At 38.2% G+C, this 144,179-nt stretch overlaps 1 protein-coding gene across 3 annotated transcripts; it reads right to left on the reverse strand.

The window, feature by feature from the left end:
• Positions 1-14,665: 14,665 nt before the first annotated feature.
• On the reverse strand, positions 14,666-121,524 carry KCNK2 (potassium two pore domain channel subfamily K member 2). Of its 3 annotated transcripts, none has more exons than XM_032989539.2 (8): positions 121,448-121,524; positions 120,572-120,753; positions 91,322-91,632; positions 77,900-78,017; positions 44,474-44,634; positions 41,026-41,212; positions 31,947-32,086; positions 14,666-16,833 (listed from the first exon to the last, which is right to left on the reverse strand). In XM_032989539.2, exons 2-8 carry the CDS (start codon positions 120,603-120,605, stop codon positions 16,516-16,518), a joined length of 1,269 nt encoding a protein of 422 aa, XP_032845430.1. In that variant the 5' UTR covers positions 120,606-120,753; positions 121,448-121,524; the 3' UTR covers positions 14,666-16,515. The 3 variants fall into 3 exon arrangements, with proteins under 3 accessions (XP_032845430.1, XP_042645788.1, XP_042645789.1); XM_042789854.1 differs by lacking the exons at positions 120,572-120,753; positions 121,448-121,524 and adding exons at positions 93,492-93,549; positions 94,165-94,333; XM_042789855.1 differs by lacking the exons at positions 120,572-120,753; positions 121,448-121,524 and adding exons at positions 93,492-93,549; positions 93,645-93,957.
• Positions 121,525-144,179: the final 22,655 nt, after the last annotated feature.

A 144,179-nucleotide genomic window follows, 5' to 3' on the forward strand; every position in this document is an offset into this window, starting at 1 on the left:
CCAGGTGCTGTCCCACAACTCACGGCTACCTCAGCTCATGACAGGAACACTTATGTTTTGCCAATTGACGGGGTTAACAGAGAGGACACAGACACCAAGCTAAAGAAACAGGCTTATTTTACTTTAGTTTAAAGCAGCAGAAAGAATAAGCAAGGTAATGCACCTAGTCATTACTATATAAAGCTGGCTATAGTGATTAAGATACATCACCAATTGCCCTCATACTTTACCATCACCCTGACCCGTGCATCAGCTGGGGAGCCCCGTCACAGCGAAGGGTCGGAGAGCCTTTCCCGGCAGCTGGGAAGTCCCAGTGCGTCCACTCGTAGGTGAGGTCTCCGTCCTTGCTGTGAGAGGGCCCAGCTTTTATACAGTTTAACAAACAAGTCTATACAAAATGCACAGGAGATATCTGGTAGATTGATATGCCTCACTCAGGCATGTCCGGATCTGGCCAGGGTCCCAGCATGTGTGAGGAGTTTCTGTTTTTCTTTACATTCGGGATTTATAGTTACTTCCTATTGTTTACTTATAGTTCCCAGGGATTGCTCCCAGGGCTGCATTTTCATGCTGATAAGATGCTGGTTGCTTCAGTCTGCTGATAAGATGCTGATTGCTGGTCGGGGAATTCACTCAGAAGTCAACTTTGGTTTGAGGCCTATTGTTCGGGCCTTTTCTGTTTCAACTTAGGAATCTGTATGACCAAGCAGACTACCTTGCACAGAGTAAGGCTCTTGTGGAGAGATCTGCCTTGGGCTAGAGAGAGGCATTTGCAGCTCCCAAAGCAAGAACTACTGTGTAGTCAGTACAAAGAGAGCACCGGCGTGGAAGCAGGCTGAGGCAGGCTACAATAAAGAGAGGAAGGAGCGTCTATTCCTCTTGAACACAAAAAAAGGGAAAATATTATAATCAAGCACACAAGCACCTGGCAGACACAAACCATAAGCTAGCAATGCTTGTGTTTTAGTCCATTTCTCTGCAAGAAGAGTAAATAAAACATTTCTAACTCTATTTTCCCCACAGTACCTCATCTGAGTTCTCTGAGTGACTATCCAAAAGCCCTCGATTCCAGACACTGGTCTCCTGCACATGACTTTCTGTGGCTTATTACCATAGCTCGCTGCCATCGTCATTATGCAGTCCGTTCAAAGCCAGGAAAAGAGCCTTCATGCAAACACGAATGCTGAATGCCTGAATGCCCAGGGTGAGAAAAGGAGAGAGAACAGCCTCTCCCAAAGGGACATGAGACCAAACCAAGTGACTAAGCCAACACAGAAGAACAAAGTGATAAACAACAGTTGTTTGAGGGGAGGTTTTAAGCAGTAAACCTACACATTTTTTAATTAGGACTGAAAAGGAATGCTTGCAATTTGGTGGGTTTTTTTAAGAACTAGAGTCACAAAGCTACTTAATTTTTTGGTTGGTTGGGGTGATCTTTCCTGCACTGTTTCAGTATTGTTCCTATATACCCAAACCTAGTGCCACTTTTTTCAAAACCATATTTAGTAGTTCCCAATTAGACAAATTCACCTGACAGCCCTAAGTTTTGCTTTATTTAAAAAACAACCAACCAAACACAAAACCCAAAATAAAACAAATAAAAACCCCCACAAAACACATAAACAGAAACAAAAGACAGACTGGGAATAATGATGCATTTTTAGGTATCATTCTTCATGCTGCATCAGTACAGATGAATTTGGATCAAAGACAAAAGAGAATAGAAAACTAAGGGCCAAAAAAAGGAACTTAAAGAAAAGCTAAGTTACATGCAACTTTTATTCCTTCTATACTAAAATGTGGACTTGCTTGACTTGTAGCCAGTTGCCAGTTGCACACACTGATAATTGCTTTGTCTGGCAAAATCCCGCACTCATTAAGTAACCTTCAGCAATAAACTTGACAAAACATTTTTTCATTGAACTATCAACATAAAAAGCATGAATCAGTGTAACAGGCAACTCATCTGATCCTGCACAACACATTTTATTTCCTCCTATGCATTTGATTAATCTGCTGCTGATGATTGATTTCTCTCTCTGCAGCATGTTTGCTGCTAGCTTTCTTATCATCCTGCTTACTAAACACTGGGACATTTCCTACAATTCTCCAGGAATGACACAACTTTAGGATGAACATTAACTAGTCATCACCAATCATAATATTTTCTTCAGCAGGCATCAGTATCTTGGCTCAAATACAAGATAACCTCAGACCTAACAAAATCCTCACTTCTAGGTTGAAAGAAAAGAAGCAACATGGTGTAATAAAATATACTAGGCTTTTTAACTGAGAACAGTATAAACTCCACCTTGATTTTCCCATCTGGACTGAGTCCACCTCTGGACAAGTGTCCCCCCACCTTGGCAGCCACATGCACAATCCCTCCAGCCCCAGAGAGTCTTGGTGGGAAGAAGAACAGCAGCAAAACCCTTACCCATCATTTTTAAAGAAAAAAAAATAAATAAAAGAAAGAGGGGGCAGGCAGGGAATCAGAGTAAAACACCAATAATCAAGACAACCCTTCAACTCCCTTTTCCAACATGGTCTGAACATAACGCCACTCTCAAAGTGGGGACATGTAACCACACTACCCTCCTCCCTTGTTTTAAACCACTCACCAGGCTTTGCGTGGATGCACCAGTCTCTCTCCAAGGGAGTCACAAGTCTTCAACCCACCACCAAATCTCACTACCTTACACAGACCCTCCACACAGCCTATTGATCCAAAAGGCCTTACTACAACAGTCATCCCCACCACCTGATATCATCTCCACCACCACAGCTGCCAGAGGCAGAGGCTGATGAGGCCTCAGCCACACCCTGCTGCAGGTCACAAAACCACTGTGTTTTACCAGAAGACTTGGATCAATCCTTTCAGTCCCAGAGCACTGGGTTTTTTGAATTAGGCTATTTTTCAGAAGCAGCCTTACTCCTTGGGCTAGTAACCAGGGTCCTGTTCCCAGACTGGAGATTCTGGCTGCCAATCTCTTCCCCTAGAGTTGGTGTTACCTCTCCATCACCTTGCTTTACGTGGGCAGTAAGTCAGCAATAGGCCTCAGCTGTGTAGGACTAGCTGGCTTGCACCTGAGCTGAAGGGATTTCGTCTCCTCAGCTCTATAATTTGCCACCCATCAGTTCAGTTTCAAGCAGGAGAAGTAAAAGTTCTACCTTGATAGCCTGACCTGTTGTCTCACACTTCAGTTGCTCTTCAGGGATGCAAGAACTCATCCTCTCCAGCTAAGGAAATTCGATCTCCCAGAGAACTGCTGGGTAAGAGCTATTCAGTGAAAAGAGGCAGTAGCAAAACCCACTTCTGACTGCACATTAAAGGTCCTGCTAAGTGATTTGGAAGGAAAAAAACCTTAGTAACATATTAGATCAAGGACTGGGAAAAAGCATGTCTCAGTATCCTCAGATACATCTTGAACATAGCATTTGCCTCTGTTTTCAGCATTTCCATTTTTTAAACTGGATCTAGACACGAAGATTCAATAAGGACCTGAAGGAAACTTCAAATTATGTGTTAGCTTTCTATTGGAAAGATAGGAAGACAGAAGAGAGCTCAGTTGCTCCTCAGTCCTCCTGTCACATCCTCTGCGTCATTAGCAGTCACATCCAGCCTAGCTAATTGTGGGCAGGTTGAGGGAACTAACCTTAGACCCTCTCTGATGATCTGAGAAATTTCCTTTGCTGCTTTGTTTCTCTAGTGACTCAATAATATGCACAGGGCTCTGTATTCCTATCTGTGGACCACATGCTGGAAAATTAGGTTCAATTTTTAGGTACATAAATTCTTTATTGGACCTAAATCTCAGACCTATACTGAATGAAGGCATCAATTATTAAGTATCACCTCAGTAATCAGTCTTTCATGTTAGCCGAAAAGCTCAGCATTCCCTCATTTGATCAAATGTCTCTGTCTCTTCTCATTTTCTGTCATTTCAGATATGCTTATGTTAAGCCTGATCTTTTAAACTTGAGGGCTTGTGAATTGTTATAAAATCATCATAGAATCGTTTGGATCGGAAAGGACCTTATAGACCATCTAGTTCCAACCCCCCTGCCATGGGCAGGGACACCTTCCACTAGACCAGGTTGCTTAAAGCCCAACTTGGCCTTCCAGGGAGGGGGCAGCCACAGCTTCTCTGGGCAACCTGGGCCAGTGTCTCACCACCCTCACAGTGAAGAATTTCTTCCTTATATCTAATCTAAATCTACCCTCTTTCTGTTTAAAACCATTACCCCTCATCCTATCACTATACCTCCTGATAGAGAGTCCCTCCCCAGCTTCCCTGTACCCCCTTTAAGCACTGGGAGGCTGCTATAAGGTCTCCCGGAGCCTTCTCTTCTCCAGGCTGAACAACCCCAACTCTCTCAGCCTGTCCTCACAAGGGAGGTGCTCCAGCCCCCTGGTCATCTTTGTGGACTCCTCTGGACCCACTTGAGCAGGTCCATGTACTTCTGACGTTGCAGGCCCCAGAGCTGGACACAGAACTATAGGTGGGGTGTCACCAGAGCAGAGTAGAGGGGCAGAATCCCCTCCCTTGACCTGCTGGCCATGCTTCTCTTGATGCAGCCCAGGACAAGGTTGGCTCTCTGGGCTGTGAGCGCACATTGCTGGCTCATACTCAGTTTTTCATCCACATTAGAAGGAAAATGTTCTGTAATATAAAAAAAGTGTGGGCTAGAAGCTATTCTAATGCATCTTAATTAACTCTGTATTTTATTCTAAAAAAAAAAAAAAAAAAAAAAAAAATCAAAACAAACAAAAACACAAAATCAGCAGTTGATAGGCACTTTTACACATAGTAAGAATTCAGCTGCATGGAGGTCACTCAAAAATGGGGCAAGACTAAATAGATCAATCCCACCACCACATGGTAGTCCAGCCTCATCTCTTGTGATTATGTCACCTCCACATGATTTGCAAAGTATAATTTAAGCATATTGTGCCCTTTCCTTTACAGATCTTTGATACATAAATATTGCCTTAGAAAGTGTTCTTTCAGTATGGCTCATGTTCTTTTAATTTTCAGACAAGCGATACCATGACCTTTGTTTTCCTCTAGTGGCTTGAAGGCTGTGACAAGGTCTTTAGACAACCTGAATAGTGACATTGCAAAAGAATGAAGATGAAGCCGAGTTCTTCTTCTTCATCCACTTTTTTTTCCTAGCTTGATTTATTGAAAAAAAAGCAACAGCAAAAAAATCCAGTTGTAACCTCATCTGCCAGCCTATCTGTCCTCCTACATATGGAATAAACCAAAAGTGATAAAGATGGGACAGGCACTCACTTGGGTGCAAAAAGCATCTTCAGAAGGTTGGGCTACTCTGCAGAATGGTCAACATCAAATGGACTGTTGAGGTAGCTCTTCCCTTACCTCCATGCAGCTCAGCACAGACGCTGCCAAGCACGCACACTAGCACTTCTTCAGAAAGCAAAATTGCTGAGCTGGCAAGTTACTGAACTCCAAGAAAATCTCCTACAAGCTTGGGTGACTTAAAGTGCCATAGTTATATGACTGTTCTGCTTCCAGCTTGAGTCCATGTTTGTCACTCCAATACCTAGGACGCATCTTTCCAGTGAAGGGTCAGCAGAAGAGGTCTGAAGGGAACACGGGTTGCACAAATTAGGACAGTGGTAAGCAGCTCTACTTCAGGGCACCTCTTCACCCTGGGATCAGCTGGAAGATGCCCACAGCACCTTCTTCCCCTTCTGCCACTCAATTACACTGAGAATGAGTTGAGGTGGCTGCAGACCCTAACAGACCCGAAAGTTACTTGATTTTGTAGCTTCAAGTGCTAAGAGGAGCATTCAGGCGTATTAGCAACATCATTACAGTTAATTGCACTTGTATTAAGCTCCCACTCACTGCCTAAATTGTGCTTTTGCAAATGCTAAGACTTCCGGTTGATTTAAAGCAAACCCTTTCCTGCTGTGTCCTTACTCTCCCAATTTTTTCTAAAAACAATGTTACCCTGTGGGTTATTGGAGCAGAAGCAGTTGTGATATTTATGTGAGAGGTTCAACTGCACAAGCACATGAGAAGAAACTGGAAGAAAAGACACTTTTTTGTTGTTGCCCCTATTTACAAACAAGACAAAAGCATAATTTCAAGAACATGGTAAAAAAAAAATTGTTGGAAGGGCATTTTAACAACACACTTTGTCCAAGCTTTAGAACCCTAGAGGCACACAGCATTGAAATTATCTCCACAAATGTATTCTTGTTTTCTTGTCCAACTCTTCAGTTCATTTGGGTAGAAATGATTCTCTTTTACCCTCCTTCAGAAGGAGACTGAGGGACAGAGTTAGTCAAAGAGATACAGAGATGAGTCTGTGGCCTGATAATCTGCCCAGATGGAAAGACATCCCTCTAATAGGCTTCTTATAGAAAGCAGAGTTATTTATGTTTCCTTTAGCAACAGTTTATTTGACATAAAAAACAGGACTCTGCCTCTCGAGGTTTTGATTTTTGGTAGCAGTACTCAAAGCAAAGCTTTCCTTTTATATTTTCTCTAGTATATTTTTCATTTCATGTACCTGCCAATGGACTTGGATTTTTAATGAGTAGCACCTCTGAAGTACTTCAGCAATTTGGCTACCTCATTTATCAAAGCAGGTTCACATCTAGTGTTTTACTGTAATTTGGCAGCATAGCTTTTAGTAAATTAATAATTGCTGTCATCACCCATGAAAGAGAATATGTAGGTAACCATTATCCCAGCTTAAAGTGTATGTCCAAAGTCTATTCCCCTTCATAGACTTTCCAAGAGTCTGCACTCTATGAGCTGCCTATTTTTTTTAGAAGAACTGGGTCATGTAATGAGTACTGCTTTCCACCCTAACACTATGAAGTTTCAGTAAGCCAGCAGTTGTGTTACTGTGGAGAAGGCCAGACTCCAAGTGCTGGCTTTGATTTTACATGCCTGTCATTACAGTGACCTGACAGATGCTTAGAGTCCTCTCAAATAAACATGACAAACGAAATTAACATATTATCTGTGGTTCCTATACTTTCCACTACAGTGATCCTATTCATTTATTACATAGCCACAAAGCATTCACAGTAAACTGCATTAGTTAAGAATTAAAGTATCATCCTAATTCCACAAACATACAGTAATTTTTTTACCATCCTAATTCAAAAAGATTTCTTCTGTGCACATTTTTTCCTTTCTTCAGAATCACCCTGAATTTCACTAGATATCCAAGGTGATAAACGAACTGTTAGTGGCCAAGATAATGACGGAGTGCAAGAAGTTCCTGGTAGTCTACAGGATTGGGGTATTCAAGACAACTCATTTTGCTTGCCACAAGAAAGAAATTAGGCATTCTGGTATCCAACCTGGTGAAAAGATGCAACTGTTTGATCACACTGAATCTGCATTATTAAAATACCAACAAGCCATGAACAGAGAACCTTACTGTATATAGCTGATTGTACAGCAGAGTGCAAATAGATGGTCCTTGTCTCCAAAGGTTACAATCCCAGGACAAGAGAAGGTACAAGAATACAAGACAGACATGGGGGAATTCATCAAAATGGAAACAAAATGAGTGACCACAACAAATTTACTCTGAGCACGACAGTAGCCAAATAGTACTCTGCCTTTTTATTGCAGCAGAAGATAATTTCTTAGAGTGATTAAAGAAAATTAGATAAAATAGTTGTAGAGAGATTATCTCAAGCATGAAGGGAAGTATGTGCTGGCACTAACCTGCAGCAGTAAGAAGAACGCAAAATGCAATTCCAGAATGCTTTCTGTTAGGTGTTTAATTTTTTTTTTCTTTTTACAGAGACATCCTAAATGCAGTTGTTACCTAAAGAGGTTCTAGTTGCTGCTTTCTGAATCAGCCACAAACTGGAATAAAGTACATAAAACTAACTGTCAAGGTCTTCTCTAAATGGTGTACAACACAACAAATGTAAAATTAAAAAAAAAAAAAAAATCAAAAATGGCAACATCATGCTGGTGGGATGTTGCTGGAGAAGAATTGAGGAAAGAAGGAATTCTGCTGAATCATAGAATGGTTTGGGTTGGAAGGGACCATAGAGATCATCTAGTTCCAGCCCCCTTGCCATGAGCAGGGACACCCTCCACTAGAGCAGGCTGCCCTGTCCAGCCTGGCCTTGAACCCTTCCAGGGAGTGTTGGAACTGCTGGACTGATTTTGTTTGTAATGATTTTTCAGGCTAATGATTTTTAGTTATGGCTTGGGTCATCCTCTGTAGGATGTTGGAGGAATACAAAGTCAGGTATAAAGGACCTGACTTCAGGGTACCCTGATTTGTAATGCTGTGGACTTGCATTAAGGGTCATTTGCTTCAGATATAGCTCAAAGACAGACTGATCATCGAAAGATGCTGAGGTAATTACTGTCCCAAGAATTTCCATTGCTTCTTTTAATTCATTTTTAGTTTGTGTAATTCAGGATAAGATTTAGTGGAGGCTCACAGGCAGTTTCAAACCCAATCTGTATATCTGCAGTGATGAGATAGCACTTCAATTGTCAAGCTACATCCCTCACAGAGCTCCCAAATAGCACAGGTGGAGAAAAACACACTCAAGAACTTGATGTAATCTCCACAGCTGCCCCCAGATCCTTTCAGGTCAGTACCCCCTGTCTTTCTATTCTTCTAACTGGCTTCAAAGAGCTTTTTGCTGCAAAATTACCAAACTGACAGGCAGGCAAGCTGGAAGAGATAAGAAAAGAGTTTTATTTTGGTTGCATGCAATTCCAACAGCTATCTTTGGCACCGCAGGAAATGGCAACCCATGGAGGTCTGCACATGATCATGTTGTCCTCCTCATATATCATGTCATCACAATCTCCACAGCAACATATAGTGTTTTCCCAATTAATATGCCATAAATTCTGAAAACAATTCAGCTGCTTAGTCCATCTTTGCAGTTTCTCATGTATGTTTTTTCATAAATAACTGTTTACACATGCACTGGAGATTGTTTTATTAATTTCTAATAGGACCAGAAATGTGCACATCAGGGGTATACAGTACAAATTTGCTTCAGTGAGTTACATTTGTTATGCAAAATGCCACAAAAAAAAAAAAAACAAACACATTAAAATGTATAAAGTCATTTAACTATAGCCTACAGACATAAACAGAAACAAACAAAAAGAATGAAAGGAAGATATCCTGACCTATCTTTTTAGCTAGATATGCATTTCTGCATTCTGCTTTTCTGTACTGAGTAACTGGCTCAGGATTTGTAATGAAAAGGAGGAAAGGTGTATGGTATGCTCTGTAGTTAAGGGCTCTAGATATTCTCCGTTGTAATCCTTTACTTTTAGAGCAGTAGGATCTGTTAAAGGACAATAAGTATGGAGCAACTCGACTGGGGTTAAACTAATGTGTAAATGCAATCTTCCTGTACTGACAATAAAAATCAGTTTCAGTTCCAAACCTGATTTCTGTGATCACCAACCAGCAGCAAGAATTCAGAGGAATTTTCTCTTTACTAATTTTTAAGGAACTGTTTTCTTATATTTTCAGTCTACACGAGTAGAAACCACTTCTAGTGCTAATTTTATACTAAAGTCTTGCTCATTAAAAGACGGGCTGAGGTCAAAATCAGCAAGCAACTGCAGTGATAAAACAAAACCACAGCCTCTGCTCTGACCATAAAAGAGCAAATAAGAATTTTTTTTTTTTTTTTCAAAATACTTTCTCTACATAAAGCAATGTTTTAAGGGCTTCATACTGAAAAAAAAATAATTTCATCTAGCATTCAGCTGTGGAGTGCCTGTTCCCAAAGACTCCTCCTGTCCTACAAAGGCCAAACCCATCCCTTCTTACTCCACCTGTGCAGTACAAGCAAGAGAAAGTTTCATCCCTTTTAAGCTATCTCTTCATCGTTAATCAACCAGCACCCAGAAAAGTATAATACATTGATAGCTGGGGCACACTCAGAGCTTGCAGAAGCATTGCAAAAGAGTAAGAGTACACTGATATAATGCAGGCTACACTGACTCTCTTCTGACAGTCTCTAAGGACACTGAGAAATGAAAAGGTCTTTGTACCCGTACCACCTCCACTTTACAAAGCGCACAATAGTACATGACATGCTACTCCCACTTTCACTTTTCACAGTGGAGCATAATTTTTTATCCTCCTTTTTGCTACAAACCACCAAGGTATTCTCTATTAAAAAAGCATTCAGACTTAGTGACTTTTCACTCTGTAGTTCAGAAGGGCCTAGACTGCAAGTCTTGGGCTATTATTCTGTCCAAACGTGCAATACAGTGCCTTTAAACCTTCAGAATTCTCTCTCTTCTGCTACAGAACAAGCAAGGGTGACAAATTATTCTAAATGCTCTATACAGAGAAGGTAGGCTAAGTATGGCTGTACTAGTTAAAACAGAACCTTTCTTTATCGTGTTTACCACCAGACCCAGTGGACTTGGATCTGGGATTGTCTGCTGCAGGGATGCACTCTACCCCTTGCATGGGCACATCCTGTATTTGCCCCTCTTCAGACAACTAACTTCAGTATTCATATAGCCCTGTTGGGTTTGCCACTCAACTGTCAGGAAGTTTGTGCATGGTAGAAAATATAGGGAAACTTTGGACAAAACCATGATCTTGGAAAAAAGCTGCAGGAACGGCTTTCTGCCACTCTACTTTAGCAGGTTTGAGTGCATGAATACCGAATACTATAATCTTTGGAGAAAATGCAAAATCCACAAAAAACAGGAACAGATTTATTACCGGCATAAAAGTCAGACTAACAGTATAGCAATGTATTCTCTCATGCTCCTATGAGGGACTTCAACAAATAGATTCATATTTCTAGTCATCCAGCAAAGATAGTCTCTGTTTCCCCTGAGCCAAACAAGACTAAAATACACTTACTATGAAAGATGTATCTCTTCAGCAAAACTTCTCAGACTTCCCTGTTTAATTTGAAGGATTAAATTAATAGTGCAAGGAAAAAAAGAAAGGAGCTATCACTAAACTACTATTTAAGAAGTCATTTCAAGCTGTTTTTCATCTTCTGGAGAATAGTGATATTTATTACTAATGACAAATAATACATTTCAATCAGAATCTCTATTTTATGCATATTATATACCTTTCTCTGGAAGACAAAGATCTGGCTGCATATAATTAGTCTTGAGAATTAGCTAGAATTAACAACTGAGTTAATAAAGTAAATTCTAATAAAGGAGTTTCTCACTGGGACATTCATTTGCCACAGTCAGACTAAAGATGTCTATTTAAACACTCTTGTGACATTCTCCAAAAAAAAAAAAAAAAAAAAAAAGTGCACCCAGAGCATTTAATGAATACTACAAATAATAAAAATTAGTAACAATGGAGACAGAACACAATGTGTTATCCCTATTTTTGTCACAAAGGATTCTAATACGAGTAGCCTGGTCACAGTGTATTAACTACAAACAATAGAGAGATCAGTTGCTTTCTCTGTAATTATCTGTCTACAGCAATTAGACTAGAAAAACAGCTAAACATTCATAAATAACTAAAACAGGCAGTAAATAATATATTATTTATTACATCACCAGTGTAGATAGACTGCTATAATTCATAAAAAGTTGTGAAGTCCATTGGTTTTCTAAGATACTGATTATAAATGGAGTTATATTTTCAAATCACTAAGTTTACATGAAAAAACAGTCAAAGTGGGGGTTTTAAGTCAATTTAAGATGATACAACAATGTCAATACATATTGACGACACAAATATATCTAGGTGCAGAATAAAAAGCTGTATAAGCTACAGTATCAGCTGTTACATACAAAGGGTAAAATGATGTTCTGCAGTAAGTAATGTACCTGTTCATAAATTTATTCAACATATTCCTCTGAAAGCTTGTGAAAGCATGCTAAGCAATGGCCTGCAATTGAAATGTTCAAGTTTTGTAAGTTTAATAAACCTATTCCAATTGATTCTAACACAGGGTTTACAACTGTAACAATAATTTAGCAAAGCAGAGAATGCTTGCTCAGATGAAAGAGCCAGCATTTTTAATATCTGTTTAGCTCAACAGCTTTTTATTTCTAATAACAGTCAATCACCATCTTCTCTATTTTTCCCAAATGGAACACTATTTGCAATAAGCTTACATTGCTCATTTAAATCTACAAACAAAAAAATCTTATTCATGTTCTATGACAAAATAATTACTTTAACTGACAAATTAATGTAAAATGTATATTTCTCTTAATATATAAAATCCTTTCCTTTCAAACAGTACTGCAAAGTAGGAAAGAAAAGGTAATCATCACATAACTGTACGACAGCAATTTATTAGAAATATTACTGCTGTATTTCAATACTATATCTAGTTTCCCTGACAGGAAAATTTCCTTCCCAGGAAATAGAGATATACAGATAGACTTGTGGTGTGCGTGCAGGGTTGATTAAGAGCATCCTTCCCTTTCTTCTTTCACAGGGCCTGTTGTATTCCTGTTTAGAGATTGAGATTGTTGGTGTAGAAGTAATGCTGGAGGAGCAAGAACTCCAAACATACAGACCAGATTTTACTCCCATCTGCCATCCTGGTCTTACGGTTTGCTTATTGACCTAAGAAAGGTGAATTCCAGTTCAAGGGTGATCCCTGCTGTGGGTTTCTATGTTACCCTCCAGCTTTCCTCCTGTTTCTTCAAAAAGTTTCAGGAAGAGGTGAAGAGAGGAAGGCACAGCTAGGATGTTCATGAGATTCAGCAGGTTTCCAGGTTTGACCTTTCCAGGATGTTTGCAGCTCAGACAGTAGCACTTCAAGGCTGCCTAAATACTGGAAAAAGAAGGACATGCAGCCTGGAGCTACAAAATATGGAGGGGATGCCAAAGCAAGCTCTTTCCCTGGTAGTGAAGGAAGAACGGGGCAGAGGAACAAATTCTCTGCAACTCGTTCTCCCTGCCTCTCATGCAAGGTTATCTAAAACTTGAGACTTTGACCAACACAGATGCTTTAACAGATGTAGTACACCAGAGAATGCAAAAAAGGCAAGATTATCATAGGCAACAATAAAAAATACAGATTACCTCTAGCTACCTCTCTAACAGATTTTTGGATCACCGTTATTAATGTAATGTTTCCTCTAATACTGAGAAATAAATTGTTAGGTGGTCCATGTGCCTTTACAGATTCTTATGTGCTACAACTTGTGTCTCATCCAAAATGTTTTGTCAATGTCTCTTTTTTTTAAATGGTATTTGATTGACAGTACAAAAGACAACTGTCTACCAAACTGAAATACCATTTTCACAAACTTGCTGAAGTAGAAAGTATCCTAATGGTCTGGAAATGTCCCCACATATGTGTAAGAGAAAGGAGGTTACAAATGGATTTTCATTAAGTCCTAACTCATGCTTCTGTAGCTCTGTATTTGGAAGTGAGCTATGCAAAATTTCCAGAGGCAAGGAAGAGAGGTTTTTAATACAAAAGTCTGCTCTTATAGGAATGAAAAGGATAACTTTTATAAAGTTCATCAAGTTTGATAAGTTCACTTAGCCATCCTCAGCATCTGTGATCTATCACTTTATGTGGAGAGGGAGAAAAAGATTTTCCAATAACATTAATAGTACTAGACACGTTTGGATCATGGTAACTCTACCTACTTATACCATCTGGACTGTTGCATCTTTTCTTCTTCAGTTATTAAACTTACAAATAAAGGATTTTATTTGTTAATGCTGTGTTCCAAACAGGCAAATCAAGTTTGATAAGGTAGGATAATTTAGCTCTGTTACGAAAGTGAAAAAAAGAAACAATATCTTTTATATAAAAGTTAACAGGGGTTCTTTTTCCAGAAATCATATACAAAGTCAAGGTAAGCAAATGCTAAATGGATTTAACAAATATCCATACTAATATCTCAAACACTGTCACAGGATCTCAAAAATATACTCTTTTCAGCAGGTCCTGAGATGCCCAAAAGTGTCTTTAAAATGAAAGAAACCACACAGACAACTCAGTTCTGTAGGTTGGCAAATGGAAAGAAACTGATTAGTATGATCCAAGGGTTTAACCTAAGACACCACATCTCTGAGTGTCAAAGCCAAGCATTAAACATTACCAGTCCCTTTCTGAAAATCAGATCCAAAAGGCACTGAGATACATCCCATGCAAATCAGATTGGAGCGATGTAAGAAAACAGTCCACTTACCACCACACCGTTGCAGGCTATCTTTCCCTTGGCCAAGACCTAATTAAAGAGACCATTGTAAAATATTCACTGCAGAAATGACTGCTCTGGCGTGAAAGGCTACTACCCTTAGAGCAGCCTGTTCACGGACTTCTGCAGAAGGTTACCAGCAACCACAGGAGAACTGGCAGGACAGCAGGTCAGAGCCCCACGCACCTCCCTCGGTGCAAAGACGGAGCAGCTGCCATCAGCTCTGTACCACACAACAGGAAGAACTGCAGCCTGCCAAGCGTTTGAAACAAAAGAGCAAGAAACACAACTTAAAGTACAGCAACCAAAGAGTATTATTTTTAATATCAATAAATAAGTTTCTGTGCTGAGCAAGCCAAGCCTTTACTGCTAAACCAGCTTAAATTAAAGCAGGTGGCAAACTGGTATACTCTGTAACCAATGAAAGCACAAAAATCAGCTTCACAAATTATTTCTTAGCATTCCAGTTGTAGCAAGCAGGAGATTCAGAAAAGTTATTTTAATTAAAAACTTTATTTTTCATTACAATTCACAGTTTATACATGGCAAGATGAACCCTTGCCATGTGGACATTCAGAACACTGTGCTGGGGAGACAAGGGTCTTTGTTATAAGAGCATTGCTCAGTGGTGCTGTGTCATGGAACTTCCTTAGTTTTAAAAGCATACTTTCTGTAAATGTTAATTGACTGATATTTACACTGAATCAGTTGAATTTACATATTAACTTATATTTATTAGAAAACAAGCGAAGCATCCAAAAAACATTAACATTCATGTCTTGCATGTTATCTAATGGTCAGAGATGCTGTAAGATTTGCCACTTGAATCATGCCCAATCAGCAAAGTCCCATTCTTTAATTTACACGGAGCCTAAATGATTCTTTAAGGCCTGTTCTATTCATTTTATGTACAGCCAGGTTACAATAGACTAACATAAGAAAAAAATGCAAAATTATCCATTCCATCCTGCATTTCTTCTGAATCTCATGTACAACTATAAGCAAAACAGAAAATACAAAATCGAAGTTAATGTGTTTTCTTAAAACCAATAAAGAAAACCCATAGTCTGGTTTAGAACTGCTGCTCTTCAGCCTATCCTGTCTGAACAATCATCGGTATTCAGATTGTGCTATTTATCAGCTCTTCTTCATGCCTGCACTTATATTCCGAGCCATCTCTATTTGAAATGTAGAAAGTCACAGTGATACCAGTTTCAATTGCATTCCCACGTTAGTCACATCTCAGGCACAGGCAGCCACGGTACAGTGTGACATTCAGGAAAGCACTCCAGCAGGATTCCTGGGTGAAATATCATATGGCGTCTGGTGTGACTTAAAGAGGAAGTCAAGAATCCTTTCCATAGAGCAAATATCTGGCAGGAGGTTTACGCTTACTTTAAAAAATCGCTGTATTTTTCTGCATTGTTTTCTGGATGTGGTTATCAGAATACAGTAATTAAAAACCTCTCCTGCCTCTCCTCAAAAATAGTAATTTTTATTTGCTCTTGTCATCTACCAAATAACTTAGTGATAGATAAGCTGTAGATTTTTTTGGTACATCTGACGCAGAGAAAAACAACTGCTGAACACTGCTTGAAAAAATAAAGCCCAAAGTGGGTCTGCAAATTCTACAAGTCAGTGTGAACAAGTATCAGCTGGACCTGAGTAAAACAAAATGCTTCTGGGGGACATGTTTGCAACTTCTGAAACTGCAGTGCCTTTAAATTTAGAGCTAAGAACATCATTGGATGACTGTTGAGTTTTGGCATTAATTCATGCTGGTTGGTATCTTCACGACAGACACCTTTAAAACACCATCAAATGAAATACACTTCTCATGCAAAACAACAAACAAACAAAAACCGTACAGGAACTGTAGAGGTTCTGGTTTTTCAAAAGATAAGGCACTGACAAAAATTTCTTAGGTAAAAGGCTGCATAAGAATTTCTTGCCATTTACAAGTGTGTTGTAGTCCAGAAATGGTCCATTCCTAGGCTCAGTAAGATAGACCCTGAAATTTTAAGGACTGATCCCTCAAAGCTACATTGTTACCATAAACAAGTGTGATTCATTCTTGAGGCCATATGGCACATTAGGAGATGTGAAAAACAGTCTGGGCAGATAAAGGCAGAAGACGTTGCTTGTTCCAGCATCTTTCGATAACAGAAGTGCCACTCATCTTTGTGTCTTAAGAGATGCGATGCTAACTCTGGACTGTAGTTTCTGTGGAACTCATGCACACATATAAAATGCTATTAGCATTGATCATTGACAGGGTGGAGAAAAAAGGTGTGTGGCTAGTCTAAGCCTAGAGCTTCTCAAGGACTAGGATCCAAAGTCATGGCTACTTAATGTTTTCAATAACAGCTATCTCTTCTGCTGCACAGTGTGGTGTCAAACCATTCATGTAAATGCTGTCTGTCTTTGTTAGAGCTGGCAAGATGTCCTTCTCACTGGTGAGATGGTTGACTGACAAGGTTCTCTTGCAGGGAGTCAGGTCTTGATTGTGGTTGACGGCGAGTTCTGCAGAGAGCTTTCTTTTGATAGACGTAGCCCGCTGGAACTTGTCATAGATCTCCACACTCAGGCGTCTTCGAGTTTCTTTGAACTCTGCGGTGACATTGGCTGTCCACTCTGCAGCATGGGCTCTAAATTCCCCTACCTGTGGCAAAAAAAAAAAAAAAAAAAAAAAAAGAGAGAAACACATAAGGAAGAATTACAGGGCTGAGGACCTTAGACCTTAGACATGGTTTAGGCTCAAGAGCCCAGTGACAGAGTAATGTGGCTTTGGGCTGGCAAAGAGCTGCTGCTGCCGTCAGCTTTCTCATGCCACAGACTCACCCTTTTATTGATAGCAACTAAACGAGAAGTGTCACCCTAGTAAGATTTAACAACAATTCCAAAAACACAATAAAAATATTTTCTGCTAAAAGTTTCTTCTTTAATTATAGGCAGTCAGCAGTAGAGGGAAGCTGCAGAGCCCTGACAGCTGAACAGTACCCAGCTGGTCAGGGGGATGCTGAAATCCCAGCAATCCAGGCTGTGTTATGTATTGTTACTAGGGTGCAGGGTTATTTATGAGCACTTTTATTGTCTCTGGAAAGATCCCTGGGAGACTTGGCAAAGAATTTTCTAAATTTAGACAGAAAAGCTTTTTAAAAGGAAAACGTCAGCTGCTCGTGTTCCCTCTTTTCTGTACTTGCTCAAACGTGGCACCAATACAGCAACAGTTTCAGTCATGTCAGCAACACGTCCGCTTCCCACCTGGACTCTGTGGAAGTGCCATACTGCCGAGCAGCATGAAGACAATCGTGGAGTGGGACTGCAGGAGCGGTTACCGATCCCACTCGAGGGCAGTGCAGCCTGCCAGCCGCCACACACAGCTGCCGCGCAATGACCGTACCGCTGGAGGCGGGTGTTTCCCTGCTATGCACAGCTCTCCAGGCAGATTGGCTGCAAGGCGCTAGTTGGTACCATCGCTACCATTTCATGGATGTCTGTAGATCCCTGCTGCCCACTCAGTTCCTGTGCTCTAACTCATATATCCTTATATATTGACAGACTTTTGGGCAAAGGCTGATCCACTTTCACTAGGCGCCAGCATCATTTTTACTCCTTAAGATTTCTTTCCACCATTCCAGTGTTTCAGTAACAGGAAAGCTGGAGCATCCCATGAGCCCCATAGAGATGAGGAGGGGGAAGAAGGCAGCTGCTGGCACAGAATCCCAAATTATTTTTATTCTTCCTCACATATGGCACGAAGTAGACTGAGCCAGTCTAGGTAATCTAGCCACCCAGATAATAGTCTGAGGTTAACTATGGCCTTGTAATTTATAAGGTATTCTTATTTTTGCTCTTGTATTTCAATCAAACGACTGTTATAATATTAAATAAGTTATATAGGTAATTAAAGGAGGCACCTTTTGAGGAGATTATCTCATTATAACTGCAAATAAAATGGATTGTTTCTCTTTAAATCTCTGCTTTGTAGGCAGTTTAATAGTTGGAAGGTACAGCACAGGGAAGACAGACTGCTGATAAATATAACACCAAAGCATTTCAGAAGAATTAACCCACTTAAATAAATTAGTCTAATTGGTACTGTTCAGTCCAGAATTTCAATCATTGGCAAGCAAGCTCAGACTTGGTGAGCACAGAAATAAATTAAAAAAAAAAAAAAAAAAATTAACACAGAGAAATACAGGGGGTAAGCCATCAGAGGAAAGTGGCCACAGGCTTAGTCATGCTTTGCAGTACGGTGGAAAACAGGAATATAATGAAAGTAAAAAATAATCAGCTCACCCAGGAGTGACAGGGTTTCAGGAAAACTTTCCCCCTCCAGAAACAAAACAAAAAGATCTCTTTACCCAGGGGTCGTTTTATTACATTTGTCTCGGCTTCAGTGAATTACACAGATGACTAATGTAGACCCATTATGTATATTTTCTAAAACAAGGATTATTATCTGTAATACACAGAGGACTCACCCAGCTGAATGATTATTAGTATTTAAATTGTGCAATTAGGATCAGACACAGTGCACTTCAGATCTGAAAATAATGAAATCTGTAATGCTGAAACATTTCAGCTGCTACAATATTTTTATTTGTAGCAAACAAGTAATAAAAATATGATAAGCAATATCAGTGCACACCCCAGGGCATCTTTGTCCTTCTCTGAAGCTTTACTAAAGGCAGGCTGCTCAGGTTCTGGAGCACACTTTCTGTCCCGAGGAGCAAAGAGCAAGTATACAGGTTCCTATTTTACCCTCCACATTTGTACCCCTCACCAGCTTCACAAGCATTTTCCAGACGAGTTATCTTGCTGGTCTTGATAACATCAAGGGATGTTATCAGACTGGTAGCTTTAAAATTGTGTCTTGGTAACCTAATGGAATTTACAAGCATCTTGAACTGTCTCCCCATATGCTTTTTAACCTTCCTTTTACTAGTAGGTTCAGTTCCCAGTTCTCTCATGTTTTCCCATGAAAAAACAGCTGGCCATGCCTCTGATGAAGGCAAGTCTATGTAACCCCTAGGACAAACTCAGAATTCCCTTGCCAGCTCAACTCACCACATGCGGGTGATGGACCCGTCTTGCACAGGGCAAGCTGCTACATTTAAACTCTTGTGCGTGTAAGTTATTCAGAATTTTAAAACTGTAGTAGTTAGGATATCTGACGACTAAATTCTAATTAGATTTCTTTTGGAATGCAAGTGTATGCAGCCTTCTGAAGAACATCATTGAATATGCCTTTGGACATGGGCTCATGTTCCAGTTTAGGTAATGTGGAACACAGAACTGAGTCCACCATGTTCATGTGCCCATAGATCAGAGCTGTGATGCTGCTTGGCACAATTTCAGTTTTACTTTAAAATCACAAAAATAAAAAAAATGAAAAATGCCGTGCTATTTCTAAGCAGATTTGAAATGCATTAGTAGTAAAACAGAGGTAATTGGCACAGCATGAGAAACCAGAAGTTCAGTGATGTGTGAACTATGCATGCCACAAATTACTGCTTTCAGCCCCTAGCTTTTGTGTGAACTGAAATGCACTCCAAAAAAATGTTATCTCTTCAGAATAAAACCCTTAATTCCATAACAGTTATGGACTCAAGCACAAAAGGTTATAGAAAAACAAATGTGCAGGTTTTAACTACCAGTGTACATAAGCAACTTGCTCTTATAATTTGATTCCTCCTTTATCCATAGGGACATTTCTGTATATGTTCAGGTTCTTTCGGTCCTTAGGGTATGACATTTTATCATACTTTGTAACAGCTCCTCCTCATCAGGGGGCTGACAGCCACAAAACGTCTTATGCAAAGTGATTGAAATGCCAGTTGCCTATGCTGCTCAAAAAACCCAATCTTAACATACCTACCTACTGTAACAATTGTTTACATTTCTCCAATTCTCTTGCCTCATTACAGCACACAGCTCTGTAGACTCTGCAGCTGTCATAGTTGGGGGCAATGTGACACAAGGACGAGGCCTCTTAGTCACAGAAATTATTGACAACTAAGTACTTTACATAAGGCTGAATGACACAAAATATTTCAAAAGTAATAGGAAAAACATGTCACAGTGATAACACCTGACTCAGCCATACAATAAGCATTGCTAATCTGGTGATGCTGCTCACTCCTAACCTTCTGGGAATAGAAATGCCACTAGTAATGAGGATACAGTCCCTAGCCCAGCTCCAGGATTGACTTCTTCCACATCAAAATCCAAATTAGACTGCAAGGTGTTAGTCATATTTCACAAGGAATATGAACTCTAACTTACCAACATTGTACTTTGAACATCAACAGCTAGTCAGTTCATTAGGTATTTATGAAGCAGTACCCTATTGCCTTACAAGTCCAGGGAAGACAGGTCTCAATGACAAATTCTCAAGAAATATGGTAATGGTAACACAACTAAATATTCCACACAGTACACTTCACCACAAAAAAAATAGATACTCTTCTACCAGCACAGGCTACCTGGCCTCCAGCAACTGCTGCAGGTGGGCCTGGATATCCCATACATTCTGCATCATACCTGACAGCCCCATGGGGATATCAAATACCATGGGTCATATCTAGTAGCATCCCTAAATATCTACGTCAAGGTGTCTCTGTCTACCCGTGGTGGAAATGTCACATTTTCTCTATTAGAATATAGTGAGGAATAGCCTCTGAACAGTTTTGAAGTGTGTCTACTCATTCCTATTAAAGCCACTTTTGATTTTTGGGTGGTTTGTCTGTTTGTAACTATACACCAAAAAAAAAAAAAAAACAACAAAAAACCTGAATGAACTTCTGAATAACAAAACTGTTCAAGCTGTGCACATACGTTATCACCAATATCACTTAGTGACAGACATACTGAATTTAACAGAACTGGAAAAAAAAACATGGATATTAAGCAACCATTCCTTCACCTACTCCTGACAAAACCCAAAACCCCAAACTCATCTAAATTAATAATGATCTAAAACTGGCTCTCAACCAATATCACTGGTGAGACCAAAATTCTCTATTCATTTTCATCGCCACCACGTTTTAACTTTCTCACTATCTAGCTGAGCTCTGTGCTTGGATAGAGGCCAATAGCACAACCCAGAATGGAAGTATGTCCAAGGGGATGCTACTGTTAAAAGAAAACAAAACAAAACAAAACAAACCCCAAAACAGCATTTGGAGATACTTAAGCATCTGCTTCACTCTTCAGTACATTTACTCTAATTCCTTATACTTGTCAGGTGTTTGGGGATCTTTCTGGACACTCTGCTCACAACAGATAGCCAAATAATTATATAAACAAAACTGCCCACCGTGCAGGAAGACCACTCATCCTATTAAGTGTGGTCTGGACAGCACAAGCCACGTAGCCTTAACCTTTGTGTGAGTAATCTGTACTTTGAGTTAAGCCACATCTGTGGTCTAACAGAAAAAAGCCACAAGCCTAATTAAGGATGTCCTTAAATAGACCAAAATGACTACACACTTGTTTAACTTAACTTTGCCTTAGTTTTGCTCATCTCAGGGAGATTCTTGAAAATCCCCAAGATTAAAATATAAACGGTTAATCTACTTCCACTTACAAAGTGAGAAGAAAGATATCCTGCTTGGATAGAACTCAGATATATGACATGAAAGTTATGATATACTTGGGAGGAGCTAAACTATTAAGTACCGAATAAGAAAAAAATTAGCATCATATATGCTATACAAGAAAATGGAAATATATATTTCTAAATAACGTGTGTAGCTTTTACTTTCATAGCTGTACTTTATGTTGTTTCCCTTTGATATACAGGGCTCGTATGTTTTATGATGGCTATGTTACTGCAAGCCAAAAAAGTGAATTAAAGAGTAAGCAGATAAGTTGCAGATACACATCTGACTGCATTTTTGGAAAAAAAAAAAAGTGTTTTTCCTTATAGATATTCTTAACACTCTCTATGCTCCTCAGTATATAATTTCTAACATTTATCTCTAATGCATTCTCCAAAGTTTTGCAGCTTCATTTTTCCGCTCCGATGTACTTTTTCCGTTACTTAAAACTAACACATCTAATTAACCTCTCCATGATATACTACTCGGAGACAAAACTAGAAAGAGCATGTACATGTCACATTATCCAGACAGCAGAGTAAAGTACAAAACATTTTGTCTTAGCTTTCAAGAATCTCACCCAGCATTCGCAAGAATTACTCTAAATCCCACTTCAAAATCAAAATTGAAAAAAAATGTAGGTACATAGAAGCTTGATGGGTTTAACAATGCAGCTGCTGGGTGGGTTGATTCCCTGCGTGGGTAGGAGAGTTTGTCTCTCTGCCATCTCACTTTCCTGCAGTTCTAGGCAACCACAAACTGCCTCTTCCCACCTCAGCTACTGCTGGCCACAAATTTATGTTAAACTACATAATTTTCTATAGGCTAGAGAAGACTGGAGTGCATAAGAGAAAAAGACAAGTTTCACAGACGTTTTAATTGAAGCCTGTACATTTCCTGTACATTAAGGGAATTTCATTTATAGTCCAACTAAATAAATTCCCATCCCAATTATCTGGCTTTCAGTATTTCTGTAGTTATAGCATTATTAGTAAGTACCCAAACCCCACTGTGCTGTAATCTGTGGGCAGGCATTTACAAGAAGACTGTGCTCTACTTGTCTTCAAAAGTAACAGAAAACAGTAGCAATATGCAACACAGGAATACCACAGGCACCAGTGAGATACCTATGCTGAGCTTTCCCAGGTGGTTAACCATCTTAATTTTAATCTTTTATTCCTTCGTTCTGTCAGGACCTCAGATCTGTAGCTGAGAACTCTTCTACACCAGGTGTTTAAGCTTCCAGTCTTTATTTTCAAAGTGAATGGCACAAATGAAGCAGTAAGTGATCTCTTCTTTGGTTCCCCTGACTGGTATACATGACCCTCTGCTTCAGGCAAATATTAGAGGGAAAAAGATTCTATTTTGTGAAATTGCCATCTTCTGGAGTAACATTTAAATTACAGACCGTTATGTTTTTGTAACCATGGTGGTCAGAAATGTTTTGGGAACAATGCTCTCCCACTGGAAATTGGATTATTCAGTCCTGTAGGAAGTAATGTTTGTGAGTTCATTCTGGTGAGCAATGATTGTTTGGTTTCACCCACATAACTTCCATGAGCACATCTGATGCCTTGGATGAAATAAACCACATTCTCCAATGAGAATGCAGAGAGCCCATGAATTTTGATTATTTTTTTGTTGAAGAACACCTACGGTGGCAGCTGTGGGAATATGTTTTGTGGAAATGTGACAGATGGCAGATGCAAAAATGGCCCTTTTGCTCTATCGTGGTCTGATTCAACAAAATAAAAACAGGTAGCCTATAAAAAATGTCTACAAAACCAGAACCAGATATACTAAGTCACCATACTTACTGTTTTATCTCTTTTTTTCCAGAAATATGAACACTCCTATGGTAGGTACCTCACCAGAATTATTATTGAATATTGCCCATCAGACACTTCTTTGCATAGAGCTGAATGTGTGTGTATCTCAATACTGTACACAAGTTATTGGCCTGATTATCTCAGTCCCTAATGTTCTGCTTTATTAACAACTTCCAAAGATAAAAACCAATGCTGACATTTTCCTGTCAAAATCAGCTGTTCTATTTAGTTGTTTCATCTCCCTCAGAGAGCCATCCAACCCCTCTTTCAACCTGATGGGAATGAACGACATCTACCTGAATTAACCTCAAGAAACTATTTAGGTTTCCATAAAGTTCTAGCAGCTGAGCCTAAGGTGATTGAGGAGAACAGCATGTATTATGTCTGCACTATACAGCCAGTGACTTTGTTGCAGCCAGAAATAGCAACATTTTAAGAATTATACTAGAAGGATAATGAAACCCAAGCTACAGGCAGTTGAAAGACTGTCTCAGCTTTCTCCCACAGGAAAGAGAATGACTTTCAAACTCACAGGACTTTAGCTTAAAAAGGTATGCTAAAGAAAACAAAAAAAGGACTTTTAATTTTGTCTCGGTACTCAGTAAGGAATGGCTATTGTATCTACATGGTCAAGTCCCAGTAAAAACTGTTTATTTCTTAACTTTCTAATGTCAATATCTGCAGTGATATTTGTGACATAATAAAGCTCCACTTTGGTTGTTCAACACTAGTATTACAACGGACTCATCCCTTGTAAAAGAAAGTATTCTATGGTGTCTTCAGTCCATTTTATCCATGACTGCAACGCAGTTTCCTCGCTGTCAACATAGCTTGAAAATGCAAGGATATCCTGCTGAACTGGCTTTGTCTGAGAACTCATCCACAAGACAGCTATCAAATACCTACACAGTATTACCAATATGTTTTGGCCTCTTTTCCTAACAACATCCAAGCACTGAGATTAGCTTAAAGTTTTCAGGAATGTTAATCATGAAGATGTGGGCTGAGCAGATTCCAGGTTAAATATCACTCTGAATAGAGTTAAACCACAGATATATTTGTCACAGTAACCTAAAGGATTAACTACATCTTGTCTCCAAAAGATCAAGACTTCCTAATGTAAACCGTGATAATGTACATTCAGGGAATCTTCATGGGCAATTAACTCCAAGAAATGCCACCACTATAACTGGGCGCTCTAGTCAATTTCTGTTATTAGGCAGCATAAGTCACTTGCTCCCCTTTTATATTTGCAAATTTAATAGCTCTTGCCCTCACTGCCTGGTGGCACACAGCTGGCACTGGAGGCATTTCCACCTCCTGCGAGCCATGCAGCCGGCGTGGAGAGGCGAGGGGGAGCACGGTGGGAGGGCAGGGCCAGGCGCCGGCAGTGCCCCCCTGCCCTCAGCCCGCACAGCCTGCCGTGCTGCTCAGGGAAGTGTATTTTGGCAGCGTGTCTCTTGTAATCAGCAACACACCAGCATCACTTTGGGACCTGGCACCTAGTGTGTAACAACAAAACAGCTGTCTCTAAAAGGCTTTAATACACCCAGCTAAAAGGCATGATACTATAACCGATATAAACGGCACCAAAATGATAACAGTGTGAACGTTACCTGTGTGTGTGTGTGTTTTGAATCTGAAGTTAAGCAGACATCAGATGTCCAAAGTACACAAAGCTATGAGGAAAGACATCTCAAAAAAAAGTGTCAAACTATCAGCAGATTAGTTTTCCTGGGACTCTCAGAACAACATGTTCTTTCATATTCATTATTGCACATAGTACTACTGTGTACTTGTAAAAGAATGATCGATACAGAAACTCAGTATTACAGACTGTTGCTAGGGTAGGACCAAGAACACCACTGGGATGACTTATAATCTCTCGAGAAGGGAAGAAATCAAATTGCATTCAAAACCAGGTCAGCCATTTCTATCTTCTCACACCAATATCACTACATATATCAGACTCAGAAGTTATGGAGGGACTGTGCTCCCATCTTTTTTGGGTTGTGTTTGTTTTTTTGGTTTTGTTTTTTTTTTTTTGTCCTGTTGATAGTCAAATTTGACCAGAGACTCATGGCTATATTTACTGTAGAAAGATTTTATATTTTTCCCTATCTCAGAAGTTATTAGAAAAAATCACCTTTTGGAATGTGGATATTGTTTCTTAAATACACTTTTCTGTACATCTTGGATGGACTGGAAAAAAGTTTTAATGCTAGGCAAACTTCTCTTCAGACCACTCTTCTGCCATTTCAGTAGCTCTCTGCATTCTTTCTGAAGTTTAGAACACAGATCTAGATGCTGTTTTACAGTAATATAATTTCTAATAACATCTGCAGCAGTATCACCAACTACCTACAGAAATTCAATGATTCGCTGCTTGCGCATCCTAAAATTGTGTCACCTCTGTTAATCATTGTCTTGCGAAAGGGCTTCACATGCAGTTGCTTTCACACCATGACTGTCTCACAAATATTTCTGATTCAGTGCTTTCTAGGAACAGAATTCCATCAAGTGAGTCTGTCTTACCCTGAACTTGTGGATATACAGTTCTTAAAACTACTGTAATTGTTATATTTTTTGTAAGAAAATGAAAACCCCGGTCACTTGTTTTCTTCAACAAGAGCCAATCCATCTCACTTAAAACAATGCACAATGGATCGGCAATTGGCTCACACCTTGTAAAAAGCCTCTGATCACCAGGTTGAAGAATTATTCTTAAGTGAACAGATTTTGGTTTTGAAAACAGCAAGAGCCAAGTTAAGAGCTCACTGCCACTGAAAGAACTTCTCCTTCCTCCTCCTTGGCCACACACCCTCACTGAACAGCCTCTGAGTCCTGTCTGACTAGTATGCCTGTTCAACTCATGAAAACTTGCAAGACTTTCTCAAATGAGTCCAGTCTTTTTTTCATCTTTTCATACATAAAGCCTACATTTAGGTTCCCTCCTTGGGGGAGAAGAGAGATGCGATGAAGTTCTCTCTAGGCTGGGACCCTTATACTGGGTAAGCACCTTTAGCCTGTAGCTAATAAAATGAAGACAATAAATATTGTAATGAGTACAATAATTTCCATGGCATCATAATGAAAAGCCTAATTCTGTTGACAGACACAAGTGACAGCTTGTTTCCAGCAAAAATGTATACCCAACCAAGTCATTTGGGCTATAAATTTTAAAGTCCTGTTTTTAAATTTAAGTGCTTATGTCCCTTGGCCTCACGATATTTTCTTCAAGCTCTAGTCCAGATTCCATTCAGGTCAATGAAGATGGGATTCATCTCTAGTGTAGACATCAATATCTGGCCTAGCACCACCTATCATCACTGGTGCCACAAAGATTAAACTGAATGTTGATTCAGATGAGTCAAATTTGTTTAATTTGTTTACAAATATTAACTTTGTAAATAAAGTTTTATTTTATTTTTATTTACTTTTTTAAATTTGTTTATAAGATATCAACTGCCTTTTAAATTTCCACAAGTAGTAAATGTGCTATTTCTCTTGAAATTTTAGGCTTGGTCTTTAAAGCTGGATCCATATTGTTCAATTCAAAGACAGTCAGCAGGGAAAATCACTTGTTCAAACTGAGCCAGTGCCTGACATGAGTCAGTCACCTGCAATCTTGATACACAGTGAAAAGAATGGGCTCTTCCAGGGTGAAATTCATCTCGTGGTAGATACCTTAAACAGCTCAAATGAACCATGCTAGAAACACTCATTTCCTTCCACTGACTATAAAGGGAACGTAGATGACTAGGTCAGATATTGATGTCTACACTGAAGATGAATCCCATCTTCATTGACTTGAATGGAATCTGGACTAGAGCTTAAAGAAAATATCATGAGGCCAAGGGACATAAGCACTTAATTTTAAAAACAAGAATTTGAAATTTATAGCCCAAATGACTAAAATTCTTGGTCGGGTATACATTTTTGCTGGAAACACTGAAATTCAGAAGCTGCTGCATACTGAAGAAAAACATGACAAGGAAAACCTGCTGAAATTTTACCTTTCAAAGAGAATAAAATCAGAAGTCTATAAAAGTGCTCTGAGTAATCAGAGTATAGAGAATAATGAAGAGGAGGGAGTTTAAGGCAAGCTAGTACAGCTGAAGCTGAACTTCAGAGACAGATCGCCTACTTAAGATTACAGCACACAGCATGTTCCAGTGACTTTGTGACACTTCATCTCTCTTACTGTATGAACTGCCTCTAGCAGCAGATCTATCCTTCTAAAACTCCCACTTCTGTCGCTACTTGTCTTTCACTTCCCTCCCCGTTTGATGCATTCAAAACTCTCAAGAGTATTTCAGGAGACAAAAGCTACCTGAGCAACTGCCAGACATTCTGGTTATCTGGATTTTAATATCAAAATAGGGCATTATTGCAGATCAGCACATATCTGACCAGATTATTTGGTCTCAGTCCCATCTGCACATGGCAAGTTTTCCCAGTAGTATCCTGAAAATATTAGATGTTTTATTTTGTTGAAACAGTGAAATGCATTACCACCAAAGTCTTATGTAAACTACTTTTAAGAACAATGCAGCTGCATTAAGAGAAATGTGTACAGGACTGTAGATAATAGGTGATATTCATTATTAGCATGCCCACCTTTTAGCATATGAGGGTTTCCTTTCACAATATACACCCTAAATATGCTATGAGAAACTAATTTTACTTTAAAGTACAGGAAAAGGCAAGAATATCATTGTGGCTGCCTAACAAGAGATATCAAATACCTCAGCTGATACTGATACATAGTTTTGATTTTTGAGGGGAAGTAGAAAGAGGGGTTTTTCAACACTTGCAACCCCTCTGTCTTCATCCTGGATTCTGGTACAGTTCACTAGACTTGGCTACTATCAGCCTTCAGTCTCAAACTGCTAAAACCAGAGCAACCGACCACTACTGAATGATCTGCTCCCTCCTGTATCTAAAACTTGGTAGGCTACTTATATTTTCCTCACAAAAGATATGATACAAATCATCCACTAATCTTGTTTACTTGTAGGTATTGATACCCATAGTGGGTAAGTGCCATGAAGGAAGATTATCAGTGTCTTATATTTCCTAGGAAATATATTAAACTGTTTCAGTTTTCAGAGTGCATTAACTGTGGTCCTATAGATTTTATCACAGCCTCTGCCCCTCAGCAGATTTCTGTTTATAACATCGTTTCTAATTTCAGAGGCTACCTTTAGGTATAATGAGGTATTTCCCCAAGGACTGATAGAATGTTTCCTTAATAGATGGTTAAAAAACATACTTAGTACTTGGATTTTCCATTGCACTCATTTCTACCATTTGAATTCCAGATAGGTTCCTCTGCTATAATCTCTATCTGTAGAAGCTGGAGCAGACCACTGTAAGTTTACATTTAACTGAAAAAACAGACAACACAAGAAATTCAAAGTCTCCTCTGGCTTCTACTGGCATAGAAGAGACTCGATGACTACATTTCCACTGAACTCCCTCAGCTTCTTCACTCAAATTTTCCTGGGCAAATAGTAAGTATAAGCTAAGAGTGGCAGTTTTTATCATAAAATGCTACCTGTAAAATGAATATTTGTACAACACATCTGTTCAAACACAGCCAATCCTATAACAAAACATTTATTATTTATTATGGCAATACATTTATATAACTTTCTTCCTACAAAGTATCATTACAATAGAATACAGAAATAACTTTTCATATTTTCTAACTAGCACATAACTTGCGTTATGTCATAATTCGTTTTTCAAACTGGTCTCTGTCAATTTTAAAACTGTAGCATTTTTAAATGACTAAAACATTTTCTTTCTGTTATGAATTCAGACACGCCTGACCAGTGGGTTAAGAAATGTGTGTGGGGGAGATTTCTGAATATCAGCGATGTGATTAATTGAAGAAACGGTATTAATTATGTTATGTCTGTCTTTAATCTAACCTAACACACACGAGAGACCTGTATACAGCAAAATCCTGAATACCTGCATTAGCCAAAAGAATTTGGCTATATCTGAAGAATGAGGTTTTCCTTTCTGTAGACAAAATGAATATGCTTGTTTAGGCTACAAAAGTCAGAAAGAATGGAAAGATGAAATAGAGCATACATTCCTGGTGCCTGAGAAAAGAGTTTGGCATAGCACTGTGGTTCATAGCCTGGCAAATAGTGTTCTACTGGATAAAAATAAGAATGTATTTAATGTGTAAGAGGAATCCATGAATTTGTTCAATTCATGTTTCTTTAAATCTTCTCCAAAGTGAGTCTGTATTTAAATAGCTTCAATATAAATCAAAACCAAGATATTATATTAACTCAAAGATTCTTAATATACTATCATCATTATAATAATATGGATTGAGACACACTAAAACAGATTAGACCCTCAGTGTGCTATGTAGTCAAGATAGCATCTTTTCCAAAGACATCACTGCCTGGATAAGAGAGAAGAGTATGAGAAAAGTGAGATTAAAGACCAGATTAATTCTAGATAGTGCAAAGAACTAAACTGTGTCATCAGTGTATGAGGCAATGCAGCAAAATCAAGCCTGAAGAAGGTATTTTTGCATAGTCCCAAGTCATTGTGCCTCAGTCATATCCTTTTTTTCAAGAATCCAGAAAGAAGTAACCCAGGGAAACTAAATGCATCTTATGAAATGCTCAAAGTTGAGAGCAGTTAGACACTAGGAGAGCGCAGAGGGAAACCACCACATGTACTTGCCCAGCTCTTTACTTCTTCCTAGTGCAGAGTGGAAAATGGGCTAGGCTGACCTAATTCTGAAGTTCAGAATAATGAAGAAAAACCATGCAGGTAAATGGCATTTGAAGTGATCTATTGGTTTCCCTGCAGCCAGTGTAAATCATGCAAGTTAGGTGTTAAAGATGTCCTCAATGCTTTTCCAGAAAACAAAACGGTGATCCTGCAAACTGTTAAACTTGCAAATGGGAATACTTGTGTGATACCTGCTGCTCTGTATCTGTGAAGGACACTAGCAAAGCTCGCTGTGTAAGGGAAGTTATAAATATCCTTTCAGATTTACAGCACAGGGGCAAAAGATACTCTTTAAATGAAACTGGACAAATAAATATTGTCCTCCACTTCAGACCTAAGTGTTTATGAAATGCCTGGTGGAAGTACACTTACAACAGACCTGTCACAATGCTGTCTCTAACTACATAGAGCTATAAGGATAGCAAGGGCAATGAAAAGAAGCTGTCCACCCCACCTGCCTCACACAGTGAGCTTCACCCTGCTCAAGCACCCAGCTCATCCTCCTGCCCACTGCCACCATCACTGCTGCCCTCTGGTCAGAAAGCCTCAGGGGCCCTGAGGGTCTGTCATGAGTGAAGGCATATAGGGGTAAGCTACCCTTCCCAGCAAGGTCTTTGGGAACTCAAGGATTGCCAGGATTACATCCAGGCACCGATGCCATGCCCTACAGCTAGGAAAACAATTTAAAACGATCTAAGTAGTAGGTCACTGCACAGTAACCAACATATTAATTCCACCAGAAAGAAATTAGAGTTTTTTATATTTGAGTAACGCAAATTAACTGATGTGTGCAGAGGAACTGAAGTTAAATTGGAGGGAAATAATATGTTGTTTAAAACAAAATTATTTTCCCAAACTTCTAGTAAAACCTGAACTGTGCTAGCTGCAATCAAAGGAAATTTTATTCATCCTCTAACATTTTCAAAACCAGGATACTTTCTTAAATGACAAAGTTTAACGTAAAACATTGTAGCATCATTGGAATAATAAATACACATTTACAAGTAAAATTATATTTGAACTGAAGGCAATGCACCTGACTACAAGTAACTAGGCATGCCACTGAAGATATTATGATAAAATACATCCATGCATATTTAAATAAGTCATTCCAATACCTTACATGATATGAAACATTTATTCTCTTACCACTATAAAATGATCAAAGATATCTTGAATATAACTATTTAGTGATTTAGTATTTTTCTTTGCATATCTGCATCTCATATAGAAACAAAGCAGAATGTCTTTTTCCTCAAAAATTAATGACTATATTCCTAGTCTAGAATAATCCTTTTAGAGAATTTTTTCCTCTGTCAGGTGCAGTTGTGCATATACACTTAATTTAATAGTACATTTAATCTAATTTTGTATGCAGCCATGTAAAAAAAAAAAATCACTGTGTTTGACTACACTGCTACAAAACTTGCTGCAGTTTGAGCTGCAGCATATACTTCACAGATAAACAGCTTTGACCTATGCCCCAAGAGCAAAAGCAGCTATAAACTCACCTGACTTCTAATCAAGATTTTTAAAAAGTAGTATTTCTTCTCCTTTAAAAATGTTCTTACCTCTTCCTTTGTCTTTTTTGATATGACTCTTAGCCAGTCTCCAATCATGCTGAGTACAGCTGCGAAATAAGCAAGCCCAACAAGGATCCAGAACCACACCACTGGCTTATAAAAATCTAGGTACTCAATATCTGATCCCCCTGAAAAACAATACAGTTAAAATTAAAGCAGACTGAATAGTTATACGTGCAAAACTGTTTTAAAATTAATTCTTTTCATGAAAAAAAACAAACAAACAAAAAAACCCCAAAACAGTTATCTTTCCTACAACTTCTTCTATATTCTTACCCATGTAAAAACCCATAGCAAAACATTTTGTTGAATTTGAACAGTGATCTAAATTCATCCACTCTTGAAAACAAGTTTGGAGTATGCAAGTTTTAGACAATGATTGCTAATCATTCATAATAATTAAAAAATGAACACAAACTGGTTCAACTTCTAATACATCATTATTTAAGGTAGAGTTCATTGAGGACAGCTTGAATAAAAGGACTTCCCATCTGCGCCAAATAACAATGCTGTACCAAATTTTAAGTATTGCTCTGGAATACATAACGTGTTCGCATCCTGAGAAATATGATTTTGCAGACTGAAACACATCTCAATACTTAAGTGAATCCTTTAGCCCTAGAGTAAAGAAGAATAGCACCTGCATTAAAAAGTGTCCCTGTTGGGTAGGCAAAATCTAAATTCATCCACTCTTGAAAACAAGTTTGGAGTATGCAAGTTTTAGACAATGATTGCTAATCATTCATAATAATTAAAAAATGAACACAAACTGGTTCAACTTCTAATACATCATTATTTAAGGTAGAGTTCATTGAGGACAGCTTGAATAAAAGGACTTCCCATCTGCGCCAAATAACAATGCTGTACCAAATTTTAAGTATTGCTCTGGAATACATAACGTGTTCGCATCCTGAGAAATATGATTTTGCAGACTGAAACACATCTCAATACTTAAGTGAATCCTTTAGCCCTAGAGTAAAGAAGAATAGCACCTGCATTAAAAAGTGTCCCTGTTGGGTAGGCAAACATTGTCTCCATTTTTCAGAGGAGGAAACCAGGGTGCAGGGACTTGATCTGAACTGATCATACTCAAAACAGGTGGATAAAACAGATGTCAGCTGAGGGCAGCTTTTTTAAATCCCATTGCTTTAAGCACCAGTCGCTTCCTTCCATCCAGTGCTAAAGTAAAAAAGGATAAATTTCAGAGATGTCTCTAATGGAGCTTTCAGGTAAAATACAGCTATAGAGAACAGATGCCTTATTTCCACATGTGAAAAAAAAAAAAAAAAAAGTTATGTTCATCCAGAGCTCCTGACAACACAAAATAACTCACATTTCACATCTTGCAGTACAATGAAACAGAAGTCTTAAATTTCCAATTCAGCTGTGTTACAACAACAACAAAAATATCAGGCTCCTACTTTGGGTTGCTGCAAGTAGAAGCTTGATGTGTGTATCTGCCCACAACTGAAGACACTCTACAGTAAAACCTTTTCAGGCACATTAGAGTAGTCTGTACGGGTACATAATGTGTTGCTTTAACAGCCAAAGGCAAATTGGACCCAAAATATCAAGCACCTGTTACAGTAACAAGATTAACTCATGAAGAGTAATGTTTTTTCCTAACTGTTATTATCTAATCATCACAGAGATTACATCCAAACAACAATGAAGTTTACTGATGACTATCTTTGTATGGAAGCCCTTATAGACAGAAATTGTGGTATTCTCATATTGATAAGACTTTTCATCAGTAGAATTTCCTTGAGCTGTAGTGGTTTACTCAACTATACAAGAGATGAATTCACATTGCAAAAATGGCCATACTTTGACACCTGCGCAGTCACAAGGAAGGCAGAAGACAGGGCTCTGTCTACAACAGAAGACAACCACCAAAGGGTTGAGTTTGTCACAGCCAAAGACAAACAAAGTATCAGAAATGAAGCAATTTGTTAGCATCATCCAGCTCAGTAAAACAGGATTTTAGTGACGACTCACCCAAAATTTGTTGTCATTCAAAAAAATGGTATCACCATGCCTTTTCTTTATCAGGAGCTTGTTCACCTCCTTCTCCAGCTATTCATTCAATGCACAAGTATCATGTAAAGCATCTACTCAGCTGGTTTCTAATTTTTGGTGTGTTAAGTTTATAAACAGAACCCAAAATTTAACTCTGCCAGTCTGCAGGGAGCATCGCCTTCACAGTTTATAACTAATTTGTTTACAGCAATGTTAATTACTGGGACAGCAGTTACTACACATTCATCGTCAATCAAGAGTTCTCTTTACTGTCTGACCAGGAGATGGCTCCATCTAGCCATGCCCAAAGGAGTTCGGCTTTCCTAAAGTTAGAAAGGGACAGTCAACAACCCTCTAGGAAAAGGCTTAACAGCTAAAGTCTTTATTAGTGGTTGAATTACTGAATTTGAAGGATTCACCAGGTGAGGTCTCATTTTAATGGAATACCAGAGAGAGACAGACATACCTAAAGACATTAGTCCCAAAATAACTGCTGTCTCCTGTGATGCTTAAACAGAGTACTATAATGCAGTTACTTGGGAGTGTCATTAAACAGGATTGCACTGGTAGGAAAGCATGATCAAGTCAACTGTACTGAATTGTAATGAAATTAATTAATTAATGATTTACAAGTCACATAAATGGCTATGAAAGTATTTGGGCATGAGTATGCATAGGTACATGTATTTATACTGAAGTATGGGATAATTAATCTAATGATTTTACTGGTAACATTGTTAAAAGCATATAAACATGATACATTTGCATGGATTTTTCATAGCATAATTTTTACTTAATAATGCTATCATGTTTACTTAGCAAAGCAGATTTTACATAGCCTTTTAGGAAGCAAAATGCTGATAAGGCAGAAGCTGAATTTTGTTGTTTGTTTGGTAAAAAATATTGTGGGCCAAGGGTCAAAATTTTTTCCAACCTTGTTTGGCCTCTACCTGAAATAGGTTACAACTACAATAAAGAATAAATATATCTCTCAACTGGAGTGTGCTTATTCTCTAACTAGAAGTCTCACTGCCATAATCTTTTACCAAGAACAGCCACAGTTTATTGCAGAGATGTTTTGTGGCAAATATTTGATCCAAAGTCCCTTGAAATCTGAGAAATCAAAGAGTTTTTTCCTTCATCTTCACAGGCTATTGTATTGCTACTTCCACCATCCTTACATCTGCCAAAGAAATTTTAAATTCTTTGGGATTTTCAACCCTTTGGAAGGAATAGGTTGTTTTATGGACCAAACATATATTCCTTACTGAGGTGACAAGCTCTGTATTTTAGTAAAGGGTGACACTGGAGAAGATTTCAGGGGTGCATTAGGACAGATTCTGGTTCTCAGGCAAGTGATCAGGCATTCAAATATATGTATTTTTTTATTTATATAAAACAAGTGCATTTTAAGTAAATAATTTCCTTCATTGTTGCCACTCTTTTCCCCATTCTTTATACTGCTAACTGACTTAAAATAGAAACATGCAATTATTTCTGTAGCACTGTCTTATTTTTGTTTGCATTTTTTGCTTCAAAAGTAGAAGCAGAGAATATAATGTGCTATTGGCTTTGAGTATCTTAATTCCATATCAGTACAAATTTCTGGGTTATTCAAAAGCTGGCCCTTCAAACCCAGAAGTGTCTATTATTTTTCATCAGCAGTACAAATTATTCTGCGTATAGAAATGTGATTAAATCCAAACACAGTCTTAACTGCAGAATAACCAGTAGCTGCCCATCATTTGTCGTGACTGGTACTTAATCTAGAAATGTCATTTGTCCCACTCCAAAGACATACAAAGGTTCAGCTCTGCACTTAGAAATGAATTACCTCTGAGAACTGCAAAATGGGACAGAGAAATGCTAGCTCATGCAGAGACATGGAAAAGCAGCTTGCTTGGGACATAACGTTGCACAGTCTGAGGGAGAGAACGTAAGTAAGCCATATGAGTTAGTTGATGCCATTCGGTTGAAAATGGAGAGCTACTTGAGAATACAAAGCACAGCTATAAAACACTCCTTACATGTCACCCTATATAGAAATTGAGCAGGACACAGCTCACTGACTTAAGCTTAAGTGGGCTGCATGGTTCACACCAGACAGCCCCTATTATGGATCTGAAGTCCTGAGGTGGCAAAGAGCACTTCCAAATGCTGAAAAAACACAAAGCCTCCAGGAGTGCACACCGCTCTCTTACGGGATGCTCAAAACATGCCTCTTGCTCAGCATAACAGCAGTTTCTTTTTGCCGGGTAAGTAATATCACATAGTGAGAGCAATTCAACTAGGCTGCTGTGACCACCAGGTGAAGCATCCCTGTTCAGTGACATTAAATGAGACTAAAATATCACAGTAATCTATAAACTGGGTCTCAGGCCAAGCAATACAGAGCACAGCCAGATATCTGGATTAGAGGCAATACACCAAATTTAATTAGACCAAAACAGTAAAGAAGTAATAAGCTAAAAATCAGAGCTCAAACAAGAGGGGGGGGGGGGGGGGGGAGAATGGGAGACACACAACAGAACAAACAAACAAAACCACAGAAGAGTTAACACACATTTTTAAAGTGACACTTGCAAAATTCTGTGATCTGTTGAATTGGATGGATTGCAGCATAACCTTATATCATCATCGTGTCCCGCTGTGAAACAGACTACTGATGTGCTATTTGTATTTCTGACTTCTACTTAATTCAGTTGAGTTTTGGACATCTCATCTACTTTAGATTTGAAACCTGTTAGATTAACTCCCTTAGAAATATTTGATTATACCTTCCAACCTGCATTGCTGTTAAAGGATTTATCTGCACAGATGAACAATATGTCATTTTATACATATATACACACACATACATCAGTGCTAACTTTAGTACCCAATAATATCTTTCATTACACTAAGAAAATGATTCATTTGACATGAAAGAGATCTTTTTCTCTTTCACATAATATTCATAATATTGGCTAGATTTTCTTCTGTCGTATTAAAGTCAATAGTTTCTCTTGAAAACAAGAAAAGGGGTGCTTGACTATGTCCTGATTTTCATAAGACCGTGCAGGCTGTAGTACAGTTTCTTCCTTCCCTTTTTTTTTTTTTTTTTTTTTGTGAAAAGGTACAACGCTAAGCTTCCTTTAAATACAAAAAAAAAAAACATTTATTTCCCTACAAAAATTTTTAAAAAATTCAACTCCTCCAAAAATTAGGCAAAAAAAAAAAAAAAAAAAAAAAATCAAACCATTTCCTAACATAGAGAAATGTTAAGTTTGCTTTTTTGGAATACTGTTCATAATCTTTCTTGAATATGCACTACAAGGGCTCTTCATCATTTCCCTCCTCACATGCACCTTGAGTGAGCAGATTTTGTTTGCCTTAAGGTTTCTCTTGATGGTAGAAACTGCAGCTGAAATTTCCATAGGGTCTAAATAGGAACCTAGATTCTGAGTACAAAAGGAAATGTTCTGGCATTCTAGTTTCTGGGAACAGAGTACTGTCTCCAGTACAAATGAGAAGAAACTTGTAGAAAAAAAATCTGGAGAACTCTACAAGAATTTCTAATATGACAACCTGCACTACAGCCTTAAACACCATTACATTCCTGAATCCCAAGTTCTTCTGTTGGCTCCCTTTTGGTACAGCTATTCAGAAACACTCCTTTATCTCCTAACAATTCTTTAGGGCTTTTCTTCAGCTCTTAGCTGCAGTGGTACCAGAAAGCAGCAAGTTCTATGTTGGTGAAAAATGACAGATATTTTAAGAAATGGTTTTTTTTAACCCCAATACACATTATCACAATCATGACATTTGTATGTAGGGCTTGCAAACTTATATTTTTCCCTCTGTGATGACAGTTCCCAGAAAAAAATTACCAGAATATTTGGAAGTCTTCAAATATTTAGGAATTTGGGATTTTTGAAGCAACTTCATGAGCCAAAGCTGACACAATCATGAAATATCCCATGGACTTCCAATATGCTACAGAATTTCCAATTTTATTTTTATTGCTAAATGAGTTCACTCCACTATAATTGCAAATTGGAGTGCTACTGCCCACCATGCTGCTTTAGATTTGTCTATAATCCTGAGTGGAAGAAGGTAATTTTCACTCCAAGTATTAAGAAACATGCCTTTCTGGACAGGAACAATCAGAAAAAAAAAAAAAATATAATGCCAGTGTGAATTTGTTTTCCAAGCGCATTGCCATCTAGGCACTAAATGGACTGAAACATCATTCTGCCTGCTGCATGCATCACCATGACAAACCAGAACCAAGAACACCATGCTCTAGAGCCACAATTTCAGATGCAATATCCATATTCTATCATGACAATGTCCCCTAGAGTCTTATACAGCATTACATGCTTTTATTATACATGCCTGTTTTGTCTCTGTTTATGGCACTCAGCTTTCCTAAACTTTAAGGAGAGCATTCTCGTTGAAGCCTACCACAAAAATGTCAACGGCCCTTAGTGTCTGCATAGTAGTTATGGCTTACCTAAAAGAAAAATAAGCAAACCAAAAAAAATCAAAGACAACTTACTAATTTGTTAGTGTGCAAAATATTCTGCATACTTCATCAAAATTTGTAAGGAAACCTAGACCTTAAAACAAATTTTGTCAGCTCTACTGAGAAGATGTAATGTCACCTTTCTTCAAATAGCTTAGTATCTATGCACACCGATGACCGTAAGCTTCTGCAATACAAAGCATAGCTGATGAATATCTTACCTGTTTTTCAGAATTTTTATTTAACTAGACAATTATGTACTGGAGTGATAAGAAAACAAATGGACCTTTTTGAAAAACGCTTCAAGTCATCTGCCATAAACTAAGTATGTTAGTCCACACAAAGATGACAATATTGTCAACTTAATCTCTGACAAAATACAGTCCAGTGGCAATGTTAACCTTCCAGTTATGAGAGAGTCATCTAACCCTGTTTCTCTTGAGCATCATCTCTGCAAGTATAAATCCAGTTCCCACATGCTGAAACTTTAAGTCAATAACATATTATAGTACATATACAAGTCTTGTGCATGTTACTCTAAAGGAAAATTCAACACTCATGACATTTTGGCATCATGCATTTACAGTGGACCTTTAAAATATATATATACACATACACATTTATATACATGAAGCAAACCATAAAAGGCCATAAGCTATGGAACAATGTAATTTAAAGACATTCTGTAGAAAGAGAAAGTGTTTTCTGGTAAAATTAAAAAACAGACATGATGTAGGAACAAATTATGATATCAAGTGGTCTACAAATAGGAAAATCCGTGGAAATTTGTAATGAGAGTAATGATGAATGCACTCAGTGTTCTAGTTAGAGCCAAGTGGGCCATTTCAGATAATGCTTTACAGCAAATATAACCGGGCCTTTATACACTACTATTTTTATTCCCTGACATAAACGTACCCCTCGGGAACTCAAAGTCTAAAACACCCAGACTCTTGGCTTGGCAACAGCATAAATTTTTTTATTTGGTGCTAGTTAGAATCTGACCAGAATCACAAATTCCTGAAGACAAAAAATGGAAATAAGAAAAACAGTATGAGAAAGATAAAAGGAAAGGAATAAATCAGTGAGATACATCCAAAAGAAATATGGAAACATCTCAAAAACCAGAGTAAGCATCCAAATAAATTTAATTTTCCATTTTACAGCCCACTTCTACAAATGATAAGAAACTTTGGCAACATCTTACATGGTCTTTGTTGTTTTTAAACAGCTTGCATAACTTAGTATCTTCAACAGTAGTTGAATTTCCCCCATTTTACAAAATTCATTTATGAATATGCCAAACAGTTCAGACACTTCAGAGGTCTCTGGGGCTTCACCAACCTGAAAAACTTTTGCAAGTGACAAGACTAATCACATTCCCACCACTGACGCAAACTTCAGGCAGACCTGCAAGTCACCTGGAGGAACTACCCAGCCTGAGACCCTCCCCTTGGTGCACTTGGACCCATACAAGAGCCATGGCTACAGATTGGACATGGAAAGAGCCCACACCACATGGATGTGTACTAGAAACACTTGCCTCCAGCAGAGTAGCTCACCGACAGCAGCCCAGCACTGCTGTCCTCCTCAGCTACCACCTCTGCCTCGCACTGATTTCATAGGTGAGACAGAAGCATCTCATGAAAGAGATGCTGGTGCATCATCAGGAGAAGCATGAGATCAGGCAGAAGAAAGCAAGTCAGACTCAGAGCACAAAGCTCTCAATTTCTAATCCTCACCTCAACACATCACTGACTTGGATCAACACACTTTCTCAGCACAGGCAACATATAACAACTGAGAAGAGGTCTAACATCTCTTAACATCTTTTCAGGAAAAAAAGTTGATGCAGAGAACTGGACCAAGGTTTTTTTAGCTCAGTTTGACAAAGTTACTTGCAACCATTCCAATCTGGGTTAATAGAGGCATAAAAATTGGACACATTATCTATGTGTTGTGCTAAACCTTCTCCTTAGATCACAAAACATGGATGGATAAATGCATACATAACAAAAGAAAGCAAGCACAGAAACAGGATCCAACAGCAAGAGAAACAGTCCGATGGCAGAAATAGAGCTCTGGGACAATATTTTGAAAGTAAGAAATGCACATAAAAATTATGTCATATAACTTCACAGGATGATACACTTTAAGCAACTCCAGCTGAAAATAAAATACATTCAGCAGACTAAAGTACTGTATTAATTATTGCACTTCACTCAATCTGTAAGAACAAAAAAAAAAAAATCTACCTAAAAATTAAGCAAATCATCTTTTAGCAGTACAGAAAAACAAGAAATGGAATATGCAGAGACAGGTACCATGCATTTCACTGTCCCACCTCCTATTGCTAGCCTGCCACATCATCCAAGATGAGGGTAGGCCCTCTCACACGCACTGACACAAGAATGATAAAAGGTAAAATTGGGAGAAGGGCACCACAACAGAGATGTGCCTGTCCCAAAATAATACAAAAAAAGCAGAACCTATATCACTGTGCAAAATATTATCAGATAAAGAGTTATGAGAAAATCTTACCTGCAACATAGTCACCAAATCCAATCGTAGTTAAAGTGATAACCACAAAGTAAATTGCATCTAGTGTGCTCCAGCCTTCTATGTGCTTGAATATAACTGCAGGAAGAGCAACAAACAGCACGCAGCCAAACAGTATGAATATTATTGTTGAAATTATGCGAATCTTTGTCTGACTCACATTCCATTTCTGGAAAGGGAAGGGGAAAGAGAGGAAACCCATCGTTAATAAAACTGCACCACTGTACAGTATGCACTACATTGCTCAAGAGGACAAGTGTATTATAATTCTCAAACAGGAAAGTCCAAGCAGGGATTTAGGCTTTAAAAAAAAAAAATCCTTTCAGAATACATAACTATCCTAGGAAACATTTCTCAGCAAGAGATGCAGAGCAGGGCTGGACTCTTCATTGTGGCCATGTTTGTGGTATGAGTGAGTGGCATGTGTTGTATTCATTAATATTAACAGCTGATTATGCTAAAGTTTTGAGTGTGGGCTAGATATTTGAGTGAGCTTCAAGTAGTTCTTGCACCTAAGATGTCTCTACTGTGCATCCACAAATAACGGAATAAAAAAGGTGAATTTTAACCATACAGTTCTCTCTAATCAAGTAACTGGCTATACACAACCCCAGAAAATGCAGCTGGAAGGCATGTGAGGAGATCACCTTTTCCAAACCTGCCCCAAGACAAAAGAAACCCCACCTAAGCCACTGCAGACACATTACTGGCCAGGCAACATGTGATCATGCTTAACTACTCTTGTCACCAGAAAGTTTTCCTAATGCTTAACCTGCATCTCCTTCAGTTTAAATCCACTATTTATGGTCTTATCCAAGACAAACAAAGAAATTTCCATTTTGCTCTTTCCAGCAAACTTTTACAGGTGTTTTCTTTCAGTTATATGTTCTTTAGAGCAAACAAATGCATTTCTTTCAGTCTTTCTTCACCCGTCTATTCTTGTTGCTATCGCTTGGTTCCAGAAAACTAATCCATGTTAAGTTTTGTACTCAAAAGTAGATATAAAAACCCCCACAAAACAGAATGGAAGGAACCTTTCTTATACTTTGCCTGTATTTATTTACACTTCTATTATGTATACTTTTTCACAGCAGTGTGACATTAACTCATGCTGGCACATGAGCCCCTAGAGTCCTCAGAACATTTCTTCAAAATCGCACCTAGACAGCTGTTCCTTGACATGTAATTGCATATTTTTGTATTCCTTTATATAGTACTTTTAATTTGTCCTCCTTGAATTATATATTCAGACTGCTTTTCAAAATTTTCCAAGATCATTTTGAATTCTAATTCTGTCCTCCAACTTTTAGTTCTCTCCCCATCTTGAGATAATCTGTAGATTTAATGAACCAAGTCCTTTATCTGTTGTGGAAGATACTAATGATTTTGGTTTTAACCTGTACCAAAGATAGAACAGACCACTGCAAAGTCCCATTTGACATGCCCTGCCAATTTTACATTTTTCCAGAGTTTCCCATCCATCCAAAGCACATTGGTTCAACTTAAAAGAAGCAAGGGAATGCACAAAACTGGAAACCCTGACAAGAGAAGACCAGAAATTAAATCAGAGTGTTCACAATGTTTTCTTGTATTTAAGTTTAGTGCCAATGGAAACTATGTTTTAGAGTCAACATGACCAAGGTCCAGCTTTTTTAACCCAAATCACAGTAGTAGTTTGGGTTATGGCAACGTGAAATTCTCTGCTGTGACTCATTAGCATCTCCCAGTTCTTTTGTAGAACTAGTAAACAGAACAAGGGAGTGATCCAGACAGCAAGATATAGACCAATGTTTTCATTCAGCTATTGCCAAAAGGGGGCAAGATACTGCTTTTTGTCAGGGCATTCCTGTTGTAGGGATGAATCCATTACAAAAAAAAAGGAAAACCATTATCCCTATGAGCAATGGGCTAGAAGACATGCAAATTGTTCTCAATTACTTTTTTTTTTTTTTACTTTTAAGCAAAAAATAAAATTCAGTTATAAAAAACCACAAAGGATAAAATAATGTTCTTATTGAATGTTCTTGTCTTTTTTAGACACTTCTCAAATGGAAATGAATGTTATTTACCAGTACCTTGTCTGGACATGAACTGATGTTCTAAAGTCAAAAATACCTGCCTTTTCTTAAAAAGCTTTCAATCTTCACTTTAGCTGTTGCATACGACTACTCAGCACAGCCCCAGCTTGCTTTGCTTCAGAAATAAAGCCATGGCAGACACTTTCTATGCGCAAAAGGTGTCCTGCATGCAAGATTAGGGCTTGTTGTAGAAAAATAATCCTTCTAACATTTGCAGTGCTGATGCGAACAGCTACAAAGTCAGGCTGCTTAATAAGTATTCACTAGGTATGACATGTTCTACATATCAAAAAGTGAATAGTATTTAATGTGTTTTGAACATTAGGTAATACTTCAACCTATAACACCTTATTAAAGGTTAGTAAAACATCTAAATAATTAATCTTATTAAGTTTCATTATGCCATTTATTCTATGCATCAAAAATATCAGTAAATACATTTTTAATAACTGCATTAGTAAAATACAAGCTTAATGAACTTTTCTCTGTGTGAAACATACTAATTAAGTTCCTCTGCTAAAATTCAAGGCACTTGGTTGTTAAGGACTGGCTATGGCTGAACTTCATCAACATCTGCACAAGCTTCTAGTCTGTTTCACAGGTCTCTTCCCCTACTGAAGCTGTGTCACTTTGCATGAATAATTAAAAATCAGTAGCCAAAGAAAATGAAGAGCATGAACATCTAGGCTGTGCTAAGCAGTATAGCAGAAGAGGCTGAAAATACCTTAAACTGTAGAACATCCTATAGTCTATTGAGGAGACCAAATGTCAGGGAAACACCAACAGACTCTGTACCATTTAGGCTGTCCTGTTTCTATGAATGCCCAAAGCTTTAGTCACCTACAGACCTGTAAATCTGGAAATGTAGGTGCCTACAGACTATAAGCATTTCATCAGGCATGATGGCATCTGAGTAGATATTTTAAGAATTATGATTTTAGACTCAGACACCAAACATCATCTGTGAATCAAAGTAGCAGCAGTAATTTCCACATTACCGCTACAACTCCCCTCTTCCATCTCTGACTCACTAATTTCCTATCACAATCTACATGGAAACCTTTAAAGCTAAGCATCACAGCAAGCTCAGGAGTATAACGGCAGAGGAAAAAAAAAAAAAAAAAAAATTTCAGATACCGTTGTTCTTCCCAACCATAATTATGGTAGATGTTGGGCTTCGTCCAATTCTCAGAAGTATTCAATAACATGTTGAGACTTCAAAGTTCTTCCTACCTTTTGCTATACACCTAGCTACAATGATGAGCTATACCTTGTTTTTCAGACTTTCCATTTCATTTGTTAACTTCAGAACAATGAGCAATATGAACAAATGAGGCAGTCAGCATACTCACAACAAAGGTATCTTCTACTTTGGCAATTCCTTTTCCAAAGATTGTCCCTAGTTGATCTCCAACACCAGCCAACAGAAAACCAAACAGAGGAATTCCCAATAAGGCATAGATGATACAGAATATCTTTCCACCTTGTGTGCGTGGGGAGATGTTTCCAAAGCCTAAATCACAAACAACTTGAGATGTTTAAGAAGTTACATATATTACATTACACATTTTAAAAGAACAGCAGGAACAGAATGGTTAAAACCAAGTTAACCATATGACACAGCAAACATTGTGAAAAATCAAATGAATGTGTAGGTCATACAATCCTCTCTGAGCTAAAATTAAATTGCTATACAATTCACCAACTTATTTTATATTATAAGCATACTGTGGAAAAGAAAAACACTTAGAGAAATACTTTTTTTATTTTAAATAAATGGCAGCTTTTCTTATCTACTACATGCAGTTAGTACCAACTGGTTAAGCTATGCCTTATCCTCTGCTACCCGAAAAAGTCTATTACTGGACATGTAATTGGCAGGCTGCAGTACTTGTTTAGAAGATACAATTTTCCTTCAGATATGATGTGTTTCAAAGTGAAACAGCCTGAAAAAAACTCACTTGGATGAGTAAAACAGGGATTACTAGCATTAATGGGACAGCTTAGAGTCTTCATTATTGAAGGATTTGGTTCTTTCAGTGTTGCAAACAAAGCTTGGAGAAACAGTTTACAGTTCACGGCTCTGTCCATTTGAAAGTGGAAATCATTTTGTCTTCACTGGCTCGTGTAAAAGCGCACTGTCATATGCCTGTGATACCTTGGTTGCTGATGGTCCACTTCGAACGGAGAAACTGAAATATAAAGAGCATGGGCCCCAGCCACCTGTGAAACACCCTCAATTGCATCTCCAAGGGTTGGCTTTTTCATGATTTGGCCAAGGTTGCACAGGCAGAACCCTACAGGCAGGTTTCATGAGCGGCAGTCCTCAGTTTTAGTTCAAAAGTTTTTCTCCTCTAAAGGATCACTCATGTTATGGGGGAGCAGCAGTAGTAACACTCTAGCATTTTTGACATTGTTTCAGTTTTCAGCACACCAATGCACACTTCAAAGGAGGCCAGAGGGAGAACTTGTCAGAAAATGGGTTATTTTCCGTGGAGAAATTAAACAAAACCATCTTTAAAAAACAAACCACTTTTTTTAGTAGAAAAAATAACTTATAAATAAAAAGCAAAATATTTCAGCATATAATTGAGAAATTTGTTTCCTAATGTCTTAAGTTTTGCATGAGATGCTTTCATATACACAAAAATCATTCAATGAAAGTCCAACTTTACCGTGAAAAAGCTGATAAAATTTGTATCAACTCTACTGAGAATTTGCAATGTATTCTTATTTTAAAATAGCTTGGTATTTTGGCACAATGTGACTGTAAACTTCTACAATATAAAGCACATTTAATTATTATCTTGCTCTTTATCAGAATTTGTATTTAACTATTTTGAGCATGCTAAAGCAACACAGAGATTTTCTTTATGAAACCTGTTACCTTAATTTTTGGTTCTGCTCTCATGTAGGTAAGCTACATCAAAGCTGTTGTCAAAACTACTTTTTCCTTTCAGTACACAGGAGACAAAGCTGCACCTCACTCAACTTCATTAAAATAAAAATAAAATCACACTTGGAATATATTTTACTCCTAAATATTTTGCCCCAATGCCAGTTTCCAGATAGTAATTGTGTAAACAATAAATGCAAGGTTGATAGAGTTCAGTTAGATTTAAAAAATAAAAAAGTTGGTATTAAAATTTTCCCCAAATCATGACTAATAAACCCTGTCAAGCTAAACAAAAAGGACAATATTACAGGAAATATCCTCAGTTACAGGTTGTGGAGTCCTCCAACTTTGTAAATTTTCCCTGCACTAATATAATGGAAACAAAAGTCTGTCTCAGGCAAGTGGAAAAAAGTCACAGTGCCTTTAGACCAACCTAGTATCCTTCCCTAACCCAGAGCCAAGGCTAAAATTACTGATTATTTTAATTCAGGAAATTTCAGCTCCACTGAGTTCAATCTGTCCCTTCATGCACCAAGCAGAAAAGACCCTTGAGTTCTAAAATAAAATTAGCTCATCACCAACCATAAAGGGACAAACAGATCCAAGCTACTCTGTTTCCATAACCATGCCTGTTTATGCATCAACAGGAGCTTGAATATTTGCCAGGGTGCAATTCCTGAGGGGTCTTAATGCAATTCAGATTCAGGGGTCTGGATATACTAGATTTGTAGAATTTGTACTAGGTACTAAGGGATTTGGAAATCACTCTTTTTTTGTTGTTGTTCAAGAACTGTATTCATTTGCTCTACAAAAGTGGCATCTCATAATGGTGACAAAATATCAGCTCAGTGATGAACATGCCAAGCAGGTAGTTTTGCTCAGTTAGCTTCATAAAGCAAACTGGCACTCTCTGTGCACCCCAGAGCTATTACAGAGACAATTCCTGCTGTAGCATACTTCTCATCTGCTGCTAATTGGTATGAGGACACAAGGTTCATGTTCAGCTCTATGTATTTTCATCCCTAAATCACAGTCATGTCTTGCTCAAGAAAAGGATGGTACCTCATTTCTACACTCAAATTCTTGCTTTCCATCCTGAAAAATGACAAATGCTTTTCTTCCATAAACAAAGAAAATCTTGTATTACTAATTATACTTAAAAAAAAAAATCTCTCACATTACTGGATAAAATATTCCAACAGGTAGTAGTCCATCTCTGTCCAGATGATCACTGCACATAATACAAACCATGGTGGTCTCATGATAGAGCCTGTACTTTAGTGAGCTGATCTACCAAGGGGTTTCCATCACACATCAATCGTATTTCCTACAGTATCATGTTTTATAACTGTCTTCTGTTGTACACCACAGCCTACTTCATGAGTTACACAAATTGTCCTTACATCCTACTCTTGGTTTCTCCAGTGAAAAGCTAATCCATCATTTACACAACGGGAGAGGAAACATTTATATTTCATATGGTTGATGCAATTCCTGAGGGTTTTGTCTCAGAAAATCATTATTCCTTTCTTACAAGGGAAAAAAAAAAAAAAAAAAAAGAAAAAAGAATTCTGATGCTAGATAAAATCCAACGAAAACTTCATTTTGGTCACTGTGCTTGGAGGGGCACATGGCCACAGAATGCCACCACATACCCTTGTGTACCAGGCAGCTCTCCCCACATGCAGGGCAGGAACGCCTGGCACCACGGTAGCAGCTCCTGAGCTCGGTGCTGTCACTTCAGAGCCCCTCACTTCTGCCCCAGAGGCTGACATAAAGTCCATCTATGGCTGTCTTGCTCACTGGGAAACCTCAGGGAATTGGCCACATCACGCCACGCTCCCTGCTGTCTCCTGCCTCCCCCGGGGCCAGGGCACACTATAACCAAACAGGTGGCCTCAGCATCTCAGTTACTCTGCACAACTTCAGTCCTGTGCACCTTCTCTTTCTCTGTTTCTCCTAAGTGGGTAGTTCCTAGAACCATCTGGTTCCACCAGTATAACCAATACACTTGTTTCTGAACATGGAAATGAACAAAGCACTTGATTTAAACTTGCTAACTTTATTGGGAAGAGCTTTTAACCAACGCTAGCTGCAATGAGCAGTACATACTACAAAACTTAACTTGCACAAGGGGTTGAGTTTCACTCAAGATAATGTCTGTACCATCTTCAGACTGTCCTACCCCGGTGCACACTCCCCACTTCCATAACCAGGAGCATGATTTGCCTCCTAGTTTTACCAAATCCCTTTCACATCCCACTAATGCTTAGCATGCCTCCAATGCCAAAAGGACTTTGTGCATTTAGAATGCGTTGTCTCTGACAGGCAGCTGTGGACAAGAAATGCATTTTAGGAGCAGCTTCCAGTAACCCCGGAGTGAATTAAGAATAAAAGGCAATTGTAAGTAGATTGTAACTAATTGCTCCATTCAACAAAAATAACATATTCCACAGTTTCAGCTCCAAAACCCCTACAGCCTCCAAGATTCAATTCAAATTCAAAGCAAAGCTCAGTCCCTTTGGTCAGCAATAGAAACAGAAGCAAGGATATGCTAAATGGAAAGAAGGGGAAAAAGACTTTATAGGCATTTTTATTCTCATATCCTTTTTTTGACGTATTCCTTTGAGGATGAAAATGCCTTTCCCATCTGAAATAGATTTGCTATTAAGTAGAAATTAGTAACTGATAACTACAAATATATTACTGCATTTGAGCAAAACAATGTTTGAAGTTTCAAACTACTAGTTGGGTTTCTTTTCCTACCATGACAAACAAGAGACTATATTGCAAATATAGAAAAGTTTGAAATGCTAGAAGTCCTCACACAATTGACAAGACACTTCTGTTCAGATGATTGGACTGTCTTTGCATTCAAACCTTCATAAAAAGGAAGATTGGCAACCATTTAAAAAAAAAATAATAATTTCTGTTTCAAGTAGGAAAAAAGACCCCTTGGCTTTCTAGTTAACCAGTATCTCTGCCTTTTAGAAAGCTCTCAGATCCATATTTTCAAGGTGAAGTTAGAAGAATAGAGACTCCAAATGAATATATTTTCACAGAAAAATCCTACACAAAGCAGGGCATCTACTAAAACTAGCTGGCTGCAATTAAGTATTTCTCATATGAGAGATTATAGGTGCTTTTGAGAATTCTAGGACTAGATTTTACTTGCAAAATTAACTGGGAAATAGTGTCACCACTTATGATTCATTTATATTAAATAGCTCAAGTGGGATTGAAAGGTCTGGGGAAGGTTTGAAAAATTTCCTTTCCAAACAAGAAAATGTAAATTCAAATAACAGTTAAATGTTTTCTCACTGTTTTTGACATACCTCAGATTACACAAGACATCATCCATCAGGTAGCAAACAAAGTGAAAGTTATACCAAAATAATGTCATATATTTTGAGATATGAGAAATCACTCCCAGCTGTAGGTTTGGGAAGGTGGGCAACTGATGAAACAGCTCAGCACCGAAAGAAAGGATTTCGTGAACAGGCATACCCTTAACGACACAAAAATGGGTTACAGAAACTTGACACTGAGAAGACTGCATAGACTCTGAGGAAAAGCTTTACTCCTGGCTGCTGAACCGCACGAGGCCGGAACCCGGTGAAGCGGCCGCCGTGCCCTCGGCGTCAGCCGCCGGGCAGGGTGTGCAGCCGGCGGCAGTACTGCCCACCCACCCTGACTGCGGCTCGCTTACAGCCACTGCCCTTTCCAAAGGGCACGCATCTGTTCTGATACTGAATGTCAAATTGATTTTAAGAGATCAAAAGATGCTTTTTTCCAGGCCCTGAGGAGCTATCTGACGAAATCTTTATGAAAGCTACCTTGTTGAATTTTTAAGTAGCTAAGATGTTTTTTCCCTTTGGATCACCACTTGGGCTCAGGAGATTAGCTTTTAAATACATGCCTGCCCATCAGTGCTAAGGCAAAGACATGCACTTATTCATAGATAAATAAGATAGCCATTTTAGCATAAATAATGATCTGGACAAAATCATTAAACAAAAAGGCAGTATACATACCCATACTGCCTATGTGGAAATCTCTACATACACTGCCGAAATACTAAAACTTGTATTTTTGTATTCATTGTGTGGAACCATCTGCATTTTTACACTGATCCCTTTTCTCTTCTTAACTCTGTCCTACACTCCAGAGTTTGACATGCTTGTGTATGCCCATGTCATATATATTTACAAATAAATACTTCATGAGTTTTTATGGCTTTGGTTAGGAATAGTATAAGGGTATTTTCAGTCTTCCGTGTGACTTGCCCTCCCAACACTGTAAAGTATCTAGAAAATTCCTATTCTCTTTTTTACAAATAGGTAACTGAAGCACAGAGGGAAAGACCAAAATCCTCTGTATCATTTAGGTCCATAACTCACACCAAATCTGTGGCTGAGGAATATACAATCACATTATATTGATCCTTAACTAGGGAATGTTTGGCATCTATGGTCCTCAAAGCACCTCAGTCAAGCTTGTTCGAAACCACACAAATCTGTTGTGAATATTTACAAAATCTATGTACTCCCCTTCTGTCAGGACCAACACACATGCACATGTGCAGACACATATATTCCTGAACAAAGTGTAAGAGGGTCTGAAGGCTGAATAAGGAGAAAGATTATTTGCAAATCTGAATACTTAGATGAATTGAATATGAATACCCTTGCAGTGAAAGCACAATATTTGTGTATTACATATATTCATGAATCCTCACACATGCAAAAGCTTTATCTTACAGCCATTGCTCACAAGCTGTTGCCTGTGGATTCCTTTATGGGTACGTGGCTAATACACCTCCAAGTTAATTCTTCAATTTAAAAGTTATACTTTTCTGTACACGTAATTGATGAAATTGCTGCATGAATCTTGCTGAAGAAGTGCCCTATGAAATTACACAGAGGTGAAGGTACCTCTGTTTTAAACTGATCTGCTGTGAAACTGAAAATCTCTGCTTTACAGAAGTTAGGCATAATTACTTTATCACTCACTATAGCTTCTAGAGTCAATTCTCTTAATAGTTTTAGTGATTTGGGAACTATGTTGTCAAAGTGCTGCTGTTTACTTAATATCATTGCTCATCACAGCACTCCCTTTTGTGTTATCTGGATTCCAACATGCAAAATGCCAATTTTTAGCACTATTCCATAATTCTGTTTCATAGAAACATCAATATCTTATTTTGAGTGTTATAATGTTATGGCTCAAGCCTGAAAAAAAAAACATTTTATTAAAAAGCTCTCAGTTACCAATACCTCTCTTTTTCAGCTATGAATAACAACAGGAAAATCTAGACTGACATTAATAAAATGTGTAGTATTCAAGAAATGACAAGACAGAGGCTGATCTCCTTTTGGTACTTTCTTTTTATCTGTGTTCAGTGGAAGCAGTAATCAAATCAATAAAACTTTTTTTAAAAGAACAAGCTATAAATATTCATAGAAAATAAGTTTCCTTCAAGTTGAAGTGCTGTGCTGAAGAAGTGAAGGAGCACTGTAAGCAAAGTCTCTGTATGGATACAGAAGATGTTGCAGTATTCAATAACTCACATTCAGTTGCTAAGGCAATTTCCCAAGGAACTGGGTAATAATTGCTAAAAGACTTTTAAAAGCTTAAACATCAATTCAGATAACTGCTTCCCAGTACAGGTTCTTCACTTCATTCAGCTGTCACTTTGTCCAGGGAAGAGTATTTACTTTTCATCAGTAGTAGGACTTCTGTCCCTTTTTCAATTATTTCTTTCTTTCTTGCTATAGCTTTCATTCATTTTACCCCTAATTATTATTCTAGCAAAATTGAATCAGCTCCAAAACCCAAAAACTCCCACCTGCTTTTTCCTTTAAGTGAGATTGCTCCATGGGAGCAAGATGCCTGGCTAACAGAGCTAAGAAAAACATAATGTACAACCTTCACTATTCACATTCTTACCAAGCATAAACACATATCAAATGTGACAAACTGCCACTTGTTCTGCACCGACATCATGAACAGTATCAATGTGTAGATAAAATACATTGATCCAGGTGATCCACAGAAAAACAAAATTGTGAATTTAGACGTACTGACAACAACAAACTATGAACAACTTTTTTGATGTTGTGACTTCAGAAAAAAAAAATATTTCAGATTTCCATTAGAGTTTGGGGGCCTTCTTTTAATACCTTTCCTTTCTGTTCCAGATAAGTAGTTGAAGAAACAGGTTTGGTTTTTTTGTTAAAATAAAGCAATTCCTGGTGCTGGGTAAAACAAGCTCTTGCTGGCCTCTCCATCCCAAGTACAAACTAATCTACATACTTTCCAGCTGAGTTCAAAACTACCCTGCCAGTACATGTCTCTGTCTTCCCTATAAATAATGCTTTTGCTACATTTTATTAACAAACTAAGTAACAAGTGAAACATGAACAGCTAAAATAGGACATGTTTCCAGCACTTGAGCTTTCTCTCTAGGAGCACTGATATTCCCTGAGGTGAGGACTTCCAGTTTCTCCCGCGAAACATGTTCTGTGCCAGCACAGGTATTCTGTAAATGCACCCTGGTTTCAGTGAAGTCACAGGTTTCAAACAAGAACTAAAAATCCCATAATCCTACAATCAGGCACAGACCTTGGATCATATTAAGCTGGTACAACTGGCCAAAATGAATGCAGGTACCTTGACTTATTAGGTATGCTACAATTTTCTTTGTGGCTTTAAATTTATCTTCATGCACTCAATCCTACTTTAAGAGACCTTTCTCCAGGTCAGTGTTCAAAAATGTAAGTATTTTGCTTCATTTTTTTTTCCCCTCCCTGTATGTCCTGTACCTATTATTGCCTATAAGTTACGCATACGCAGCCCATGTGTCCAGATCATTTACCCCAAACCAGAAATAGGCGGAAATTCTGTGGAAGAGAGGGGAGTCCAGGGGAGATGGGAGGCAGGGAGACTGCCAGGAAAGAGAACCTCTGCCTTTGCACATATTTCAGTACACAATTGCTTAATTTTAGCAAGACAGGTAGGAAGGAGGGCTCAAAGAAAATATATATATATATATACACACATTATTTTGCACACAATGTCAAATGGCTGAAAATGCCTCTTGATACAATTAGTCCTACCATATACCAACAGATTAAGAAACAAAAATTCCTCAAAAGAGTTAAGGTTAAAAGAACATTACCAAATTTCTAAAACAAAAAGCTCTGAATATTTTTATTCATAGCATTATTTTCTTTAAACAGAAATGAGAAAATTTTGTCAGTGAAGCCCACCATCAAGTATCTGAAGGTGTAACTCTCCTATTTCACTTTCTTTTTTTTAATTTTTTCCTGAACCAATCTTTACAATGAGGACTAACAGAATTTTAAAAACCGAGAAAATTAACCACCATGCATAAGTAACTTCTACTGACTTCGCACTTTGGCTTATAGCTACTTGTGTTATATTCTTGATTCAGCAAGGGTAGTAACATGTTTAACTTAAAATATTATTACATTTATCTCTATTCAGGCAACATTTTTAAATACTTGAAAGCATACTCATTCTGTCAGCATATACCCTGCAAAGATGTACAAACATACATATTTTGTCAAATGAAAATCTTAGCGGATTTTCAATTGACTTTCAACACTGCCATGATGTGGCAAAAATCAATCCTGGAAATCTCGCTGTCACCAGCTCTTTACTCTCCCAGAACTTCACACTAAATATCAAAAATCTTTTGTTATAATGTCATTATGCAAGCAATTGAGCAAAGTACAATTACAAGACTGCAAAAATATTTAAAATGCTTCAAAGGAGCAAGAATTAATTTCTGCTTCCACAGTTTTCAATTTTTAGAGACTTAAAACTATGCAGGTGGGTAGACTTTTCCTCTGCAGTGAGTGCTTCAGCAGAAGGCAGTGGGAGATGAGCACTCTGTGGCTCAGTGTCCTACCAACCCTCAGTACAACTCCCTGTCTTCACCCAAGCCACTTGGTGAGCTTTCTCACTGGAGACACTCACTTGACTCTTTGGCAGAGAGAATAGTCTAAAGATTGGCATTTATAGAAAAGAATAAAGATAAGTTCCTCAAAAGTTTGTGATTCTAACAAAAAGTTGCTAACAGAGTAGCAATTGAATATAAAATTGCCTCTGTGCCCACTGTAAAGCCATTGAAAAGATCACTGTCAGGCAGCGAAAAATAAATTTCAAAGTTGTGCTTTTAGTATGCTGAAATATTTGGGGTTCACATCCCCAGCTTACTTTTGAAGGAAGTCAGTGTGATTTACAGTGGAGAGGAATTTCAGCAAGCAGCAAAATCATAAGCAATCGTTTCCTTCACACCTTCCCTTTAAATACATAAGCTATGATTTTTCTTCTACAAAGAGGAATCTTTTAGAAATCTCTAGTTACCTCACCTGCACATAGGAAAACTATTCAAAATGGGACAGAATAGTTCATGACACAGAGAATAAGGCTTTCAGCTTAAGGTCTTAAATTTATATAAACTTGCATTTCAGTTCACTAGAGGAAGAGAAACACTAAGATAAATATAAATAAAAAAAATAACCATGTGTAAAGATATTTCTCAAACATTATTTCACTTCTTCCCCTACTCTCCAAATCCCTGCACTGGAATATGAATAGCTAAGTTAGTGTAGACTAAACCATCTGACTCTACAAACACAGCTGAGTCTTGCTTGGACTATGTGATATGTGTCATCTCCTGAAATCAGGTGTGAAATACACTCAGTTAGACCAAGCACACCACCTAAGACTAAAAAATTAGTTATTAAAGGAAAATCATGAGGAAAGTAACTTGAGAATTTGACATCTAAAAAACTCAGATCATCAGCTCAAACATTTAATGCTCCCCTCCCTCATGACGCTGAGGCACAAGGCACAACCCATCTCTTCCCTGGCCTTCCCCAAAGGCCTCCAGGTATTCCCCAGCTTTAGATCCTTGTGGAGACTATCAACCTGCTGTTCTATATAAATTTCTTTTTTTTTTTTTTTTTTTGAGGGCATTTCACACCCTGCAGGGTCAACCCCTTCACTTTCTCCATCCTTTGGTGTCTGACAGCCCACATGAAAGCAAACGATGACTCAGGAAAGGCACCAGAAGCAAAACAAAGCCCTGGGTGGCATTACCACTGCCAAACAGTAAAATGGAGTTGGAAAAGAAAAGGCCACCACCTTTGGGGAGTGCATATTGATGTCTTTCAATACAAAGGTTTTCAGTTTAATGGATGAAGGTTTGATCTAGTTCCTACTTTGAACAAACATCTTCACCCACATGCCAGTTTTAAAACACAGAAGCTTCAGTTTACATTTTTCTCTGTCTCTCCTTAAGTGTCAGTAGATTTTGTAAAAGCAACAGCTCCCTTTTCATCAAAAGCACAATACCTCTTTGAACTGAAAGACAAGGAAAACCACTTCCTGAATAAAATAATATTGTTTCTCTTCCCATAAAACATGAAAGCATATAGAGATATGGACAGCGCAGCAGTTACACAAGCTAAAGACAGCCAAACTTAATGACTTTTAAATAGGACTAGTCCTGGTATGAGAAGAGGACAGTTACATTACTTAATGTATACCCCATGCCATTACTCAACCGTCAAAATTAAAACAGGAAGATGAAGGTAAGAAGAGTAATATTCTTAATATTATTTTAGCAGATACCATATATTAATTTTTCTACTGTTATCACAGCATTCTGAAATGCATTGCAGAAAAAGAACGTGTTAATTAGCCTCACTAAAGGTCACTACTACTCCATTACTACCAGAAATAAGCAAATAGAAACTCAGACTCATCCTTAATTATAGTGAAAGTTTCATCAGTGTTTTAGCTGCTGTAAATTCCATATTAGTCAATCCAGTTTGAAAGAGCAAATATGCATGGAATTTAAAATTCCCTGGGCTACATTTCAGGAAAAGTTCCTGTATAGAGAAAGAAATCTACACTCATTTTCTTTAAATGTATTTTGTGCTTTCAAACAGAAAATAATTACTGGAAGAAATTTAGAAGGTTGTTTTGTTTTGCATTTTTTTTAAACAAATATTCTGCAGCAGTTTTCATAAAGACACTTAACATTTACATATATAGCAAATAGTTTTGTGAACAAAAACTAGAATTGTTTGTAAGCGTTTCTATCCTGAGAAGGTATTTGTGCTTATTTCATATACCATGCTGATGGAACAATGTGAAAACCCGGACATTAAGAGTCTGGGTTAACACAAGAGTTACTCACCATGCTTTTGTCTCCCTCTTCCAAAGGTTTCCATTCTTATTTAGGAATATATGATCCTGAAAAATCACACCAACATAACCAATACTGTCTATGTTGAAGGGTTTATAAGAAGCCAAATGCTGCAAATTAGTTTCTTCAAATTTTCTGACAAATATTAACAGCTAATTTTGCAGAAGCCTGCATAACAACCACAGAGGAAACAAAGCAAAAAAGATACATGTTTTCCCCAATTCATGTTACTTTCCTTACATTCAGCTTGAACAAGCAAATTAGAGTAGCTAGTTTGTGTCCCAATATGTAAACAAAATCATCTCCTATTTAATTTATATGAAATTATCATGGAAAGATTACTACCTAAAACATTTTGTAACTCCAGCAGCTTTTGCTTACAAGACCTAATTTTCCTCAAGCAGCCAGAATAGAACCTAACTGGGATGACAACTGGGTAAATAGTGAATACTTTAAAAAAATCCCACTCAAAGCCTAAATTAGTTTGTTTACACTACAATCATCTGATTCTACTGGACTAGTCATTCAAAAGAACAACATAATCCTCTGATTATGACAATTCTGCAGCAAGTAATTAAGATATCATAAACTGAAGCCTAAGCTATTTTTAGCTCGCTTTAACCAGGACTTCTTTTCTGGGACCCAAAATATTTGTAAGAGCAATCTGTGTCAGTTTGGTATCTCACAGCTTCGTCTGTCAACAAAAAAAGTGGGAAACAAATTTTTTGTTGCCATTTTGTTTTCTCAGCATAGCTTTATGACGCTTGGTAGAGAATGAACCATCAAATGAATTATTTGTTTACACACAAACAGATGAAAGCTAAATTATCATATGTCTATTAATATTCTCAAAGATTCAGTGGGATTCATTAGTGCAAGTCTTCTGATTCCATTCTTTAAGTGCTCATGTACAACTGTTACAATATTTATCATCTGGCATTTTAAATTTTTCCACACCAAAAAAAAAAATATTCTTTAGGCTCTCAAGTGGCTACTAAGGCATTAATGAACTCCCTACTGCATCCCAGGAGTTAAAGTTGAAGTCAAAAGAACTTATGCACCACATTTTCTACCCCCCGTCCACCACGCCCCCCCAAATAAGACCGCAAAATTAACTGCATGTGTTTCTGTGGTCCAACATATGTTAGCTCCAGTCAAAAGGATGAAACTCTGGGACCTAAGAGTTTTCTATACTATAGTTCCTGAAATCCATTTAAAGCAGTACTTTAGTATTCAGAGCATAACAAAAATGTATTACCACCACAGAAAAAAGAACATTCCACACTGAAAGAATTATAAGTGAATGATTGGCAATAACAGTCCTCACTGATGGGACTGCTGGCAATTTGGCTTACTTGGTAGGTAAATACTACAGCATTACATACCTTAAAATACATTAAAATTATTAATAATCTGACTATAAATTTTTCCTAAACAATTCTATGTACATTTAATTTACATTTAGTTCTACAGTTCAGAAAGGTCAAAATAGATAAAAAGTTTTGAACAGAAGTAAATGCTTAGTGAAATGCCAACACATTAAACTTATTTGCAAAACAAACACTGTTCCCAAATGCACTTTTCTACTAGAATAAAATGGTTATATATGACTTCTAGAAGAAGTCACAGAAGTAGAGCTGAATGATCCAAAGCTGTCTCTAATTGGAATAGCCATTATGAAAATAAGTAGACATAGGACTCATATGCAGCCACACTGAGGAAACACAGAGAATATACAAAGATTCTACATAATAGTATCCTGTTCCTTTCCTGTTTTCAGTTATATTCATGTAGCATACACATACAAAAAAAAAAAAAATTAATTAGGTGCAACAGATGTGCCTTTCCTTCTTGTTACTCACTGTGAGAAAATTGCTCCAGACATGAGCTCATACTAAATCAAAGTGCTCCAGAAATACAGTAAGAGTTATTTTTACGAATGCATATTGGTGTCTAAGTAAAGAAGAAATACCCTTCCAAAAAGATATTAAGACTAAGCTTTGAACACTTCTGCCTTCAGGATCCACACATACAAATTAGAAATACATGCAGACAATAATGAAAATAGACCAAATCATGAGTTTGCATAGGAGCAGCCAGTCTCATAACTTTTGAAGTGAAAAAAGATATCAAATTTTTAAAATGGCATTTCTCAACATGAGTACATAACAACCCTCAAAAAAACCCAGGTACTGGACACAGTTTTGGAAGTGAAATTTCAGGCTACCTATTCTAATGAGATGCTTAAGTTCTTGGACATCATAAGACATTGATCATGAAACACATGAATCACCTTCCACATCTTGAGATTTTTGCTAGTTAAAAGTGCAAATCAACTACAGGAATTGTGTAACAGAATTTCTACAGATATCTCTAGAAAAATAACCTTTGAGATCTGTTTTCAGATGATAATTAACATAATTTAAATTATTTGATAATTAACAGATTGACAAAAAATTACATCATTGACACAAAAAAGTTAAAACCATTTTAACCATACATTTAACCATCTCAAAAATCGGTAATGCCTCCCCACAGTTCCTCTCCAGGCAAAGAACATTCTGTGAACAAGAAATAAGTGTATTCAATACTACAGAGAGTAACTGGCTCTATATATCACTATTTTTTCCCTGCACATCTTAAAAAAATCTACTGCATATGACTAAGCCACTTGATGCTACCTCTTCTATTGTGAACAACAGCCTCCAGATGCTCATTTTCATTTATCAGTGGAACTGACCAAAAAAAAATATAAATCTGATGTCTGCAGTGAAGAATACAACCTGCTTTTAACAGAAGCTGGCATAGAGCTTTTCAGTGCAGCCTTCTTCAGCTGAAAACTACATTGTGTGCCTCAGCTGTGTCCTACAACCCTGTACTCAAATTCTTGGTAAACACTACAGAGTCCTAATAAACATCTAGTGCACCACCAGTCTCTCCTACAGCACTGTTACAATTCTGATGAACTGAGAACCTAGAAACTGCCACACAAACTGAACATTCAATGGGACAATTTAAGCTAGGAAATACAGAATTCCACACAAAAAAAGTTTTCTCCAGTCAATATATCAGCTTTGCACATGGCAGCATTTAACCAACAAAAAAAAAATATTTTCTCCTCCCTTATGTGGCATCAGTTTTTTAGGATGTAGACATGCCTGTAACAATGGTCGAGGACTAGGTTAAACTGGACAAGTGATATAAGAGTGAAGGAAGTTTAAATTAGATTTTTAGGACCGGACAAAAAAAAAAGTTGCACATTTCTTGAAATGGTTAATTCTTCCCTTTTACTATCTCACTCATTGTAACTCCTACCACTCTCAAGCTGATTTGAGAACAAAGATCTCCTTGAAAAATGATTGTCATATGAAAATTTCAGAGCTCAAAACTGCATATATACACTGCCCTTTAGACAGTTATGTAATAAAATTAGGAATATAAATTATAATGCAACTTCTTCCTGTAAGAGCTCCCTGATAAACAAAATCAGCTATTTAAAATTCCTCCATGTTGTTCATGCACAAAAAGAAAGCCAGACACACTTCCAACTCCATTCCTCCTCTTCAGGGAAGCCACATGAGTGTGTCCTTGTTTTCTATTGTATTTCTAAGCAAGCACAAAGGACAGACCTGGCCACTTGTTGTTCCCTGATTTTACTACCCACATAACTGTTTCTGACTTCATCTACCACTACCCCGTGTTGTTTGTGATCTTCTAACATGAAGTAGGAAACTGCATTTTTTAGCCAAGTGACATGAGATGTCCCAGATGAGGATGCTCCAAACAAGGGAGAACATGAACAGCAGAAAGAAAAAAGGCAGAAGTTTGGTGGTGTTTTGGTTTGGTTTGGTTTGGTTGTTTGTTTTTCCCACCCACAGTTATTGAATTATCTTTCTTTTATTTGCTCCCACACTCCTTTCACAACACTCCCTTCAGAGAAGGTTGACAAACTCTTGAGCCCCACAGAATTTAGTTCCATTAAAACCTCTCTGATCAGAAATGAGACCAGGATCCAGAGCTCAGCCAGAGGCTCTGAACACAGTTCCAATCCTCTGCAAAGTTCTTAAGACAGTATTTTATGAAAGATGGATATATTTAGTTTTTCTACCAGAGATTAGACCTGCATAGGCAAGGACCCTGCTCAGGGCTCCAAAAAATTCCTGAGAAAGCCCTTCGAGATCTTACATACAGCTCCACTATTCTCAAAGGGACTAATAATATGCATCCAAGATCACTCCTGCTATCTCTCAAAACAAAAGTCTCCCCAGACAGTTGAGCATGCCTGTCAGTCAAGAGCTTCACAAAGAACAAAACTGCAGAGCACAAAGTGCTGCAGGCCTCCTCCTCCCACCAGGCAGGGAAGTATCAGGGCAAAGAGGAGAGGACCAAAGGTGATACCACAGCAACACCACAAGCTACTGGGTCACAGCCTTGGTGCAGTTACTTAGCCTGTGAAACCATCTGTTACCCCAGTTCAGACTGGAACTGCTGACACCAGAGTTTTAAATCAGTATCTACTTCTACACTGGTTGAGGGAATTGTTTGTATCTTTGCATCCCAGAGAAACGTGTTCAATGGACATCATATCACAATTTCCAAGGTGTATCAGCTACATGTGAAATAAAACAATACCCAGATGATCTTAGGTACACAATTTATATACAAGAGATCTGATTTCTTACAGCTGGTCAGCCTCTCTCCTCTATACTGATTTGAAGAGAAATATCTACATGAACAAAAAGTTGTTACCATACATACACTTGTTTAGAGATGGGAACAATAAGTGACTATGAGAAGGTAAAGCCATAGACTGCTTGTAGAGATGCTAACATATGTGTGCGTGTGTATATATATATATTTAAAAGACCTTGATGCAAATACTTATGTGTAAACATATGCTCATACCTTTAAACCTACATTATTTGTGCAGTTAGAGAATAAAGTTTATTGTACACAGATTGTGTTATACTGTTCTGCCTACCACATGGCGGAGCCATGGTATTGTAGCCAAACACCAGGAAATCTTCATACTCTTACATAAAAGATGTATCCTTCTGGTGGTCTGGAATCTAATGTGTAAAACAAAAAACTAGAATGGCATTGATTTGAAGAAATATTAAAGAATGTATAGCCAAGTAACCTAGAGGTAGTTTCAGTAAAACTACCTTCACACTGGACCCCAGTGCTATTCCCCTGATTGAAGGTAAGTGTTTTTAAATACAGTGGAAAAAAAAAAATATTAAATTAATTTGTATTAATATTACTAAAGAGTGCCTCACAGGAAGCACAAAATGTCATGACTACAGAAAGACTTCAGAAGCATATGCCTCTACCACAGACTGAAAACAGAAGAGGGGAAAACTCTGGAGTTAGACATCACTGAACTCAAATACTGAAGCCAGCTGTAACACCGGGCATATCTTGTCTTCTAGCCTTGAAATCATCCCTTTGAAATCTCTGAAATCTTCAGATTTTAATTTCTCTAGGAATTTCTTTGTGATTTTGTATTTAGCTATAAAGGTAATCATATTGCCACATCCAATATATTGCGACAGATTAATTACTATGGGTTCATAGCTGGACTAGCCCAAAACCTAAGTTTTTAAAATGCTTCATGATGAAAACAAGCAGTTTGAAACAGTGTCACGTTTTGTCTCAAATCCCCTTCATTCAGATGCAGCCTTCCCTGGCGAGGTGCTCTATTAGTTCTGTGGTTATTCTTCCAGGTAAGTTCAGAGGGAGGACAGATGGAAAAGGAGACAAGAAAGCTGGGTGTAGATGAACCTGAAATGAAAAGGATGTTAGAAAAAGATGAAGAGAGGAGAAAGTGCTGGAGAAAGCAACCAGCACAGGATGAGGAACACCCACTTGGGCTTCCAGACTACTCGGAGGATCATCCCACCTTTGATGCTTATGGTAGGTGTCTGCTCTTTATAATTTCTCTGGAGGCCATATGCCAGGGAGAGGCATAACATTCCTAGAGCCAGAACACACTTTGTACTATTCTGTGTCCAGTAGTCCTTCACCAATAAAACATTCACCATTCCAGCTTCTTTTTCAGCTTCTCCTCCTATGATTTTTTGGTGTTAGTTAAGCAGATCTCTGTGGGAGCACTTTCAGAGGACTGTAGTTGAAGTTTCCATCCTCTCTCTGCGTGACTACTTAGCAACACGCTGTTCTAACAAGCATCTGATAATCTTTCACATCTTCCAACAGCTTTCTATACTTTATTCATCTATCCCATCATTAGAGATAGGTACTTTAAGTAGAACACAAAAATTTATCTTTTGAAAAATCTTGAACTTTCTGGATGAGGATGAGAACGAAGTAGTGCTATCTTTACATCCAGCACACAAGCCCCCTGAAAACTGCAGGCGTGCACGGTCAGCCAGTGGCAAGCTGCCATGACATATTTACTGCCTTTCTGAAGCCCCTCACAGCATGTACCTTCAGCAAAGGCATACTGCCCACTGTTGCATGCATCCTGGCTGGCAGGGAACTCACACGTGCCCAAGACTGACAGGCTACTTTCATGATGGATAACATTATATATTCATATATATGCACATGCATTCACAGATCTGTCAAACAGGGTTCACAAAGCATCATGCTGTAAAGCTACCCACTCAAAAATGATGGGTTCGTTTCTCTCACTCAAATACAAAACTTCTTGATGCTAATGAGAGCTGAATATGGGTCCCATCCTATTGTCAATCTGTTTTATTGCTAGTTCTAGGGGACAGTCCTCATGTTTGTTTCTCGGATTCCTACCTCTATTGCCCTATTATGGCTGCAGAACACAGGGCAGGACTTGTATTACAAATTATTTTCTTGATTGACAAGTAATTGACTGCTTCATTATGTTTCATGAATCATCTCTCTAAATTCATTTGTTCTAAATCTGATCTCTTATTTTCAGCATATTATGGAAAGAATTATTATTTCTAATTAGTCTCTATAAGTTACCACTCACATAGAAATATTAGACAACCACTAAGGTTGAGGTGCTTTAACTATCAGACATAAAACATGGGGGGGGGAGGAGAGAATAAATGAGTAGCACAAATGGATCTTTACACTTCCACTGACAGTGCTGTACTTGATATGTGTATGATTATCCAGCAGCATATCATTATGGAAATCTCATTTTAAAAATTAAGTGATAACAATAAACATTTTTAAATGTTTTACTATGCGAGTAGAGAAATTAGTATCTCAATATGCAAAAGATGGTTCAAACACTTCATAGAGAGGCCTAATAATAGTTCTTTTATCATCAGAATGGTAGAAGAACATAAATTGGATACAATGATAGAAAAGCAAAATATCTTTGAGTTTCTGATACAACTAGAAACAACAGTATTTGGGGTAAATGAGGCCTTCCTCAGCTTTTCTCAAAAAGCTCATCTGTTATTCCAGCTGTTTTGAGTGGCTCTAGAAAAAGATAGTGTCTTTCCCTACAAATCAAACCTCTTCTTATAGAGAAGTAATTGCCCATTATTGAATTTTAGTCATGTTATAGTGATTTTTAATAGGTAGTAAGACTGGCTCATAGAAGAAGAAAACACATTCTTCCAAACTCTTAACAGATTACCAAGAAATAGCGATCACACCCTACTCCAATTTACTCCTTCATGCAACCATCCCCAGGTTTATGAACAGCCTTCACTAGACTCATGTAAGAATTATTTTCATTTTGAAGACAATTCAAAATTTAATTTAAATTAATCTTTAAAATTCCCAATTTCTTTCCTGTCTATTTCTTCCCTGTTGTTATTGATCACCAAGGGTGTTTAACACTGTAAATCTCTGTAGTCTACAGGATCAGATATTTGCCATACTATATTACCATGTAGGTTCATCAAGCTCACTACCACTGGGGACAATTGCCAGGGCTGGTTACTTCAAAAGCTAGTACAACATGGTATAACATAACATACCTCTCGTATTGAAGGAGCTATAATCCTATATTCACTGAAATAATGATGTATAGAGAATAAAAAAGCGGAACTTAAGCTATCAAACAATCATTTCTGTTACAAGCTCTAATATATCAAGCTCCAAGACTAGTTATCTGCCATCTGCAGTTCCTGCAACTCCATCCTTTAAAATGGAGCACGATTCTGTCTTTCCAATACACTCACATTCCTTCGTAAAAAAAAAAAAAAAAATCTACTGCAAAGTTCCAGGCAAATTGATACTGTACACTTGGACGTGCAATTCAAGTTTCTCACCTCACCAGCGAGGCACTCCATGCAAACACTTTTCTCTCCTGCAAATAAGCCATTGAAAATAAAAAGAAAGAAGGAAATATTGGTATTTTACCCTATATATTAGACTGGAGTCAAACGGTTTAGTAGAATAATACAATTATTTTTTTTTAATAGCAGACCTACCAAAACCACTCTATTGATAATACTGCAGCTTCAGAGGCACCTATGAATCTTTATATTTAACAAGACATCTAGCAATGAAAGCTTTAATTCTTGTATTTCAGTACTTTCACTTTTATGTAACACTATTTTGAGATTAATATTCTACTAGTAGAAATTGCTCAGTTATAATGTGTGTACATTTCTGATGGCACGAACTCATTTCCTCTCTAATTACTCCTGCAGAACCACACTGGTTACCACTCCTTTTACCAAATAAGAAAAGTACAGTTTCAAGATTGCAAGATAAAAACAGAGCAAAGAGTACAGAATAAGGACTTCTCCAAGTCTTCACTGACCTGTAGTGGACAAAAGGGACTATCAGTTTAATTGAACAGCTAAATCCATACTTCATATTTGTCTGTAGACATGAAAATTCTGAACAATTTAACATCAATGACTAATTAGCAGTCAAAAGTTCAGACAAGAACATGTGATGCTTGCAAGCATATACTTAAAAGCTAGGATGAAAAAATTAAAAAGAATCTGTCATAAGTCATGACAAATTTATAGACAGCTCTTCACAAAGATGATCTGCAGACCATCTCACAGCAAAATATGGTATTTCAGGCAAATACAAACCTAAATTATAGTTTTTATGTAGTCTAAGAAAATACCACTTCAAGGCTCAGCTGAAGCTCATTAAATCCCATAATGAGACACAAAAATTAAAACTTTCTCAGTCTTGATGATCTATAATAAAGCAGTGAATCTGATAATGGATTCTTGTTCTTGTAAGTATATTTTCTCTGACCAGTTCTTAACCAGACAGTAGACAGACATATGGCAAAGAAGTTCTCCTTTCTCAGGCTGTTGAATTACACTTTCCAGTTAGACTATCCAAAGTGTGGAGCAAGGTCTACAGCCCCTAATATATCTTCTTCACATCCACCATCTTTTACTATATCTGCAAAAGATTAGAGCAAGTCGAGAGCAAAAGTTTCTTTGCCTTCACCAGGAGCACTGCCATAGCTGTTGGTGCCCTAACACTTCCCAAATTCTACCAAATTTATTTTCCTGCACCCATTTCTCCAAATAGCAATCATGGCTGTTTATTAAAAGCCTGAGCACCTTTTTTTCCAAATAAGCTGTGCATTTCTGATCAGAAAAAAAGTTTATCGATCTGTGGTGCAATAAAAGCATGAATTGGAATCTGCAAGTCACTTTGAAGATAAAAGGTTTAACCCAGAAACAATGCTGGCAGATTTCTAAAAGCATTTGGTGACATCAAATGTGTTTCAGCATATTTATGTCCAAACCTAAGATTATATTCAGACTGCCAACATGAATTTAGAGTGGGTGCTAACAATATATAATCAGAGACCTTTTTAAGCCATTAAAATTACATAAATTCTTTCCTATAGAGAATGTTAACCTACTTAAAACCCCAAAGATAGAGGTTCTAATAGCCTATGACATTACTTTATTTAACTAAAAGTTTATAGACTAAGATTAAAAGATCCACCATCACATTGAAAACAGTTTCAGTCTTTTTAAGTTAGTCTGTTGTGTTGGGGTTTTTTTAACCCGTATTCAAATATCACATAAAATTAGATTACATAAATTATAAATATCTCTGATCCTTAATCTGAAAAAATTTTGATGCAATAATTTTTCTTGATTGCAGACCAAGGAAATAAAAATTAGCAATTTCAACTGTATATTGCAAAATATCTCCCTAAAATGTCATCAGTTAAACTGAACAATACAGACACTTGGGATTGTTGATCATATTGTTACCATTATGACCCAAAATACGTGCCTCAAAGAGTTTGTGATCTAAAACAAGACAGACAAAACAACACAACAGCAAAGATATCAGAACAGTGGATGGCAAGCACCATGCTGGTTCCACAATCATTTGTTTGCTGTGATGCATCACACTGCAAAAAGCCTCAGAGGCCTGTGAATCAAGGTCATCCATCCATCCATGTTTTCCTCAATAATTGTTTTATGCCACACTACCCAAAGAACGCAGGTGAACTGAGCAAGTCATTACTAATATAGGATCCAATTATATAGTTATAGAATGAGAATCTTTAAAAATTATAGGTGAACAAATAACCCTCTCTATGGCTAATCCTGGGGGTTGAAGAGAAAAAAAGACAACCAAAACATTCTGAATTTGGACAAGAAGAAACAGCAACTGTAGACAAGAGAAGGGAATTTTCTTCCTATGCAGTCCAATCAGATGGTGAAAGTTTTCACAGGTTAACAAAATTAGAACAGGTAGTGAAAGAATCTGATCCTTCAAGTATTTACCTTTACCAAAAAGAAAACTTTCCTGAACTAAAAGAAGTTGTACAACTAACCAGTGACAGAAGAGTTTATTTGTTAGCCCGACAAGTACAGAGTATCATCAATCCATTCTTGAGAATTATTTAATTCAGATTATATGCCTGGAGAAAGGAAGCGAGATGAAAAATCTATACAGCAAAAGGTGATGATAGCAAGGAAGCAATTATTCAGATGTTTCAGATAGCCAGGATCCAACTGTAACAAGAGAGGATGCAAGAACGATCTACCCGATTCTTCCATTTGGTTACAACTTCAGGCATCCTCATGACATTCTGGCAGATAAGAAACACCACCAACATTTTCAAATAATGTCATCCTTAACCATATATAGTCTTAACACTGGATACTAGAATTTAAACGTATGTTTTACAGAAAAGAATAACAAGTTATGTGGAATGACAAAAGATGTAGTTACATTCAACTCATTAAAAAAAACAAACCTTTGCCATGATGGATTTTGTTAAGTATTTGAATTCTCATGATTGGAATCATTTTTCCTCCTCAGACTACTCGATACTTTCCACCTATTCATCCAAATATTAAATTAATATTTCCATACCCACACTATCTGAGCATACTGAACTACTGATTTCAGATGGACAACTGATTTTGAGTAAAGAACCCTGCAGATAAGGGAGACTAACTGGGACCACGATTACTATCAAATTCCTGTCCAATAAGTGAGGCTTGAATGTACACAGTTTGCATCATTGCTATGAAGCATCCACACTAAGGATGTCCAAATGAACTAATGCATTGTCTTTAATTATTCCTGGCTTCCCCTAGGCTCTGGTTACTGGTCCAGCAAAATATATCTGAATCCCACACAAGTGAAGATAAGGGAGGAAAGCAGGTCTCTAGTAAAGCCACTAGGGTAAAACTATCTGCAGATCTGTCCCCACAGAAGCAAAATGACAAAAACTTAGATGCTAATCTCTTATTAACGTCGAAGAGTATTACTGTTTCTCTTAAAAATAAATCAGAGACTGCCTTAGCTAGAATAGGCTGACTTTCAGAAAGTAAAAAGGTGTTAATCTTCCTGATCCTGCTGCGCAAGTCCAGACAAATTTTAAATATTAGTACTCAATATAAGAGCACTTCGAGAAAGAGAGCAATTCATCATAGGTTTTACAGGCTAATAGTTGTACTACCACATGTATTTATTTGCTTTTAGCTAGTATGTAGCAGACAATTGTTCTTCCTTTACCTTGCATCCCATTTTTTTCACACCTGGAAATGCATCTAATTATTCATTGGTGAATCCCACCATGACCAGAAAAGGTTAGTTAATGCATATATAGGGCTTTTCTGCACTGTCACTTAAAATCTGCATCCCATGAGCCCTTCTTACCACTTACCTTACTATTAACTTGCAAGTAACAGGTGTCTTGTGCAAATGTCTGCTCCTCCCAAATGAAAAACTGAAATTATCAGACTATAACTTTTGTACTTGATTACACTTGCATTAGCAGTTCAAATCAGTTTTCATCACTTTTTATCCTCTTTATCTTAAGCACTACATACACAGATTATATGCGTGTTACTGTAGAAAGAAACCTGTACTCCTGAAAAATATGGATTTCTAACCCACACTGAGATGTAAGCTTGCAGTTACACTGACTGATGCAGATCTTGCAAAAAAAGGATAACAGCAGAGGGTGAGATTTTCCAAAGCATCAGAGGATCCAATATAGTAAAAGACTCGCTGAAAAAACATTAATGGATTTTGTTAATTTCCCCTTCATCTGTATTTCTACCCAGAGTCCCTTTTGGTTTTTCAGGTTTTTTTAATGGAACCAAGCTGCTGGCAATAATGACAAAACTATAAAATACAGAGAATTCTCAGTGTATTAAAAAACCCTAAACACTTCTATAAAATGCTAATCAGTATTCTCGTGTGCTGTAGTGATATGTTAATGCTATTTTATTCCATAATTCTGGAGGCACAACATATCAGATTTTATACTACTGGCAGTTCACTTTTTCAAGAAATCCTTAAGTCCTTCTAGGCTATCAGTACAACTTCCTTTTCATATTCGGGGGGGGGGGGGGGGGGGGGGGGGGGGGCGGGGGGCAGCAGGTGGGAATAAAGAAAATAAAAAAGCAGTTATCTTTCAAGTATCATTGAAATAGAATCCATCAGGTTTTTTTAATTTCAGCTGTCATGGATGGTGCCACCCAGTTTACATACAAACGCTTGAGTGAATAGAGGGCTAAGCGTCTATCCTGGCCAACGAAGCCTTTTCGTCAGCAGATCCTAGACCTCCGATTCAGTACACCACTGGAACATCCAGGCCAAGCTATTCCTTATTAGAATTGGCCCCTGCCCTGCTCCAACCAGCCAGAATGCCAAGGAGCCTTACTGGAACTTGTGAGCAGATGTATAGCTGAAGTGCATATTAAACAAAGCCTCCATACAAGGCAAGCAATCTTCTTCAGATCTTAGTTTCCAGGAAGAAAACCCACCTCATTCTACATTCAGGTCAACACGATAGGCAAACAGAGCAGGACTTACAATAGGTAGGTTCTCACTTGGTATAAAGCAACATGCTATTTGGTCAGATCTGTCATAATGCTCACCAAGAGATCTTCAAGTCTTCAGAACCCAGAACTTGTCCTAAAAGCACTTAAAAAATTCCTTTACTTTCTAAGGCGCTCGGTAGGCAAGAACTCCATCTAAGATAGTCAGCTTCACTTTCAAATGAGATTACAGCCTAACACACCACTCTTATATTATTAGTCCGGGGAGAAGGGAGCGGGCAGGGAATAATAATCTGGCATTGATTATGGCTGCCACTCCCTTTTCAAAAGATGGTCCTGTTTAGCAGGTTAACTAAACAGTAAGTGCACACAGCTGTGAATAAAGCAGCAGATAATGGTAACCACCTCAACATGGTCAAAGAGGAACTTACCAAAAGATCATCCTAATGGGATATACATGCTACATACAGGTGCTTTTATTTTCACCTTTAAACCATACACACACAGTGACTCCAATTTTGTTACTTCTTGTTTAGTAGAAACAAAGCACAAAACATTCACTTTTTTCTGTATTTTCCAAAATCCTGTGCCTTTGTTTGCTTATAGAATTTGAGGTTCTCATGGTTGGTTGCACTGCTCCTGATGCAATTATGAAAATAAACAAAAAGGGAAGCAGGAAATAATTTCATTCATCCTAGCATTCTGCAAACAGTGTAACCATATTCAGAATTCTTCCTGGCAGCCTCTCCTTTATGGATAACAAGATTTCATAACCTGGAAATTAAAATGGACCTGATTGGGAAGCTCAGAAACTCTATACTGATCAGCCCATGATGAGAAATCTGAATTAAAAAAAAATAAAATCCAATTCCATTAGCACACTAGCATTAAGAGAGTAAACTGCAAAAATTTCAGTGCTCATTTGCAGTGAATATTGAGGACTGTGTCACAACTGATGAATTGACATTTTCACTCCACAGCAAGACCTCAGCAGAACTGTGGTAAATGTAGTCTGTTGTTTAAGAAATTACAGAAGGTACAAAAGAGTTATGGAAAGCTGCATACCTAGCAATTTGTTTTAACAGAACTTTTTGCTTGTTTTGAGGAAAAGGAAGATTAAAAGGTCAGAATGTACAAGCACATCAACCTGCAGAAATGGTACATCTTCCTCCTTGCTTTGAAAGATCCAACAACAAATAGACACCACATAAAAATAGAACTATTAGTGATGCCTAGCAGGAAGTTTATCAGTGAAATTAAAAAGGATTTTTTGACAAAACCAATTTTTAATGAAATCACATCAATACTGAAAATCATCCCAGGTGATTGGAAAAAACATTCCAGAATATAAACATAGTTGGAAACTCAGTGTTACAAGAAAAATAAGTAGTTGGAGGAGCTCTGAATCAGGATTAAAAGGCCAAAAATGTGTAAAAAAAGAGATCAGTGCAAAAAGGATATGAAAAGTGTTATGAAATGTCACTGATGCCACCACCTTCCCTAAGAAGAGAGCATCCCTTTATACCATCCATGGCCAAGTTCCTCATCCAAATATCAGAACTTACCAGGTCAACAAAAACTCCCTTGTACATTCACTCTACTAAGAGGCTACATCACCCTAAGATTTTTTACTATAGCTAATAATTTAAGGTAACAATATCACCAGAAATATCAGATCCTTTCTGTTACGAATACGGCCCACAGAACATGCAAGTGCTTGCAATTTACAACATGCCTGCATGCCAGATACTTGCATACCGAAAGGGAGCTGATAGAAGAAATAGCACTTCTCTGTGTAATTAAAGCTGCATATCATCCCATAAACTTGCACTTCTTCAATTTCAGAGCCAGTGTTTCTTGTTGACTATTCTAGCATGTGCAGGAAAAAAAGTGGTCCTCTCCTTCTCTTAGTCTCAGTTGTTTTGGTCAGTAAGGCTCAATTTATTGTCTCTGATTTGCTCATTCAATTTAATTCAATTTTTCCGATATACAAGCCCTCAATGTCTCTGAGTTCTTCAGCTAATATCATTTCCTTTCAGATCTTCACCATGGTCCTTTCTCCACCACTGTTCCAGGTTCTCTAGCTCCCAGAAGGCTTACCCTAATTATTATTTCTGAACCTTGTACAGTCCAACTGTTATTTCGTCAGCATTCGAGTCAGATAAGCTCTCTTTCTCATTGCCTGAACAAATGCAGGAGAAAATTGAGGGCATAGTGGTAATACACTCTCTACTTACTGTTCCTGGGAGAAATAATTACAGAGGAAATCTTGTTTAGTCACTACAGTCCTGGGAGAGAATATGCTCAGTTCATATGAAATATTTGGAGAATTTTGTTGCCAATTCCTAACAGGTCTTTCCACAGTATGAGTGAACCACTATTAGTCAACAGCCAATAACTGGGTCAAATTTAGACTTTTTCACAGGAGCAACAAAAGAAGAAAAGGAGATAGATTAGAATGGAACAAATAGAGACTAAAAAGCTATTTTAGCTCTAATATCTTCTATTAAGAAGAGCAGCATGGGGATTGGAAGGTAAGCACAACACTAACCTAGAGGAAAGATTGAATTCTGAAGAGATCTCAGGGGGGAATTTTTATAAACAAAATAGTTCTTTCTGTTGATATTTTATCAGATGCGATATACATATTTAACACAGTTTGAGAGTCAATATGAAAGCACGGTAAGACAGCAGGAGTTTTCAGTGGAGTCCTCTGCACAGTAAGTGATAGAAGGAGCATTTCCACCTCATTCCCCAGAAACCTCTTTGTCATGTCTCTCACTACCACATTTTCACAGACCATAAATCTTAACCACTTCTTTTCTGCATTGCTCTGCAGCTGGTCTTATCAACCGGTTATACTCAGCTTTGCCACATACACACCCCTGTTAGAAGCTATATGAAATCTGGACGCATGCATCCAGGCTACTGGTGGAGGATAAAATCCATGACCTTGCGTTAATGAAACTTTACCTGTTGTTTTGGAAAGGGAACCAAAGAAGATTATTTCAAGTTGAGAAGCCTTGAAAGAAACAGGTCCTCAGAAGCCATATACAATGTCCACCATGTAGTCAAGTTAATTTAAGTCATAGTCCCAAATGCAGATTTGAATACTGATATGATGGAGGAAATCCCATATCAGAATATTTTTCAGGCAAATGTATTTTATGTTTTTTGCTTTTAGGAGTTTTTCACTAACCCTCTTCTCAATCACCTCAGCATTTGCACTTCACTCTCTTTTGATTCCTTCTTCTCTCTTTCATTTCAAGTACACAAACAGAAATCCTAGCGTTTATATTCTGATAAGCAAATTGGAGTAATCTTTTCAAATTAAATTTCTATGTTCATCCTCGATAGCTCTGTTTTTTCTTTGGTGGCACAAACAAACAAAAAAGAAAACCGTTATAAGTATGTGATGCTTCTTGCTTTTCTAAACTAAGGGAATAAATTTTTCAACATCATTTGCAATTTTTTTATCTTTATGATCATCTGACATAATAGGTAACACATTTCATTATCAACAGTATTTGTCTTTTTATAATATCAAACATATTTTGTATATTTTCAGTTATCAATACATTGTTCTGTTACTTTGTACTTCAAAAATGCAGTGAAATGGTGCCAGGAGGGACAGATTTATCAACAGAATTTTATCATTGTTTCAAATCAATAACCAATTTAATAAGATTTTTTAAAATACCCTGCCTTTACAAGAATAGCTTGTGTCCAGGCAGTGGGAAAACGGCAGAAAGAGGTATTCCTTGCAGTTAAATTGCATTTGAAGCTTCATAACTAATTGTAACTCTCAAAGTGACATATCAAGTTCAGATATCTAGTCAAAAATATTAATCTTTTTTTCAGAATCTTAGCTGCTTGCTACTCACGGCTGTACTCTAAAACATAAATATTTACAATATGTTTCTTTTTCTTTTTTAAAAAAAGATTCACATCACTTTTCACTCTTTAATAATGGTTGCTGGGCTCTCAGACCCAAAAAACTTAACCTTTTTTCCACAGCTAGCTGCAATGAAGCTACGGTAAAGACTTTAGGCATGAGTGAACTTCTCAAGAGGTTCAGTTTCCAGTGCATATGTGAAGTTTGGGTTCAAAAATTGAGGACTAGTGAAAAAAAAGTGGAAAATTGCAAAAAAAAATATTACGTGTTCTTCCTTTTTTGATTTGTAGACACAATTATTAACAACTGTTGGATCTGGACATCAATAGGGCTGCAAATCCTCAAGTGCTAAGGTATTAATGGAGCTCTGTGAGCTCACCCCCCATGTAGACATGACTCTGTTTGAAAGGATGCTCTCTGGCAAACCACAGGTAGCAGTGAGGTTGCTGGCACTCCCCGCATACTCACAACTGCTATTCAAGATACTCCACCTTCCAGGAGTCTGAGGAAGTGCCCCTTCCACTGTACGTCCACTTGCAGTGCTTGAAAAAATCTTAATAGACTGGCTGGAATAACAGCAGAAATAATACAGCTATTTTAGATGAAGATCCATACGAGTCCAGCAGAGGTTATCATGATACGGTTTCTGATATTATGGTTGACACTACATTTTTTACGGGCTGAGAGAGTAGTCATTCAGGAAAACAACTGCTAAGCTCAAGGCTTTGGCACGTCTATTTTGTTTTTACATTTTCCTAGATGCAGGCCTCAAGCTTGCAGTAAGAGGTCTCCTTTCCTACCCTGCTGCCAATATAAAACTATCTCAGGCCCTAAAATACAAGTTGTTTTGGGGGAAGTGGGGTGTGCACAGGTTGTGTCTGTATGCCCATTTCTGAGTTAACCTACCTATTGAAGGAAGTGATCTAGAGGATAAAGAACATGTGCAGAGCCAACAATGAGCTTTCAGAATAAAAAGGTGACATAAAGATTATTTTCTACTCTTCCTCAACACTATCTCCAGCTTTATGATTCAGTTACCATTTTTTCTTGCTTTTCTTCCCAACTCTTTCTTTTCTTTGGACATGTGGTCTTAGCACAGGACTGACTGGATAATGACATTTTCAAGTAGAAAAATAGAGTACCTTCTGTGCTTTGCAGCATGCACAATATCCCAGGGAACAATGCAACAATATTTTTCATAGACAATTTTTGCATTCGCTTTTCCCCCTGTTACCTTTTTCCTTTGTAGGGACTGTCTGAAATGGCTCCATATGCACAGAGTAATCACGTAGTTTCACATTTCCTTGTTGCGAGGAGGCGCATTTGTTCTACAAACATATCCACAAGCAAGAACACCTAACTAAGCAAGCCAAACCCACAACCAGTGAGGCCCCTTCCTGAAACAAGTTTTATGCTGTTGCACAGTAAAAAATACAAAGCCAAAACCAACCTGCTCAGACATGGGGAAAAAAAGCTACAAAAGATCTTTTCTAAATAAAATCTTGTGAAATTGTTTGACCCTGACCTCTCAACTAAAACCACTTCTTAGGAAATATCTAGTAGCAGTATGACAGATCATGTTCTATTAAAACCAAGATTATTAATTTTATAATATGAACTGAAACATTTATTGGATAACAAGAAGGATTACAAGAGAATAAAAAAAAAATACATTAAATAAACATGAAGCCATGCTTTCTCTAGTGTTACCTCTGCTTTTGTTAGCTGGCTTTGAAGCTCAATAGATTTACATGTCCCCATCACAAAGCCTTTCAGCAGCCTACAGAAGACCCAGAAGAGTAAGAAACTACAGATGGTTCTGGACTGCTGCCAATACCCACCAAAATACACGGTCAATAGTTTTCACTTAGATGTTCATCACTGCTGTGATACAATAATAACAGTAACTGTAAAACAATAACTTATAGCTTAGGGAAATGCTAAAGGCTTTATTTATTATCCCCTCTCCCCAGGAACTAAATACTTGTGGGATGAAAGCGCTACTGTCATTAAAGAAAGGTTTGGCAAACACTATCCATAAATAAACTCTTGGTTCCACAGGAATTTCTTGGATTCTGAGATATCACCAGGAGGAGTGTGAGCTAAATGGTAAGGTAAAATTATAGTAATAGGAGGTTTGGAAGGCTAGAGGATCTGTGGCAACACTGGAAAGCTATCATTTTCTCTAAATGGTAGTAATCCTTTTTTCTTCTATGCAAGTATTTCTTAAGATATACAGTTTAAAGGACATGGTATTTATAAATTTTATTCATATTTATAAAATCACTTTTACAAATTATTCCTGTAAAGTTGTTTTATGAATTTATAAAGTTCTGCCTTTGTCCATAGAGAATATCTGTAGTGTTTGGCTGAAACCTATGGCAACTCTCTGGAGATGCTCATAAACCACATTTTTACTCTCTTGAGAAATTAAAATATCAAGTTACATGATAACCATATGCCTCCTAATGGGAGGAATGCCTTCATTTTCAAAAGGTTACTCATATATGAAAAGATACTGCTCTGAACACAAAACCACTTGATTGCACATAATAATAAAAAAAAAAAATAAGGAAAAGCACACCCAAAATTTACGCTTGTCACCATTTTCCTGAGAAAGTCGCAACTTCAAGGGCTTTTCATGGCAGCTCCACCTGTTGTCACACCGCAACGCCTTTGAACCATCGGAAAGTAAGACAATGCCAACCACACTACAGCTTTCATGTAAGTGTGCTGTTCTGAGGTCCCAAGAAATGAAGCTCAAAACTGCAACTGACCAGGAGCTTCCCATCAGAAAGGGTCTCTGATGAAAAACACAGTTACTCCAAAGCCAAAATATTTTACAGAAGATATTTTTTCCCGTATTTTCTCGGGTTTCTATCACAAAACCTGAAATAAATATTTACAGTTGCCTAGTTTGGCCTGATTCTGACTACTCTGCTTTGCAAAAATGACCTGAAATACTAATTTTCAAGTGTATTTCCTATTGGGTTATCTTGCCTCTTGGGGACAGTGGATCAGAGGCCTGGATGCTTTTGCAGATCCCCCACTCTCCTCTAAGCAGGGCTCAAGCATGTTTTGGTAAAATCAGGTCAATTAATTAAATCAGGAAACATTTTGATTTAGAAAAGCCTTGGTTCTACTTGGAAATAAAATGGTGAAACAAAATGGTCCACTGCTTTAAAATAATTTTTGAATCATTTAATTCCTTGAAGAATTTTCATATGTTAACTTTCATTTCATGTTAACTTATTGGGAACTGAAACAAATATTAAGCACTTTCTACAGGACCATGGATACTTACTTACAACATAAAGCTTTGTGCTGTCAGAAGAGGGTAAGACTGTTCATAAAGCTATCCTTTCAAGGTTCTTGCTTTTTTTTTTTTGTTATAGTCTGTTAAAATTACATTTGTCAATCCTTGGGTTTTTATTACCTTGTGGACCTACTACTATAAAATCAGTACGTTTTGTTACTATTCTCAAGGAGGTAAGAGTTTCACTCTGTTTTCACTAAACCTGTGTTTCAGTTACTCTAGATATGGAAAAATTTTAAACATAAACACAATATTTATACATATATATAGACATGTATACACTCAAACACACAAAAAATATAGTACTTATGCAATTCTACATAAAGAACAAATGTACATACAACACTTGAACATCCTCTTCCATTATAATATGCATATAAATATTATATAGAGGTAATTATTTGTAACAATGCTACATTCCCTTACACATTTACTCTTGTAATGTAGGTCTTAAATTTTTCTCATTTTATTTCTTCTCCAAATTTACATCCACCTTTGTGGATGACCCTTCTGTGATCTGTGAGCTACATTACATGTTTGAACAGTATACCACATGCACTATATTGTAATCAAAGGGAAGAAATTGAAAGATGAAATGCTGCTCCTATTGACACCTGCTTAGAGAGACTTTGGCTCTTAAATGCAGAAAGGATCCAGAAAACTCCCTGGGCTTGTGAGTACAGATAAATCACCCTACAGGTCTGGACTTCTTTGAATGCAACAGAAGCCTCAAAGTAAGCTTTTAAACATAAATCTGCCTATCAATACAATGCTCATAACTGATTAAATTAAGCCGAACTGAGTCTTTACCATTTTCTCATCTCTTTCACAATCTAGAGAAAACAACAATATAGAATGGGATTATACAGACCTGAAAATACATACATTTCAGTCAAGGTTTAATGCATATGTGCTTTAAGTCATGCCCTATTTAACACTTGTGATTACACAGTTGACCAAATTCCCCCCTGAAAATGTTTCCACAACATCTTCAAGTCACCTCTCAGAAATATACTGCAAATTTTTCTTCTACAGAATAATTTTGCTAAGGCCTCTTACGGACAGCTATCATTTTTGCCTCTGCAGCTAAAAAGTAACTGTCTAGTTTAAACCAGAAGATTTGGAAGATTTACTATTAACAAATATATGCACACACTGGAAATCAAAAGAGTTTCGGCTCATTTACTATAAAAAGATAATAAGCTGTGTCCTACCTATGGTGGTAATAACAGTTCCAGCAAAGAAGAAGGAACTTCCCAAGTCCCAGTGACTGTTCTGAGTAGATGTGTTTCCTAAAGGTATGATTCCTGCATTTATTGCTGCCACTACTTGCTGCAAGTTTAAAAAGATTTTTGTCAATATTCATGAAACAGTGATATTAATATACATTACGCAGTAAATTGATTAAATCACTTATTTAGTCCAAGCAATAAAACAGAAAAAGATCAGTGTTGCTCTGCTCGAGTTTTATCATTCAGTCAGTCTACAATTTAGTTTTCAGCAGACACCCTAAACACTTCAGCATGCAGCAGAGCTGTAAACTCCAGACCATTAAGGAGAATGCAAAATCACAGTAACAGTAACAGCATCACCTAGCTAGATGGCAAACACAGTTATATTTACTGTTGCAACTATTTGATGAAGAAAAATATGCATTAGACAAAGATTTAAAATGAGAGTTTCCCAAAATATTTCTCTATTGAGTTAGAGAAGCAAATGCACTTCTTAAAACATAGTCATTTTAAAACTCCAGGAAAAATTACCCATGCATTGTTTTGCATCAAATGAACTTCAATTAATTACAACACTTTTGTAGAACAGATAATTCAATAATTAAATATTAACAATTACACTTACAGGTATAAAACATTCACTATATTAATAAAAAAATCAGAGTCAAATATCAAACGTGTATCTCTAAGTTTATACAACTATATACGTCACAAATGTCATTCTTGAAAAATTCAGTTCTAGCAGCTAACATGAACAAGCTTGCCATTAGTGACACTTACATAGTCTTGAGAAATATGAAACATTTCCTATTTTAGCATGTTACCTACTGTAAATTTTAATCACAAGAAGTATTCCTGATTAGTTATATATCTATTGCAGATATATATACACCAGTATTAAATGCTACATATTAAAAAAGGATTTTTAAACTTGCAATTAATATTTTCAGTAACGTAAACTGTAGTTTCATTCTGGAACTTTAAAACAGGACTCATTTCATAATCGTGATCCTTATAATAATAATTGGTATTTAACAAAATAGCAACAGAGGAAGCAATACTGCAAAGCTTAAATTAACGTTTAACTAATAGTTTCTGCTTGGCGAGTTGTCCAACAATAATTATGCACACAAAGACATTCGGCAATAGGGTAGACCAGAATGGATTTCTGTGTGGGCAGTCTATTGCAGAGGAACAGCATTGTACAGTAGCAATAATTTTTTCCACACCAAAATACACCGACAATTTGTAAATGAAAACATTTTTGTTTCTAAACAGTGCCCATGGAAGTTGATCGGGACAGAAGTAACAAAATACCAATGCTGGATTAACCAAGCCATCAGCTTTTCATGATGGGATCTCAACTTAAGTCCACCATTTGCAGTTTGCCATTTTCAAAGCTCAGATGCACTAAGTAGCCATTTTGAAGCCCACAGCTGCATCTCCACAGCCACAGTGACCTTGCTGCCACACTTAAGCCATTTTCAACATGTGAGGTGGTCAACAGAAAGCCAGCTGGGGTATCTCTACATAGACTTTACACTGGTTTATCTTCTATACCTTCAACTGTTTTCATTTTATTTTTTTTTCTTAAAGAAAACAGAAAGGTGGACATCAAAGATGTGTGATTTTCAATACTTCTGAGGGAGGAGAAAGGATGGGGAAAGGGAACGGGAAGACTGTTTAACTTTCCTTTGGATTGGAAGAATAAAGCTTCTAGATTTGTATAACTTGGCAACAGTAAATACAGCACCACTGATACTGACAGGTGTTTACATTACTGTAGGAAGGGGCACATCAGACTAAGCAGGACGTGAAAACCACCCTTTGTATTGATTTCATAATTTACATGCTACAGATATTCCCTTGATTTATAAACCCCAGTGTGCTGCATTATAAAGCCTACTGAATACAATCTGAGTACTGTTTCATTTCAATGGACTAGGAACTTTCATCAAAAGTCCTTGTACCTGCCAATGGGAACATGCTGTCTAGTGAGGACATCTTATGGTAAAGCACTGAATCAATATAATTTTACGGGACCGTTAATGTTTTATTACAGTTTATTGTTCTAGATGAATGCACTACCCAGAGCAAGGCACCTGTTTAGGTGGTGTAGCAAGACCAAGTTTTATACAGATCCAGATGTAAAATGCTTTCAGAGCTTTATATCATCACTACACAGTTTTGAAGCCATACTACCTCAGCATCTTTTATCTATAAGATGTGTCAATCTAAACCGCTCGAAGATCCATTACAGCTATGCATTTCCTAGCTGCACTACTCTGTACCTACAGACTTCCAGGAAAAAAAGATACAATTTAACCCAAAACTACTCTGTTGGGTCAGACTTAACAAAACACAACAGATGGCTTAAAAGGACAATTAGCCACTATTATTAGGTCTCTGATTTTAGCCAACTGCTAATTAGGAAAAGACTCAGGGCAAGTAGGCACGTGATGTTTTCTCTTCATACATCCTCCTACGTGCTGACCAAGCACAGTTTCAGGGACTTTCTGAGCAGGAGGCAGCATCTGCATCATGGTGTTCAGATTGGTTTGGGTGGATCATTTTACCATGAATTTATCTAACTACTTTTGGAGCTTACTTGTATTTTGGGAACCAAGTCATTCTGTGGCAGTAAGTTCTGCAATTTATTTGTGGATCATTTAAAAAGCATTCCCCATTTGTGATTTTTATGTGCTTCAAAGTAATTTTATAAATTCTTATGTTATGAGAAATACTTGAATAGCAATTTCTTATTTGTCTCTTTCAAGAAATTAATGATCGTATAGACCCATCAGCTGCCACTTTTTTTCTGAATTAAAGACACTTTTTTATTAAATAATATATTTACCTATTTAAATAAATCTGTTGAATATTGCATATAAGTAATTTTTCATTGGCTTTCTTTGTACCTTTACCGATTTACTTTACCAATTGTTTTAAACAGTTTTAGTTATAAAGGGCCAGATTATTCCTTTTTTTTTTTTTTTTTTTTCAATTATTAAACCCTTCTGATCTCAACCTATGAGTTTTACTTTTTTTTCCTTTCGAATTCTCCCCACCATCCCACTGGGTGGGCAAGGAGGAGTGAGCAAGTGGCTGAGTGCTGCTTAGTTCCCAGTTGGGGTCAAACCATGACAGTTACTAAGTTTCCAAATACACAGTACTATGCTTTCTTCTGCACTGTTCCCATGTTAGGGAGTGTCCTGGTTTCAACTTTTCTTTTAAGAAGCCAGCCTCAAATACTGACAAAGCTGCTGCATTATATTCCTTCAGAGTCTTCTGTAAGAGTCTTCCTTATTAACAAGCATGACAGTTAGGTAAGGTTGCTGCTTTACTGAGATCAATACTACTATCTCATAAAGTCTTTGAATGTTGCCTGCAGATTTTTCTGGAGGGGTAACTGCATTTTCAGTTCTTTGGACCAGAGGACATCTTTTCTCCTTAGTTTGGTCAGTGCCTATGAGCAGATCCTCATCTAAGAGTATTCCCAAGCATAATTTTAAAATAAAATAATATATAACATAACTCCTACCATATGTACATGTCAGGGCACTAATTTCAGGGTAGCATCTTTCTGACTACATCCACTGCACAAACTTACCAGAATATTACATATTAACATCTCCTTAGCCCAGAACAAGAACCCAGGCTCATGCAGCAGGTTTCCACTAACATCACTAAGAGCCAGGATCTCACCCTCGGTGTTCAAGTAGCAAGCAATTCATTGTCAGTGTTTTTAGATTCAATTCTCTCTGCCACTCTATTCTTTGTCTTCAGCCTCTTTTCTTGACTGATGCCTTACTTCTAGAGCAAACACAACCACTTAATTTGTCACAAGCTTGCCATGTCTTTCTTCCCTTCCTTCATAATTTCTTTCTGTCAACTGAGCCCCTTGGTTTATCCTAACTTATACAACAGTAGTAGTAACTCAGTGCTTTTTGAATCTCAGTACAGTTAGAATCATGAAAACTCTATTATAATCTGTACACTTATCACCTGTTGCAGCCTGTAAACACTTTGTGTAATCGTAACATGGGAATTTCTTGACTTGTAAAAAATTACTTTACAATATTAAAGTTAACTGACTGCCTCAGTGGCATTTCTTCCTAGCTTTTCTTATATTCCACCTACAAACTAAATTCTGACTTGAAAATCAGTTTCACTTCAGCACTACAGAACCAGTCAGCGTTAGAATAAGGATGTGAGCAGTTTAAATTCTTGAAGTATGTAAACTATTTACCTTCTTCCAGAGCCTTTGTCTGCTAGTTGCTTCACATGAGATGACTGAGGAATGAGCACAGATGGGGTCACCCAGCACACAGTACCCATTAAACACCTCTATGCACAATGATTTTAAGAATAATATTATATGGTTACAGTAAAAGTAATAGGTTTTTCTTCTTTAATGGTCTTTATAATGGTGAAAATTTGAGCTTTTTTTGATAGTAAATGGAATTGAGATAACATTTTAAAATATCTTAAAATTTTAGGAATTTAATTCCCATTTTTTAAGTTATGTGGATTCTTAGGCTGGCTCTGTACTGTATCTTAGGATAGGTATGAGTTGTGTCTGAGTACAAGTCCTAACTTGTACTACATCCAAACTTCCTGGCTTTACAATGTATTTGGTAATAAGATTTAGTAGAGCATCAGAGAAAAGAGGCAGAGACACTTGAGCTCAGAGTGGATAGGCCAGGCATGTCCTGCCTTACTTTCAAAAACAGGACCTGAGGTCCAAAAACACATAAGCATTGCTTTCACACTGTACTTTTTTTGCCTGAAATCAGGACACTGGGAAAAGGAGAATGACAATATAAAATCTCATTTTAATTGCATGTCAGCTTTTCATTTCCTACCTAATTTAGAAACACTTTCTGGTAAATACATTGTGCAGTTTTGTATTATCACATCCCTGTGTTCTCACAGATATCTGTCCGTAGAGGCCATGCTGAGCTACCCTTCCAGATTAAGACACAGAATTCTGTGACTTTTTTTCTGTCGAAATGAGAGATAAAACAGCCTTTCGAACAGCACAGTCATTTTGAGAAGACAGAAGACAATTCTCCCAGAGGACCTCTGGTCCTCTGACCCTTCAAGGAGTCAATGGAGATGACTGACAAAAGACAGCCTGTTGGTCACAGAGCCACATCCACTAAGCAGGGGCAGTGGCATTGCCACGGGAGAAATGCAGAGAGGTTACAGACTGAGACTGCCAGCCTCTGGTAGTCAGCCGCTGTCTCGCGCAGAGATCAGGCAGAAGTATGTGTCAAACCAGTCACCCTAGTGCTCATCTCCTTGTTCCACACCAGGCTCTGAAGACATGTTTTTGTAACATCTTCCAGTCACTTCACTTTTAAGAAATTATGTAACACAGCACTTCATTACTCAGCAAACAACTCTCCAGACTTCAGAAGCACATGCTTTTGAGCATATTTTGTATATATGCTTTTGAGCATGTTTTTTGAGCATATCTCTTGAAAGAGATTGCAATGATGTTTGTATTCTAATTCTGTGGCTCCATGTTTTTCTTTTCAGTCTGTATAACATATGACTGTAATCTTCACTGGAGACTAGTACCCAACACATTGAAGAATTTAAGAACTCTTTTCACCCTATGTTCACAATCTACTTGAACTAAAAATGTGTAGAAACATACTGAAATACATTTCTATTTCTAAATATGTTACAAACAGACTATGTATATAAATTTCATGTGTGTGCATACATATATATATACATATGTATACATAGACATTCAGGGAAGAGGGCTTTTCTTTGCTTCTTGAGATCAAAGACTGGAAGAATTATGCAGACAGATGCTCAGCAAAACTGACTTACTGATGAGTCATATCTGCCACCCTTTCTAAGACAAAAGCTGTCATTCAGATACATTACAGCTAGATAGGTTCCAGGATCTATAAAACTGTTCATCTGAAGTAAATGTACCCTTTAAGAGCCCCAACACAAGAAGCACTGAAAAAAGTTAGAAACCAACCTGCTTGAACAAAGAAGTGACAAAGGCCGTTAGAATTTATTTATTATTCTCCCAAAAATCTGTATTGCTCTTACACATATGAAGGACAAAGACTTCAAAAAATTCCTTTTGGTTTAACCTCCATGTAGAAAATAATTACGAAGAAGGGAGCTGTCCTTTCACTGGAGGGAATGCTCACAGGCAACAGAAAGTCTGGAAAAATATTCTCTCCCTCCAGGAGCTAAGTGCAGAGCCAGAAGAGGGGATCTGGCTGTAAGAGGAGAGCTGGAACCAGAGCAACCCTAAGAGAGGAGTGCACACATCCCAGGGGCTTCTGCAGCCCACCCAGCCTCACACAGCAGGTGGGTATCTGTGGGGAGGACAGATCTGGGTAAGGTTAGGATCTAAGGTCTTTCACAGAAATCTTTTACTTAATAAATATTCCTCTGATCTGGGGATACAGATAGAATTGGGGGGGGGGGGCTTTGCTGTGGAAGGAGACAATAGCATCTGAGCATTTATTTCTGACAAGAGTGATGCAGAAAGGAAATACTGAGGTGAACACTAGACTTACAGACTCAGCAAGAGGAAAAGAGAAACAGGATCTTACTGTACCAGTTAGGACTACCTACATACTTGAGGCTAATACATAAGCTCAAGCACTTTGATGGGCAGACACCTTACTAAGGACAGACATATGCATAGGGTAACAACACAAATCACAGTTCTTGTGCTTCATGTTTTAACTACTTTGTAAGTCATTCATTTCATGTTGCTTTGAAAACACCATCAACGGGCAGCTCTGCTACTGGTATTTGCAATTTGTCGTGAGCTTCATGTCTGAAATGCAGATGATACATTAAAAAAATGATGCAATGGTATTTTGGATCTCCAGATAAATAAATAAAATCTGCTGCAGCATCAATTTCTTTTATGCTGGTCTATCAATCTTTTCAAGGCTTTAAGGTTTACAAAGCATAAACATCTGCTGCTTCCAGGGTAGGATCCAGACATGGGATGGTTCCTGCTAATTTCAGGTGACGCTGGAAGGAATTGCAAAAGGGAGAGACTAAGAATATTTAGGGCTTAAACTGGTACATTCAAACTCCCTCAAAAAGTCCCTGCTTAGATAACCCATAAGCTACAGCTCACAGGACTGGTAATGTCAATAAATGTTGTGATTCAAAGAGTTAATAAAATTTGATTCAATCTTAATAGGCTTACCTAATAAATTTTAAATTTGTCTAAATAAATGTCAGATTTGTCTGAAAACAAGATCTTTGCATCCCTGTAACGTATTATCTCCAAAAATGATACAGCAAGCTCAAATACCTTCTAATCTCTGGGAGAGACAGGAGGATTTACACTTCTTTATTTTAACAGTTTTCTACACCATCAGAAAGGTTGCAGCTCAAGGAGCTTATCTGGCTGAAATAAAACAATATATTCCTGAGGATGCAGCAAAATTAGTTTCTTGGGACTACAATGCAAGTTGTGAAAAACCCTATGAAAAATACACAAAATCAGATACTGGCAGAGGTGCAACTTAATGTAGCTACCTACCTTGAACTATAAAAATGAAGCCACAGAAAACACATATTTTAAAGTAAAATATTTTTACAAGAAATTAATCACGTAAGAAGCCATGATGACATTCTGGTGATGCCAGTTTGATGAAAGAAACACTGCTCCCATGTCATTCATAACTGTGTCAGACTTCCCTCAAGAGAGATAAAGAAACACATTTTTCCTCAAGGAAGATAAAAAGAAAATACATTTTGGTCTCATTCACAGTCTAAGAGATGAATGGAAAGAAAAGAGAGAATGCAGCTGGTGCAGATTTAAGGTGAAAACAGGCATGGGACATGACTGTGGAGCTCAGCCCAGAGATCTGTTCACCTCATTTAACCACAAGCCCACACAGAACCCGAGGAGATCAACTTGTGAGATCAAGGTCAATTCAGCTAATCCTGGTTGTTCATTAATTCATTTTTGTTTGTTTGTTTTAAATGAAAGCACATTTTTGTGGGCATTCAGTTTTCAGAAGAAGCCACATACCCTGAAAGGGGCTAGACTTAAAATTCTACGAGTCCTTTATTGCTGAGACAGCTTGATGCAGCACCCTGAAAACTTGCTCAGATTTCAAAATAAAGGCTTTATAAAACAAAAATTACCACAAACAGCACTTGGAACACATTAAAGGATTGTGCTGTTTAGTGTGATATTATTTTTTCCACTTGTTAGGGTTTTCAGAATAAATATACTTCATGGATGTTTCTGCTAAAGGAACCAGAAATGAAGTATGTTCTGTTATTAACTTAAGTTTCCGTGTGCCTTTACTTGAAAACTCTTTATTAAATTTCAGGATTAACTCACAAAGCTAACTAAAAAATTCACACCATCTTGCTGGGACCCCCTAGATGTTTAAAATAATGTAATTGAAACTTCTCTTATTTCAAATTTTTATATGCAAAAATCATAAATTTTAGTATGCAAAAATAATACATTAAACAACTTGATGCTTGGGCATTAAAAAGAAGTTTTTTTCCACTTTGGTTTATAAAGGTCAACACTAAAACGAATAACTGCCGAGCAATATAGAAAGTTCTTCTCTTTTTTTCATCAGCTTTCTCTGTGACAGGGGGACAAGTACTCGCCTCTCATCACCAAGACATCCCACAGTGTGCAATACTGGTCACATCCTTACCTCTTAGGAAAAACAGGACTTCTGGGTGGGGGAAAAGCAAATTTGCTGTTGTTTCATACACGTCATTACCCCATAGGAGATCCTATAGAGGGAATGAGGTGTATGAAACAGCAGTAATAACAACTTTACCAAGCTGTTGGGTATCATATTCAGTCAAGCTCACCTGTCCCCAGGGACAAACTCTTAACCCCCGGAGATGTCACGAAGGTGTATGCATGTACTTCATGGCTGCGCAGCACTGCAGGAGGACATGCATGCAAGCTGAACATCAGCAATGTAACCTAAGGTCTCTTTACATTTGCTACTATGCACAGGTGCATAAATAGAGCAGGAGATTTTTCCAGGTACTTGGCAATACACTTTGTGCATCTGAGTTTGGAAATGGTCTCCAGTATTTTCAAATGTTTAGTGGCAAGCTTGCTATAGGGAACAGTAAATACAATAAAAGAGAACTAGAACTGGATTGAAATAATTAGATACAGGTTCTCTAATTAGAGAGTTTCTTCATTCTTTAATGCTTATTGTTATTTGCATGTGTATAGCTGTATTACTCCCAGGTTTCTGTCAGCTTCTGACAACAAAAAGCTCAGTGGTGGGGAAAATCCTGTTACATACAAGATGTAAAAAATCCCTAGTGCAAATGAAGATCAGGTTTATGTATTTTGTCACATATACATAAAGTCCACACAGTCTGAACTACATATACGCTTTTATTCTGTCACCTGGCAGTTACTTTCCATTGCATGGCAGGGCCAAGTTGAGAGCAGGTATGGACAGAGAAACCAAAACACCATCCATGATGAATTGTCAAGAGTTCTTCCTCCAAAAGAAGGAACAGTAGTAAAGTGTCTATTCACATCCTTTTCTACAACTTTATAACGTATTAGATGTTATATATAACCTTCACCAAACCAATACCTTCTCATCTGTTAGTAACTGGGATCCTTTCGAGACCTTCCAACAGAAACTTTAAAAACCAAAATTTAACATCAGACCACGCACAGCTTGCTGGTCTGTTGTATCCTCATTAGCCTCACCAAGGTAGCGTTTATATGTTCACAAACTTCCCTCCTGGGATATTTCTCTGGTTGTAGAGTTAGATATACCACCACCGGCTGCTGTGCACTGCCCACCTCGGCACTGTTGTGTACACCATGCAGTGATACACTTAATATTGTTGTTAATACTGGCTTCAGGCTGCAGCAAAAGGAGTTGAAATTGCCTGGAAAAAATGGCCTCTTGGCTGTACAGATATGCTCTGCATGACTTTTGCACATTTTAAGTACGGTACTAAATGGAAGTGCTCACAAAATATCAGAAAAAAAAAAAAAATAGGTACCTGGAAGCAGGTCTCAGGGTCATACATTGCTCCTGTTCATTGCAGGTATATTTTATTATAGTAAGGCAACAAGTAACTGAAGTGGTTTAGACTGAAAGAGATTTGCAACACTGGACCATGGAAGTCAGAGACAGAGAAGGTCATGAAGACCACCTCTTTGTCAACACACGAACAATTGCTGCTGGACTGGGCTGAAAAGTTATGAGGAAACCCAGGTCATTTTTCTGAGGCAGCCGAGGCTACCTGGCTGTCATCATCAGAGCACGCTACTTCATTAACTGCACGTTTTCTATGCTGCATAGCAGCTCTTTGTTGCCCTGCATTTCACATGTATATAAAATAAATAAAGTCTATAAAAGTATAATTCTCACCAAGTACACCTAGAGGAGCCATGCTACCATTGTGAAAATACATAGTTTCAGGAATGTGAAACCCAGGGAATAAAGCTGTGTGTGCTGAAAAGTTGGCAACAGGAAGCTGAACTTTGTGCCAAGAAGGTTTTTGGTGATTGGTGAGCTAAAATAAGGATGGAGAAGGCAGGAAGGAAAAATTCCCTATCCTGTGTGCATTTACAGAAGCACACAACTCTGTGATGTAATCAGCTCTGGGGCAAAAGGAAGATTTTAGCAAAGGTGATGGAAACCAGATAGCCTCTGCTTGCTAGCAAACTGGACTTTCATTCCACTTGCACAGGTTTTTTTAGCTGAATTTGTGCTCTCAAACTAGTCTCCCTAATTTTCTCACCTGACTAAGCCACCACACACTGTACTGGTGGGTAGCAGTCTTGGGATAGTCAAGCCTGGTTCAGAGTACAGATTAAATGGCGGATCAGAAGTTGTGAAGATTGAAAAAACCTGGCACGATAAGCACCTTGAGCAACAACTAGCCCAAACCAGAGCCAAACCAGCTGCTGCATTCCCAGAACACTAAGTTCAAAAGGAAAAGTTTATAATGAATTTCATTATAGTTTGACTCAGGTAAATACTTGATTAAAGAAGACATTACAGTCTGTAAACTCTGTAATTTTCTTCACACACACTAATCATTTCAGCTTCCTACTACACTAGCACATATTAATTTTCAGTTTTATAGCTTTCAGTGAATTCTTAAATATCATTTACCTTTTCCTCACACACTACTTATTTTTATTCATACAGACATCTAACGAAAACTGAAGAAACACTGCATTATATTGTAATAGCAGTCAAACATAAACCCAGAGAGACAAAGTGTATTCCAGTAACTTAGCTTCTGTGACAAAGTGGTAAGTAGGGAAGAAATATGACCCCATGGTTAAGATAGCAGCCTGGACTTGGAAAAGTGGATTTGAGACTCTCTTTTACCACTGCTTTCCTATTTCACTTTGGGAAAGTCACTTAATTCCCAACCCTTAAACAACTTCATGCAATTCATTATCACTTATTCTGCATAAAGAAAGGCACCCAAATGTATTTGTAGGACCAGTCTCCCTACAGCTCAGCTCTCCTCCTATAAAAGGACCGTAACAGCACCTTCCTACCTTCACATAGCAGAGTTCTTCACAGAGAAGCAGAAGGGAACAAGGAGAAATTAAGTTTTCCATTTACCCCAACAACAAGCAGAGCAAACTCTTCCCACAACTATCTGTCGTCCACGTGCCGTGGGAGGCTGTGCCTCCCCACTGTGCTTCACAAGTCTGTGTCTTTCTGGTCATGCCAAGATCGCTAGCGAAGATGGGAGCTGGTATTTGTGCTCTGATAATTGTACTGAAACTGTCATTTACTTTACACAGAGCATCAAATGGGCATTGAGTGCTGATGAAGCATTTTTTTATTACCAATCTGTGCTTCTGGGTAAGGAATCATAAATGCTAAAATATGTAAGTACTCCAGAATAAATTTCAATAGTTTTTGCCTTAAGGACCATCTCACAGATGATGTAAGATAACATTGCTTCAAAATTTCTATTTTTATCTTCACAAGTACAGGACCTGACCTAAAAATTTCATATGGGGATATTTATACTAGCTACAAGAGATTTCTTAAATCAGAATGTGCTTGTGGAGTTCTCTGAAAGATTATCTCACATTCTGCTGGTGAAACTACTGAAACATAGTTATTACACAGCATCAAAATTAGTATCGACAGCACCTCCTCAGGCATGCCTAGTCAGGACGCATGGCAATAGGAACTGCCTGACAGCCATTTAAAGGGTAGGAGTTTTGGAACACATTTTATCAACAAAGCAGGGGAGAAATCACAAAATACAAGACATTTCCCCAGCTTGCCTTCAAAATTCAGAAGCAGTGTGCCACAAAAATAATTTGGTACATCAGAGCTCTGCATTTAAAACTGGAAACCAAACAAAACAGGTGTCCATGCTGATGCCCAAGACAGATTGGTCTAGAGAGGTAAAATCAACTTCTAAACTCCCAGCTGCATCTGCTGTCAAAAACCACCTCCAGAAATGTTTGCTGCCCATGCAGCTGGCATGCTCCAGAGCTCGTGCTAGCCAGGGTCTGGATGCCCGCCACCCTCTCCTGCTGTCCCCTGCCCCATCTCAGGCTCTGTGGGCCCAGATGGCCCCATGGCTACCCTTAATGAAGGAGTCAATCCTTGCCAACTCTTGGCTGTTCACTCCAACGTCCCATTTCATTGTCTTATCCCCAGCACTGACATTATTTGGCAGCCCCTTGTTGTTCCCTGCAGTACCAGTGGATATTCATAAGAACATAGGATTTAAGTTGGAGGGGGCCTGGGATCTAGTTCTGTGCTACTGCAAGTAAATACTTCTTGTGGTTCTGAGGCAGGTGACCTGCAAGGGTAAAGTCATGTTAGTAGGAACACACCAATGTACATCAGTTGTGGATGTGCCTTTAAGAAGCGGAGAAAATTGAGATTTAAGACCAAACTAGCAAGTCCGTGGTACTTTCCTGTACTTAAAACAAAATCAATAAAAAGAAACACACAGCTGGCAGGAAAGCTAGCTTGATACAATCACAGTAAATTAGAAGTCCTTTAAGGCAATGGATGGTGTATTTTCTTCCTCAGAATTAGGCATTTCAAATATTGACAGACCTTGTAAGGCACAATCAATATATCAATTCCTTTGTGAGCTATTAATTACATATATTGCTGATGAATAATCATTTAATTAGCATAATGGGAAGCTTCGGTGAAAAGGCTGTCCACCAACTATACTGGACCTAAAAATAGCAATAGCTTTTCAACCATGAGGCTTTGCATGAAAATGCTATTGCTCAACTTCTGGTCTTAGCACTCGTTACATCGCCCGGCCAATATAGAGCTTTGCTAATAAAGTTTTTCCCCTGTATCACAGCGGTGCTATTTAATTTGTTCCCCTAAGGCCTGGTGACAAGGGTTTGGTATGAATTACCTGAATCAGTTCATCAAGCTCTGTTGCATTCACACAGGAATGCTGAGATACAAACGTCTGCTTCTGAATCACAATGGTGGTTTTCTGGGAGGTCTCATGAGGCTGCTCCAGGGCTTTAAATACTGTTGCTCCAATTATTAAATACACGACTACCACCAGAAAAATTGTTGAGACTGTCTTCCATTTCATAACATTAATGGCCGAATCACTTTCCTCCCTTGAAGAGAGCACAGTAGGCTTGGTGGAAAATGATAATCTTGGTTTGGAGTTCTGAGTGGCCGATTTGGGATCCAGTAAGTCAGGTGCCGCCACTGGCAAAAAAAAAAAAAGAAAAAGAAAGTTAATTTTTACCGTGCCACTCGGATTTAGTTAACTGAACTTCTTGCCAAGAGATTACAGAAAATCTGTTGCTTCCACCTGGAATTCTAGAATTAAACTGTTGAATTTTTCCCTTAAATCCCGTGCCACCTTACATCAAATCTGCTGCTCTGAGTAGTACTATCCATTTTACAGGCATATACACATTTGTAACATTTTTTATATGCATCTGTCCCCTTATGATATTCAATCAGTTCCAAAATTCAGATTTCCCCTACACTCTTGCATTTCATTAAATTACTATAAGGTGGTGTTTTGCTGCAGAGATTCTTTACATCCGCTGCTCTCTTAAGCACTGCTAAGCAGCTTTCCAGCTGTGTTTTACCTCAGCATAACAGAAGAAGCAGAAACATACAAATCCTTCTTTCTCTCACCAATTTTGTCCTGCACTCCGACAAACGCCGAGAACAGTTGCACAATCACTTCCGAACTCCCCAGACACAACCATAAAAAAAATACATTGCTCATCATACCGGTCTTAAAGTGTTAATTGCATATCGATTACACCTTTCAAAAAATACCGGTAAAACATATGTGTACTTACTGGAAAAGTCACCCATTTGTTAGAGCGTGTATTTTTGTTTACAGCTGCAAAAACCCACCGGGTTAGGAAAAGAGCAGCTGAGTGTGTTATCAAGTATCTTGGTAACTCATGTGACTACTAGCAACTACATGGGCACTAAAAAAAAAAATAATAATACCCGCCACATCAAGCGCAGGTAAAGTTCCCCTGTGGGAAGACGGCCACAGCAGTTGACCACACAAGCTATATTTAAATTGTTTTGAATTACAAGTACATTTCAAACGGCCACGACACCGCTCCCAGCTGCCGGTGGGAAAAGCCCAGATCTAAATCTAGAGGAAAGTCTCCATCAGGACGGCGAAGGAGGTGGGACGCGTCCCCGGCAAGGCTGGCGGTGGCATTTGGCAGGGCCACCCCCCGGGCACGCGTGGGCTCAGGCACGCACCTCGGCGCCGGGGACAGGGGCCGGGAGGGAGGGAAGGAGGGAGGCAGCCCCTGGCCCGGGCCGAGCGGGGACCCCGGGGCACCCCGCACACCCCGCGGGCCGGGCGCCGCACACTCCACGCGCGCCACAGTCACGCCTCCCACTGCCACTGCCACGGCCCCCGCCCCACGGGCACCCGCGGGACGGGCACGGCTCTCCTTCCCTCCGCCCCCCCGGCCTCGACCCTTAGCGGGGGGACCCCCCCGCCCCGCCGCCTTCCCCTCTCCCGTCGCAGCCCCCCCGGGGACCCTCCGAGCCCCCCCCAAGGCCGGTGCCGGGGGTCGCGGCGCTCCCGCTCTCGCTCCCCACCGTCCCCGGCCGGGGCCGCCGAGCCCCCCCGGAGCAGCGCCGACCCGCCGCGGCCGCCGGCGGCGAACAAAGGGAGCGGGCACCGGGCACCGCCGCTCCGCCCCCCGCCCCGCGGCCGGTGCAGTGCGCTGGGGGGGGGGGGGGGGGGCGCCGCCCCCGGAGGGAGCAGCCCCGGTGCAGCGGGCAGCGACGGGCGAACACCACCTCCCCCCAACCTCCCCCCCCCCACACACTCAGCCGCCGCCGGTGGGGATGCTCCGCGGCGGGGGGCGGCGGGGCCGGGGCGCGGCGCCGGGCCGGGAAGGGAAGGGATGGCAGGGAGAGCAGCCAGGCAAAGGTACAAAGGCGGCCCGGGCCGCCGCGGCGTGGGGAGCATCCCCGGGGTTCCCCCTCGCGCCCGGGCGCGGGGGAAGAGGGGCGCATGCAGCATCCGCAGGGCTGGGAGAGGGGAGGCACGCCATTGTGCTCGTACTCACTTCTTATTTACCGACCCGGTGCCCTCTCCTCGCTCCACGGGCAGGCATTTTTTCAGGGCTTGGGTAGATACAGACAGAGCAAATTAAAAATAATTTTTTTTTAAAAAAAAAAGAAAAATACAAAAAAAAAATAAAAGAAAGGAAGAAGCAGACCGAGAGGAAGAGGCTGATGGATGGGTCTGGCGGCGAGGGAGCGGCAGGGGCGAGCGGGCTGGCAGCGCGGATCCCGCCGGCTCCCCCCGGCCCCCGGGCGAGCGAGGTGCCTCACGTCGCGCATCGCGCATCGCACATCGCGTGTGTGCGAGTGTGTCCGTGCGTGCCCGTGTGCGCGCCCGCGCCCGTCTGCGTGTGCGTGTCCGTGTCCGTGTCCGTGCCCGCTCCGGTGCGCTGGGGCGCGCGGAGCAGCCCGAGCCCGCCGATGCCTTTTTGTGGGGCGGCAGGCAACCGCGCCGCGGATTGCACACCCCACCCCCACCCCACAAACCGCCCCCCTCCGCGCCCCTTCCGCGCCGCTCCCGGCCCGCCGGGGGGGTGCGCGCCCCTCCGCGCCCCTTTCCGCGCAGGCAAGCCCCGCAGCCCTGCTGGGTGGCGGACAGATGCTGCAGGGGGAAAAAAAAAAAAAAAAAAAAAAAATGGCGGGGGGGGCGGTGGGTGGGGGGAGGCAGAGCGGTACCTGCGGAGACCAAGGTCTCGCCTGGAACCGAGCGAGGAGAGAGGCGGGAGGGAGGAGAAGGCACCGGCCACCCCCAGCGGCGAGGCAGGAGCTGCCAGCGGTCCCCGCTCCAGCCCCAAACGCGAGCGCCTCGCCAGAGCCTCCCCGTGAACTTTTGAACTAGCCGAAATGTCACCGCGGCGGCGGGAGCCGGGGGGGACAAGCGGGGAGACCCGGGGCCCCGCGGGGCTGCGGGGCGCGGCGGCCCCCGCCTCCCCGGCTCGGCCTGATTTGTAACCCCTGCGCTTTGCAGCCCGGTGGTTCGCCGCAAGGAGTTAACTAGGTGGGATCTCGGAGTCAGGGATGGTAGCTGCTCTCCTATCGCTCGCACCGCCAGTGCACTGCCTCCTTCCATTTTAGACTGATAGATACATCAGAAATGCTGCTTCAGCTGGGGTTTCTGCCACTAAAAAGCCTGGAATTATTCTTGTTATCTTTGCCACTTGCTAAATCCCTGATTTCCCAGTCATCTAACCCCTGTGACATTATTTATCCATGGGTCAGTTGTTCACACTGAGGTGATGAACATCTACACTCACCTAAAAGGCAGAAGTGGATTTACCAAGTAAATCCCCAAACTGCTCCCACAACCGCTCTCTAAAACATCTCTGCAAACACGTTGAAGAAGTACTCACCATAACAAATGGGTATAGGTCACAAGCATTTAAAGCCAGAGGCTGTATCTGTAAAATGGCCAAAGTCAGTCATACATCGGGTGTTTAATGGGCTATAATCCCGCTCAAATCAGCAGCACCATCAGCAAACACTTTAGAAGTCACTTATTCTAACGCTTCTCCGTATCAACGTGACATGATACAAATGAGCGTAATATTGAGTTCCTCAGGACTCCGATTCCAGCCCCCATCAATCACGCCAATCTGCCTGGGGTGCGTTCGCACGTCTCCACGCGATGGATGCAGCACAGGGCAGGAAGCCACCTCTGCGATTTCAGCTGGAGCCGGAGGCATCGCCAGGAACCAGCGAAGCAGCGGCTGGGGAGCCACCGCCGTTGGGCCCAATCCCACGAACCCTTCCGCAAGGAGACCTTCAGTCATATGGTCGACTTCACCGACACAGTCCCAGTCCTCAAACAACAGAAGAAACGTGAAATGCCCGTTCCTGTCTACTGATGCGCCCTTGCTCAAGGGATTCTTGAAGATGAAAGATTTTCACGCCTGGATCTTTTTTATACCAGAAAAATCATCATCTTTCTCCCAAAATGATCTCTTAACCAGCAGCCTATGGGAACCCTGTCTGTTCCTATCTCATGGAAATGAATCGTTTCACAGGATTTCTTCCAACATCCTATGGGAAAACAGACATGAAAATTTTCTTCCATGATGACCAGTGTCTACATAAAATATTGTGGAAAATAGTACTACATGCCTTTCTGTAGCAATCTAAATATTTGGAATAAGATTTTGTTTTTCCTTGAGTGGAGGAATTATTATTAAAAGCTGAAAAAGGGTGAGACTTATTGCCTACAATCTGAAATCAGTGGAGAGCCTCCCGATAGCTTCAGGAGGGTTTGGACCAGGCCTTAAATTTAGGCATTCCACCCAATGGCAGAAACCATTTTGAGATCCACTCCAGGAATGACTGCACTTGTGCCTTAACTTTGATAGCTAAAGAGCTGTCTCCGAAAGTAATTATTTCCATTAATTGCCTAGTAAATATCTCCAATGTCTACTTTCAGTTGGCTGATATTTTCCACCTATTGTGATCTCAGATGCAATCCTCAGCTGGATATTACCACTTACTTAAAGTGGACTTGAGCTATGCTTTCTCACTTCTACCAGGGATATAAACACTCCACATATGGCAGGTACCTTTGGTGACAGACATCTTCAAATCAAGCAAGAAAACCAGCAACTGATTTTGTGGTATACAACAAAAACTGTTGTGTATAGCAACTCCTGTTTTCTGGAGGCCTTATATAGCACCAGCATTTATTCCGTGGAGTTGTGCCCTCCAATATCTGTATTGTAATGTACACCACACTTTGTTTGAATATTGTATGTGACCATTTTGCCCTCAAATTTGGAACTGACATTTGACCGGTTTGACACATCAGGCCTGAGCTTTACTGAACAAACACACTCAAATGCAGCATATCACTGACAAAACATACCACCAACCAACACGGACAAGATTAAGTAGTAAAATGGGCTACAACAACAGAGCTCCAACCTTGCTGGCAAATGGACTTGCTGCTGAGCCAAAGAGACTTATCTGAACAAATTTGAAAAAAAAAAAAAAAAAAAGCTTCTAAGATTAAGTATATGCAGTTTTGTGTACTTCATGCTAACATGAGAAAGACTGACAAAGTACAGGACTGTCAAATGTCTGAAAATGTATTTGGCATGAGTTTGGGATGGCCACATTACTCCCAGACGGTGGCTGCTGGAAGCTGCTCAACTCTCTGAAACATTAAAAGTAGGCTCAGCTGAGAGAGACAGGCATGCATCATGCAGAGGAAGTCAGAGTTGCATGATAAACATAGCAATCACATATTCCTACAAATAACAGCTGTAGATGATCTAAACATAGCTTTGATAGGACAGGAACACACTTGTGAGGAAATAATTATTCCAGAAAAACATCTCCCTAGAAATACCAATTTTAAAAGCATACAGAAAAAGTACCCTTACCTGTCACTAACACTTTTGTTTCCTCTTTCCAATTGCAGGAGCCGTCCCTTCCCTGCAAGGCCATGAAGAGCACTTGCCTTGTGCCCAGAGCAAGGGGCTCTTGGTAAGCCCCCACTTCTGGGTGCAGTAAATGCCTTTCTCCTTCAACCAGCTACGTAATAGGAGGTGCCACAGGTTCCAGCCTTCTTCACTCATATTTAGTTGCCGAGGATTTCTCTGTTCCCAAGGGACTGTTATGGCAAGGCTTCCAGTGAGGGCATGTCCCTCACCAACTTCAACAGACTAGTCATATGGGCCCCTATTTAATTTGCCACAGGGGACCCGCGCCTTGGGTCAAACAGGGTACTGCTATAGGCCTCGGCCTTGCTGTGGAGACAACATCTTCCCCTCTAAAGGCAACGATGCTTCCTCGTGACATGAGAGCCAGGAAGCTCTGCCTCTCTTCAGAATGGGCCAAAACAGCTGAAGTCAAGGATAAACCTTTGCTACTGCTAAGTTTTATTACAACACAGCTCAGCAGAAATACTACTGGACTTACTTAGTAAGTTAATTTTAAGGCTTATTTTACTTATTCAGCGGGACTTATAAATGACTTGTCTCTTGACTTCTTTGGAGACATTAAAAGATCTCTGTCAGTTCTTTATGGTTAATTATGACATTAAGGCCATGCCATGTTACTGTATTCTGCCATTAAACCATTAGTCATATCCTGCTATGGGAATTTACACTAAACGAGAAACTAATGGCATACATCCTGCTTCTCCTCGGAGCGAACAAGAAGACAGCCCGTGTGTTTCCTATGCAGCAAGGACGCAGGGCTGCTCTCAGTGACCATGCCGAGCCTGCACCCACCCAGCCCAGCACCAGCATAGGGAGGGCAAGGAGAAGGCAACAGGCAGGAGACACTTGCAGCCGAGCGATACGGAGCCCTCATCTGCCTCTGAAAATGGTAAAGCCTTAAACCAGTCCCATTTAAAAATATGTGATCACTTTGAATTCACGGTTTTAAATGTGTTAAGCATATGTGGTGCAACTAGAATAAGTATTAATGAGTTTTGCCTCACTAGCAAGCTATTAGATCTACCATGAGTGTCTGTCTTACAGCGTGATGAATTATTTGTTCAGCAGAAAAGCCATTGTTTCTCACCTCATCAATTACTAGAAAAAATGTTTACATATGCCCATCTATTTTCATACAGCTCAGTTGTCAGTTTTAATTAGGTTCTAATTCTTTCCATCACTAGTAATTCTTATCTATTTATCCACGTGCAGCAAGTGGGAAGTTGTTTTAAAACCCATAAAGTATTCGCTGCTGTAATTAATATTGTGAATGTGTATTTTTCTTTACTGGCTTGCAAATCTCCCAGTGGGTTTCCTCCCTGCCTGTGTCGTGTTACCAGACCTAATGGGATTTATTTGTCACATGTTCTGCCACTGTTTTTTCATATTTTCCTTCACAAATCTGTTATGCTTGGACAGCTTCAGAAGCAACAATTATAACTAACTTTTCAATGACATTCTCATCAATGATAAATGTGGATTGCCATATGTCACCTTCATTATGGATTATTTATGCACAGGAAAAGCTCTACTACTACTTTGAATTACGGATCTCCTTGAGGGAAAGCCAGTGGTGCTTTGGGATGATTACAAAACGTTTTTCTGTAATCATCAAAATGTTCTACAAAATTGCTGGTTTGTAATTTGTCTTTTAATTTTACTAGTTGTGGTCTCTTCAAAATAGGAGACTGACAATGGGAATATCTAGATTTTATATCTGGCTGTCCACACCCATTAGTAGCAATCATGCAACTGTCCTCATGGATTTTCATGGCACTACTGGATGATTTATGAGATGGAAACCTAATCTCTGTATTGTCTTTGCAGAATGGAAAAAAAAAATGGTGTGTTTTGAAAGAAAAAGAACGTATATACAAGACTGCACACATCAGACCTGACAAGAGAATGGCCAAAGTGCATGCTGACTCTAAAGGTAGTTTTCCTTGGGTAAATAAACAGGTTTAAAACCATGTCTTGAGGAGCTGAGTGTTTGATTTTTATATTTGTGAAGTACTACATCCACATTTTAGAGAACTCTGGAAATAGTGACACAGACCTATGGCATAACAATCTGTAAATAAAATTAAATACAGACAGAGGACACTGGAAATCACCTAAAACAGCATTAGTGCTTTTTTTGCAGAGTAATCCACAAATAAAATTTGGAAGAAACAAAACAAACCAAAGACCAGAGAAGAGAAAATAGCCTAGGCAACACTAAATAAGTATCATGCAGGGATAATGAAAGAACTTGCTAGCAGAAATAAAGAATACAAATGAGGAGATGAAAAAGGAGAACATTAAGTATCATCTATGTTTTAAAACCACCAGACTTATTCTACATGGCAGTAACCATTAGCGAAAGTGGAGTGATATCTATGAATTATTTTCAAATGTGCACAAGAGACTCCGTTTTCTAGCAGTCTCTGCATGAGAGATATGTCTGGAAAAGATGCTACAGATTTTTTATAGAAAGACAGCATTTGGTAGCCTTTTTCTTGTTTTGTTTTTAATATGATAGCTTTTTCTAAGGATAGACTTCTTATTTTATCTCTTCTCAACTATTTTGTCATTTTCTCCTCCCCCCATGCCAGGCACAGAGCTCACAAATCAGTGTGAAACTAAGCTGTGCGCTAATGCTAATGTCAAAATATGGCAGTTGTAAGTAATGGCTAGTTAATGTAAAGAGGCATAGAGTTTCAGCTTTTAAAACTCTGAGCAAAAAAAGTGTCTTCCAGATTCACACTTAATAACCTAAACAGAGGTGAAGTGCGAATTTCATATCACATTAAAAGTCTGACTTTGAAAAACAGGGCACCACAACTTCAATAGCTTTATCTGCAAAGGATCACCTGCCCTTTCCAGGGACCAAATCTTTCTGCTGTGATAAAGATGCCACTAGCACCATGCAGGCAGAAAGCTGGGTGAACAGAGCCCAGCTTTTGTAAGGTGCTTGGACAGCAAGAAGCATAAATTGCTGCCATTCAGATGCATGGTGCATTGGCATTGCTCAGCACTTCCATCCTTGAACACTCTTCCCTCTCTTGTCTTTAAAGTGTAGACCTTGAAATTCTGGGCTTGGTGGTTTAATCTTGGCCTGGCATCTATGGATTGTGTTGGCAGGAGGAAAGGCTACAGGTTCATACTCATCTTTTCAGCTTTAAAGTATCTGCTAACCTATCTTTGTATTTTTGCTAGAAATGAGGTCTTTCAGTTGTGTTGTGCCACTGATGTTGAGCATGCAAGGAAATTCATCCACTGTCTTGTACAGTTTCCTGGTTTACTTTCAGGTGTTAAAGGGAACATTAAAAGCTGGTCTCCAGCTCCAAGGAAAACGTAGGTACAAAATACAGGGGAAGATTGACCCACGTTTTCCTCTTTGCACAGCACATATAAATATACCCCAGATGTAAATACGCCAGGCACATAATAGAACCAGATGCACTTAGGATTGTGACTGTTGAGAAAGTTACTTTGTATATGACCCCTTCACATAAAACAGCTAAAATTAATATGAAAATTGCATCACATTTTAGCAGCCTGGTCATGAAGGCTGCTCTATTTCTAAAATTCTCAACATCTTAATATTTTTATAAACACTTGCCCAAAAAGATCACTTGCCCTATCGCATAAATGGGCAAAGTGAGATTGTAAAAAGTTCGTTACGCTAGTGTAACAGGTATACTTCAATAAAAATAAGTATTTTTCTAAATTACTTATATTTGCAACAGATAGAGCATAAGTGACCCCTTGTAACAATTTATGTAAACTTTCCGTGATTTTTTTTTTTTGTTAAAAACGGGAGTATACCAATTTAAGAGGCATGATTGCCAAGAAAAGTTAATAGAAAAGCCATAAAGAAACCAATTCCCAAAATTATTGCTCTCCTAGATTTTCATATTCTTTCTCATAACAGCTTCAGACATTAAGGGGATTGCTACTCAAAAAGTTTACTTAAGGCTTTATTCAGTAAGAATATCTCAGTGGAAGAAATACAGCAAAAACAGTGAGGAAGGAAGCCTCAGGCTGAACATTTGTACCAGATTCTTGGGGACTGACTGGCAATTTCTTTCTTTTAGAGGGAAGATCTGATTTGTCTTGCTCATAAAGATTGCCTAGAATATTTTGGAAAGTCAGCTATGATCACAATATTGTAACTAGTAAAGTAGACTAGTGGGAAAAATATCCCTTATTCCTAATTTACAAGGTCACGGGGAGTAGGTCCTGCATCCTGCTAGCAAATCTACAGAGAAACATGTAATCCAGATGGGAAAGATTTTGGATATACCCGTACATCTAAGCAGAACCCCACACAAGGAGCCATATGGGAATTCAAAGCAAGCTGCTGCATGCATAAGATTGTGCAGCATAACCCAAAAATTTTGCCAGCTCCTGAAGGTAGGGCAGGTACGATCTTCACAGCAGCACACTCCAACTAGTAACTCTAACCACTCAGCATGGCAAAGTGGCTCAAATACTGTACTTCCATGGCATGTATGTGTTGCCTCCCTTTCTGGAGTTACCTCTATTTCAGCTACTTCGGGGTTTTCTCTATCGTTGTGCAGGGGACAGACATCTGGCTTGGACAGAGGCGCCTGTATGCAAAAGTGTGATCTCAAAAAAAGTATTTATTTTAATTTCTGTGTGGCTCAGTTCTCACCACTGGTGTTCTTTAGTAAGCTTTCTGCTTCTAGACACAAGTATGCTTCCTACCATGCTACTCAACGCTACTGGCATTCTTATGCCAAATTTATCCAGAATATAAGCCTTCCTTACTTATCTCCTCAGGGGAGTTTATTTAGTAAGCTTTTCTGGAAGGCTAGAACAAACTGTATGTAAAACGTAGGGATGGTTACCACCTTCTTTTAAAATATAAATAAAAGAAACACCTCCATGAGATTTTATGCAATAGTGCAATTCTCTCGGGATAAGGGGAAAAAGAATTCAGTTTATTCTGCATAAAGGAATTTAAACCCACTTCTTTCACCTTCCTGAAGAGAGCCTATCACTGGGACTCCCCCAGTTCCAGCAAGCCACACTTAGAGATCACCAATTCTAATACATTACTGGACTCAAGTGTGCTGTCCCGTGACTGTGCCTGGTCTCTAGGAAATGATACTGAGCTGGTTTTGTTGTTCTCACTTAGCCAATTTATGCAAAATAAGGTTACACTTGAGTGTTATAAATAACAGTATACTCACATGGGTGTTTAGAATGTTTAACATCCCTTGCCACCAGCAGAAAGAATTTTACTGAAAACAGGTAAATGACCTGTTTATCCCCAGAGCAAGTACTGAGTTTATCATTATGTTTTGCCTTCCTATTGCATAAAGCGTTTCTTCAGAGTCAGTTAGCTGCCGACTTCCAGCTGAGCCCACACTGCCAGAGAAGGGCACTCCAAAGGCATCTTTATAGTGCAAAGACTAACCCACAGCAGGCAGGATGCAAGAGAAGTGGATCCCAGCAGCGGAGGGCTGTGGCAATTAGTTTGGAAATTGTTTTGGCTTAAGTGCCTACTAGCTACATGGGAAAGACAAATCACCTTGAAGCCTAACTAGAATGAGATGTAGCTACATGTCTTATTGTTTCTTTTCTCATACCTCTCTCCAGAAGTAGTCACTGATTTTTATTTGTATCTTTTTTTAATCTTAACATTTTAGTAAAAGTAATTAATTTTATTTTTGACTGAAAGCTAGTCAGAGCAAAGACGGATTTCAGGATGGCTGACAAACCTTAAGCAGCCATCTCCTCAGGATGTGGCAAATCCTTCAGTGTATGTCATCCTATTCTTACAAACAACCCAAGTGTTTCCTCTAGCTTGTAAAATACAATCTGCTTACTGGAAAAAACAGACTCCAGGTAGGAGATTAGTCCCCCACTATCAGTGTTAATCAGAACCTACTCAGCAGGCATCAGGATAATGAGATGGCATGAGATTCAAGGGACCTCCTTAGATTTATGACAATCCCATAATCCATCAGGCATTAAAGAACTCATGTAATCCCAGTTCTTCCTGTAGAATTCAGGATTTGTGAGGTGGGAAAAGGGCAGAGGGAGAAAGAGAGAAAACACTCCTAGCTTATTGATTATGTATTCACTTGGCAAAGACATGAGTTCCTGCTCCAAGGACTGTTTATGCATTTTAACCAATGACAGTTTCAATTAAAAATCCAAGTACAGAAACAAATTGCATCTGATCACTTCTACAGATATTTATCACTGATATCCTCAGTCTTAGTCAGCAAACACTACACTGACACCACCTCCCTTCAAAATCTTTACCAAGTTTACTTGTTTGGCATTCAAGAAGACAAACCATTAAGGATGCTGCAACACGCAGAAAATTCCTGCTAACTCAGTTCAAACAAAGTAATTAACAGAATTAATCAATTTCAAGTGAATGAGATCAAAGAGATCTCCCATCAGTTGACTGTTTAGAATAACTCAAGGAAGATTAATTTCTATCCCAGTGTTCTCTTGATCCCAATAGGTTCTTGATGACAGAAGAGTAGAAAGCTTTTTATCAGTCACTTTCCTTATTACTTGAATACCTTCTGTGTACAAGGATCCACACGTTCCTCTATTTTTAGACAAGAAGGCAACCTGTCAATAACTGCTGAACTACTAGCCAAAATGACCACTTAGGGAAGAACATATGAACGATATCAGCTGTGTAGAATATTTAACCGAAAGCTATACATGGAAAAACACAACTTATATTTAAAGTGTCACGCCCACCCATGTTTCTCTTAAAGAAAATAACATTAAAACCGTGTATGACAATTACTGATGAACTAACAGCAATGCATCCTTCAGCATACCACTTGCACATTTTAGGTAGGCATGCATCTATATTATCTACATATACTGCATTTATACACTAGCTATAAACTCTATTACTATAATATTAAAACATTATATTAGTATATCATTAGCAGTTTATAATAATGATATAAATACTGGTAGTTTAATAAACTTGTTTATACACTCCTATTATGCAACAAAGATAGAGCTATCACTTAGCTGAACATTGGCCTTGAAACGTGTGACTTTCTGACCTGCAGCATGGGACTCCCTATCTTACCACGTGCTCCCTAAGGCCCCTTACTACAGATATACGTACAAGATGCTGCAGTAGTAAAGTCTGTACCTTTATGTTCCTTAGGCTCATACTCATTTAATGCTACAGATTGTATAATGTCAAGCTGGAGGCTGAAGGGTCACCAGTTTGTGAAAGGAATTACATGTTCTAGCTGCCTGAAGAGACGGAGAATGAGGGTAGGTGACCCAGTCTTTCTTCCAGTCCAGATTCACATCTCATCAGTTACTGCATATTGATGTGATCTCACTGACTTAAATTATACCACTGTAAAAGTCAGTCAAGCTTTGGTCATTATCTCTTGTGATTTCACCTTGGCTCTTACGGTCTTTGGGCTTAGTCAACACAGTGATTTAAGAGTCACCATGCTCTGCACTGATGCACCTAGCTTTAGTTAAACACAGCAGATGTAGACCAAAGTTAGAGCCTGAGTTCCCTGTGCAACACAGGGGGAAAGTCAATCACCCACGAGAGGAACTCACACTGGTCTACCAGGAACTGCTATCGACCAGCCACTGGGCGATGCTACAGAAAAAGAAGTGTACTAAACCCTGTCAAGCACTGGGATTTAAGTCTCTCTAGGGAGGATCTGTCTGCACTTCAGAATCCAGATGTTGTTTTGGTGGGCTTTTTAAAGTAATTGACAAGGATGGAGTAAAAAGTGGGAAGAGAGGGAGGAAAGGGTAGGAACAAAGAGCTAAAAGGCACCACTCAGTGAAACTCAGTAGCTGAAGCATCCACCCAAGAGACAGGAGAGGAGATCTGGGCTCACATCTGCCTCTCTGTGAATGGCTTAATCAGAATGCCATTGGGTGGAGTATTTTTAATCCCCAAATGTTTAGCTGCTTACGATTTCAGCAATAAAGCATTTACTATTGGTACCCATGTTCTAACAGGCCAAAACTGAACACTTTTATTCCATTTTTACGCATACCTTATTCAGACAAATTCCCATCGACTTCAAAGGAAACCTAAAAACTTACAGGCATTCAGTTCTCACATTATCTATGGCTCTGTCTATATTTATGTTCCCATGCATGCCTTGGCATGCCCCAGGGTCCTGCTGCACAGAGCGTTCAGACCAACGCCCGGCTGCAACATGCCACGGCTCATGCTCAGGCTCTGGGCTTGAGCTTCCCTTGGCATGGGAACTGGGCCTGAGAGGTGTGGGGGCCAGGGACTGGCGCAGGCCTGGGTCTTGCCCCAGTACAGCAGGGGTGTTCAGCCTGCATCTGCTTCTGAGCTCAGGGAAGTGGGAAGGACTCCCACAGACCGTGACACAAAAGTTGCCTACCTGCTTAAGAAGTTTCCACGGGTGTTCAGCAGAGCACAGCTCTCAGAAAGTACTAACTGTGGGAAAGCACAAAAGGCAAACTCTAAAAAAAGTGTACCTGGGTGAAAGTGTACGCAGATTGGTTTTGGATAAAGTGGAACTATGGTGGAAACCCACTTAACCATTGCATTCAAAATCAATATATGAACCAAGCCAAAACACAGTCATCCGTTAATTTAGAATGTAGGGCATGACAGTTATTCAAAGGGGCTTATTCCTTTAGTTATTACCATAAATTTTCTCTCTAGTACAGATGCCAAGTCTAGCTAGGTAAGATGTGTGTATTGTCCTCATTACAAAAGCATTTATACGTTAAACATTGTGAAGTGCTCTTTATTTCATTAATTCTTTGAGGTGGACAAGTGCTGTTATGTCCATTTTTATGAAAAAGACCTAGAAAATAGTGACTTGACAACATTACATAGGGAGCTCCCCGTGAACAAGAAATTTTTAACAGGTTGCAGCTTAGCTCTTTGTATGCTCAGTTGTAAATATGTGTTGAGAGAACTGGGCCATTTTTCTCCTTTGTAATGGACAATTGTTTCTAAAATTTCCAAAACATATAATGGATATCATGATCATAGATAGAAAGTTTCTTTAATCATGCATGTATGTTTAACAACTTCTGATCTTTGTTCTACATTTTCCATAGTGTTCTCTTACAACTGTAATGACTATTTTAATTTTCTTTTTTCTTTATGAAATTTGCCTTATAATTTTTCCTTTGCTGTCTATATCTTAATTTAGTTCTGTTTTTTTTTTAATCTGTTTTTCTTTCTACCTCCAAGTGCTTCTGGCCTTCTAGCTTATACATTCTCCCTGTGAGATGAAGTACCACACATTTTTCCAGTTTCCGTCTCCCTCAATAATAAGTAAAATTCTATGTTTTCAAGAGACTGCTTTGTAATTGCATTTAGTTTGTATACAGCTATTGTGGAACTGATTTTGTCACTGCACAACCTGGGCTCTTTTGTTTGTATTCAAAATGATTTAAGATTTCATATTTACCTAGGTATCAATATCTAATTTGAAGCAGAAATGTTTCCATTCATGTTCAAGGGGATATTTCAGTCATCTGAAATAGCTCTCTATCTAAGCAATTTCCACAGAACAATCTTCTTTACTGTGCAAAATACTTAAATACCTTTTAGGTACAGTTTCCCACAGGTAGTCTTGTTTCTTGCCAAAATAGTACCTCTATTGAAGGCCAGGCATTGTTTTCCTTCCCATTGTTTCCTTCAGGTTTAAATTTTCACATTACTTCTTGCAAATTCATTCCACATAAGAATTCAACTGTTGGAGTTTTATTTTTTAATGTTGTCAATCTATTTTTTTTTTTTTTACTAAGACTTATTTGTCAGACCAACCTACTGTGCCATTACCTCTTTTCTTTCTAAAACTTGAATTCTCATCCAAGTATACTGCAGCCTGGCAAACTAACACAGCTGTTCCTAAACATAAGTCAGAATTTCATACAATGTTTCTCAGTTTTGGTGTCTCTACTGCAATCTGATCTCAAAATTAAGATCCCATAAACAGGGAAAAAACATGGGTTTTTTAATAAATATTAAATAAGTTTCTCTTTTGGGTATTTCACATGCAATTGATCCACTCAGAATTTAATTCTTTCAAAGAGTGTGACTCTCTTGATTTTTTCTTTAGTGCAAACTGGTAATTAGACTGGTCTTCTTTAATTGTAGGTTATTAAATAATATCCACTGCCTCTGGCCTTAGGTTACTGGAAAAAAAAAGAGTAGCTAGCTTTTGCCCACCTTTCTCTTAAGAAACTTTTCTTTTTGAAGAGACAAAATTCTCCTTTAATCCCTCTTCCTGATGCATTTCTTAAGAACCCCAGATGCAATAGCTGTAGTCCTTAGCTGCTATTCCTGATCCTTCATCCCTCACAGTTTTTTCTATTTTTCTGACACTGAATGCGTGTTTCGTTTTCTGTCTCTTCTTCAGATACCATAAAGTGCTCTTGGTGGTAATTAATGCAAGTGCCCAGGTTGGATCTTGTAACTGTGATGAATTTTCTAATTGTAACGGGTAAACTGACAAATATATATTGGGTATATGTAACACTGGAGCTTCTGAGGGAGGCAAGCTGATGCTTCTCTTCTTGTTCCTCTTGCTGTTGATCTGTTCTTGTTCACAGCGATACATTACACAGGGAATGTTACACTTCTGCCTAAGACTATTCAGAATCCAATTATCCTTAAACCTTTGCTTCAACCTGAATCTAAAATAAGCTTTGTGGCCATAGGAAGGAGATTATTATGAGCAGTAGGTCTCCTGTAAGTGAATGGGGAGGGTAAGCACTTTCTGAAATGAACACCAAGTAGCCAGCCCTTGAGCAGAAAGCCACCAAACACCATATATTTGGGGTATTGATTCTTTCAGACCCACCTGCAAACGGCACTACCCATGTGGGCCAGTCTTTTCTGGTTCCTGATCCTGGTATCATCACTGTATGAATACAAAGAAGTGCCGCATAATAAGCTAGGCCCTTCTAGTCTTGTTTTAACCAAATTTATTAGAAGTCCTGTTAAATCCACCATCTTGTTTATACTGGTTATTTTTCTCTAGTATCAACAATACATAGGAGGTGGGGTTTGGCCAAAAAGTGCTGTAAGAGTGCTGCATGCCAACCCACAGGCCTCAGTGAAACATCAGTGGGAAAAGAGCACTCAGTTCTAGTCATCAGTGCTCCACAAAAATTAACCCAAAGAGGAGCAGAAAAGATTTCTAGATGGATTGTGTCAGAGGAAACTGCAAGAGCTCGGCTCACTTATTTTAGCAAAATGAAGGCTGAGAAGACATCTGACTGCTGTGTGTAGATCAATCAAAAAGACCTTTTTGAGCTAATGGACCATGTTGGCACAAAAACAAAACCATTCTGTGAATAAATTTTGGCTGGAAATCACAGAAAGCATGAGAAGAGCCAGCTTCTAGAACAAACTCTCAATAGGGAGGATGAGAACAAAAACCTTAACATTGTAAAATAGAGGCTGGTCAATTTATAAAAAAGATTTATCTGACACGCTGCCTGCAAAAACAAGAGATTGATCTCAGAGGCTCAGTGGAGAGGTAGTCAATCTTCCTGATCCCATAAGCCACATTCTCCAGTCTTCACAGAGCCACATGGACTTCAGAGAGCTGTGGGGAGAGTGGATAGCTCAGCAATTCCAGATCTTTTACTGTTCCCTTGTGGATTTGGGCTGGATGGCCTCTACATCCCAGACAAAGTCATGTCCATTGGCTCATGCTCCCCAGCAGCCACCAAACCAATACAGCCCACTGCCACGTGAGCACTGTAACCCCAGCATGGGAGTTCATTTGGAGTGCAGCACAAAAAAAAACAAGACCTTCATCCCAAACCCTTTTAGTCACATACACTGAGATGTAGCGTTCTTCTTACCCACAGCTCTCAGGTACCAGGCCACCCCTTCTCCAGACTAAGGAGAAGAAAAATCATCTGGAAGAATATCTTTTAAAATAAGGTATTTTTTTAAAGAACATGTTCTCTGGTCTCCTGTATTTTTAGCAACAGTAGCACTAAAACCACAGTGAAAATTGAACGTTTTATGCTAAGTTATCATCATCAGGGTGAAACACTGTACTGATAACTTGAGAAGATTTGAGATCTAAGAGGCAATAACGATGTCCTGGACTGCATGTTCTACCAAAGCCAAAACACTCACAGCCAGTAAGTGTCAAAGCCAAGGATATGTGTAATTTATTAATAGAAGATGAAGTTATTGCTGAGTTAAGAAGTAGCCTCAAGTTACTGGTGTAATTAAAATTGTGATTAAATATTAATATGAATGAAAAAATTTAAATTGTGAGCTGTCAAAGTGCCAAGTAAATAATTTAAGGATTTAAAAAGCAGTGGGAACACCCTTTTTCTGCTTTTTTTATTTCTTCATATTACTAACCCTTTTTTACCCTTTCTAACATAATCCTCACACACTTCTCTGATATTTACATAGGTTAGCAAGGTTACTTTCCCCTACAATATACTTCTGTTTATAATACGTGTTTGGAAATTACAGAAGAGGCTGTGCTTGTTCCCATGTGAAATAGAAAAAAAATGCCTTTGTGAATAGGAGGACAACCCTTTCTGGGGCAGTCACAGGGAACAAAATATGTGTTTGTGCATAGATCTGGGAAAATGAATCAGAAGAGTGGGCATGGGCTGACTGTGGGTTGTTCAGTTATCTAAATGTTTTGTTTTCAGGATTTTTCCATCTCCATTTTCTCTGCTGTTAAGAGTTACTCTTCTTTCTTTGGGTAAATAAAAACCTTTCCTTGTTTCATCTAAAGGGTGTCAGAGGCTGATATGACTCATTTTCTGCTGAGGAGGATCTAAGAAGCCAGGCAATTGCCAAAGTTGAACTAAGAAGGCAGAGTGTGCACTGACTGCACAGGTAGTCAGAAGCTGGATCTTCCCACAAATGTGAATGCCCTCTTCCACATACTGTGAGAATGAAAACTTTTTAAAAACTGGTTTTTTTTTTTTTGTTAAGAACTAAGTAAAAGACCCTCACACATCCCACAAAAGCAACTAGACTGTAGGTCAGGACACTCACCCGGAATAGGGAAGAATCAAGAAATAGTATTAATCTGCTTGATCCAGCACCTTAACTAGCCTGGCAGTATCAAGTAGTTGCACTGTTGTATCCATGGTGGATCCAAAATGAAGGTTCCCATGGGAAGTTTCAGTTAGACCAGCGCTTTCTTGTGTGCAAAGGTTTTTTCTGGAAGAACTGGCTTCTGTCATCAAAGGCATTATATTACACCTCCAAAAAATTTCTCACCATTTCCAATTCATGGTAACAAAGAATAGCAACAAAGCCCTGTCCCCACTATGCCAGATGTGCATTCCTTCTGCCTAGTTCTGTCTGACACCAACCTGGATGAAGGTGTTTGTTAGTCTTTCATGAGTGTCATACGTCCCTGTTACTATATGCTATCTCTGCAGTGATGCAAATAGGCACCCATAGCTAGAGTACAGGGTATAATTACGTCCATGCACAAAAGCTGTGCATGGCTAAGGCACTATGCAGTGTCAGATAAACTCAGTAAAAGCAAAGTTCCCACCCCATCATTTTTCCCATAGATTGTGGGAAACAGAGCCCTGATGCACACTCTAATGTTAGCTTAAAATGAAAAGTGCACAGTGCCCAATGGATCAGTAAATACATTTTGGAGAAACCAACACAGAGATTTCCAGATAAATGCCTATCTAGTTGGAGGATTTCAAAAGGATGGTTGAGAGTTCAGCAGAGAAGACAGTAGACTTCCCTCATTCTTAACTCTGAGGATGGCCAACCTGTGCCAGAAACAACCCTCTGCTTAAGAGCGGGTAATTTTCTGTCTAGGGATCTGTCGTACAGGCTGCCTTACAGCACACTCTCAAGTCATACAGCTGGAGACATCCACAGTTCTGCCATCACTCTCCTATTACAGCCCTGTCTCCCCATAGCTTTAAATATACTTGAGGTTTCACAAAGAAGTTGTTCTCCACCCACAGCTATAACCAGAATTTCTGCAGTATTTGTTATGGTTTACTAGAAATCCCAAATACTTTTGCAAAGCCTGTTGATAAATGTGTTTCTTGGATATGGCTGCATTTTTCTTTCCTGTCATTATATCTCTATTGAGAGATATTTTATATCCACCAGTTTTCAGTTCGATCTTTTAAGCCACCCTACTCCATGGCTTTGCACCCTTGTTAAGCACGTTTGCATTGTGAAGATGTTATCTTCCTTGCACAAGTGCTCAGTTCTGTATGGAAGCAATAGCATCTGTAACATATAGGAAACTTCTATACAGAATTTAATTCCTCATCTGTGTGCCTTCTTTTTACCACATGATAGCACCCTGGGTGTGCTCTTCCTGGTGTTATCCCCTTCTGCTGGATACTTATTTCTGTTGGATAGAAACCTGAAGTAGATTCTTGCATATAACTATCACAGCCTCCTTACAGTCCATATGAGGACAAGATTAATGGAATGAAGCATATAAATGACAAAAAATTTATATTTTACAAGGTCAACAGCATATGGTTTCTTCTCTTTGAGGATTTTGCTTATGCTAAACCAATTTTTTGTCCTTATATTCTTAATGGATAGGCTTTTCAGATGCAATTTTTATATATATTTTATATTTTTTAAGAATACTATTGCTAACAATTCCTTGTTCATTAATCTATTTTACCCTTGGTAAAAAGGCACAGGTTATATATCAGCTCCTTTTGGATTTTTTAAAATCAGGTTGTGTTTATGTAGCAAAAGAACCAAGACCCTTGCAGGAGCTCCAAGTAGCTAAAGAAAAAATTCCTCGTACACTTGCTATACAGGCAAATGGCAACACAGTTCACAAGCAGTGCCCAGGCAACAACAAAGAAAAACTGTCTAGTAAAATATCTGCAGTGAAACACTGGTTTCACTGAGCTTCAGTATTGATTTCAATGGAGTTTTACACTTAATTTTCCTTCTGTGTCATACACTTTGGCAAAAGCAAGAATTTTGTCCCACCTTGAAGAGGACAAGCCCTGTTACTTTCTACTTTGGTTCAGTGGCCTTTATTGCAAAGGCTGAGAGCTGACCATTCCTCAGTATGACACAGAACCACCATAAAGCCATTGCTGTCACATTCGGTGGTAATTGCCACACTCCCCAAAATGACTCAATCCCAAGCAGCACATACAAAGAACAAGGGAAGCATTAGCACACACTATCTCCTGAATGTCTTGCCTCTCTGTGTTTGCTGACGGTACGAAGAGAGATGATCATGCCCCAGAAGACAGATGGCAAAGTATATCTCATATTCTGAGATACCGACTACAGCAGGGCTGAGCTACGTCAGCAGAGCTCTTTGGTGAGGCCCTTCTCTGCCATTTTCTTGCAACTGTTCTGTTCATAGGAAATTGCATTCCAGAGGTCATCACATCCAAGCAGCAGAGACACATTAATAGGATTTTACTTTCAGTCTCCTACAGTTTAATTTTTACATGGGCTTACTGCCTGACTGGAGTTCTTTGGAAGCAAATGCTTATTCATGTGAGAGATCAGACTACGTACACCAGGCTCAGCCAGCAACATGTGCACACTACAGATGGACCCTGCTGATCTGCCTCCCTTTCTACAGGAGAGTTGGACAGAAGCAGTTTGGGCAGCACTGACACTGTAATAGTCAAATACAACTTCTTACTCGAATGTGTAACCAGGTGTTCAAGGCTCTGCTTTCTCCGTGTGAGAGGAACAGTGGGGCTGAAGGCAGATCTCTTCTGGTATATGTGTGGGTTAGCAGCCACCATGGCCTCGTTGACTTATGCCATGGGAGTACTCCAAAAGCAGGGTGAAGGTTCAACTCTCAGAGCTATTGAGACTGCACAAACTCAAGCCATGTGTTTATAGATGGGGATATAATCTGAGCTCCTGTCTTCCATGTGGCAGAGATCACCTGCACGACCTCTGGTATTGTCTCTGCATCCCTCCCACTACTTCTGGTATGGTGGTAACATCTCTGAAGCAAGGAACAGGGGCAGAACAAGACTTTGAAGGGATCCTGAAGCAACCTCTTAAGAGTCCTTTGGAGGTAAAGTTTCAAGTCTGAGAAAACAGAGCATGGTGTCAGCACTTCCTTTAGCATTCTACTAACTTTCCTGTGTGTACATAAGTGCACACAATACACTAAGTTGTTTTGTGAGAAAATGTAAAGTAAATGGTAGGTGGCAAAATTGAAAGATCAATTTGATGGAATAATGGCAATATTAGCAAGATAAAATCATTATGTAGGCATGTCTCCCAGTGAGGAGTTTTTGTTTAGTAAACGTGCTTTTGTGAAGCGTGGGAAAAAAAGAGGTATTAGATGGAGCAGAGAAAATCCAAACAAATGCCCTTACCTCAACCAAACGAGAACCCAGCTCATATCTAAAGGCAAGTCAATGGGAATTTTGCCTTATTCGCCAGTGCTACAGTCCCAGGATCCCTTAATGATAATGTTCTTTATTTTATAAACTGTACTGCAACGCATAAGTGGTTTATCTCTGCTCAAATAATGAGGTCTCTATATAAAGTTAAGTTATGTGGTTTTACCAGTTTGCAAGAGATTTGACCTTTCACTTGCTTTTTTCTATTACCTACCAACACATTTTTAGACAGTGATACATTTATTGTTTGGAACATGATGAAAATGAAAACAGAACAATAAAACAACAATCATTTCTCAGTGGTATAAAGGATAATAAAACTGAAGATTCTGTGATTACTGTGCAACTCAATGAATTTTCAAATGAACAGTTCAGCAACCACATTCCATCATTCAAGTGACTGTTAATAAAGACTTTTCTCTGGTATTAACAGACACTCAGTTTATAATATGATACAGCACATATTACTCAAATCTTTGAGTAAGAGAATGAGTCAAAATATTTTTTCTGCTAAATAATCTACGCATAACATTTTTAGTACAAACATATGAAATAAAAATAACTTTTTTCAGCTTTGGTGCAAGGCTTGGTCCGCGTTAAATACAGAAATAAGTAACATATTTTGGCTTAGAACATAGGATTGGCAAGGTTTCTTCTACTTGTCAATCAATTCTGAATGGATTATTATGCCTGTATAGAATCCCACTGATTTTATATATGGATATTTACATACTTATCAGGTATCAGGAAAAAGTGATGTTATGAGTTCCCTTAAATTGCTTTCCAGCTGATCTGTCTGTGTCCAATATATTGTTCCAGTACAACTCCTAAAACTACCAATTCATTTTGTGGAAAAAATGCCATTCTTCTCTGGGCTTGTCTTCCCACCACACATCATCAGTAAAAAGTATTATATTATAATCTTAATCCTGATCCCAAAGTAACTAAAGTAGTTTCCTAATTTAGTTTATGTATTCTGGATCACCTGATTTCACCATCAAGCTTTTAAATAAGTGACTGTTTTAACTTGTAAAGAGTCCAAGACTATGACAAAAAATAAACTGGAATCCAAAGAGATATTAAGATATATTCGGGGCTTTTAAATTGTTTTATATGCAGATTGGAATTTAAAATATGTGGCGAATTTCTTGTTACATGTAACCACCAACAGGAATTCTTCATCTAATAGAGGTCAGGTTGATGTTTAAAATAACTAGCATGGGATATACTGGTCTCCCTGAAAATCTCCTAAAGCAAGACATTCTAGATGACGGTAGTAGTCTTTAATTTGACCCCAAAATCAAACCTGGGTTTTTTGATGACTGTCACTTTACTGGCATATATTCAATTTCAAGGAATCACAATTCTTTTGGCTTTTAATTGCAAGAACAAATATTCTGTGGTAATGAAAGCAATACTTCATTCTTCATGATAGTTAATTTTTAACATGTTTCAGATATGTTTTTTCATTCAGAGAAAAAGTGATGTTCATGGATCTATAAACATATTAATCCATTTGTCTAAAAACAAAACAGTATCTTTAAAATATCCCCATATTTACCTGAAACAGGTAGAGCATATGAACCAACCTCACGTGTAGGCACCTTTCCTGTTTCCTCTTGCTTGCACTGGAATGTCACCAGTCCTGTGGCTTCACACTTGTACAAACCCCTACACAGACAAAGAATTCCTAGAACACAGTTTCTTGCCCGCTGGAAGCAGACTTTCAAGGTAGACTTTCAGCATTGTTGCTTGTTTGTAAATCCATTTCATAAGCCAGAAACAAAGATGTGGCTCCAAAGTTAAAACTAAAAAGCTGACTAAAAGTGCTACTTCATGGCCTCTGGTCACACACAGAGTTATCTGTTACAAGAGGACTATTCAACCAGGAAAAGAATGAAGCTCTTCAGTTTTAGCTTGACTTTAAGAAAAAAGAGGCAGTCCATCTAGCTTGATATTTGCTATGCACCCTCAATAGGGGAGAAAAGTCTTTCCTTTTAATTTAGGCATTAGTTAAAGTATTTTAGACATTATGGAGCAAAGAAACTATGTTCTTTTTCTTTTTAAAAACTTCTTTATTCTCTTTCTACTTTTTTTAACTAGAACTTTGCAAAATTTGATGCTTCAAGCTCATTAGTGGTAATTTAATGTTTTTGCTGGTTCATGTGGGTTAATGCATCTGGAGTTTTGCTTTTAATTTCATATTTTTCTGAGATAAATGTAATAGTTAAAATGGATTCCTGCATAAAGCATTATGGACTGGCAAAGGAATTTTGCTTTTGTGACTAAGAACAGCATGTTTTTATAGATCTGAGAGTGCAGATTCTTGCAGGATGTGAAAAAAAACATATTTGAGAGGTCAATTTTTAAAATCTTTCTCAGTGTTTCATAACATAGAACACATGAGTCTTTTTTAAAAAATAAAATAAGAAATATCAATTACTTAGTTAAGTGTCCCTGCAATGCAATGGATTTATTTCAAGAATTAAAAGACATAGTCTTCTTTCTGGAGGGCTGATTTTACTAAAGTTTAAGAAAGAAAAAACCTTATTGTTAATGCTGCTCTGTGAATTATCAGTGTTTCAGCAAAAGGATTAAAGTAACAATCCAGGACTTGATCTGTCACAATTGTCTCTTATTTTACTGAAGTGGGATTACTTCAGTCTAAGCACAGAAAGGACTTCGATTCTTTGAAGCATATAGGGATGGAAAGCAGCAGAGCTGTACTGAGGTCAGTTTGATCCAGTTTGATAGAGGCAAGAGCTAAAAAGCTGCCTGCAGAAAGCTCTGTGGCCAGGCACCCTCTTTCTGACAGTGGGGTCTCTCTTGCTTGGATTAGTACTCGGTTCTCTCTCTTCTTCCCCAGCCCGTACAGCTGAGCACTAAATGTCACAGCCTCGTTGCTGCTGGCTCTTGGCCACTCGCCTTCCCTTGGTCCCACTGCTAGAACCCTTTGCTGTGACAGTGTACCCTCGCACAGCTGCAGAGCAGCTTTTCATCTATCACGGTTACATTCATTTACAGAGAAGATAGCATCTACTTAATCCACTGAGTGCTAGTCCTGCTATGTCAAAGAATAAACTGTGACCAAAGCAAACTGATCTCCATCTCCTTCCAAAGCACACAGAAGAGAAGCTGAACACTAAAGGCAGGCTGATGTTCTGCAACTGTTGCCACTGATTTTGATTTAGCAGAGTGCTATTGAAATAATGCTTCAGGAGGCCAAAACTCAAAGCCATGGCTATTTTTACTCAGTGCTTATTCAGAAAAGTCACATTGGACTCTTTTGCCCAAACATTTGGGATTGTTTGTATCAACAGGAACCAGAACCTGCCCAAACTTTATGGGTTCTATTAGTCAAAGTGTGCAGACAGAACAGTTAGGAAAGAAATTTTTAGATCCTGGCCTAAACTCCTATGGATGTGAAAAAGGAGGTAGAAAAAAAACAAAAACAAAAACAAACCAAAACAAACAAACAAAAAAAAATCAATCAAACAAACAAACAAACAAACAAACAAAAACCAGCAAATCTGTGCTAGACCAGTATATTTCATTTCACTGTGAACCTGCAATTTATCTTTACAGGAGACACTGCATGAATAAAATCATCCCTCTCCCAGCCCACTCTGACTCTCTTTTAGAAAGATGTGCTTTATTTGAGCAACTCAGAAATCATGCATGGACAACTCTATGCATTTACTGTAATGTTTCATGCAGTAAGTATTGTATCAAAACACAAAATTGCTAAAAAGTGGTCATGACTACTTTAAATCATATATTTTTTTCCTCTCCACGAGTCAAAAATAAAGAAGGATGTAATAAATAAAACTGTGGAAGGAGGCCAAAAAGGTATTTGTCTTCATGTTGTTTTGTGGTTTACTGCATCATACGGAAGATCTCAGCATTATACGGTGTTGAATGTTACATGAATTTGCCTGTCAGCATAGAGTGGTTCTTTTCTCTTCCAGAAGTGGATGTAAGAAGTAAATCTTCTCTTTTAATTACAGATTAATTAAGATAGGAAGTGGTTATACATATGAGAAAATTAAACTACCATCTATTTTATCTATGTCAATCACATTAAAATAAAAGTATGAAAAGTCTACTTAATCTCAACATGATGCCTCTCAACTTCTCAAACATGCTTTGTCAGTACTGCTTATCTTTTTGACTTCATAATTTATAGGTATTAGGAATTAATTTTCATCTATTTTTTTTACTCTACCTTTTTTAAACCCTGTCTTATTATCTTGTCCCAGACAACTTTCAGCTTCTCCCTGTTCCAGCATTTGGTATACTTCCAAATTTAAAATTTGACTCCAGTAGAATTCTCACTGAGGGCCAGGAGAAACACAAAGCATACATAACAAGTGCACATAAATTTAAATAATCTCTGCAAACTAAGTCCTTGCAGCTGTAGTGGGCTAACAAACACCTGGCTATATTTATTGATGCAGGTCCTTAACTCACCTAGAAATCTAGAAAGTTTGAAGACCAATGGAATAATGGGACAGAAGCTACAATAATAAAACATCACCCATTTGGCTGGAGCATGATCTAGGACATACTAAAAATATTTGCAAGGTGAACAGTTAGTCAAACAATGAGTACCAGTGTTGCAACAACCTTCTACTTTTTCTCTTCCGCTTTCAAACATAATATCTATTTCTAAGGCATTTAGAAATATGAAAAATATTTTCTCTTTTTCATTCTCTTAACAGACTTTTCACCTCAGCTTCTCCAGTATCCTCAGAGAAAGAAGTTGAGGTGCTGTTTGTGATATTAGGCTGTTTATGATTCTTCCTTATTTCTGTTCTTAGTTTACCTTTCTCATCTTAGATTATGGCTTTTCTGGCAACACCTGTCTTACAAGTACTGAAACAGCACCAGTAACCCTGAAAATATACAGGTTAAATGTCTATTAGATGTAACCTTCGAAGCAAATCACATCTGATCTTGTTTGCATTATGTTTTGGCTTTCATAGTAAAAGGGTTTTGTGCTACAGCCCATGGCTAATATTTACCTCCACCTTCCTCTTACATGTGGTGCACCAACTCTCTTTTGAGATGTACTCTAATGTACACTTCAGATTTAATGCCATAGATAGAGAAAAGGATTGTGTCCTACTAATCCAAGCCCCTATATGAAACTTTCATTTCAGAGAGGATAGAGTTGCTACTTCCTTCCTTTTTCTTTTGAAAAGTACTTTTTGTTTTTAAATATTAAGTTGGTGCAATTTCACCTAATTGACAACAAATAACTAAAGTTATATTCACACATTCTATAAAATGCAGATTGCATAATATAGCACAATGGCTCTGATCCATTATGCTTCATTACTAGGTTGAAAATTACTGACACTGTACACTTTTCTCTTTAGTATTCTATCATTTTAAATTCTGATTACACTTTAAGTTACATTATGTAGTAAATAATCTAAAAAAATTCCCAGCCTGACATCTTACTAGCAGCGAGCAACACCTTCCTTCCCAGGTGGTCCTGTGGCCTTACTTAAATGCTAGTTAGGTAATTACATTCTGCCTGTCTGAGCTTTCCTTTAGACTTCACAAATGTGTTTGTCATTTGACATGAGTTTGTAGTGGTGCTGCAGGCTATGGAACAGCTGCACTCAGGTGCTACAACAGTCTTGGTACCTCAGTCTTTTCCAGTCTTCAGAATCATGGGATAAAAACTGATAGAAAATAAGTTGGTGATGGTGCTGCTTGTTTTTATTATTTAAAAATAAATGCTTGAGTTCATTAGCTTCCTAAAGATTCCTAAGTAGTCTTCCTAACTACTCAGTCTTCAGCTGTAATGCTAACGGTTATCACAGCCTCTGACATTATTTCAGAAAGCAATGTTAAACTGATTCTGGAGAAAAATATGTAATCGCTGATACTCAGAGAAAGCAGAGAAGGAAAGGAAGTAAAACAAGGAGAAATCACCATAGGCTGGGCTTTTTAATCAGTAATTCCAGCCTGAACATCCACATCCATGCTACATACCTTAAAGCAGTAAAAGGAGTATAAGATAAAGTATTCAATTAATTCAAGGAAAAGTGGTCCTTCAATAAAAAGGATTAAGTATTTTGGAAGGCATAATTTCAGCATAATTAAGCATTTAAAAGAAAGATAAACTCTAGTTCACTTTCAGAAATGTTGAACAGTAGACAGTGATCTGAAGGAGACACATAACTCTGCAAACAACAGAACTGCATCAAAGAATGAAGTTCCATTTATACAACTCTTAAGGTTCCATTATGAAGGTGATGAATTGTTTATCCCCATTCCAACATAGTTACTCAAGAATATCTTTAGTCTTATGCTCAGTGAGGAGTACAGACAACAAAGCAGAAGGAGAAAATTCCTGCTTACAAACAAAAGCCACTCATCTATCACATTGGAAGGCAGAGTGGACATTTTCTAAAAAAAAAAAAAAAAAAAAAAAGCAAAAACAAAACAAAAACAAAAATGCAAAAAAATACACAAAATAAAAGGAAATATTTTAAACCCAGAACAGCGCCTTCTGTGGTGGCTTCAAAGACTCATCTCTAATTCAGAAACCTACATTGCAAGTCCTTAGTCTAACAGAGATCTGCAAACAGATTTTCCTCTTTCATATGGTGTAAGCACTACAGCATTCATTTTTTCTTTGTCTGATTTTGGCTAGGATTTTCCTCGGGGCCCAAGAAAACTCTCTCCAGTCAAAACTTACATACCTGCTGATAGTTCCCAGATAAAAACACAAGGACATCCAATATCTGACTGCAGTAGGGACTACTCACACTAACGTGTTTAAGTGAAAGCATGTTTTAAGTGGGGTTTTTTGGGGTAAAGATCTCTGTTCAACAGTTTCTTAATTGCCAAGCTCCAAAATCATCATCGCATCATTATATGTAAATAAATATACACAGTATTTAAGTGATATTTGTGATCAGAGAAAAGTTAAGGATATCTCCAACTTCTCAAATAAATATTCTTAGTAATAGCATACTGGATAACTGATGCAATTTGCCTAAATTATGCCATTCAGATATAGCAAATCTTCAATACACACACAAGTGTTGTGTCTAAACAGACTATACTACAAAATCAAAATTTCAAAAGAAAGGCTGTTAACTAAAAGAAGACACCTTTATTTAGAATGTCATTGAGGCATTTTCTCCAATTTCATTATTAATCAATTAATCTAATTTTACATTCTAGTCCATCGTCTCAAGTTATGGAAACTGATTAAAATCTGTAAAGTTTAACTAAATTAAATATTTTTCCATAGTGGTGGTACTTACAGTAAAAATTATGTCTTGCTTGTGGGTTCCTCATTTGGTGATGTAATATTCAGAAGTCACCATGCTTTTGTTCTAAGATAAAGCATTTTCTTTATTGCTGCCCTTAAGGAGTCTTCTGAACAAGTCATTTCGTCATAACATATTCTCTTCTGAAGTACACGTATGTTGTCTCTCTGTATTTCCTGTCCAAAATATTCAATGTACACATTAAAATAAACTAGTAAGTTACTAATTATGATACATGGCATTTATATAATGTTTTACATTTTCACAGTACTTTACAAAGGGCAGCTGATTTAACAGGTCAGGAAGCACTTAGAGACCTGAACCAAAATTACCAAGAGTCTCTTAAAAGATTGAATAGTTGTATATCAAGTGTTCCAGAAGGTTTTAAAAGACCACACCTTCTTTACTATAAATGAATAGACGAAAATCAGTGTTGCCATTAATTATTCCTTTCTTAAGCATCATTCACATGAAACATGCATATGCAGCATGCAGCCTAATTGCTGATGAAAGATCCCCAGTATGTTATAGAGAGTCAGGTGTTCCTCAAAGAATAAAATTTGCTCCACTGTTTAAAGGAGAAGGATTTACATTGCTACAATTTCTGATTTAATTTATGAGTTTCCTAAATAGCAGTCAGAAAACAGTCATTTAAGCATCTTTTCTCAACTGTACCAATAGTTATTGATTAGGACAAAGTAGAAGGTAATAACATAATCTTTAGAGTTTGATTTTATTTTCTGTAACTTTTTTTTAGAAATTTAATTCTTCATTTCTCCCCCATCCACCCTTCCTTCCCATGGACTGTAGAATTATGATTATTCCAATTATAAATTTTGAAAAAGGACCCTGATTTATTCAGTATCCTACCTTCAGTTGCACACAGATTTGTCAAATTCAGATGTCAGTAATCTGAGGCATACTGTTTCTATTTTTACTGAATACCTAAAAAAAAAAATATGGTATAGTTTTGCCATATTCTAGAAAATCAGATCATGTAAAAATCTTATACAGAATAACTGGTCTTTTTAATGTCATCATAATATTTATGAAAATGTAATTGTCACAACAGTCACCTAACAAAGTAGACAAAGAATACTATTTTAAGTAATGTGATCATATGGAAGTCATATAACCTTATTATTAAATTTCTGATATATAATTTTAAATATATGAAGATATGGTGAAGGGTTAAGAGAATTAATGTAACTGTCTATCTCAAACATTCTGTAATCCACTTGTAAACATATGAATCCACAAACAAAGGAGATCATCAGTAAAAGAAATTCTGGCTTGACCCTTGAGACTTTAACGTGTAGCCGAACACTTGTGCATGCTTGATTTCCAATCCACTATTTATAATCCCAATTCTTTTATGGCCAATAGATGTACTTCTCTAGGCAAAAAGAAAACAATCTGAAAAAGCTGTTTCTGAAAGCTGTGTTACAGAGAACTCATTCCCATTCTTATTCAATTAAAAAGGAACTTTTTCTTGTGAATTAACAGGTTGGTAACCTGGGCCCAGACTCTGGAAACAGACCCATATGTGATAGCATTAAACCAATTATAGTGCTCACAGCCAATCAAATGATTTAATTTCTCAAAATTTTCATAGAACCTCTTAATATGAAGATGTGCTATATGTGAGTCCCTGTGATAGATACTTCAGTAGTTTCACATACTTAACTTTCACAACCTTCTACAAGGAGCTCTGAAAAAATTAACTTTTTGCTTAAAGCCCTAATATCTGAAATCAGGCAATTATTTTAAAACACCAAATTATTTTATTTGATTTTTTTGTTCTTTCGTTTGCAGTGAAGAGCTGGAAATATGAGTTGTGGTTGATAAAAACCAAATAAAATACATTCATAGTAGTAATTTTTATTAACTTTAAAACTTTATACTTACCAAAAGCCTGACAGTTATGATGAAGATGTAGATGCAAATTAAAGGAATACCTGCCTTGCAGCAAGACTTAGCTCTGTATTATTTATTAATAAGTCACTAGTGCAAGAAATTCTTTAAATTAGAGAATTTTTTCTATTTTTGTACATTTTAAGTATGGGACGCCAGCTACTCTGTAAGTAACTGTTTACAGTAACAGTTCTGATAGACAATGCTTCTCTGGTCCCACTTAATTTGAAGTGATACAGATCTTTTGATCCGGTTTTCTGTCTCTCTGTGAAAACAAACATGTAAATTCTGCCACCAAAGAACAAACAAAAATCAATCCACAGAAAAACAAGCCCCAGGAATTTTAGGTCAAAAATAAGTAAGGGAACTAAAAGAAGCATCAAAGATGGTCAAAGCAAGCCTGACACTGTGAGCTGAAAGCATAAATTATCAAGAGAGATTTTCCACATAGAATGTGTTTCTGTTCTAATTCTGTTTTGATTGCTTGGCTTTTTTTCTATAGGCAAAAACATTCTCCTGGTGTACATGTCTATGAAAACACTTTCAGATGATCAATTCTATTTAGGCCATTTTTGATCATTTTGGTTATTATATAAGCACACAAATTGTCTGTTCCCATTTCCCATTTCTGTAAATTGTGCAACTCATTTCTGTGAGCAATTGTCACAACCCTCTGTAAGTCTAGTGTTCCTGCACTTGGGTACTGACAGTGACTAGGAATGCATAAAATGAATTCACTTAATATGAGTCAGTTAATGAAGATCTCTGAGTGTAAATCCAGAGTGGGGGAAGTCAGACTCTATGAATCAGAGACTAATTAACAGGTTTTCTTGGAATTCCTAGGGGAATGGGAACTCTGCTAGGTTGTCCCCTGAGAATTAAGGCAGATCAAATTATCTTTCCTTTGATAAAATAATGTAAATCTCATTTGTAGTCCAAGATTATGCAGCCATAACTCTGATACCACATCTCTCAGAATGTTGAATTGTAGTCATGTGAATTTTCTAGAAACTGAAAAAATATTACAGCTAATAGATCTTACATTAATTTCCATTTTTTTCTTTACTGTCTATTTCCTTCCTTTCTTTTCCCTACTCTTTTCTCTATAACTCTATCCCCAAAAATGTTTTTTCAGGATGTCTTTTGTCTCTGATGTAGAATACACTTATAACAGATGGCCCAGAAGATCTTTGTGTCACGTAGGGCAATTTTAGACTAAAAAAAAAAAAAAAAAAAAAAGAACAAACAATTAGTTCCATAGGTTTATCTGCTTCATTAAATAGTTTGGGCATATTTTTTTGCTTAATTCCATATTTTGTTCATTTATGTGTTAATCAAAATTTGCAGTTGTGTATATACTCCCTCAAAAGCCCAAATTATTAATTTCAATAGAGTTCAATAATACTCTTAAACTTCCAAAATTGCTTTACCTCTTTCTACTTTTCCACCAGAAATTCCATTAATCAATTCTGAGTTTCTCTTTTTGATGGAATTTTAGAACCTGAAAATACAGTCAATTTTGGCCCATGTACCACAAACGCAACATCTCTCACTCAGATGAAATGCATATGCATAGGAATCGATGCTTTTAAACACAGTAGGAATATATGCCTAACCTTGGAATAGACCACAGAAGCATTTCCCCTAATGTATCAGAGAAAGTTTTACTGTGCTATACTAGCTGATAGAAGATAACACAATAAAACATTCAAAGTTCCAAATGCTTTTTTGGTCTTCTACCATCAGATATAAACCTGTCGACATTTTGTAACAACTAAAACAAATTACTCAAATTGCCCCTCTCCGAAGAAGGTAATCAAAGACATTCCTGTTTACAAAGTTCAACAAAGTTTAGGTGCTTGTCTTACACCTAAGGCACGGAAAGCTACCAAAAAAGGAGCAGGAAGCACTTGCTTGTCCCTTTTTACATCACAAGACAATTAACACTGGCCAGTTACTATAAATGCTAGGCTAAAGACATCCACTTACTTCCTCATCTGGACGAAGTAACTGGCCTCAATTCCCAGTATCTGAGAAAATGGGCCAACTCCAAACGTGGCCCAGGTTCAAAGCCAGTGCACAGGGACAAAGGTGCCCTGAGGGCACGGGGTGGTTGTCCACACAGGCTGCAAGCTCCTGCTGGCTCAGGCTCAGAACCCAAGCACATGGGAGAGTTGTTCCCTCAAAGTTTCATCCCATGAACCCTCTTAGTCCATTCCAGGGGAAAAAAAAAAATAATCAGTCCTCAACTTCTTCCTAAAGCATCTCTGACTTGCACCTGAAGGTATGGCCTTTTCCTGTGTCAACACAAAGTCAAACAGATGAATTTCAGGAATTGCTGAAGTTGATTTTAATTAAACTATCTGAGTTCATCCTGAAAGAAAGTGAGGAGTGCTCACATGCTGCCTTACAGTGAATTAGCTTTTAGTAAACTGTTGTTTGCTACCTGTTATCTTCTAGCTATCAGTTGTCATGTCAGACACAATGCCTGAAAATAGCCCTATAGGTAGGCTGTAAACCTGCTAATCCACAAAATATAGAGGCAAATTTAGCATTTCAGCAAGTCCTAAATGGGCTTGGGTAAATAAACCAGTAGTGCGCTCTGACTGAACCTGTGGCTGTCTTTATTTAAACACTGAATGTTTTCCTTATTTAGATAAAGACATCAACTCTCTTGCCTTGACAAGATGTATCTTTCCTAAATGTGTAACGGTTTATATATTCATACCAGATATGACATTCATAGGGATAAAGAAAAAGTGCACAACTGAAAGAGTGACATTGTTATGTGTTTAGCAAAATATTCAAAGTAAGTATTTTTCTTATAAAATCTTATCAGATTGATTCCATTCCTTTTGAAATCAATGGTAAAATGGTGCTTTGTAAAATTTCCCCGTACAATTCTTGAGAGTTAGAAATATAAACTATTTTTATAAATAAAAATTCATCTCCTTTCAAAGGCATATGAACCCTACCTAACCAATACACTATATTCTTTACAGGCTCCATAATGCCTCTCTATTTAATCTCATATCATTTCACAGAGGAAATATTGACTCTATTCTATTGTACAGGTACAAATACTTGCACAAAATGAGGTACCTTAACTGTGACAGAACTGGAAGAGTTAAGCGTAAAACTTCTCCTGCTCTATACTTCAGTCCCTGAATTACACACCAATTACAGAAAAGTCATGTAATGCCTACAAAATTCTGATCTACTGATACTGCTGGAAGGTAAAAGTTTGAATGTGTGTACCTTCAAGAGCATCACAGGCATAACTGTACTAGTGGCACCATCAATTTCCAATATAATTAAACTACTTGAGGTGATGATTTTGTTTTCATCTAAAAAATGGGAAACAGATCCACAGGAATTGAATTGTGGATTTTAGATGCAAAATTGTATTTTTAAAGGCATAGACATCTATGTACACATGTTGGCATGAAAAGTATTGTTATACAATAGGAACTGCCACACAACCACATTGATACACTCCACAACTGCAGTGAAAGTAAAAGGTGATGAATTCAAAACTGAAGAGAAAATCCTTTTCACTTGGTGTAAAAATAATTTACGAGATCAAAATTAATTTAGGCATTTATGTAATTATTTTTTATGTAGAAGAATATCCAGAATTATATACTTGTTACAAAAATTACAAAAGAAAATAAATGATTTTAACAATTCTTAATAAAATTTCTCTTTACTAATATTTAAGATGAGGACTTACATAAAAAGTATGAAAAGGCCACAGGACTAAGGATGAATATGAAGAAATAGCACAAGAATGCAATAACACTCAGAAAGACTAAGAAGCAAAATGAGTTTTAAAAGCAATAATGAAAAAAAAAAAAAAAAAAAGAAGCCAAGAAAATGTTCTATTAATACTTCAAAACTAAGTAAAAAACAAAGGAAAGTACAGATTCATTACTTCACAAGGGAAAAAGCAAACAACAGATGACTCAGAGAAGGTTGAAGCCTAAGGTAATTAGGTAGACTATGCAATTAACATAGTTTCAGTTTTAAAACAGTCTTACTCACCTTGCTAAGCTGGAGTTCCCCCCAAGAATAAGACGCCCCATGTCTCCATGGAAAATCTACATAACTCTGAGGTAAGTATATTGGCAGTCATAAAGTTGGTGTTAAAATAATGTTTATGCTGTGGCCATAAAAAGGTCTGAGAAGGAAAAACGAACCATTACGGCCATTTTACAGGGAGCAGTGTGGCATACAGATGTATTTGAGTTTTAGGGGAAAGGATAGGAATATGACAACAACTTATGTTTTTAAGAAAAGCACTCTCATCCTGAATGATATTGCATCAGTCTTAGAAATGGCCTCTTACCAACAGTTAGGGGAAGGAATGAGTGTTCATGAAAATAGCTGCCAATTTGGAGGAGAGCATGGAGCATGAAAAGAGAGAAATTTGGGACACCAACAATCCCATTCTGTCCTGTTTTAGTCTGGCGCAGCAGCTTTCAGCTATTTACTACATTCATTTTTTCTTATAATATCATCCTCCTCCAAAGAACACAGAAACAGCCTTTCCTTAAGCAGTTGATCCCTTCATACATGCTTACAAACTGCCAACTTCAGCCCAGCCAAGGACGGATTTTAAGAGCTGGATTCTGTTCCTCCTGGATGAACAGAATCAGATGGATGCTGTCTGCAGCTAGATCTGCAGTAACTTGCTGTGCCCAACAGGTCTGTAGAGACAGGATTAATTTGAAGGCTGTGAGACTGTATCACTGGAAGGAGACAGAATAACTCAATATCCCTAGCATGAAAATGGAGTTATTTACTGTCACTTTTCAGAAAATGACTAGATCTTTTTTTCAATTATTCAAGAGCACACTTGAGTTTTGGAAAATATGAGTGCTTTTGTATACTTGAGGCAGATGGATAGCTGCCGTGTCTTAGAAAAACAGAGCTGCATGTTAGAAAAACAAGGTCCCATAAGTTAATATTTAAATATTTATATATCAAATAGGTGACACCAGACACTCAAACATCTTGCACATGTTGTTCGCATTCGATTAAGCTGTTTTGCTTGATGATGAGAATGTGACATTAAGAGATGATAATGAGCTTTCTGATGAGTCTCACTGCCATCCCGGTAGCATCTCTGGAAAAAGACTGGCTTCATAAGTTGCTCACATCCCCGCCACCCACTCAGCATTTCTGCCATAAGGCTCAAATTTACATTGGTATTATAGAGAGGTGAGAAATCTTACCCAAAAAAACATCAACACACAAATGGGTTGAACCAAGAGCTAGTCAAAAAGTTACATTTCACTTTCAGTGCTGCTGGGCAGTGTACTCCAGATAGTGTGGGTGCTGTGAACATCTCCAACTGCCTTCATCTGAAGGAAGGCAAAAGTTCCATAGTCCTTTGGAAAGGCCAAGACCAGTAACTCTCTCAGTAACAGCATTAAGAAAAACCCAAGCCTGCAAGTTGCCTATTATTAAATATAATGATTATATTAATGGACAGCCATTTCAGATGTACCTCAGCCTTTCTAATGACTTCATAACTATGAGGAACAAAATGATTTCTAGTTCCCATGGAGTACATATGTCAGATTTAATGGTCTGAAAGAGAAATAAGAACTGAGCTGCTAAATCCATACTAGCATTCAGTATCCATGAAAATCAAAATGTTCTCCATTGCACTTAAACAGAAGGCATTAGATATTTTCAGATCCTAATCTGAAATGTAATATAATCTTTGCCCAGAAGGCAAAAGGAGTAAACAGAAACATTTCCAGTCATTTCTGTACAAAGTATAGAGAATCTCTGCTAAAAGATGAATCTGCTTAAATCTGTACCCAAACTACTCAAAAGGACAAGGTACTTCAAAGTTGCTGTGAAGTGTCTTGTTCTTCCACAGAATTATAGACAACTGGGCTCTTATGCGTGTTTGGTTTCTATAAATAGATTGTTGAAAGCATGGATTTTCTCCTACAATGAGACAGTGAGATGCTGCTGACTGGTATGCTTGAGGAAGAAGAGAATTTATTCTCCAATTCACCAGGTGAGGGAAGAGTCATACCAAAAATAGATCCTGTTCCTCCTTCTTCCTGTCATGTTAGTTCCACAATCAAGAAAAGGTCTTACAAGGATACAGAGGTGTCCTCCTACTCCTGTGCCACGCAAACATACATTTCAAGGCCAGCAACAATCAGACTGGATGGGAAGGAAGAAATACAGACAAGAATGAAATCAAGGGAGGATTCCATCTCTACTACATGGACTGCAGCAACTTAGAAAAGCAAGCAAGTTGAAGGCGGGGCAGGAAAACTGCAGAAGCTTCCATGCCTTTTGTCTAAGTCAGAACCTTTATAAGCTAAGATGATTGCAATTGCGCCAGGGAGGATAGGGGAACATGTTGAGAGGGCAATGTAAGTAACTAAAATGAACTCAAATTTTCTTGCCACCACATTTTATCAGGGCAGAAGCAGTTAACCCAATGCCAGCCTTAGCCTCAACAACTAATTTTTGCAACAGAAATAAATATTATTTCCCATGTTGCTGGAAAGCTTTGCAGCAGCTCTGTCACAACACAAGTAGCAAGAAAAAAAAAAAAAAAAACAAACAGTGTCCAGCTTCTTTTAACCTATACCTTCCCCCCTGATGTGGAAATTATATCTAGCTGACCTTCCTTCTCACCAGCCTGTCATTTTACATGTTGTTGCTGCATTTCATCCAAATGTTGCCTGATTACCAGAAAAAAAACAAAAAAAAACAAAAAAACCACCAAATCATCACACATATTCCTAAATCCACTTGCAGGCACTAAATGTAACAATGTGATAAAATTGTACCTATTACATTACATTAAAAATCCAAGCACCTAAAAGCACGAAAATGAATAATTAAGAATATCAATCTGCTGCCCACAATATAGCCACATTATGCCTATTTCATCATAACACCATTTACTGTCACACCTTGATTGTTTTTAAAATGTATAATTTTGTTTTCTTGATGTCAGTAGCTAAATGTGTTCACTGAAAAGAGTGGGAGCTGGGTGGAAGGTACACAGAAACAGAAAAAAATAAAGAAAAAACAAAGGAAACATTACTGAGCTTTTAGAAAGAGGTTGTATTGAATATTGCTCCTTGGCTTTTACTGATGTCTAATGGGGAATGAAAGACATGAGGCACATTACCTTGAACCCATAATGCTCTGTAGGTCTAGCAGAACCAGAAAAAGTAAGCCCAAAATATAAAGACCGTGAAATGTAGGAAGGTTATTTAGTCCAGATACAAGACTGCTATAGAACAGCTGCTCCAGGCAAGGACTCTAAACTTGCAAACAAATGACAATCCCCACCACTAAATCACAGCGTTTTCCACCAAGTTTCTATTGCATCTAAGCCATCATGTTTTTAGAAAGGGAGAATGAATCATCTGTTATTATTTTACTCCAGGTCATCCAAAATAGAAAACTTAATCTGACCTCTTTAATGTAAGGAAGTTACATTTTGACCAGACCAACCTGAAGATTTTGCATAAAAGTGATATAAAGCATTCATATGAATATTTACAATGCAAAAATATCCGTCATCCTTCATTCTCTTTCTCTAAATCGACAAGACAATTCATAGAGCCGAACATGGAAAACACACTGCAAACCCGAATTCATAAGTCTGAATTTTACATTCTCACATGCAGAAATTGGGACCTAATCTGAAACCACTCTCTTTTCCAAGTTCACAGGGACAGTGCTATTCACTTCACTTTCAAAAACTGAAACATTAGCACTGAATTTTGTGTGTTTGCCCTTGTACAGCCTTTTTGATTTGTTTCTGTTTAAGCAGAATCCTTTGCAGAACTGAGAGCCTGCTCATGTTATTGGAACCATCGTCCTGACGGGAGACAAACAGAGCTTTGAAAGGATTCAGGTAGTATCTGGATAAATACATGAGGGAGCTGAAACCTGGAGATGAATTTCACAAGCTGAAAGAGAATAGATCAAATTGAATTATTCATCCAGCTCCAAACATTGATTAAATCCATAGCTGGTGGCTGAGGGCTCGAGCCAACACAGATTTACAACTGAATAAAATTTAGTACCAGAAATAGTTCCATCAGTAGTGTTTGCAGAGCAGGCTGCAATTTCCCCTTCTCTCATTTTTGAGATATGCTCTGTTAATATCTTATTATCTTGCTTATGGAAAGGAGGGGGAGAAGAGGACCTACATTTTTCTAACCTTCAGTTCAAAGAAAATAGATGCCTCTTCACTTTTACAGAAAGAAAATTTTCTATGGAATTGTATTTATTTTTTTTTGTAATAACAGAAATATATAAATTCAGGGAGTATTTGGAGATTTGTTTTTAAGACCGTGCTAACTAACAATTAATTAATATGGATAGTTTATTTAAATTCTTGAAGATGTGATAGGAGCAGGCAGAAGTTACCTTCTGTCTTTAAACTGGCCACATCTGAATAGTTGCTATTCGCAACTGTGAAGTATTAGGTCGTGGCCATTGTAGGAAGCAAGATATCTGACTTGATCAGTGAATAGTCTAATGTGATTCAGAAAGTCATATGTCCCTATCTCCTCTAAAACCCATAGAAATAGAAATGTTACAAAAGTAGACCTGATAAAATCAGGCTAGTCTCATGGTCTATTTCTAATGTACAAGGCAGACTGCTACTGGTGCACCAAACATAAACTCAGTCATATCAAATGGTTCTTGAAAGATACAGCTCATCATTTATGTTTTGCCTATTGAGAGTTTTGTTAATAAAAGCCAGGTACTGATGAAATGTCATGGCTTTGCTGGCTCCCTTTTTTCTGATGACTGTTTCTTCTGAAGTTTAGTCTGTCAAACTGGATGAATAAGATGCGGCAGAATGCCCTGCAAAGTGCTATGATTTCTGTACCAGCAGAGTGTATGCATATATGTAATTCATACTGAAATGACATTTGTCATGCCACACACTTTCCTGTGTTGTTTAGGGCACAAATATAAACCAACAATAGGCATATTTGATTTGCTTTTTTCAACACAGAAAAGAGAAAATGTCAGACTTCACTTGTGCGTAGAGCTTTCCAAAGGATAAGATTCTCTAGGTTGGTTCTCCTCCTGTTTACATTTGGTTTACTACTGGCAGAATTATATTTGCTCAAATGGAATCACTCTTGATTTACTCAGGAGTGAGAACAAAAGAATCTGATTCCTCTGTCTGTTCCAAATCAGCATTGTTGTGATACTCCCAATTCTTTCAACACTTTTATGATTTTCAAAAATACCCTGGTGTTCCAAAAACTGGTCTTCTTTAATCTGTTTTGTTTTGGTCAAGTTCCAAGCTTCATGTAATTTGTGTTGCTAGTATTACCTCATTTCAAAATAAGGCTTTGTACATTTTTTCAGCTCATAACCTTCCTTAATATAATTGCTATAATTGTACTTCAGCAAGAGCACTTGAATGGTTGAGAAAAATATCTTATTAAATCTATGATAAAGTAAGGACTGGGCAATTCTATGCTTTAAGGGGAAAAAATCACTAGCAACTGCATATTACAAAAGTTGCAAAGTGCCTCGATGAGCTGACTGTGGCTCTCTGATTGATGAACAGCAGTAGATATACATAAAAGAGTGTGGATGCCTCAACCATGTCTCTGTCTTCAGTGAAGTCAGAGAAGAGGGAAACCAAAGTGCTTTACAAAAACCCACTCTCTTGCCTGGACTGATAAGCATACAAAATAAATAATATACATTAAACATAAGTAAGTGGAATACAGAGAGTGTATGTCCTCCTACATACTGTGTTTCCGTACAAGTAGCAGAAAACAGGTAGTCCCAGTGTCAGAGGCCACTGCCAATGACATACGTTTCCTCTGCAATTACACAGTCTTTGCAGAGGCAAGTACTCCACCTATTTCCTAGACTCCATGGGACAACCAGATGTCAAGCCCACACAACTTCAGCCACCACAAATGTGGAACAAAATTATTCATAAGAATTCATCGGGAAAGTGGAGCTGTGAGAATCTGCAGAACACAAGAATCACAGTAAAACATTTCCTTCTCTTTGTAGTATCTGTGCCCACACTGCAAAACACTTCCAAGGAGCATCCCCTCGAAACGACATTGGTATCTGCAGTGGCCAGTAGAGTGTCCCGGTCTTTCCAACTGGTATTTTTTAAGGGCTACATGGCAAATATTAATATAAACTTTGCCCGGTATAAGGAGATGTGTAAAACAACAGCAGAGGAGAACAAGTTTTTAACATTTAGGGAAATAAAATGTTATAGTTTTGGAGGGGGATGGGCTATTTTTTGTTTGTTTGTTTTGTGAATGAGTAAATTCAGATGATGGAAAATTCATATTTGAACTCTTCCATGTCAGACTTTCTTTAAATGTACCTACTGATTTCTTACCTACATTCTGCTGTGTTTCAAAGAAATCCCTTGCCAATATTATTCATCTGTAGCAGGCTACATTTTACCCACTGCTATAGCAACAAATCCCCCAGTTCTCTCTCCTCCAATAATTCCTAGAAGGAGCCATAATTTTAAGCAACACATAGTTGTTTTCTACAGTTACAACTTAAGGGTTATGACTAATTACATGCTGCATCAATGGCAAAACTCCACTGAGTGGAAAACAAGGTACCAATACTGAGTTCCCTGGAGAAAAATCCACATTTGTGTTGGTAAATAAATAATAAAGTCCAGTGCCTGTAGCTAAGGCACTTCCCCTTGCTACTATTTCACACATAAATTCCTACTAAATCACTCATGTAGATTAAAACTTAAACTCTATGGTGACTTAAGGAAATGGAGGATAAAATTTTCACACCTGTTACATGTTAGCAATGGAAGACCTGTTCCTGCCAGTTTTTTGATCAATATCTTTTCACTAATGTGTCCTTCTGAAATTATAAATAAATACCTGTGGGGAAAAAAAAAATAAAGAAACACATTGTATACAGGTTCTTTTAGATTTTACTATTTGCAAAGTTGTATATGAAATTCATTTCTTTTTAGCCCAAGTTTTTTAAGTGTTCAACTGTGATCTGACCCAGATATCACAAAACCTAAATGTAGCTGCTTTTATCATTAAGAAGCATCACACCAAAGTAAAGTTAACATGCTCGCAGATGCCTCCTGTCTTAAAACTCAAGAGCCCAAGCAACTTCTCAGCCATCACAATTTAGTGGACAGATCTCTCTCTCTCACTCTCCACTCCTTGTTTCCCTCCATATGACCTTGCAGATGTTCCCACAGAAATTTATCCTAAAAAAAAAGTCAATTATCATCTAGGAACTTATATCTAGAACATGGCTCTTTTCTTCATGGATGCAGTTCAAAGAGGATGCACTTCAAGCATGCTGTAGTGCAGCCCTGTAAACTAAGAAGCTCTTCTATTTGCAGTGAGATCAAAGGTATCTCACCATTGGCATTTAGAAATCTAGATACCGATTAAAATTCTGGAATACTCTGACAACAGCTGTTTTAAACAGAAGTTACCAGATGGTAATATTTGTGTGGGTACCACGTCGTCTGGCAAGGAACAAGCTAATGATGCACAAAATGCTTTGATGCACAGCCTTCAAGCAGTAAACTTAAAGTGATATGAGGCTTCATACAAGGATTCAGATATGCTGCTTTGCAATTATGTGTGACACAAATTATTTTTATCAGTACAAGTGTACAGGTAAGGAGACACAAAGTTATTTGGCACAGAAGTGTTCCTGGGATTAAAATGAGTATCATCTCTCAAAATGACTAATATTTGTGAAATTCTGAGTAAATTTGCAGAAAGCTATATATCATATTTTTAAGGTATTGCAGTTAGGAAGGTGCGTGTTTGGAATATAAAAATCCAGCAGTAATATGGAGATTACAGCAGAGACCTCTTTCAGTTGTATTTTGAAAATGGAACACAATGACAGCCTGAAGCCCAAAATCCAATTAATCCCATCAAGTTTAAGGAAAAACACTGGAAAACTCCGGAAATACTATTCACTTAGGTATATCATCAACACAAACAAAATTGTAGAGATTCTCTACAAAGAACAACTTTATATTTCAAGGTAGCTAACTTCAGAGCTATCTGCTGTATATATATGCATAAGAGGCTCTGATTAAACTCCTTTGGTATGAATTATATGGTTGATAATAGTAAAATCATATAAACAGTAAGACGATTTCTTGCACTGGTCTTGCAAGGTTGTGTGAAGATCCCAAAGGCTCAGAGCATCATCAATATCCTGGTTTTTTATTTACTGAAGAAATCCAGAGAGCATTGTTCATGCAGAAATAAAAGTAGCAGTATATATTAAACTGTGTGCTATTTCAAGAAATACAAGGTTGTGGCCTGCATTTCCACTCTTCCTCTAGAGTTCACACACCATATTTGTAACCAACCTGGCTATGCAAAATGAAAAACTAAAAATAGACCTTCACATGCATTTTGATTTCACTTTTTCATTTGACCCTTGAGCACTTGCACTACAAAAATAGGAATCTATTTAAAGCATATATTTTTACAGATCAAGGCTCAGTTGGAATCTCCCTGAAAATCATGTTGAACAAGTACCCTGTCGATTTAAATTACAGTATTGAAACCTTTATCAAAGAACACAAAATAATGTTAAGTGATTAGTTCAACATTTTTGTGTGCCTGAAAGCTCACTGAATTTGGGTGTTTTTTTTTTTTTTTATTGTTGCTGTTGTTTTATTTTACTGGAAAGTAAGTGTTGAGGGCTTGCTTTGCATTAAATACTCTATTTCTCATAGAATATTTTTTTTATAAAGAGAAGTCTGATGACAGATGACAGATAACCAAAGCTTGAGCAAGGCCAGATAAACTATATTCACAGATATATACCTCTATAATGCACAAATATATTACTCATTAGTATTATTACTTCTCTTAGGAAAGAGTCCCTTAAATAGACATATGCTAAACAATATACTATTCAAAATAAACTACAGCAAAATTCACTCTAGATGGTTTAAATCAGTTACTGGTCTGTGACTGGTGATCATCCTTTGTTCCTCCATCTTGTTATTTAGGACTTCTGAGAAAGAAATTAGAGTGATAATTGTTGTCCTTTGAAATTTAAGACAGAATAATCACATCAAATCATATAAATTTACTTATGGTTTTTTTTATTTGTTCTGTTGGACTATTTCTCCAGGACAACTATTATATTCAATATCCTCAGTATATTAGCATCCTGCAGTAATGTATTTAAGTTGGGCATGTTTATTATATTTATTAAACAAAGGACAAAAATAACAGAATGAGATGTAATAGAACACATACATCTTATGTGTAGATAGCAAGCAATATATTTAATTGTTTCTCCTTTGTGTTTGTTGATTTAAATGAAAGTTAGCAACAGATTCTAAATTCACCACAATTTACTTAGTACAGACCAAATTCTGTTCCAGGGGTCTGAACAATCCTGAACTTTACATACTACTGTAGCCCTAGGAATTTCTGCAGCAACAGTGAGAAATTCCCACTGGAATGAATCTGCATGTCTGCACGGGGGAAGACAGAAGTGTCCTACACAGCCCTGTGTCCATCAGCAAGAATATGGTCACATAATGTCCTGTCTACCTGCTGTTTGTGGCACTGACACATGAAGACACCTGGCCCACATACTCCATTTTCCCAACACCTCAAGTGTGAGAGCAGCTCTTGTGCAATAGTGAAAAGCCAAAGTGCAGCTGTGCGATCTGGAATGAGCTGTGGGACTAGACAAAACCAGAGTGCCAGTGGCAGAAGGCCAGGGGCTCAGCATCAGCTGAGGCAACAGGTGCCTGAGGTCACCATCACTGTCCACCACTCCTGGTGTGAAACTATCAGGTCAAGGATGTGAAAAACAGCATATTCCCATACGCAGAGGGGAAAGGGTGCAGATCCCAGAAAATTCCACATCCACCCAGGCCAAAGGACCAGCCAGCTCAGTTACCTGTCTCTGAGAATGGACACAAGAATAGGGTAAGCAAAAATTCCCTTTCTTGGCAGACCCTCATAGATCTATCACAATATGGTTACCTCATTTTAAATGGATGAGTTGTCAATGTTTTACCCTGACTTATTCCATCAACATTTCTACTTTCCCTAGAGATGGGTTTAAGCAGCAAATTTCACATGCAGCTCCAAATTCCCCTGAATTTTCAGATTAAGATATATGTCAGGAATTTTAAATTTATTTTTCCATAGCTGAGAAATTATTCTTCCAAAACAGTAGTTCTGTCCTGTCCAAATACAGTAAGTGAGCACACATGCTATTCTCCTAAACTGTGTGCAATTGTACAATTAAGATGTTCCTATGCCATTTATTTATTATAATTTCACTTTGATCACATCCACATGCTGAAATATTCATCTGACAGAACAACTGGCTTTCTTTTTAAAAGTGGATGAAGAGTGAAGTAAGTAGAAAAAATGTGCATCCCACACAATGCTGGAATTTAGGTACATGATAAAATATCTAAAATGCTAAAGGATCTCAGGTCTAAGGAGTTTTTTTGTCTCCTGAATTATCATGAGACTTCTTTAAATTTTACATGGAACTGGGGCTGGAGACAACACAAAAAGTAATTTAGACAAGGCATGGCTATCTTCAAATAAAATGTAGATGAAAATTGTAGAAACTCTGGAGGTCATCCTATCATCATTAAAACAAATTGCAAAACTGTTGCAAGACAGGGAGAAGGAGCCAGCTATCTGATAAGTTATTAAATACTGAGATCTATTTAAAAGTATAAAATTTCTTTTATAATCTTCAAAGCAATTTGTCATCCACTATCTAGTTAACCTTCATAATATAAGCATTGTTTCCACGTTTTGAAAATAGGGTAACTAGGGGTAATTTAGCAATCCTCTAGCAAAAGTGGGATAACTGTGCCTCAGGAGCTGCCTCATTCTTTCTGGGTCTGAGTAAATGTCAGTGTCATGATTTAAAAACAGAATTTCTTGACTCTTCTTCTCAGGACAATATCCAAAATGCTATCTCACTTTCTATGCTGCATGAAAACAGAATTAAAATAACACCATTATCTTCCACCTTGTACTATGTATATCCCTTCATTTTAGAAATATTTCATGTAACTCTATCCAAGCTCAACAAAAAGCACTTATGATCTGAATTAGAAAGTACCAAGTACAGTACTCTCCCAGGTCACACCCTCACTAGCTTTATTACACCTGCACTATGCCGCCTGCTAAAATAGTTACCATACTGGCTAACTTCTGGAGAAACTCCTGCTTTTGCAGATCTATTGTTGTTAGCATGTAACAATATCAAAGTCATATAAGGCTTGCCAACCTTTTGATCATCTCTTTACACCCTGTGGGCAGACAACAAGTACAATTAACGCAACTCAATCCCTTAAATCAAAACTGCTGATATCCAAGAATTTCGTGTTTTTCTAATAGTGAATCCACCTTTAACCCACAGCACTGGAGCATGAATTGAATATAGAGTAGGCATAATGCCTAGCAAATATCCTAGATTAACATTTCAATTACTTTTACTACATTAATAACAAAGAAAAATTAATAAAATAACTGTAGGATTAAGCAGTTACTGTCTAATGTTTCCAGTCTTATTATGATTTGTTCAAACCCATTACAGGTACTTACATATCCCACTTCTCAGAGAAGGAATATGCAACTGATTTTTGTTCAAAGCTAATGTATTATAACATTAGCTTTTGTATTATAACAGGAAGAATTCCTAGTGATGCACAGGTCCTATCAAAACCAACAGCTGGATAGAACAGAGGAAGTGTATTCCTTGAAGACATTTGGCAAACGGGATTCTCATGTCAGTCTGGACCTGTCGTTTCTAAATGACCCATCCTGACCCTCTGCAAGAATGGGCAGATGGTGTTAAAAGTCTCATAGGTTTTTTGACACAAATGCCTTCAACTAAACATAACCACACTAAACAGATTAATATAAAAATATGATCCTCATTTATTTTAAAAAGATGCTCACAGGGTATTTAATTTTGCTTATCCCTCTTATCAAGTACAAACTCAACTTCAGCATGAAGCTACCATGACCAATTAAAATAATGACAACAGCCTCCTTTAAATTACTCGTTTCTCGCTCTGTTTACACCAGCAAATTTCATTAAAATGCATCTCTCAAGTTGGGGTATTCCATGTCTTATAAAAAGCCTCTAAGTCTAATAATTTTAGCCACTTCAAGATCCGTTTATAGCTTCCTGTGTAGGTAAGCAAGATTTAGCACAAATGAGAGCCCACTTCCAAATATAGACAGTTGTGTTTAGCACTGTCTTTGTTACCACATTAATTTCCTGCATTCCTGTTGCAACATGAATGTCATTTCCCAGTGCAGAGAAGCCTCAGTTGTAGACAGTTTACAGAGATCAGCCTCAGGCCTCTAATACTCTGGAACAGAAATGTTATTCTTTCCTTGGAGACCCATGCCATCTCTGGTATGAAGGCTGATCTGTCAGCATACAAACTAGGATGCTAAGCGTACTTCTCGGAGCAGGCATTCCTGAAATTTTCCCAGGGATGGGAAAGATTATTCTTTCTGTGGTATCAGTACTGGAACTACATGTTTTCAGAAGCAAGGGAATGACTTGGGGAACGATAAATTCTTCTTTACTTCCCACTACCACCAAGCAGTTCCAGACCCTTATCCTTGCTCTTGGCAGGCTGATCACTTTATTTATTCCCCTATTTAAAATTGTGAGGGAGGGAAGAATGTTTTTTCACTGATGGGGAGGAGTGGTGGCACAAGGGGTAAGGAAGAGAACATGAAGGAAGGAAAAAGGTGTGTGGGTAGGTTTGGTTTTCATTCCCTATCTATGCAATAGCCCATAAAGATTCATGCCACAGCAGTATCTCATAGCACATATTGCCTCATGTAGAGTTAAATCATTTTTTAATTTGGAAACTTAACAATCAGCAAGAATGCTAGCTGGCAGTACACAGCAGCTCCTTCATCCAAGGAAGGATTCACATCTCCAAGAAGAACATATTCCTTCTGCTGTCAGTGAGCCATTTTCTACATTCTGCCAAAGAGTCTGTAGAAAGTCTGTCAGTCAAGACAAAACACATAGATTCAAAAACGTGGTGTACACTTGGCCATGCAGTTCCCTGCAGTCATCTATGGAACTGAGGGAAAAACATACAGCATCTATGGAGGATAGGGGAGAAAAGGTGATCCAGTTCACCAGTGTGTGTATAAACAGGTAGGAGAGATGTATCACTGCTACTATCCTGAACACGTCTCACCCCCACACCCATGTTCACATACATCCATACAAACCAGTGCTGAAACCCACAATGCTACCTGCTGCATTGCATCCTTTGCACGTTTATTCGAGACATGCCAAGAATGGCGCCTACCCCTCCTGTAAGTACAGCATCACATGTGGGACTGTCCCTCTCTCACACTGCCACCGTTACAGTTCTGACCCCTCCTAAGCTCTCCTGCTTTTCTCAGTCCCTCTACAGATATCATTGTATCATTGCAATTGCCCTAGGGCAGCCATTCTTACCTTTACATCTTGCACCAGGGTCTTCACCAGCAGCAGCTGACACAGCTCATGTGACTCATGGTCAGAAGCCATGTATATCATATGTAGCACTGGTTTGGTTGGGAAGAAGCTTTACTTGGAAACAGAAGAGTGGAGACAAAGATGTATGTACTGTTCATCTCTCAGATATGTCTGGAGGTACATGTTACTGCAACAGATTTACAAGTAAACCAACTTTTTTTTTTTTTTTTCTCAATTTGTTTTCAGTGCTCAGGGTTATTTTTGGCCAAGAATGTTATTCTTTCAGTGTCTGAGCTCCTCTGGAGGCTTCTTCTTCCTGTGAACCATGGACTGGTTCACTAAGCAGCCTCCAAGTCCTGTGTGGTAAGCTATCAGTTCCAAGAAGAATGAGTCAAGTGTTTGCCCACATGAAATTCATTCCCTGTTATTTTAGGAAGAGGCAGAGAGGCTCGTAACTCATTCTCATCACTGCTGGGAATCAATCACCAGGTCTCTTGCACAATGCAGTGAACAGGGCTTTCATAGCAATTTAGGCAACATAATGTTATAGCCAAGGTAACACATGACATGGCAATGCCATGGAATGTGCCCTTGTAACACAAATTAAATACTTCAATGGATATCCCTGCACTTCACTTCAACAGTGATCATCCATCTGCATCCAGGTTGAGATTTGTTGAAAATATTATAAAACAGATTCTGCTAATGATTTTTAAACTTGTTAATGAAATAAATGTGTTATTAACAGCAACAGTAGTGATTTGAATTGCTGTCAATATCATGACTTAAATACCATAGATGTCCATCAGCATCTATGCTGGTCACTTTTCCTTTGAATGTAAAGGGCTTAGAAATCCTGGGTCATGGGTTTAATTTTGGAAAGGTGAAGCTAAATCTGCAAACCCATATTTGATCCTATCTTTCTCTGAAAAAGACTGAATCTATGTTAATCCTTCCTTTAACTATGCAGATGTTATCTTCTGCAATGAACACAGAAAAGCAATATTCAGCAGGGTCTCAGGTGAAGATGTTGAACCATAGAATCATAGAATGGTTTGGATGGGAAGGGACCTTAAAGATCATGTAGTTCCAATCTCCACTCCAAGCCTAAATTGACACAACACCTACAGATAACCTCCTTTATCAGACTGTGAATTTGTATCTTGAGTGTCACTGCAGAGACTAAATTAGTGCAGTGCTCCATATAGCTGGTGGATGGGTTCATCCAGTCTGAGGTACTTCTTAATTGTAATGTCTAATTAGCTTCATGACTTCAAAACCTGTAGAATCCACCAGACCTGCTTACAAAATCCATATCATGAGTAAAGGTACCAATGGTGTATGCCTAAATGTGACTTCGAGAACAGACTTCTTACACAAAATCCCAAAGTCTGACTTCTCTTACAGGGTTGCATTCAGTTATGTAGTTTCCTATGAAGAATCAAGGGACAATGTCTGCACTACAGACACACGACAAAACAGTAAATGGCACAGAATACAATGCAAATAGTCACTGTAGCTGAGATTGAGGTTAAATTTATTTCTCTGTCAACACACTATTTAAGGCTTGCCTCTGTATTTTTATCCTTCTTGCTGGTTTGAGTTTCTGGATCATTACTGCAAATTAATGATAAAGATATTAGTAAGATAGACTTCCTTCCAGTGGTTGGAAACATGTATTTTAAAAACACGTTCCTCTACCAGTTTATTGCAGCCAATAATTAAAGGTTTCCAAGAATCAAATCAGGCTATTTATATATTGGATGAGAAACACAAAGGATAGATTTTACTTTGAAAATTTCAGCAACAAGAGTAACTCATACCTGTACCATTAAGATGTAGTCTGGAGATAAATGATCATATGTGAGTACACTTGTAAGTATCTACCATCTTAGCTTGGTTATGAGAATGCAGATTTTGTATACTACATATAAAAAAGAACATCATGGAAATGATCTCAGCAGCGGCTTAATTCTGCAGTCTTCATAGTGAGTTTGAACTTGCAAGATGCACAATCTCCACTAAAGTTCACAGGGTAGTATAAGCATTAGCAGTTGGTACGTTCTATAAAGAAGTAAAACTTGTGCTTTAGAGATCCCCTTAAGAGAATGGTCTCCTCCCTAAGTGATAGTTGTACATGGCAACCACAGACAATAATACTTTTCAAATCCTGTAGCCTTCACCTAATAGTTTGAATCTTTCATTGATACAAATGTGATCCTTTGCTAACGCAACCACTTCACAATGTAACAGGTATGTTGGTTAAACTCTTGTGAAGGCATCTTCCTGGAAAGAAAATTTAGAATAATAAAGCCACAGAAAACTGCAGAGAAAACTCCAAATGCATTATGGTACACCCAGCTTACAACAATATCCACTGAAAGACACACAGAAGGAAAGAAAACAAAGGACCAAAGGTTAACATGAATTCATATTAAAATCCCACAGATACATTGATTGCTAAAGTCTGGGAGTGTTCAGTTATTTCTGATATTTATACTTCTGAAAATTAGGTTCTAAAGCCTCTAAGGAGTTTCTGCAGCACAACTACATTTGAAGTCCAAGTCTAGATGTTTGTTTTCACTCCAGCATTGTCTTCCATGGTTGGATTAGACCTATACACCAGGATGGTAACTAAAGAATTTAGTAAGACAGCTAGAGAAGATCTTTGGACCTCTTTCCTTTCAGTGATTCAGCAAGATGGAGACTTATAGATTGGTTTAGGTTTTAAAATGGAATGGTTTCTCACTTTTGCCTCCCTTACCAATTCTTTTGGATGTACGATATGCAAAAGTAGGGGGAAATTCCCTGGTGTTGTTCTGCTTGTGCTTTTAAGATAGAGGACAGGGGGAGAGGGAATTAGCGGGGAGGGAGGAGAGAGAGAGGAAGGAAGGGAGAGGGGTGGAGAGAGAGGGGAAGAAAGGGCAAGCTGGTTAATGTTTTTCTTTCAACTTGTTTTTATGAGTCACTTCACTAAGTATTTGCATTAGCAGGTCTCCTGCTGCTGTTAGATCATTCAACTGTTTGTTTAGTTGCTGTGCCTCTTGAAAAGTCCAACAACACTGAATTTTTATATATCTTCCTTGTATTTCACTAACAAACTAAATCTTTAAGAACCAAATAACTTCCCACCACTGTGGTCCCTATAGCAGTAGCAGTCCCCCCAAACACAGTGCTATTACTCACTCAAATAAAGGTTACAGAACCAGACTGTTATTTATTGTTGCTCCTTCATATGTTGTCTACTGACCAAGTTGTACCAGAAAAAGTGAAAATAACAATATAACTGGAATGTCACAATAATCAAGTTTAAAGTTCAAAGCTTTTTATTCCCACTTGTGAATTGAAATAAAAAAGTTGCTTAATCTGGAACAATATTTGCAAACTTAAATACTGAATATAACTTTGACCACATCACTTTGAAAGAGTTGTATTTCTCTCTTCAGGTATGAGACTAATGTTGCTCAGAAACGTATCAGATCAAAAGCTACATATGCACTAAGACTGACATTGCCTTATTCCTGCAGAATAGGGTCTTCAAAAAAATCTTGCTGGTGAGTTAAACAAGAGTGGGGCTGTAAGCAAAACTCTATCATGGTCAGCATGAAAAGAAACTGCTAAGTCTAAGGAAAGCAAAGGAAGAAAGAACAGCAAACAGCTTTTTCTGCCTTTATGAGGAAAACGAGAAATTTTCTTTTTGACCTCCTTTATCTCTTGCTTATTCTTCAACATTCTGAATTTCCTTAAAAGTTTGCTTTCCACAAGCCTTTTTTTTCCCTTTTTCAAGAGTGCCAGTATGTATTAATTAAATACAAGCTAGAAACCTGCCCATTAGATTAAAAGGCAATAAAAGCATCAGAACTTACCTGTTCACCGAGAAGGATGGTTCAGACAAGAGATCCACTCTATATGAGAGACTGAGTCCCAAGAGGAGCATTTGTAAAGGAAGCTCTTCAAAATAGCTTTATATCTTCTGCATAAGGTGTTTGTTTTGTTTTTCCTACTCTTCAATCAAAACAATGACTGATAGGAGAAAAGCAGGTGTTTAAAGGATGTAAAAGCCTTGTCTTGGTTCTAAAAGAATCAGCAAATTAAGAGCAACTTTTCTTGATTGCAGGCTTATGATCTGCGCAACTTTCTAAGCACAGTTCAACCCCAAATAGCA

This window comes from Tyto alba, unplaced genomic scaffold (assembly GCF_018691265.1).
Source record: "Tyto alba isolate M040663 unplaced genomic scaffold, T.alba_DEE_v4.0 Super-Scaffold_16, whole genome shotgun sequence".
NCBI classification, from domain to species: domain Eukaryota; kingdom Metazoa; phylum Chordata; class Aves; order Strigiformes; family Tytonidae; genus Tyto; species Tyto alba.

Coding starts and splice junctions, on each gene's coding strand:
- KCNK2 (XM_032989539.2), bottom strand. CDS start 120,605: ATGAGGAACCCACAAGCAAGACATAATTTTTACT. Junction 78,018..91,321: donor AGCTTGATGAACTGATTCAG/GTAATTCATACC, acceptor TTAAACTTGCAG/CAAGTAGTGGCAGCAATAAA. Junction 44,635..77,899: donor AACTGTTATTACCACCATAG/GTAGGACACAGC, acceptor TTTGTGATTTAG/GCTTTGGAAACATCTCCCCA.